This window comes from Diadema setosum, chromosome 10 (genome assembly GCF_964275005.1).
Source record: "Diadema setosum chromosome 10, eeDiaSeto1, whole genome shotgun sequence".
In the NCBI taxonomy this organism is placed as follows: domain Eukaryota; kingdom Metazoa; phylum Echinodermata; class Echinoidea; order Diadematoida; family Diadematidae; genus Diadema; species Diadema setosum.
In genome coordinates this window covers 2223380-2351253 of record NC_092694.1, presented here as the reverse complement: position 1 = coordinate 2351253, position 127874 = coordinate 2223380, and the positions used below count along the sequence as shown (strand labels likewise).

Below are 127874 nucleotides of genomic sequence, written 5' to 3'. Positions count from 1 at the left end.
ATTTAAATTGTTTGCTGTATGGCGTGGTCATTGCGTAATATCAAGAATAGAGATTTTATCAACGATTTGGTGAAAAATTCTCAGATGTGGAGAAATTCAAATGCTATAGTTAAAGAACAATATGATAATGTCAGTAGATATGTCCTCATCAGCGTGTGTACCTCTACCAGTACTCTGCGTCCATTTCAGTCATAATTAATCATATATCCCATGCTAGTATCATGGGCTGCAATCAATGCCCACAATCTTATCTCCATGGTAACCGATTGTGATAATCCCAGAAGAAAAAAACAGGGAACTATTGACAAACTCTACGTCAGGACAAGCGAGGTTTTATCCGTATCCAAAGAACAATACCGCCATAGAAGCAACATAGGTATCATAACCTCAAATCTTCATCCTCTTTATTCAAATGTCAGTTTGAAGGATATAAGTATGCTTTTGGTCCATCGTGTTTAAAGAGATGCGAAGAAACACAACAAAATCGTAATTAAACGTCATTTCAAAGCGAGTGTGTTTGGATATTGCACAAATTCTTGTGAAGAATTAAATGATATTTTAGGATTAGTCTTGTGAAAGGGACTCTGCTGCTCTACAAAGAATGATCATGTTAAAGTGATAGCTATAGATGATTGTCGTGATTGCATTTATCGGAATTGTGAATATGAATGTTATTGGCATCAATTATGTATGCCTATGTTACTGTTATGTCTATCGTTTTGTGATTACCTTCATTGTTTGTTTGTTTGGTTGTCTGTTGGCTTGTTTGCTTGCTGAATATGTCGAGTTTCTATTCTGACAATTTTTTATATATATTTTTGTTGCATTTACTGATTGACACTGCTTGATTTTTGATTCCTCAATCTCTTCCAGGAAAAAGGGGCGTGGATCATTTTTGGCAATTTCCAAGAAACGATGGCGAGAAAGGTGTTTTGTGAGGTAAGTCAGGAAATAATAACTTTTTGCCAGCTTTATTTGCTGGCTTAATTGACATATTTTCTTTTCTGGGACTGACATGGGAATTGAACTCGTAAAGAAGCTTTCTCATCCTATGGGACGTTATAAGAAAGTCGAGTTGCAAACGATTGCATGTTGCGATTGATTTGGGGGGATTTCTAATTGATTGCAACTTTCTTGCAACACCTCCCCCCCCCCCATCCCATCCCCTGTACACGTTGCACTTGTTGTTCCTGCTGAATGTCTATACTCCTTTCATTTTACTGCTTAATCCTTAGCATAGTTGCTACATAATTGTAGCATTGTAGCATTGCTACATAGTAACAAAGTATTCTGTATCGATGTCACTCAGCAGTAAAGGAATAAACAAGGAATATTTATATTAGATACCAGTTATCTCATGAAAGATACATGTTTTTGTAAGTTGATTCATCTTGAAGTGTGCATTACTGCTCCTGTTCGTGTACAATTGATTAAACGTACATTGGGAGTCAAGGCGACTATAAGGTAACACAGCATTACATCAGGTCTCGTGTTGTAGTTCGATGTAACAACCTTTCCTTGGGCATTAGTTTATAAATTATATCATATTACCATTAAACGGCGGAAATGCTCTACTTTGCAAGCTGACACCGTCATATAGGCCTTACCAACTTACCTTCTCACGCAGTCACTCCTTTATCTTGAACATGTGGGATGAAATTTCACTTAACAGTGAAGACATAAAATCATATCTAAAGTAATCGTTCTCACCCTATGTTGGGCAAAAGTAAACAAGAAACATTATTCATTTTTGTACTGTCAATCATAAATTATGTTGTAATTGGAGGAGAGCGAAGCAACAGAAAAACTCAAACCTATGTGGCTCGTGTCCTCTCCAACTGCTCTGACCTAGGCTATCACATGACCATTTAGTGGCCGGAGTGCTTACTTAGCGAGCTAACACCTAACCACTTTCCATTTATTAAATCATAGTGGCGCCGCCATCCATTACGTCTAATGACAAGTACAAACCAGTTAGCAGTAGACCGGGATTGCACGGGACACCGGTGTAATTTGAAGAGGGCTTTTTTTCACGTTGATCCTATACGTCGAGCACAGCTACTTACTTTATTTCATTCACATCCAAATTTGTACTGCTCAGCAAAAGAAAGGAGCTTGTTGCAAATGCGGAAATACACACAAACACGCACACACACACAAACAAACAAAACACACACACACACACACACACACACCATTCCGCTAACAGACCCTCGTGAAAGACCTTCGCACATTGTTATTCATATGCACACACACATATTTCCCCGCTTCGCTCAAAATAAAATAAAAAAATCAAATTTTCATATTTTCAAATTATCAAATTTGTAGACTTCTCTGTCGGCACCCATAAACCCACGAACTCACGAACCCGCGAACCCGCGAACCCGCGAACCCACGAACCCACGAACCCACGAACCCACGAACCCACGAACCCACGAACCCACTAACCCACGAATCCACAAACCTACTAACCCATGAACCCATGAACCCACGAACCCACGAACCCACGAATCCACGAACCCACGGACCCACTAACCCATGAACCCATGAACCCATGAACCCACGAACCAATCGATATTCAGGCACTTCGCATCCTGACTCACTACGCATTCTGCTTCACATCCGTCACAGTACATGAGACAGTGATGAAATCAAAAGTAACAACATCCAGTGATCTTTGTCTTGTTTACGGAACTTTGCATCAACTTGCACGATTCGACCTCATTTGGCCTGAGATTTTTGCCGAAGCTCACAAATAGCCAATCTCCTTCCGCCTTACCCTAACGGATCCATAATAGGTTACGTTCCATAAAGGCATTATGTATAGTTATAAGATTATTGACATCGATTTCTGGAGAGCCTTTCATAGAGTGTTATGTCATATTTTCACTGACGAAGCTGCTTTCAGCCAATCAGATGCAAGGATTTCCGCATCTTAAAACAGTTGTTAGTGGCTGAAAAGTTTCACGAAAAGCTGTCCTGGTGGTCATGTTCGACTGCAACCTTTTTCTTTGAAATCTGTAATTCGCATGTCCACACCTGTAGTTTTTGCGTGGTGCTTTTTCGGTCAGCTTGCCAACAAGATGACACGCACATACCAAAAGCTCGACTACTTTCACTTTAGTTGTTAGGATTCCATTCAATTTTATCTGTACACGAACAAGGCTGGATCCATTCAAACTAATAGTCTGACTGGTGAATTAATCTAATCTAATAAACAGCCCTACCCTTTCCACGCGGAATCCTTTATTGGGTGGATTCGTCAGAAAGACATTAGAGCGAGCGCCATCGGAGTGACCATCGGATAAAATCAATCGCATAGTTCCGTGAAGTGAAGCTGGCGTCCCGGAATGAAGAAGAAGAAGAAAGGCGACGAGAGATTGAAGATCAGAAATAGGAAGACAGGAAGGGAGAGAGATACTCGTATAACTTTGACTTTATAGATTCACATCTCCCTCTATATCTCTCCTTCTCCTTCGTCTCTCTGTCCTTCTCTCTTTCTTTCTTCCTTCTGTTTTTACTCTGTTCTTTACATTCTTTCCTCTTAAATTTGTTCCTCTATTCATCCTTTGTTCAATCTGTACACCGAGAGATTGTGCACCAATTGCCAATTGAGATCTTGTCCTTCTTCAGTATCTTGAATGCGTGTCCACTTTTAATAAGTTTACAGATTGTCAATAGACGTATCTTTATACATAACGTTCTGCCGCTCAATTCTCCTCCCTGTATTCATATGAATAGTTTCTTGTTTTTTACATACCGCTTCAACTTATTCTTGACCTCCGAGTCTTTGCTCTGCGATTACAGAAAAATTTAATTTTGGGTTTGACTTAGTATTATCTTACTTACCCAGCCCGTGCGTCACACATTTTTGTTAAAACACCTTTTCATTATAAACGTATTTCCATCGGTCGACGTAACTATGGTAACGTTGTTAAATTCCTCTTTTCTCCAGCTTCCTTTTTGCCTTTTTAACCCTCTTCTTGTCGCGCTGAGCACGTACTTTTTATATGCTTTGTTTTATCCCTACTTTACTTAAGTATAAAAAAAGACACATCAAACGCCATTGTACTATTGTGATCATATAATATGACCGTCATATTCCTTATTGTTTCATGAACGCGTAATAGACCAATGTAAGGAAAGTGAATCAAAAGAAGCCTCTGGATAAACAAACGTGTATTTGGGAATATAGATTGTTTTCCATCATGATTTTATTATCGTTCAAAGAAAATTTGTCGAGAACTCTTTCAATTTTTGATATGCATAACATCTCTATTTTTAGACCGTTTTGTTCTGTGTGTCTTTGTTATTCATGTTTTCTCCCTCGCACATTTTTTTCTTTCTTTTCACATTTCCTTGTCAGGTTTTGTCGTATACTATAACCACTGCTAACTCGACTTCGACGTTGCTTTTCCCTTCAGCCTTTTCCCGTGACCTCACTTACTCATCTACTCAATTACTTCTGTCGATAAAGAGCGTTTGATAACTTTATGAGTCTCCAGCAAATTAGCAGAACCCCTATTTTCCGTGTCATCTCTGGACAAGCTAAATCTTTCTCCACTCAAAGGGAAAAAAAGACTTCCTATTTCGTGCTTCGGTAATTCCCTGTCTTTCCTGGCACATCCAAACGTAACAATCTCAGGCTCACCTGGTACAAATTTCCTTTTTTGGTGTGTGTGTGTGTGTGTGTATGTGTGTGTGTATGTATGTGTGTGTGTGTGTGTGTGTTTTGTGCGTGTTGATATTTCTTGATCAAACATTGCTAATTGTAAATTGTGTTTATACATTCAAGATACTTATTTGCCAAATGAATGAATGAATGAATGAATGAATGAATGAAAATATAAATGTTTTCGTTTTGTGAAATTATAGAAATCAAATAAAGATTACTGAAAAAAAAAAGTGTGCGTATCCTATCGGTCAACACTCGGTTCTGTCTATTCTTATTTTGCTGCATAGTTTTTTTTTTTTTTGTTTTTTTTTTTTTTTAGGGGGGTTCTGTCGATTGTAGGGTAGAGCATCTCATCAGCTATCACAACAAAAAAAGCCCGCCCCCTTTTTGTTTACATTGTGAAATGGCGCCATGTTACGCTAAAGCATAGCCTTAAACTAAAAAAAAAAAAAAAAAAATCGCTTTCAGTCACTGTAGCAGTAAGACGATGTCTCAAAAGTCTCTCAATGTGTGCCGAGCGATATTTTAACTTTTTTTTCAACAAAATCTTTCCAACTGGCAGCCATATTGTTATGAAACAAATTACCTAAGCATCTCAAGCAGTGTGACACTCAAGCAGTAGATGATTATATGAGTCTTTTGAAAAGTTTTTTTTTATTTTTTTTTACTTGTAAATGGTCTACGCTTTGCCCTGTCACAGTTTTGTCACTTTTAATCTCATCTTGTCTCCTCTTCTCTCTCCCTCTCCCTCTCTCGCTCATGTCTATTTCATTTACTTCTATTTTTCCTTTCTTAAGTGTCATTAAACAGCTGATAGAGACGTTACTTTTTTTAAATACAAGGTATTCATGCGTCATATTAAACATTTCAGTGTATGAATTGTGTCTCAGTGTTTGACATGATGACAATTGATCCGTCACTCCACACAGGCCTATAAGCAGAAGCTCTACGGCAAAAACTACGCCTGGTTTTTGATTGGCACGTACAGCGCTCGTTGGTGGGAGAAACCCGACAACTCGACGTCTTGCACTCCAGCCCAGATATACGCGGCCCTCGATGGCTACATTTCCACGAGCGCTTTGCCGATGAGTCTTTACCCAGGCGATCCGACAGTCTCGGGTTACGTACGTACCTTATGGTCTGGTCAATGTCTAGGTCATATTTAAGCTTAAGTTACCCAAATTCATTTCTTTCAGCTATCTGGATGATTTAAAGCAGACCGGCATTGAATCAGCGAAACGACTGTGTAAATAACGCCCCTTTCCTTCTAAAACTGACAATTTAATAATCCTTTTTTTCGTTGTTATATTATTGCATACTTATAAAGTTCGTCTACATGTATTGTACATTGCAATGTTAAGCGATATTATGTCACTTATTCAATCTAAATCATAGTATCATTTATGATTATGTTTCATTTGGAGATGAAAAATCATAATGAATGAATAAATGAATGAATGAATGAATGAATGAATGAATGAATGAATGAATGAATGGTTATTCATTGTGGTTGACGAAGTCAAACTTCTGAGTTTAAACAGCTTCATTGCTGATGCCTATGTGAAACAGGAACAAAGACAAGTGAATGCTTGTCACTGAATGTGACGGGAAACAGTGGCAAAAAGAAAATATTGTAGATTTTAATTTAAAAACTATAACTTCACAATTTTACCACTCCACGAGAAAAATACTAACTTGTGTGGTGATGACATTGAGTGACTCTTGCCTTTAATACTGGCAGGTGTGTGATTTAGGGCAAGGCGCCATCTGTGCCTCTGAATTTCTTCATCTCTCATGCATATGAGGATCATGAATTTGCTATTGATTAAAGGTGAATGAGGCTATAAAACCTAGCCCACAGAAAATTATGGAATCTCTTAAATGTGTGCATCTTTTCTTGATTGCAGACGGCATCTCAATTAGCTGACGCATTTGCGGTGCGTGCCGAGAGTGCGGGGCTGCAAGGGGACGTGACCACGTCCGCCTCCGACGCCTACGATGCGGCGTGGAGTATCGCACTGACCCTGCACGAGGCTGCGTCGAGAGGTAACCGTGGTTACATTTTGGAGTTACTAGTTTGCCGTTAACTAAACATCATTTACATAATGTTTTTTTTTAATACAGCAACTTTGAGTTTCCTCATGTTCTGTCTGTTTCCTCTCTGAAAAAAAAAATGTTTGTTGAGAAGAAATTCATGGCAAAATATTCAAAATTATCACGAATGCATCTTGCGTAATATTTCAGAGGTAGAAAAAGAAGAAGGAGAAGAAATAGAAGATGAAGGAGGAGAAGGTGATGAAAGAGATGTTTACAAGATCAGAAGCAGAATCAGAATCAACTCATTTGTTGGGCTTGTACAAAGTGCTTTGGGATGCCAGGTACACAAACCTTCGGTTAAAGAGATCGCATTTACACTATATAAACGATTATTCATATAAAATTCATACAAAATGGTGCTTGCCAAAACATCCACCTGATAGCAAGCCTGGAATTTAACAATATTAATAGAAAAAGGGGTTCTAATACATTCAATGCAAAATAATGAAAAGGATGCTTCTCTTATAGTGTAAACTGACAGACACCAAGCGCTCAAGTTCATTTTGTTTGAACAGGATTGATGAAATCCATTAATTGTTTTGAAAACGAGTGGAGTGCCTAACCAACTGACAAAAAAAAATAATAATAATAGTAGTTTGTACCAATGTGCTCATGAACTGACTTTGAACTAGCTTATTCAATTCTTACCGAGGCCAATCACTCGGTTAAAAGAGAAAAAAAAAGAACACCAACAATACACGAATAGGCAGTAACAAGGACATGCTGATATTGTCTCCCTATACCTCGCTCTCTTTCTACACTCGTTTCATATTCCGCCTATTTGCTGCCTATAGCTTCTTCCTCCATTTGCATCACGTTCGTTGTCTTTGTCTGTTCAGGGTGAACGAGGCTAGAAGCGAAAGGATGTTCAATGCTACTCTGATTCGGCTAATACTCCAATCTTCTGACCTGTTTTCGTCGCTTTTATCATATTTTGTATATTGGTAATTTCACCGGACATGCACGGAATGTTAATTGAGAGGAGAAATTTTACAATGGTATTCATATAATTTTGATGGCCAGGCACTGTTGTGTGAGTGGCGTAAAGCATTCAAACAACTAGCTGTCTCTTAATTGCTGAATCGAAGCGACGATCCGTTGTGGGCAATTATCTAGGGGACCTGTGAACAGTCGTTGCTCTTTATTTTTCCCTAGTTATCCCTTGCCACTGCTCTGTCACGTTTGTCATCCATATTTGATGTTTCATCACCGATGTGATAACACTCTGAAAATGCCGCTCTTTGACTTGGTGTGAATAAACTCCTTGGCAATAAAAGGTCCGAAATATCAGATTTGAAAAAAGGGAAACATTGAAAAGAATAATGTAGAGAAATGGACTCTTTTATCAGCAAAACAGTCTTTTAGTTCTTTTCCTTTATTATTTTTTTCCTCTATCCATCAATCTATCTATCTCTATCTCTTTATTTTTTCTCTCTCTATCTCTATCTATCTACCTATTTGAATTTTATTGATTTCCATCTCAACATGTAAAGATTATGAACTTTGTGGGCGGATGGAAAGATCTGAACATACTTTTGACAGCATTGTTTTGTAATCTTTATACAAATCACAATCAGACTTTTGTTATACTGATGCCCTTGTCTCCATGGAGTATAGTCATCTCCAGATTTCGTTCTATCTTACTGATGGTTTGATTCCAGCATTTTATCATGATCATCAACAACAACAACAACAACAACAACAAAATATAAATATGTAGACTTCTTTCTTCTCAGACCAAGAGTTAACTCAAAACAAAGTTGAAAAAAAGAGGTTCATGTGATTAAAAAAAAATAATAATAATAAATTCGGAACCTCGGGTAACCTCGTAGTTCTTTTCTAGTCCATGTTGTGTCCATGTTGAATTTAGTGTATGGAACAATCTGTACTAAATTTTGATATTGTTGTTTTCTAATTGTTAGAAAAATCCTTTTCTGAGATTCCCCTGTCTCTTGAACGTAGAGTGATGTCATCTCCAGATTGATTCCAGCCTTTTTCAACAAAAAGCAAACACACCAAAAAAAAAAGCAAACAAACAAACAAACACAACCTTTTCACAACCTGAAAGCTCATTCAAAACAAAGTTAAAGAAAAGAACCTTTGATATAAAAGATGAAACCTCTGAGCGTGGTGAGTTCTTTCTTCGTCCATCTTGTTTCAGCTGAAATGCTAAATTTAGTAAATGCCATGGAAGAATTAGGTCAAAGCTGAAAAGCAAATTACCATGGAAACGGGCAAAACCAATACTATCTGAACAGGGAACAGAAATAATATCATTTTGACCCAATTCCAAGTCCTTTTTAATGCACATATACGACGAATGAGAGGATAACATGATAAAACTATCGCCATTCATTAAACGTGAGTGAGAACGTGTGACGTGTTCCATTGCTGAAAACGTCCTCTCTGATTCGACGAAATCAAGAAAAAAAGGCATAATTTAAGGCTGTGGTTGGCTCATCAACCTTCTAATATGTTAACACTTATTGATCCAACCTCTTCATAAAAAAGGTCAGGCAAATGACACCGACGGATTGCACGAGTTTTCCTACACCAACTCTGAACTGAAGGACGCGTTTATGAATACTCTCTACAATCTGAGATTCGAGGGTTTTTCCGTAAGTATACTGCTTCTCAATATCTCTCTCTCCCTTTTCTCTCTTTCACTCTGTAAATCATGCAATATATGGTGAAAAGCCATGAATACACACATATTCGGAGAACCATAATAAACATAAATAATTATATACATATATATATATATATATATATATATATATATATATATATATATACATATATATGAAGATTTGAATATAAGAACGACCCAAGTCCAATTTTTGGCCAAATTTAGTTTGACATGGGAAATTGTAGCTTATGCATGGACTCATCTTGTGTATAAATGATAAATCCTAATTACCCCCGGAAGTGCCTGAAATGAATGAGTTAAATCTTATATGAATGTAAGAATGAAGGAATGGGGTCATTCTTACATTCATATTATAGCGCCCCCTCTCGTCCTTCTCTCATCTCTATATCAGAATATCATGTATATGATTCAAACAACCTGTCATCTGTCCCTGTCATGAGGTCACCTCAACAGCACGGTCATGTGCTACATTTTGTTTTCTTTCAAACTCTGTCTGTGCTTTGTTCAGCAATATTTATCTACATTGTATATCATGCATAAGCTTTCTATCAGTCTAATACCTTGCTATGATAACACTGGTGGTCTAACTGTAGAGTGATGTCCATTCATGAATAATGCAACGACGATAATAAAGCCAGTGTCTTTTCTCTTACAAAGATGTGTTACGCAAGATTTGAATGTGTTATTATTTTTTTCGTTATTATTATGTCTATCATTACTATAATCATTACCATGTTTACTACAATTAATTGTTCTTATCCATTATGATGTAGCCATTAATTTTGTAGCTATTGTCCTTTTTATCATTCATATCATCCTCATTATTGTAAAAATCAAGTATGTAGCTTCATTATTGTTCCAATCATAGTGGTATAATATGACCATTACTGCTTCTCCTTTTCTATCGATGCTGCTCAGGGCTCAGTAAGTTTTACGGACACTGGAGATAGAGAGGGACTCATCGAAATTCGTCAAGTTCGAGGTAAACGCACTTTATGGATTCTATCGATTTCCCTATGATTGAATATCATTATGGTAATTCCAATACTCCTTCTTATGCTGCTTTTTCTCTTTTCCATCATTTATTCTCTTTTTAGATCGAAATTAGTAGTCATGAGTTTTTTGTTTTTACAGAGGAGAGCGAAAGAGTGGTCGGTCTCTACGCTTTTCAACAGGACGACTTAGCGGGCTCCGAGCTAAATATCACCGGCTTACAGTGGGCTGGTAAGTGTCGTCTGCAGGAAAATCACGTGACGACAAGAGGACGAGTTCTGTCTTTGTCGAGAGTATCTCAATAACTATAAAATATGCATAACATGCTATAGAGCTGCATGATACTTGGGACATCATTCATGATTGTTGAGATAAAGCTGCAGAAATGTTCGTCCTTTCCCAACTTGAATAACTGACCTGGTCTATAACATATTTCAGTAACTATATCTTTAAAAAAAAAAAAACCAAAACAAACAAAAACAAACAAACGAAAAAAAGCTATGAATGATGTTATTGACAAAAACTGATTTTTATAACTCAACCTTTCCACATTCCACGCCCTTTCGCTTTCTTGGACCCGGAAAGTCAAGAAGATGATACATCATAATTCGGGTCTTCGTAACTACTCGGACGCGAGACGAAAAGGTCGAGGAGGCAGAAAATATTTCGTCTTTTCGGTGGCATGTATAGGAAATAGGCAAGGCTCGAACCTCGGACCTGTTCATTGAGAAAATAAAGTGCCGAATGCCTGACGTAAAATGGAGACGCTAATACTCTGTGGAAGTAACGAACGCTTGGCATAGATCTGTGTTGTTTGTTTGTCTGAGTATGAATATTCATCTTAATTTTCCGATATCTGAACAAAAATTGCAGGTGATGGTCCGCCCAAAGACCAGACCACGGAAGAAATAGTGTTTGCCACCATCCCTCGGCTGTATCTGTACGTGTTTGGAGCTCTGTGTGTGGCGGGAATTCTCTTCGTCGTCTGCTGTTTCACAGTGACTGTCCTCTACTGGGATCGATCGTAAGCGTTGCCATAGTGACGCTAGAAACTGCAGTCGATCAGAATACTTAAGAATATTACTAGAACTCGCTTTGTCTACTACGGCATCCTCTTGAATGAATGAATGAATGAATGAATGAATGAATGAATGAATGAATGAATGAATGAATGAATGAATGAATGAATGAAAGAATAATAGAACTTTATCTTCCATAATACTTATTCCGTGAATGTTTTGATAAGCTACTTTGTGTGCTGATTGTAGATAATGATATTATATCACTGGATATGATTGATATGGGAATGACTAGAAGACACGCTGAAAGAAAGTCATGGCAACGATGATGATGATGATAATGGTGATGATGATGATGAAGACGACGATGATGATGGTGAATATGAAGATGATGATGATGACGATGATGATGCTGATGGTGTTGATAATAATGATTATATCGGTCGAGACTGGATGAAGGTAATGGGGAAAATGTAAACTAAAAGTCCTTTTACACTTTTACACTATATAGGGCATTTTCCCGCGCGTCGGCTCCGTTTCTCGTCATCGGCCAAATTGGCTGTGTCGGTATGTACGTATCCATCTTCCTAATGGGCGTCGGCAGTGACGTCATCGGGGCTGACAACCAGGTCATACTCTGCACGGTGAGACAAATATCACCATCCCTGTTGTACACCGAAAATTATGACATTCATATGGCAGTTCAGAAATTGCGAGTGCTTTATCTATTTTTTTTTGCAAGAATTACCTCTTTGTTACGAATCAAATATCAACTGTTATGATATAAATGAACTATATTCGATAATCAGCTGCAGTTCCGCTTTGAATAAGTCACTACTGAACTAGAATGGCTACATTATTCACTTTAAATTCAGAAAACAAAACTGTCGTGCAAGACACCACGGTTGTTTGTAACGTCGTTTAAGATAATGCAAGCTTCATATTGTCTTTTTCGTAGGGACGAGTATTAGCGGTCTTACAAAGATAGTATTCCATCTACATATGTACGATTAATTGCCATAAAATTGCCTAGTCTCAGCTGCTTTATTACAGTTCGAGATTCCAAAGTTATCAGTGGTCATGTCACGGATATATTTTTGATAAGTTGCTGAACTCAAATGTATTAATGCTTGGTTTATAAAGTGGCAATTTGAAGTGAAGCAAGAATAGGATGTTTCGTGTCGAATTTCGTGGCTTTCGATAGGGAACAATTTTGTTTCTTCACTTTCACCTCGTCTCTACTCATATCATTCCCAGCTGAGAGCATGGACAATGACGCTGAGTTTCTGCTTAGCATATGGCGCCCTCTTCGCCAAGATTTACAGAGCCCACAAACTGCTGGTCATGAAAGCCAACGTGTGGAAACCGGTAAGAAGGGGGCAGGAACTTCGTACATCTGTGTCATATTTTACAACTCTTCTTTCATGTAAATGCTTTTTGACCAACGTCTTTGGGTTGATGCCACTCTCAGAAAATTACCAAGTAAATGATTTTGTAAATGATAACGTGTAATACACCATTTGTTGGAAAACTTCTATTGGTCATCACTTTACGACAGACGCTAAACTCCTATACGATAGTATGACCGTGACGTGGAAGTAATATTCTTTACAGAAATTGTGATAGTGTAAGTTATGATACTATCACTGCCATAGAGCGTAAAAAGAAGATGGGTGAAACTGGCTTCAAAATCAGCTGGTGGTCAAAGCAACTGCAACTGGTGACAAAAATGGTATCATGAGAAAGTCGCATCATCTAATGACGTTTAAACAGAGCTTGGACAACATACTAAAGCTTTTCATTTTATTTCATTTTATTTTTTGTGGGAACCATTATGAATGAGCTTCGCTTTTTAGTTCCATCCCCCTCCTATCTACATCTTCCCCAAACCATTTGACACTCCAAATTTTCAGTACTTTACTTCTCATTAAAAGTATAATGTATCCAGCTTTTTTTATTTAGGCCTACTTACGTCGACATCCCCTTGCTTTATTCACATTGCGCGCACGTGGTATTGATTTTGTTGGAGATGGAGAAAAATAAACTTACAATTGAATTTGAACCTGAGCTTTTGGCTTACCGGTGGGTAAACATGTTTATCGGGGGAATTCATGAACTTTTCCTGTCACACGAACAAGGAATATATGTGGCACCTTGATTGTTCATGAGACGGTCGAGATGTTTGTCAGTTGATTCGATTGTTGTCTGTTCATCCTAGTTCTTTAACAAAGTCAATCTCACTTTACGAAATTGAGTAGTTAAAGCAGACATTTCCACAAGCACAACCAGTCGAAATAGTTGAGAATGGAGCTACTTGAAAAGAGGTATACCCTTAAATAAGAACCAGAAATCAACATCTTGTTTTGTGTTTGTTGACGTTACAATGCAGGGTACTCACCTACCGTTGATGATTCGGTCGTTGTTGTCGCTGGTGATCGTCTGTCTCGTCGTCCTTATCGTCTGGACCGTAGGGTTTCCGATCCAGCGAGAAGTCCTCACAGCTTGGAATGAAGTAATACATTGATATCATAACTACTGTCAGGGGTTGGCAATCCAAATCTTGCAGAGAATGTCTAGTCCTGAGTTTATACATCTATTTCAATGTGCATGTATTCAATATCATAATGAGGCCATGCAAATGGAAAATGAAAGCAGTCAATATTTTTCGTGTCTCGATTTACAAGACCCTGCATTAGGAACTATTTACAAACCTTTATTAACTTATCACTTATCACCGATATACAGACATTTCAGTATAACAGACATTATCATTGGCATGGAAATAAAGGGGAGCCATCGATCTTACAAGCAATAATGAAAAATCTCATGCATTTCTCTGTCTTCTCTCAGTGTCTGAAAACGATTGGACGATAAGATTTTATGCTACTTGCTAAAACCAACCTTTCGGAAAATAGAATTACCTTTCTTATGATAATACGTGCACACACTTTCTCCATCTCATTGTGGGATATCATACATGTCGTTTTAATTTGCTTGTATTCTTTGCAGTACAACGAGGATGAAAATACGCGCTATTTCTACAAAGTGGAGTACTGTCTGCGAGGCATGGGATTCTATTTCGCTGGTGCCCTCATGGGTTTTCTTGGCCTGGCTTTGCTTCTTGGTGAGAGAACAAGCGAACTTGAAATCATTGACACATTTGCAACTGGCAATATATTACCAATAACATGCCAACATACTATCTTGATATGTTATCAATAACACATCAAGAATTCAGGTAGCTCAGTAACGAAGAACGGCATCACGGTGGTAGGATTTTTTTGAGACTTTGACACAATAATTACGGCTCTAATGGCTCCGTCAATGCCGTGTAGCACATTGCTAGATGGCAGTATTCGAATTATAGACTAAATTATGCTTTAAGGAATGCTAAGAGTGGGCACATAATGTTCCCCGATTGCTTTTCTGCTTCAGGTGCCTTTCTGTCCTACGAGACGAGGTCGATGACCATCATCACCCTCAACGATACGTTCGTCACCGGCATTGCCTCCTACTGCTCAGTCACCTTCAGCGTGGTCAGCGCCCCGCTCGCTTTCATCATGAGCAACAATCCCCCGGTCTGCTTCCCAACCGTGGCCGCCCTGGCCTGGCTCGGCGTCAGCCTCGTGCTCATCATTGTCTACACCCCAAAGGTTGGTTGAAAGTAGTTTTCCTTTTTTTCTTCTTCTTCTTCTTCTTCTTCTTCTTCTTCTTCTTCTTCTTCTTCTTCATCATCATCATCATCATCATTGCTGTCATCTTTTCTTGTGGTCTTTCTTAGTTAATATTTTTCTTCTTCATTCTGTCTTTTTTTTTGTCTCTTTCTCCGTGAATTCTCCGTCTCCTACTTAAATGTTACTACGATTAACATTGAAATTCAATTTAATGTGGTCTTTCTTAGTTAATATTTTTCTTCTTCATTCTGTCTTTTTTTTTGTCTCTTTCTCCGTGAATTCTCCGTCTCCTACTTAAATGTTACTACGATTAACATTGAAATTCAAATCAAAATTTATTTCTGATATCCCATATTTCCCGATACAAAGTTTTATAATATCAACAATCAAAGTATTGAAAAAAAATAATATGAAAATACATATATGTTTCTATTTGTTCAAAATTATTGTATTATCAAAAAGGTCAGGCCCACGTAAAAGACAAGCTTGTAAATAAGTGGGCCACTCAATAAACTGAACTTACAAAACAAAGGTAAAGTATCGGAAGCACACACACAAGCACACAGTATGTTTTGTGATGAGATTGTAAAGCGCATAGGGAGCATTCATTTGTTATATGCGCTATAAAAAATTCATTATTATTATTATTACACAGAACCAACAAACATGGTGCAGGATTTGCCTTCCACTCTATCAGTCTCTTCTTTTATTCATCCATATCTGTCCATCTCTATCTGTCTATTTCGTATCATTAAAATTTCCTGTATCTTATATTTTGATTTTGTTAACGCCATCAGTTTAATCTCAACAGCAAAAACATACGATTCCAGGATATTAATTCAATTTCCATATTCCACAAGTTCCATGCACTCCGTGATACCTGGGGACAGAAGCGAAACTCTCAGATGAGGTCGATTCAGGAGATCTATGACGAGGAGGTCGATGAGGAGACCAAACTCAGACACAAGATCGACGAGGTTGGCTCCAACTCCTTTCTTTTTGTTCCTTCCTCTCTAAGACTCTCATGAAGACACATGCCTTAAAGCGTTACAGTAAACCCATCATTTCAATTCTGTTCAATTTGGATATCACGTAAATTGTTTCAACTACGATAAAACACCTAATTTCAGGTTGCCAGTGCTACACACTGTGCTGAGGAGAACGCACCTTAAAATCACAAATACATGTTATGCATGTGTACTGATATTGAGGTCAGAGAATAATCAGTTACGTTTCTTCGACTTCAACACATTTGATCACAGCAAATTTAATTCAATATCAAAGAGTTACCTTGTTTACCTTCTTTTACGGTGCTTAAGGATTACAGTGTTCGAACGTATTAGATTTCATTTCAGATTTTCAAACTTTACCGAGACTTGCACTCTGACTTACAGGTGGATCGAGATATCGAGGAGTTCAAGGCCGAGATTCAGCGGCGTAAAGCATTCGGCGGTCAGTCCCTCTCCCGCGGCGTCGGTCTCTGGTGTTTCGGCAGCTACCTCCAGCTCAATTTTGGTCACCGGAAGATTAAGGTACCTTCTGTGCACACCCAGATGAGGAAACCCACGGCTGGAGAAGGAACAGGTGGATTTGGGGAGTACGACAATCAGGCTATGGATGCCTCCGACTGGGACCTCACGGCCAGGCAGAGGGGCAGGGTGGATTCTACATCACCAAGGCGTAGGCCTCGAAGGGAAGGCGGGGCGGAGGATGAGCAGGAGGACGAGAAAGATGAGGATGCGAATGGTACCGCTGCTGATGGGCGTGGTCCTATTGCAATCAATTTCACCTCCAACTTAACCAAACTTTAGAATAAATTGTGTGTGATGTATGCAGATAAACGTTGAGATATATGCATTGTATGCGGCACATTAAGTAAAGTCATAATTCCGCACGTGTCAACTTATCATACTTGGTGTGATTACGTGAAGTTAGTGTTTATATCAAATCTACAGGGTGTAGCAGACGTTTGATCACAATCGAGTTGTGTTTGGTGGTAGTAATGGTGATGATGAGATGTGCAATTGCAACGCACAGTGATATGAGCACTTCGACGAATAGCGCCATGAGTATCTCTTTTCATAAAAGTCTAAAATGGTTATCATTTATTATCATTATTATCATTATAAGTATTATCATTATCATCATAATTATCATGATAATTATTATCATAAAGTTAGCAATATATATATATATATTTCCTTAGTACTTTTTCCTTTCTCTATTCATGAATTCTAGGGTAAAAGCCTAAATCGTGCTGGTATGGTACGAATTGTTTGAGCGATAGAATTGTCAAGCATTATGGATGTGTTTATGTCACGTGTTACAAAATGTCTTTGCGTCATTTCTCACTCCAAAGTAACGTAAATTATGCCTCAAAATCTCCTTTTTGTAAGTAACATGCATCCTGTGAATAAGCCCTGCCTATGCCATAAAGAATGTACTAAGACATATTTGTATATTATACATGCATTAACACAAGAGAACGAAGAATATCATCTCTCTTCAGCACATTCTCTAATAGAAAAGCAGTACTATTGATGTATCATAATACTCATATATACTTTTATTTTAACTCATAACAACACCTCCCCCAGACTTATAGATGTCTTAATGATCTTTGTGTCCCTTAAACTGACGATAAATTGCCCGTAATATTACAGGGTCTATTGTGATGCCTTTAATTGATGCAATTCTGTTGAAAATGATAGGCTTTTAAAGGAAGATTACTTTGAATGTCATTTCTATTCTGCGAGGGTGCATGATCCGCAATCTTTATAGATACTGTACTGTCAGAGTGTCAGTCTTTTTATCACATCTTCTTGATAAGGTATGTAGCTGTGATGCACAAATCTTGATGGTATGTCAATAAACGTGATATAGTGACTTCATAAAGCACAGCGCTTTGTTTGATTATGTTCTTATGTTGTTTGTACGTTGCTATTCTATTATGAAAGGGATGATTGACAATGATTAGTAAGTATATTTCATGCACTTATACATCCACAAACATAATATGTTATACACACACACACACGCACACAAACACAGGCACAAATATGTATACATGCATGCATATAGATAGATCAATAGATAGATATACATGTATAGATATAGATAGATAGATAGATAGATAGATAGATAGATAATATTTTGTATTTTATGCATGTTCTTGTCATACGAAAGAAGAAAATAAAGTTGTTGTGTTGAGGGGGGGGAATGCTTCAAATAATATGAGGACCAATATAATTATCTCAAGATCAAATTTTCATCTTCTTTTCCGTATTTTAAAGCATGTTTCAGGAACATAATTGCGGATCTTTGTGTTCACTGTTATTCATTTTACATGTTCGTTAGCATTTTTCCATGTAATTAAGTTCTATCTTCTAGTCCACTTGATCAAAAATCCTCAATTATGCTGTTTCAGTAATTCAGTTTCAAATTGTAGTAATAATTCTTACATTATCATGTGTGTCAACAAATGTGAAAAAAAAATTATATCTGCAGTAAGGAACATTAAGCATAGATCTATAGACGTTGTGTTGTTGCTTAATAATTTCAAAGCTCCCCTAGATCGCAAAGCCCCTTCGGGTCAGAAAAATAACCCTGTTTCTCATTGTTTCGCAAACAAATTGTACTCCCTCACCCCCTTTTTTGCCTTTACCTAACAACGGAGCAAGAAACCCAGATACCAAACTCTTTTTATTGGTATCGATCTTTTACGTAAAGCAGTTCAAAGTATGCAATCGATAGAGCCCGTTTGTTCTGGTTTTAAACCTATAATTCACTGTCTTTCCGGGCTTGAAACCAGTTCCATCAATTATTCAGTGACTGTTTTGTTGTAGATTTGAATAGGTCGTTAATACAGGTGGGTCCATCTATGTGAGACGAACTTTTACCCCCTCCCCCCTTCCCCGGGACCCCTGGGTCGCTGGTGCAGTCAAGTGGTGAAGTACTGTATTCCTCCAACCAGAATTCTTGCTCTTTAAATAGACGTCTCTAAGGTATAGATTAAGGAGAAGATTTCGACCGATTTAGGAGAAGTTTTCGACCGATTTGTTCTAAATTAAGAATACTAGCACCTCTAGAAATGTGTGTATCATCGAGAAGTTTTATTCCATAGAAAAATCGCCAAGAATTATATATAATATGCATGCACGTTACAATGCAGTTGACATAATATTACATATAAAACGTTTTTGTGAACGTTTGATTTGGTTTCTATGGACTTTGAATCGACAGTTTTCAATTATCTTTAAGTTTGGAATGAAAAGTTAGTGGCAGAATCTGGCTACCTACGCAGAAATGAGAAATAGATACATTTAAGTAATCGAAAGCTCATATTTAGCACTAATATTGGATCTAGAAGAGTTGCCATAATGTGTCTAGTGTCCAGTATCAGTGTAGATCTAGAGATTTGATTCAATCAGTCAACAGAAATCCCTCCTGAGTCATTCCACGAACTGAGATCCAAAGCCGGGTTGGAACAATGGAGTGATGCTTGAAAAATCTATTGAAAATTTCTCTCACTGGCGTAAAAAAAAAAAAAAAAAAATGTATATATATATATATATATATATACTCCTAGATGGGTCATTTGGAAGACATTTTCATTTGTTTTATATGCAAATTATTATATACATGTTCAATGGCAGTTTACGCAATGGAGACACGAAAATTGTCTCCTTAATGACCAGTTGTCTCCCTAATGAAGACACTTCCCCCCAATATGTCTCCCTAAGGTGCCAACTAGGGATATATATATATATATATATATATATATTCACTTGATCGAAAGTAGCGATATGCACCCAAACTATGGGTATTATGCTGCTTAAAGTTAACTTCAGTAAAAATGGAATAAAGATATGCGACAAGATTATAGAGCTTGTTTTAAATGTGGAATAATTTCATGCAATTTTGACTTGAATTTTTGCTGAAATAGATATGACATACATGTAATACTGAAGCAGATACAGTGCACTCCCGTTATAACGAACACGGTTATAACGAAATTCCGGTTACAACGAAATAAAACTTAGGGCCGCAACATTATCAACTCTATGTATTTTTATTGTTTATTCATTCCGTTATAACGAAATTTCGTTATAACGAAAGAAAACTGCCGGTCCCGAGGACTTCGTTATAACGGGAGTCCACTGTATCCGATATACTCGTACAATTGATGTAGCGTTCTCTAAAAATGAAACAGTATTGAAGGCTGAGTTACAGTTGTCTGCACAGTTTCACTGCTGTATGCATGCAACGTGAAAAGGTGTTTATTCTTCATATCACATACATTGAAACGTTAATGCATAATAATCACATGGAATCATACCTGTCTCACCCACATACGATCACCACCTCATCAGAAAAATTACTTTCAACACACACACACACACACACACACACATACACACACACATGTGAATGAGGGTAATGTTAGTTATTCCAAAGGTATGTTAATCCCGAAATGAAATAAGATTCGTTATTCCGAAACACACAAATTCCCTGTATCTATGATATTCGTTGATCCGAAAATGAAAATAGGGTTCGTTACGCCGAACTCTCGTGGTGTTATTCCCATGGTTTGTCATTCCGAAATATACGAATTCCCTTTACATGATGTTTGTTAATCCGTAAATGAAATAGGGTTCGCTAATCCGAACACTGTTGTGTTATTCTGAATGTTTGTTATTCAGAAACACACAAATTCCCTGTATCTATGATATTTGTTAATCCGAAAATGAGATGGGGTTCACTAATCAAAACAAAAACAACAAAAAAAAAACTTTTTGAATTCCGAACCTTATTCCATTTTCGGATTAACAAACCTTTGGAATAGCGATCTGTAACCGTGACCGAACTGAGCGCATACACTGTTTCACCTCACTGAAAAAAAAAAAAAAAAAAAAAAAACAGACAGAATTCATAATCTTTGCAGTGTGCTTACAGGCAGAATATCAACAAATTCACATGAGAATGAAATCACGAAATCATACACGATGCGATGCTCTTTACAGGTACAACGAATATTCACATTAGATGTACCTTTTTATCTACCACAATCTGAACAATCTTTCAGCAAATTTCACCACAATGTGGATTTTTCTCTGATGTATCATGTAAAATGCACGTGGCATATTCTAGATTGTCCGAATCACAGCGACACGACCATCTCTATCAATTAAAATACAATACATGACAATGATAAACATAATATTGCACAACTGCAGTTTTCATTGAAAGACACAGCATTTGAGCCACTTGTTGGGAGCTGAAAACTGTAAATCAGTTATAATCATCACAAAGCACAAAGTTTACTCTAACTTTCTAGCAACTGTATGGACTGTAGCTGACCCTTTTTAGTGCGTGTATTATGGTAATAAATGTAAAGCACTTATGCAAATTTTGATGGCTGGTCGCAGAGTTTAACCATGACACATCCTTGTTTATAATACTTCCACTGGTAGGAAATCAAAAGATGAGTTTGTCGAGCGTAACGTATTTTACTGATTAGAGGTGGAGGACACACAATGAACAGTAGGCACATCTATTCAAGGATGTAAAAATACACTGTAAATTCACTTCCTCAACATTTTCGTCGACTACACTATGTAATGGTAAGTTGAGTACAAATTTATCTGTAGCATAATCCCTTTCGAAAGAAAGAGTGATAAAAATCACCCCCTCATTTACACATTCAAAATGCGTGAACGTCAGAAGCATTATACTGTAATGATCAAAACTGCGCTAGATTTAAGATTTTGAGAAAAAATGTGCTTGCTTGCTTGCTTGCTTGCTTGCTAAATAAGTCAACCCAAATACAAAGAAAACTGTAGGAATTACTGCATTCAAAAATGTGTTATTGGTGTGTGATTAATCATCACCAAAAAGACAATATTTGGGCATCTGCTTGGGGGAATCTGATGTTTTGTTACTAAATGGTTTTCGTTTACTGATTTAGGAATTATACCGTCTGATGTTTACTTGTTATTTGTACGCTGTATTACAAAATACTAAATGATTTTGCACCAGTCTTCACCTTCGCATCTCTGAAGATTTCATTGGTCATGCCTTGTTCCGGGAGAAAAAAAAAAATAGAAGAGGTAAATGAGTAAAGCCCATCAAGTGTTCAAACATTTTTCTGGTTTTCATACACGTAGAATTCTGATCTTAAAGGCAAATGCATACATGGTACATTATATTTCGAAGGATGGAAACCTGGGAGCCTGCCATGTGCTATTTGCAATCCTCACAAGATGAGGGCGATTGTACATGTAATTATATTATTGATATTTTGATTTATGATAATAATGATAATTATTATTATTATTATTTTATACTTGTTATTATCATTATTATTATAATTATATTGTGAAAATTAAATCTGACAAAGCGCAGAACATCAAATACCATCTTTCACTATCCAATATAAAGAAAATATGAAGGGAATTCCACAAAAAATCGCTTTTCATGAAAATTACACATTCCATCAACTTGATACTGACATATTGTGTTCACGGTAGCAATAATTATTATTCCCCTACTTTCTGAAAGGAGTTAGTCAAGTGCTCTTTCAATATAAGCTAGAAAAGTTATTTTTTGTGGAATTACAACTGTACATTTATGGAATATCTCTTTTCATTTTTGGAGCGCCATGAGCACTGAACATTGCTGAAAGGTGGACCTGTGCGCTGTACAAGTAGCCACTATTATTAATTCCCTTTAATTTTCTTTATACTGTTGTCCACACATGACATCATAACCATGATAACCTCTAGTATAGTCTCCTCACCCAGCGGTTCCAACACCAAAATTTCATTTATCATAAAATTCAAATATTCATAACTTTTGCATCGATTGTTCGATTTCCTCAAACTTTCACTGATGTGTTCTACTAATGTTGCTGCTTTCACTCAATCCACATTTCTCTTTGGGTTTTGGTTTCCTTGGAAAAAAAAAAAAATCACTGTCTGCCTATTTGATAAAAGCATGTTTGTCTTCTTATCTGGGAATCAGCATGATCAGTTTCAATGTTACTAGCAAAGCACGCTTTTCCGGGACTTTTAAGTACAATATCATATTGCACGCATAAAAATGTAAATAACGCATTAACATATACTGAAACAGTAGGTTCATTCATCACAACGCATGTGATATTGCGTACAAGTGACAGTTGCAGTATTAACTTTAACTTTGATGTAGTCGATGAACAGGTCTCATCTATTAAGTGTTTTTGACGAGACTTGCCAATTTGACTGACCCAAGCTGGATGTGGAGCCACCCGACGTCTGTCCAGGTTTAGGTGTTCTTATGTTACTGGCAGGTCCGGCGAGTAGTTCTGTCGTAGATATACCATCTGAACCTTCCCAAGCTAGCGATCTTGTCATACCTGGTGGGGTGGGTGTCATCCCACGAGAGCTACCGATCCGCTGCCCCGGAGTCCGATTCGAGGTAGATGCCGCCGGGCCACCGCTCTCACTTTCATTAGGTTCAGAGATCACGTAAGTGTCTATCGTTGAGCAGCGGGACGACGAACGTTCCATACGATCTCGATCGCGACCAGAGGAAGCGATCCTGCCGTCGCTTCGACGTCGAGAGTCGAAACGTTGGCTTGCCGGAGCCTTGCTGATGATCAATTGTGACTCACCGAATGTAAAGTGGTCACTTGACACCGCGGGCAGTTTGCGTGACACTCCAGACGTCGAACGCGATGAACCCGCCGATGATACCCGAGTCGACTCCGGAGACGAGTCGCTGGGGGAAGGAGTCAATTTTGGATTCAGACGATGACGATAGGCAAGAGTCGGCTTCGTCTTCGTCGTAGGTGTAAATGACCGCGGAGGAGTCAAGGAAACTGTTGTGCAGGAGACGACATCAGAGTCGGGTGACTCTTTACTGCGTTGTAACCCGGGTCCACCTCTGACGGTAGTCAGTGATGAAGATGTCGAGTCCCACTCCTGATAAACAGACGAGTCAAAGTGTTCTCCCAAAGCTGCCGTGATCTGTTTCAGATTAGCAGCAGCTCGGCTCATCTTGGCCGATGTCATGCTGCTGTTGTTGAATGTATACGCATGATGACGCGCTGTCTTACCGCCGTTCCCCGCCCCATACCCTTGAGACTGCCTCCTCCATGCCGGTTGGCTAGGGCGGCTTTGTTGGCCCTTTGGTGGGGCTGGATAGATGGGGAACCCATTTGGCACGCTGAACAAGTCAATGATCTTCTTGGCGCTTAAATTCGCCGCTCCTATGAGATACCTTTCCCGAGTCCGAATGTCAAGGGGACGAGGGACAAAGGCGTATGATTGTCCCGCTCCTTTTCCCGGAATCAGGTGCCCCGAGTTGTTATACGCCGGTCGTCTCTCATAGATCGGGATCCGCTGGGGTATCGTACGCACCTGCAGATCTAAGTCAAACGTCACTTTCTTCCTCGTTCGTGACGTTCCCGACCCCGATTTCGAATTGCCCTGGCCGTCATCGCCAACCGGCGTGTTCCCGGTCGGTTCCCGAGGGACAACGAGCATGTCTGATGACTCTTCCGTTGTCATGCCGCCATGGAAATGACTGAATGCAGTAGCATCGTGGGAGCACACCTAACGCAACAAAATCTACAAAGACAGTCTACAGGATTAAACAAATAATATCATGTCTGTTTCATGTTTTCTGATACCCAAACACCGTGCCGTTTCCGTGGACGTTACATGATTTCGCACAACTTAATCCTCCTGGTATTATCGAAATGTGAAGCTATACAAATGCAGATTCACGCAACTTACAATGGACGTCAGCACGTAGCTTGCATTTCTTTTATTGACTCGCTCATCTCAATAGCACTCCGTGGGATATTTACTGCACAAATAACACTTTATGATTGTTCCACACGAGCGACTTTCTGAATAGAATACATAAAGCAGGTCCTTTTCTCATAGGCAACGCGATGACGCGAATTCACAGGGTTCTTATTTGCGCTCCATTCGCTGGAAACATGCTGCTTACAATAGGTATATAGCCATTGTTTAGGTTTCTTTCACCACACACGTGCATCGCAGGTGATCTTGACTTATGAATCATGTTATGATGCGAAGATGCAATAGTTACCAGAATGAAAAAAAAAAAAAAAAGATGAGAAAAGTTTTGTCAGTCCACCATGACAGACCGACAGTCAGGTAGGTGTCAATGCCCGGACATCATTTCAACTGTCTGACTGTTGAGAAGCAACATGATGTACATTCCGATGTGATATTAAAACAAGACGGGCTGTTTTATAGCATATGAATATTATGGCAGGTTGGCGTCCCTTAGTAATGATCTTCACTTTGGAAAAACTGGACGGAGATTTGACAATGTCCAGTAATTGTTAATCCGATTCCGTTATCACTAGAACATGATGATTGCCGTGAACAAGGTTGGAGTTGTGATCAGAGTCCACTTCTATTTGTGTTCTCGCCTTGGTCCCGCACTTAGTCTTTACTGTGTATAGTAAATCATTAATTATATTTGAAGTCCGCATTTCATGCAAGGGCAGCGTTGTAAAGATGCGATGTCATGTCCGTTGATAAAGACTCCACAGCCATGTGAGTTTGCTTGTCAACAAACGAGGTAGTTAGATCTACATCCTGCGAGGATAACATGGTATGTCAAAACTCCGCTAAAGATGATGACTGTCACTGTCATATACACGCAGAGGAGCCGTGAGGTTTCACGTAACAAGAAAGTCAAGGGACTTAGCTGGTTTGTGCTTAAAATCCAATAAGAGAGACACTGTCACGGCTGTGTAGAGTTTACCGAGTCGACCCACTATTATGTTGAACTGTTGATTAGGAAACTGTTTCACCGAGTCCTTGAAAGTGAATGGGAAATTGTTTTCAGATGACGATGACAATTGTTCAAGCGGGCCATGTGTTAGACCACAAGTCGATATCCACTTGATCACCGGCACGAACGAACAGAAGTGAACGCTTGCTAGCAACCGAATGCGAAAATGCTGGTCATTTTCCCATCCAGGGAAGCCTTTGTAAGTTTTTATATAAGTTTTCCCTAAATAACTCAGCAACATGAGTAAGTCCTCGCATTATCGGGAGGTAAAGCCGTCCTCCTAGCGACGATCTTCCGCGGCAGTCTGTCGTGAAATAGAAGTCTTACAACCTCGTCTCTGTTGAGGCTCATCTCTGCTGGACAAACGAGCGAACAAGACTGGGGGAGAGAAGGTCGCAGATAGAGAGAGCGCCCCAAGAGATCAGTATTTACATACAACTAATATACCCCCAACCACACCACCAGTCCTCTTTGCCCCCCTCTCATTCAGTTCTATGTCAGTAGCTGCGTAAAGTCTTTACTACCAGCGTGCAACCGATCCAATATCGGCAAAACTAAAAAAGTATCTTGTTTGACGATAAAAAAAAAAGTTTTTTTTTTCAGTATAAGCTATTGGCAATTTACTGTTATAAACAACACGAGATGCAAAACATGTGCCATATGTGCCATAACATGCGTTTGGAACGATTTGTATTTGCTAATGAGCTCTTATCTTAGACATGGCTTTCAGGGCTAAGTACAACAGTAAACTCTGATTGGCCGATAAACATTAACGTCATGGAGTGTTTAAATCTAATTCCAGCGATTATATACTCCTTACGTAAAGGTTTCAGGAACTTCTATTAGTTTAGTTCTGTTTTCCGTTCTACTATTTCATCGATTCGTGTAATTTTGAAATTGAAGAGAAGAGTTTTACCGCGTCTCGACAAGAACCATAAGTTTTCGAGCTCGCTTAGGAGTCGACGATAGAACGCCTGATGATGTGGTCTTGTATCTGAGAAGTCAACAATAGGCTGTATCATTGGAGCCGCTCATTCGTTGAGCCCCATTGTTAATCGATCGATTGATGTGGACAAAACACACACACAGTGAGTAACGATCAGATCCCTCCTAACTCTGTCTCCATGAGATCTAAGGATGAGTTAATGGTATGCATGACACTACGTACCACGTGATCGAGTGTTTTAAGCGTGTCCGATACGCGCTGATAAACAATCGGAAGGTTTAACAACAATTAGTTACTTTGATCAATTACATCGAATTAACATCAAATCAATGTAACTTGGTAGTAGATCCATTTAGACAGTTTTGTTTGAAGCAGTATCTTCAGACCAGCAGAGCAAACAAGTAAAAACACAAGCTTTGGAAAATCTATATGTCTTACCTTGGAGTGGTGATGCCATCTATTATCAGCCTCACCCATATCCAGATAGTGATATCTCAAATCATTTCTCGCTTAGAAAGAGGAAATCCTCCACCAGTGGGTGTTGCAGAAAAAGAAACTTCAATGATGAATACACGAAGTACAAATTCAAACATATATTTATATATATTTCATAATTTCCTATGGCCAGTAAGGCAATGTCTCAATAAATTTTGTGTTGCGCATAACTGTTCAAATTAATGCGTAGACTATCTCTTCTCATTAAGCCTCTTCGGGTTTTTACTCCAAAAGTTGCAGATAAAGAATCTTACCCGTAAGAGTGGAATTCTTAAACAATGTATGCAGAATAGATGTTGAAGAAACCCTGTTTTCAACAAGACAAATTTGCAAAGTATTATTCAAAAAAGGAGAAAAATAAAAAAAATAAAAGTATTCCACAATGAGACAGTGGTTCGTTATTGTTGCACAAGCATGGCAAGAGTGAGTAATAACGTTATAAAAGAAAAAACAAGCAAACCTAATGATGTCCCAGAGACATTATGAAATATATTGAATAGCTGGTTTATTGCATGTTGCTTAAATGCATTGGTAATGGGTTGACTGATAAAGTAATTGATTTCACCATTAATTGAAAACTTGATATCCCACATTGACGCAGTGTGCTTATGACATAATTAATAAGCATACAACATTCAACAATACAAAGGAATAGGTTAAAAGATTGATCAGTACGTGCCAACTGATACCAAGCTAGATACTTTGTGCACATTCGTCATGATCAGATATTTTGACATTCTCCTGAACAGTGAAATTGGTTTGAAAAATCCAACATCAAAACCAGGCCCTTATCCTCTCAGAGCGGACTAAAACCCAATGTCAATTAAGTGAATGCACCAATATCATTACAACACATCAGTGAAAGTTTGAGGAAAATTGGACAATCCTTTCAAAAGCTATTTTATATGAATCTTTAAAGTTTTGGTGCAGCCATCACTGGATGAAAGACTACTACAGTTTGTGAAGAAAATGCAAAGAAAAATTAACATTTTTTGATGAAATGTACACATTATCTCTCGACTTGCTACTGACATAAATGTTATGGGTAATATTATTCCCCCTGCTTTGTAAAAGAGGTGTGTAAAGTGCTCTTTCATTATGCTAGAAAAGTGGAAATATATTGAATTATTTTCTTGGTATTTTCTTTATATCGTTCTTCATATGTGATGTCACAAACTATAGCAGTCTTTTCAACTCATAATAATAATGATAACAATGATAATCATAATAATCGTTATTGATTGTTATGTAGGAGAAGAAAGGGGGAGTGTCATTATTTCAGTAAAGACAAAATTTCACATTGATCTGAAACGGGTAGTGCGACATTTTGAAACATGTTGCTCTCCGCGAAAATCGGAGATCAGCCATCAGAGAGAAATATTGTTATTCAACATGTAAGAAGAAGTTTGCGAGGAACGAGTTGTACAATGTATTGTAATAGGACATTGTAATGTTCTATTACCAATGCTATTCACAAAACTGTGAGGGCGCTGTTTTGATTTCAGAGCTTGCTCAGAATGTTAGCTGGATTGGATGGAATAGAGCAAATTATAGGCAAAGAAATGGACGAATATCAACTTCAACTGAATGCTGCTCAAGCTACAAACAATGATCAACATAATGATTATACAATAGCAGCAAAATAACCATTCTACGCGACCTCAAAACGTTGATTGCAATGTGATAATATTTGTATCCAATTTGGTACCAGACAGAGAGGTGAGACGACCCCTCCATGGAGCAAGTAAAGCTGGCGGAAGTTCACATGCGCTGCACGCATTACCGTAAAGAATAATGTGACCGGTATACAGAGCTTCAAAACATGTCTATCATGCATCAGGTAGTATCCATTACCATCATTGGCACCATCGTAATGGTGTCATATAGTTGCATTATAGATTTTATTATTGTCATTGTAGTTGTTTCATGCTGTTTGAATGATAGCGTTATCACCGTCCAGATTATCATCGCTCTACTTATGCTATAATCATTCTTGTATTACCCGGTCTTATCATTATGTCGGTTAATATTATCATGATCACATATGATATTGTCATGACGACCATCATTATCACACTGACACTCATGTTAAAATAACATTATGACCGTCACCGTTATCCCTATGTAGCAATGCAGAGAAAATCATTTATGACAGGGTCACTGCGTCAGGAGCGAGTCAATCTTGACATTGTGCAAGATGTTTTACGCCCTCTGCGATAGCACCTCGCCAGTTTTCAAACAATGTTAGGCAACATTATCTAATATATGTCCAAAATCGCTTGAGGAGTTTTCTTTTCTTTTCGTTTTTTTTTTCTTTGTGTAATCATGCTAACATAGACAGTCATCACTACAGATAAAAGTATGACGAGACCTATTAGCAAATGCTGCAGATGAAAAAAAAAAAAACGTTTATTGCGTACACTTTAAATGATTGTTTTCGCTTTGCTTGTATTAATAACTTAATTACTTCACCTCTGTGATTTACTCTTGTTTTATCTATAAATTGCATGACGTTAGCTGTCCCATGGAAATACGATCAAATAGATACGTTCCACTTCAGTGTTTAGCTTTACAAGGATAGTTCAAGAATTGGATAATTATCAATCTTGTAAATCCGATGACATAAGGTGTGCATAGATCTGCATGTAGGTCTAATGATGATGATGATGATGATGATGATGATGATGATGATGATGATGATGATGATGATGATGATGATAAGGACGAGGATGTTGATGGAACAGCATCTATATAGCGTCATTTATCCTTAAAAACATTCAAAGGCGCCCAGCCCCCACGTTACAGTGTGTCAAATATTATCTACAAAGTTGCTGGAAAAGGATCTTGTTACGTAGTGGTTGTTAACAGTTGTAAGTAAACCTTGTAATAGACATGATGTTTTTGTTTCTTTCTAAACATGATACCGCTGCAATATTTTTATACAAAATGATGTTGTAGCGAAACATACGTGATCTTGAAAAGGTAACGGCATACTATTAGAGGGAGGGAAAGTGCAGTGACACTCAAGGTTTAAGTTGATTGTAATGAATAGAGAAAAACAAACATAAACAGCAGGAGGTAAAGGGTATCGAAATGTGACAAAAATGTATTAATATGGAATTCTGAGTTTCACAAAGCTCTTATGAAATCTTCCCCCAACACACATACGCCTTCTCCTGACTCTTAAAAAAAACCGGGAAAATCGCGTGAAACGCTTAAACACATGAACTTTGATAGTATTACCAATTTGAGATTAATCCCATCAAAGGGGGGGGGGGGGGAGGGGAGCATTGTTCATTCACCCAAGCACTAACAACCCCCCCCCCCCCCCCTCGTCCAGAGGTCCCACCTACCATACTCCTCCCGCCCACACACACTCAAAAACGTTCAGTGGCCCCCATAAAGCGTTACAATATAAGAAAAAACTTCTCATGTTATGTATTGATTAAAACTCCTACTATCCCATTTGGCGGATTTTTCTGTCAACCACCTTCAAATGAATATAGCTGATGGGCAATTTATTTTCAAATTATCTTTACTCCGCGAAAATTAACGTCTGCCAGGTCTCTCAAGGTCCTGCGAATATTCAAACAAAAGGAAATGAGTAACGGAACACACATGTTGTCCGATTCGTGCAAGTTTTCAATCAATTTTGATTAGAATCGCCAGGTAACCATTAATTTTAATCCGTGATCATTCTAATCATCAAACCGGTCTGATGCTGAAAATGATGTAAGATAAAAAGCTTAATGGCACTAAGCGTTATTAATTTTGTATAAGTCTGTCCACTTCAGTAAAAGGAAAAACACTCGGTCAACTGGATATAGGACATAAAATGGAGGTCCCGTGTATGAGAGAGTCACAACTCATGCTCGCAAAAGATCCCGCTTCGTTCATTCATCGCAAAGAGCAGGGTGTTTAATAACCCGATGAAGAGGTCCCACCTCACATTCACCTGGACCGGGTGGAAGACCAGTTGTACAAATGAATATGGACTACCAGCCATCTTGTCAGATGGAAAAATGAAACAAACAAACAAAGCCATCCATTCTGCCGGAGAAGCGCATGCTTTAAAACCCATTGAGCACGAGTCCCGAGTATACTTGGGCAGGTGTCTATGGGAAATGCCTGTTGTAGCGAAATCAGCCCGTCCTCAACGGGTAAGCATGTTAAGAAATGAATAAAGCAACAAACTGGTCAGTTAATAGTATTTTTCATCAGCGTCCAGAATGTGATGTTGATATTTAGACTGTAAAATCCGTTTATGAAGCAGACATACAATGATACACACAACATTACTTTTGGTTCCCCGGCAGGATGGATAGTTTAACGCCATTTTTGTCTTTGTTTTTTTTTTTAATCAAATATACAGGGTTCGACATTAGCGGTGTCTTGTTTGCCAAGGGCCACTGATGACTAAATTTTCAGAAAGCCTTTCTATTTTGGTGGTCCGATCGAGCACTTAGGATTCAAAACGAGCAATTAAGTTTCCGTTTATTTTGCCCCACTACATTTTTTTTTCGGCCCACCGAACTTCAGATTAAAAGATTTCAGTGATCCAAACAGACCACCAGAGACAAAAGTAAGAGTGTCGAGAACGGGTGCATATATACATTGTATATATATATATATATATATATATATATATATATATATATATATATATATATATATATATATATATATATATATAGATATATAGATATATATATAGATATATATATATATATATATATATAGATATATAGATATATATATAGATATAGATATATATATGTATATATATATGTCATGAATAATTATTCATGTCATCCCTGAAGAAGACGTGTGTATATACGTCGAAAATTTGATTAGAATAAATAGCACTGTTGGACTAACATGCATTACTACCCTATACTTCGTCATCTGTACTGATAACAACTTACACGCGGAATTCAAACATCATTATTGTATAATTTATATTGTGATATTATACACATAAGATACAATATGGATACACTTCAGACACACACATGCATACATTATGTGTATACAGTTGGCGCGCAGATGCAACATACTCGACGCCCAAGATGTCGCAGTAATCAATTCTTACTTTTCTCTATAAGTCTCGAATAAAAACTGTTTTATTTTGTTTGTTTGTTGTTACTGTTGTTTTTTTTATTTTGAAGGTCAACCACATTCGTAACTGAAGAGTGAAGAAAAAAATATAAACAATATAGGACCAGCATTGTTTGCTACATTGCATAATTAATGTACACCATACACTACACACACACACAGGCAAACATTGCATGCGTTTGTATTAACCAAGTAGTTGCACTATGCATATCGAAGACTTTGAATATAATCATGACGCAATAAAATGGGAAGAAAAGAGAGAATGAAAGAGAGGGGGAGGGAGAGAGAGAGAGAGAAGAAGAAGAAAATGGGAGAGTCGGCGCTGAATTGGAGATCGATATTTACGTCAGTCGGCCACAAACTAAATATGCAATAACGGATTTTCATTTCATTTGAAATTTTCTTTCATATTGCATAAACCAAACTAGTGAGAGTCTAGTTTGAGTGTTATCTTTCCCATGTGTATCAATATTGAACTACAGGCCAACTTGTGACCAGCGTTGCACTTTTGTATTATTCATATTCTCTAATTAATTTCATTTCGATCAATAAGCGTGCTTTATAACATCTCGATTTCACGAGGAACCGTATCGACGGCTAGCTTGACCCTATAGCAGCTACAGCATACGATGAGGAAGTATTGTGCGTATAAGGTATTACATGCAAACTGATCCGATAGCCGGAGGGAATAAACGATTATACACTGACCATTCATAATATACACAATACTTGTTTCAACGTCAAATACGGGCCTGTCTATATAGATGATACACGAATTCCAAAGAGTCACCCAGAAGCCGAATGGATTACTGTATGATATCATGATGTAAACATAACTTTTTTCTTTGAATCACATTCTGTTCATTCACACCCTTGAATCACGTTTTATTCATTCACACAAAGTCATGATTACGCTGTGACATGGTATTATCACTCTCACAGAAAAGATGCTGTTTTTGCAAGAGCATTCGAACTAAAAGAAGATATTGTAATACAAACTGTGATGTGCTTAGCAACCATATTTCATTATCATATTTCATTGTTGTTGTTTTGAGCTCAGTTTGTTCTCGTATTCCATATTGATAGAGCATATATCTTCAAACAATTCGTTTTCATGAACAAACAAGCAGACAATCAAATTATGAAATATAATCATTTTTAGAGAAATCATGTTTGATTTGCAACGCAGTAATTATTTTGCAATGTCAATAAACAGAGAAGAGATATAATGTGAAAATACAAAGACATCTACAAAGATGCAGAGCTTGTAATTCAGCAGATTTAAATAATAACAATTATGATAATCATTATTGTTATTGTTGATATTATCAGTAGTATGATAATTAAGTAGTATAGTAGTAGTGGTAGTAGTAGTAGTAGTAGTAGTAGTAGTAGTAGTAGTAGTAGTAGTAGTAGTAGTAGTAGTAGTATCTTCATCATTATAACAACAAAATTAGGAGTAAAAGGGAAAGCGATGAATGAGAGTAAAAAAATTTTTGAAATGAAAACATTCAAACACGTGAGAGAGATTTTATGTGAAATTTCCCTTTTTGCACAAAGCATACTCTGAACTATGTAACCATGGTAACCAAGAAAGGAAAGTTAGGATAAAGGAAAAGAGATAGTAAGAGAGTAAATTTAATGAAGGAGGGATGGAGGAACGGAGTAAGGTGGAGGTAGGGGGACCCAGGAAGGGGGGTACCACAAGGAAGGGGGGGGGGGGTTCAATAGAAGGCAGAGGAGGAGGAAGAGGGTAGTGTGGAGAGGGAACCTCTTCACGCAAAACATGGAAACTAATGTGTATCATGGCCACATGTACGATAACGTCTAACTCAGGAGATGACATGATAGTAAAATTCAATTGATGTAGAAATGCGGAAGTCAGTCAAGACAGGAATGCACACGACCTTCGTTTTGGGTGAGGCGAGTTTCTATCAATGCAGATCATGCGTTTCCACCAAGAGGCCTATTGGTAAGACTGATTCGACTTGAAAAATATGAAATACAAAATATTAACGTCTGTGTCTCTGCCAGAATACTCGCAGAAAATAGCTAAGCATAATTAGGCCATTAGGACCTCAAGATGTCTATACCACATTTTGTATAATTTTGAGATCTTTCATATTCAGATATAAAGTCTCAATATATACTATACGATAATGACTTGAGTGGTTTAAATATAAATTATCGAGGTTATCGATTTAAGTTTTTGGTGATAATAATGTAGGTTAACAAGTCTTCGCTTCGGAATTTATATAACGGCATTCAGAAAACAGCTCAAAAAATGTGTTTCAATATTAATATAGACCTAATATGTATGTGTGTGTTACATAACAGTGACAGTAAAGATATGATGTGATATATTTTATTATGTGATGTGGTAGTTGAATGTATAATACCTTGACAACTAAAACCTACAATGTTTGTGATTTCGCAAACTAACGAGCGAGGAAAGGCAAAGGGAGGGGACGGAGATGTACATTAAGTGCAAGTAACTTAAAGGTATTAGCCCACTTTTGTAAACCTGCAGCAATTGGTCTCATAGTTAGCATGGAGTTTGGGTATGATTGCAGTAACACCTGTGCAATATTTCGTTCCAATTAGTCCATTACTTTCATAAAAATAAATGAAAATGCACCGTAATCCGTATGCATGCGTATAACGCTCGCTAGCTCCGGTCCACGTACGTGTTACATGTACAATGTACGTAGCTATAGCCCGCGCTCGTTATTCGATTTTGGGTCGGGTTGACCCGGTTTGAAAATTGATTTTAAAACGATGATTTTCTCTCTTTTATCGAATGGTATAGACAAAGAGCGACAGGTGAGGTATGTTACTGTTATAACTTGTACTTGAAGTCATATTGGACCTGTTTTATGCAGTTTTGATTTTCGTGGGTTTGCAAATGTGGGCTAGTACCTTTAAGGCGTCATACTACTAAAATGGCGATAAGGTACAGACCGTTAAGTAGTATCATTAACAATCATGATAGCAAAGAGAATGACAAGGACACCGATAATGACATACAATATAGGTAATTCTATGATAGAAAAATCAAAACAAAAACAAAAGCCACTCTTGTCCCGTTTTCAAGCAGACTAGATTTGAATTCAGGCAACTCGGAACAGGGAGCCTCATTTTTTTCCCCCTTTTACTTTGATGGATGTTCCTCTCCAAATTCGAGCGTCAATTAAGCACCGGAGCATCATGCATAAATCAGGATGTATTCTGTGATCAATAGAATGGCGGGAAAATGTGAGGGGGGGGGGGGGGGTGATGGTCCTAAATTTTACCGTAATTACAGACTGCCTCTCCACAAATTTGGGGAAACTCAAAATAGTTGATTTCGTTGGCATATCGCAAAAAGCCATCTGCCTAGATACTTTTCGCATCTCAGCCATGACAACTCATTCTGCCCATCAATATTCCTCTGAGCTGCAATAGTCCTTTCTGTACATAATTATCCCAAAACATCCACACAGCTACTATACCTCTTCTGTCTTTTGTAGTATAGTGCGCTCTACTTACATATCCTCTCCCTGTGTCTTTTTGTATAATTGATTGATTGATTGATTGATTGATTGATTGATTGATTGATTTATTGATTGATTGATTGATTGATTAATTGATTGATTTTATTGTTCCACATCTCAAACACAAGTAACATGATACAATCGATTGAACAAAAGACCAAAAAAAAAAAGGGACACAGCTTCGTAATATACAAAGAATACAAGAGAAGACAATTTTACAAACATGAAATGTGGTGGACCTACTAAAAAGCAGATCTTGTAATGTATAGGTCCCTATAGATGAAAATGTTGGTCTGATTTAACAAACAACCTAGTAACGAAAACTATGAAGGGAAGGAAAAGGACGTGAAGGAATAAAAAGCCAAAAGAGCAAGAGAAACAAATAAAATATATCAGAACATAACGAAATAGCCACCTGTAATGCACTTGCAAGATTCCTCGTCACCCGAGCAATATAGTTACGTAACCGTAGGAATGCACAAAAATGCACATGATACATAATGATTCGTGAATTCAGGAATCATTTCACGCTGTCTTGAAGTCATACAAAACTTAATTTCCATATTGTGGAAACTGGATTCTGCTGTCAATATCTTGAAACACAACAGAAGGCATCGCAGCAGATGAGAAGACTGATGTTTAGTGTTTGCAAACGATTACTGTGTTGGGTTTATGTGTTTTGCTCTATGTTTCTCTTGTATCTTTGTTCTTTTACGTCATCACTTATTCTGCAACCATTTCACCATATGCATCAAAACAAGAATGGATTATCCCCTAAACAATTCATTAAATCAAATGATTAAGGACAAAATACAGTAAAACAAAAATGCATTATCCCCCAAATAATTCCCTTAATCAAATGATTATGGACAGAGTATACTAATCATTTATCAATTAATAGCATATGGTGAGTTTACAGGACACAGCGGTATTTATGCTTATTTCTCAGAGGAAAGACAAAATGTAAAGTTCCTTTCTTTCTTTTGATACGGAAGCATGCATCTGGTTTTTTGTTTTTGTTTTTGTTTTTGCCTACGATTCCCATCCGCCAACACTTCCATTGCTATCCCCCTCCGCTTTTTAGCCTTTTTCGTCCCCCCACCCCACCTTCTTCATCATACGCCCTCTCTGTCGAACAACAGACAGTTTCACCTGTCCCTCCCCGAAGCTTTCAATCACGCTCGTCGATATCTCGTTACGGCAGAACCCGAGCGAGACTCCTCGTTTCCCACGATCTGCGTACCTCCGCCCCTGACGTCCCGCTGGCATCGATATGCGTTGCGGAGGTAACATCATGCCGCACGCACAGGGAAAATTGTAAAAATGAAAATAGTTATGATCATCGTGTGGGAGGAGACGGAGGCACATACCGTCTCATTCACACCTTAGTGAACTTGAATTTTACACTTCAGACTCTGCCTAGTTTGGCTCGACTGCATAGTTTCACAGAGTTTAACAGTGATCGTCACAAAAAAAAGAGATTATGATTTTTTTATCTTCTTTTTGACGAATAGACGTTGAATCTTCTGCCGGCAGCGATGTCGTCCGCACCACCTGCTGACGGGGTGGCTGCGAAGAACGAAACGGTGCTTGATATAGGAGACGAGGTTGGAGTGGATGGATCGAAAGAGAAGAACAACAATAAGAGTAATACTGAACGGATTGACGACTTTCACAATGGAACGGACCATGCGACTGATAGCAACAGTGGTCATCACTTGGTAGACGTTGGAGTTCGGACAGGTCCACGCCCGGCTGAGAGTGAGATATCTGGCGCCCAGAATCGCAAAATAGTTCCCGACGTCGCGAAAAAGAAGGCGACCGAAAAACGCCACGTTATCGGCCCAAAAGTCGACAAACAACGGAGCGCGCATCTAAATGTGCTGTCGAGAAGAGAAGCAAACGTGAACACTCACAACAGATCAAAGTCGGGCAAACGTGACATCGAGTCAACGAACAAGACGATGAGGCCAAAGAATGAGTCAAAAACCGAACGGAACGCTGAGACCACGAATGAAGCCGAGACGGCCACCACTGTTGCTGGGTTGTCGAGTGGGAGTTTCCCTCTTCAGGTGGATGGCACAACTCCTCAGGGGTGTGTCGAACCAGACAACGAGCCCGCCAGGTTGTCCGGTACGGAGCATCCACCTGATCCGACACCTACCCCTGAATTGGAAGAATCTTGCTCGAAAGGGGACGACCATGCATCGACAGCAGTGTCCGACACGATCACTGACTCCGAGTCGCAGTCAGGACCGGCTACGACATCGCCAAAGACTGCAACGTCGCCATCGCCAGCTGGACGAGCTATAGAGTCCAGGCTGTCAATGACGGCAAGGAATACCGAATCAAGAATGTCCCTTACCGACCGAATACAAGATCGAGAGAAGGCAAGAATGATATCAAGTCGCCAGATCGCTGCATCGCAGAGACTCAGCAGCAGACACTTGGTAAGGAAAGGAGTTCTACATTAAGGTTTAAATGGGGTGAAATAGTTTTGATACTTCTGTAGAAAGTTACTGCCCGAGTGGCAAGTTATTGTTTTTAAAAAATGAATAAAAAACGTCTTTTTGTGTAAAGCTCCAAGCTATTGATGAAATGTTTTTTCATTGAATGACATAGCACTGATGTGACCATCTTTTCTTCAAAGTTACTAACGAAATTCAATCTTGTTTTTTACGTCAAGCTAGTCACACAATCGATTCAGATTGTGCTGAACTGATGACAGCATTTGTTGTTGTGACAAACTAGCAGGTCGAAATTTATCATTGTCTATTTGTTTAGTAATTTATTTTATGTCTACTTTTCTATACTGAAAATGACTGTTCATGCAATACAAAGTAACACACATAGAAATTGATTTTATATGGAAAAGAGTTTTGCTGCTGTTTGCATCGAGTGTAAAATGTTACTTATGAGAAAGTGATTATGGCAAATCTTACCAATGAATGATTAAAATCAGCGAAAAAGGGCAAATGCGGTTTTCAACTTATGCATCTGATACAATGCTTTTCTAACATGATGTATTACAGTCTCTGCACCTGTGAATGATTATCTTATATAGTGACATTGAAAGTGATTCAAATAGATAATATCATTATGTTATATCTATAACATTCTATTACATGTACTTGAAAGTTTATATATTTATATAATGATACTTGTAGTCCGCGTGTTGGTACCAGTACAGAAAAGATGACGAAGTAGGGTGGTAATACATTTCAGTCCAACAGTGGTATTTATTCTGAATAAATACCACTGTTGGACTGAAATGCATTACCACCCTACTTCGTCATCTTATATATATATATATATATATATATATATATATATATATATATATATATATATATATATATAAGATAATAATTATATAATATATAATATATATGAAATTTTCTGACAAACCTTTTCCCAACTACATCGAACTTCAGAGAGAAACTTTAGCAGCGGCTTCCGACGACATATTGGCGGACGACCATGTTTGCATTCATTATAATAGATATATCTGACCTACCCAATCATGTCATTACGTTGTAATAATCGTTCGTCAAAGAGGTCAGTTTACATCATTATTTTTTGTATTTGCACCTATTTGCACCATGGTGAGTGCTTTTTCCCAACATTCAACAATATTAAACTGCCTTTGTTTCTTAGCTTTCTGCAAATAGATCCTTAAATCTCCAATCGAGCAAATTTTTAACGGGGCAGATGGATAACAACATGCCGATATCTATCGCGTTAACGATAAGCCATTGCATGGAATCACTTTCATCAGTTGTTTTAATATCTGTCCGTGTGTGTTTGTAGTCGACAGTGATCCCACTCGCCTCACTGCGTCAACACAAATCCGGAGTAGAATCGGCCGATCGATGACCGATTTGAGAGGCTGAGGCAGCCGTAATCAGATTAGCGCCATCATCGGGCGCTTATTGCCATGACAGCGGCCTGATTTTTTTTCCCCCTGGTGTGTGAGTGTTTTATATGTGTGTGCGTGTGTGTGAGTATGTGTGAGACAGATAGAGAAGGAGGGGGAGAGAGAGAGAGAGGGGGGGGGGGTGATTATTGTGTGTTTATGTGTGTGGTCAGTATAAATGCAAAGTTAATGAGGCCAAGGTGTGGTAATGAAACGAAACAAAGCAAAAACAAGTACATCGCAGAAAATATCTTAAAATTGATATTTTATCTCACTTTCTCTCTCTCTCTCAAAACAATTTAGCATGTGATCGTCTGGTTGCATTTAAGATACAAAAACTTGAAAAAAAAAACACCAATGAAATACAGGCACACTCACCTGTGAACCAGGATCTCGCCTTTTTATCTGAACCAATTCAGTTTTTGAATACTTTCAATCGACATGTATGTCACAAACGCTTGACTCGCAATGGCAGTTATCCTTACAATATATTAAAGAATTATGTATTAGCTTTACCTAGCTGATGATATCTGTCAGAGTCTACGAAAATATGTAGCCAACTTTTGCATTCCACTGCAGTTCAAAATCATAAATCATATAATTGCGCTGAGTACGAAGTCTGCTGCGTTCATATTTTGCATCTTCGATATACTGCTAGTGATCTTTGTCCCATAAACAAGTTTACCCATTTAAGCTCTTCAGCAAAATATTAAACTGTATTGTTGTTTTTTTCCGTCTCATGAACACCATCCCCCTCCCCCCCCCCCCCCCCATGACGTTTGTAAGTTCAGGCGACTAATTTTGACGCAGCTTGTCTAACAAAAGTATCGAGACCTCGGCCGCCGCAATTACCATTCGTGCAGAACAATAATTCGACTTTGATTAAAACGAGCTGGGATATATTTACCTCGTTTGAATCCTGATTAAGGCTCAGTTACACGGGGAATCAGGAATGAACAACCGAAATGAGACCAAGAGATTGAGGGAATGTTTAACTCCATAAAAAGAACTAATTTTTCTAAATCTTGCCGATGAAATCCAATTAAGTGTTTTTCTCCGTCTACCACGTGGCACCAAACATCGCATTAATTGTCTAAAACTACTGTCCTCTTTTTTTATATCCAGTAAGGATCTTTCCCTATATCTACATTTCTATCAGTCCTCCTTCTTTTCCCTCTATCTTTCTTTTCCTTTGACTCTCCCCCTCTCTAAACATACATTCCATCTATCTATCTATCTATCTATCCATCTATCTATCTATCTATCCATCTATCTATCTATCTATCTATCCATCTATCTATCTATCTATCTATCCATCTATCTATCTATCTATCCATCTATCCATCTATCTATCTATCTATCTATCTATCTATCCATCTATCCAACTATCTATCTATCTATCTATCTATCCATCTATCCATCCATCTATCTATCCATCTATCTATCTATCTATCTATCTATCCATCTATCCATCTATCTATCTATCTATCTATCCATCTATCCATCTATCTATCTATCTATCTATCTATCTGTATGTATTATAGTTATGTATATACTTGTATGTCGATGAATGGATACATAGATGTATAGGTAAAATAAAATAATGAAATGAAATGGAAAGTGTATATAAAATTGAGCAGAAAACGCAAATTTTGATAAAATTGGAGAACCCTCCTTTAAGATAAGATTTCATGTAATCATAATTGACTTCCTCTCGTTTTCATTACATGCCAAGATTTTTTTTTAGTCACCAAAAGATAAGTTGGGCCTAGTTCACATTAATAATGTTACTTATTTATGAGCAATATAACTGTCCACTTGTACAACATTAACATCTCATAACTGTCTTCTGATGTGCTCGATTATGATGAATTTTCTTCTGTTGTCTCTACACTGACACTAATTACTCAAGTTAATTGATTACATACATTTAGTGGCGCTGCTCCTTGTTTGAGTCTGACTCATCCCGTCAAGTATGTCTTATTACCTGTATTGTTGGGGGTTTTTTGTGACCATGCATGCATGCAAGGCCCTAGTTACATTACTGAACTACTAGCGCTAAAATCTTATGAACGCACTCATAATCGGCGCCATTCTAAAGACGATTCCCTTAAACAAATCCCAACATGCAAAACGAAAATAGCATTGGGAGATCGAGCATTCGCCAGTGCAGCTCCAAAACTGGGGAATGACCCACCATGAGAAGTCAGGAAATCCCCAACTGTGGCAATCGTTAAATCAAGACTCAAAACTTTTTTTTCTTCATTTAACTGTGAATTATTTTTCAACATATACTAGGAAGCTTAGGCAGCGCAGAAGAGTATGTTTGAAATAATGATTATGTACACATGTTTACGCTTTATAAATTTATACCGTTCTTCTTCTTCTTCTTCTTCTCCTTATTATTATTGTATTTATTATTATTATTATCAATATTATTATTATTTTTATTATTATTATTATTATTATTATCATCATCATCATCATTGTCATCATTATTATCATTATTACTATTATCATCATCATCATCATCATCATCATCATCATCATCAGTAGTAGTACAAATTGTAGTAGTAGAGTAGAAGTAGTAGTAGTAGTGGTAGTAGTTGTTCATTCTCTGCTATCCTACCACCAATGTTGTCCAGGAAATCTGAACCTTGAAGCTGCGTTCGGTTCCTCTCGACAAATCCACACTGAACGTATAACTGGTGTAGGGTAAAAGACGATAGAAGCACAAATTAATCTTGTTCTCTTTTGGAATTTAGTGAAATGCCTTCGCAGGGCACAAAATACCAAAGTTTTGAATCCATCTCTTCCATTCCGGTTCTTCCTTTCTATCTCATGCTCTCCCTTTCATTAGCCCCCAACGACGTCATTTATTGTACGTTTTTCTTGATATCTGCTTATAACATCTAAACCTGCACAAGGGCTCTATGTCTCGGTGATACTTGCTATGTAAATTTAACTAGCGACTGGTCTCTAGTGGAGACCACCAAACTATTCAATGGTCGATAGTCTTTGATTTGAGGCGCTACATAGTAAGCTCATCTCGTCGTGTTTCAGGAAAATCATAAATCGGAAACAAAAATGAAACATATTTTTATTTCGATCTAATTCAGTTTAATTTCTAAAGTAATAGTAAGTAGTCACTGACGAACAGTTAACGGCATACACGTTCTTTTCTGTCTCGCAATAGAGAAAAATTAGATTATTAACCCATTAACATGATGGATGTCGCTCGACATGTTTAAATATCAGCGAGTTTTACCAAACTTTTCATCCATAATTATGATGTAGGCCTAAAGTTGACTTGTAAATGCCATAGATTAGATTACTACATTATGACATTACTACACATTTCACTTCATTGAAACCTCGTGTACTGTCGTCATATGTTCTGTATATTACAGTGCATTTCTAATTAAATCTTAAAAGTCCTGTTTATCTTTGGGAGCAATGATTTAAAAAAAAAGTATTCAAGATGTCACATTTGATGCATATGTGTAGGTCTGTTGTATCACAAAACACCCTACCAGATAGAATTTTTATATCAGTATTTCCCATTCACCATAACTGCAGACTGTTTAGTCTGGAAACATTTTATTTTTAATAACTATTGTTCGCATTTTGTGTATTTCAAAATACTTAACATCGATTACAGGGATTAAAATTTTTACAGTGGTTGTTTCTATCCCTAACTCACAATTTAGAACTATTTTGAAGTACTAATGCATGGTTTTTGTTTCATCTGCAAATGGTAAATTATGCCTTTTATTCAATGTACCGTGAATTCACATGCTTGTGAAGTGAAGCGAAGCGGAGCTGGAATGTTGATCGACTTGAATCAATCCAACGACTGACATGAACAAGGAAATTATCCAGAAAACATTAACAACAAAAAGACGTAATTATGGTACATTACTGTGTACAATTTGTGTTTTTCTGGTACGAATAACATGCTAGACGTCCGTGCCTTTGATTCGAATAGACCTTATTATCATTTACAGTAAAATCTGGGACATAGACAGGGTCGTATATCCTTGGCAACCCGAAGGTTACCGGACACTTAACATGACATTATTGGACATAATCAGCATACATTCGAATGGATGAATAATGATGAGGATGATAATGATGACGATGATGATGATGACGATGATAATGATATAATCATTATAATAGTGGTAATAATAATAATAATAATAATAATAATAATAATAACAACATTAAAAATGATAATAATAATAAAAACTGACACGTGACCTGAGAGAAAACGGTTGTTGACTAGGTGGTCAGGAAAGAAAGTGCACACGAGGTCGCTGAATTTTGCATTCATTGATTGTGAAACTCGTGTATTTGCTAGCAAACTGACTGTACTGGAAAAGGATAATCGGGTCTGAATCTAGAGACTAAATCAGCACGTGCCGAAGTTTGTGTATTCTTGACTAAGCGGCTTCTGCGGGGGCGCTCATTAAACCTTAATTATCTCGAGCGCCCCCAGTATCATCACTTCGTATTTACTCATCAATTATCTCTCTTGTGGCTCTCGACTCGGTGCTCATCGAGGCAGGAGAGAACGTCAAGAATCAGACCAGAGGGACAGCTCACAAATCAGCGCCTACGTTACATCGAGAAGCTATAATATTGAGGCATGACTCCTGATGTAGCAATGGACCTCTCACGCACTCGTTTAATGTTACTTATGATAGAGGGATTTATTTTGTTTTACATACACTTTGTAAAGTGTAGCCCTGAGAAGAAAAGTCGAAGAAATTCTAGTCACACTTGTAGTAAAACAAAATTCAAAATGGAGATATATGTTATTTTTCTTCCTATTTTTTTTTTTTTTTTAATACAGGGCGCCTGAAATACCGATTTATACATTTTTGTTCACTTAAGACTTATTTACGGCGAAAGGGAATTCACTCATTTGTGAAATCAAAATAAAAAATGAATAGAAGGATAATTACCTATAGATTTTTAAGGCAAATATACTCCAGTCAAAATTATATTTTGATTGATAAGATTGCAGTAGATAAATCGACCAAAAATATCGCAAAAAGATTTTAAAGTCATTGTTTTTACCTGTTTTCACTTATGACAGATATCTGTCAGTCACATATGCTGATTGACTGAGATGGTGGTCTATTCACCTCTCTGACTTCTCCGTTGTTCATGAAATTGTCATAGTTTTTTGCTTTTGTGTTTTTTTCTAAAGCTTAATGGGCATTTCTCATCTTTTATCTATTCAACTTCAAATTTTAAATTCAATGTAAACAATATTATTCTCTGAATCTATAAAATTCGTTAAAAATTGTCAAATTCTGTGAGACAACATGATACTCATTTCTGTATACATAACGCAAGTTTCGATGACGTTTTTGGAACAAATTTAACTAGAACCATTTAAAATGTACCATCCTTAGTCTTGACAGGACGCTACCTTCATTTTGAAGGCCTTCTTACATTATCTACTTTTCTAAATGATTTTGTAATATATGAAGATAGAAAAGAAAAAGAGAGACAGAGCACAGAAAGTGTACATTCATTATTACCAGTGAATAATTAGGAATTTTACCAGTCAAGTTGGCTTATTCTAGAATAGGAAAATGCTTGAACAATTTTATTATTCCCTTATGAGAAGAGCGGGAGAGATAGAATTAAGGGAGAGAAAATTTATTATACTTCTGCTCACCATTTAAAAATCTGATAAACTGCAACAATTCTGAGTTCATAGTCATTGATGTTTATATCTTCATTAAGGGAAGATTTATGCTTTTACATTGAAATTTTAATAGCCAAGTTAATCTCAAGGTTATAGAGAATAGGAATGCATATAACAAGTAGACAAGATAAAACGAAAAAAGACATGATAAACGGAGGCCCAAGATATCGATGGTACGACGAGCCATGATGAACTAAAGGTCGAACAAATATATATTATATATTTTTTTTTTTATAAAAAGGGGGCTCACTTTCCATTTTATTCTCTTCGAATATAACAGACGCTGAGAAGAGAAGCACCCATTATCTGCCACTCCTTGTCATTTCTTTGAAACTGAGACTGGCTTTCCGTTTCCATGGAAACGAAAGTTACCTGATTCCCGATTTAGTGCTGGTCTTGGAAACGATCATAAAAAAAGTGCGCAAGATCGATCATCGCCCCGCGATTACAATCTAAGGCCACAGAATACTTGAAAGCCCAAAGTTTACCCCACGCGGCTCCCTAGATAAACTCCCGCGGCACGAGTGTGTGTGTGTGTGTGTGTGTGTAATGTGTGTCTTTGCAGACGTGCATGGACAGAGTGGAACTCCTTGGTTTTGTATTATGCATGTGTGTATGCGTGTGTGTATGTGTGTGTATGTGGCTTTGGTGCAAGGTGACACCGTGTGCGGGTGGAAGGTAGAGGAACTCCGTTCATTTGGTCCACTCATCCGAAACTTCATCCACAGACGTCGCCCACTTGGTTTCCACCGCTGCGCACGGTGTCGCTTCACCACCACCAGCCCCAAAACTTCCACAAACCACCACTGATAAAACTTTAGAAACTGGTAGCGCGCGGGCGACGAAGTCAGGAATAATTATGTTTACGGCTCTTACCGATGGATATTGTGTTTGTGGAACCATAGCTTGGATTTGTTAGCAGTACTTGACCATCTGAGAGAAAGGGATATATTATCTGTTCTTGTTTTAATGGTATTTAGCGACGATGAGTGTTCTAGTTAGCCGCTGACTGTGAGAGGAATTTGCGAGAGGTTCGTGGGTTCCTCCAAGAGACGATCAGAGGAGTGGACGTGCTTGTTATCATGCTGATGTTCGGTATTCTACCAGCTGCCTGTGATGACCGGAATTTCTTGGCATGCAGATATTATTAATAGCAGCAAACAGTACAACTTTCCTTTTCTTTGCATCCATCTTGCCCATGTCGTAGGATTCCCGTAAGAACTGGACGCCGCGTAGCTCGGCCAACATGTCTGACACGGTGTCCATGAATTCGAGCATCACGAGCGGTAGCCAAGGCCAAGCACCGGTCCACAGCCGGCTGCTCAGCCTCAGCCTCCGGGGAGAATGGGCAAGCATCGAGACCATGCTTCGCTCTATGGAGAAGGGCGATCCAGAAATAAACGCCGCTGATGAGGTAAGATAACCGGGCTCAAATGGGAGAGAGTTGTGTCTCGTGAATAATATTTTTCACCCCCTGGAAAATGCTATGATGTGGACACATTTCGATTGCTGATATTTAATCAATGTAGAATACTTTAGGAAAAGTACCATAGATTGGACATAGTGGTCATGTTTTGAGGATTTCCACTTACCTGATGAAAAAAAAACAACACACAAACTTGGATTTGGTCATCCCTTTGTTAATAGGATTGTTGATAGTAGGGCCTAACCTAAGTGATAATGATGGGGATGATGATGATGATTATGATGATGATTTTGATGATTACTGAACAGCAATATAATGAGATAATCTGTGTTACTATTATTATTTTTATTATTATTATTATTATTATCATTATTATTATAATTATTGCTATTATTATTATTATTGTTATTATTATTATTATTGTTAGCACTCCTGATATTGAATGATTATTTTCATTATCATTAAATATATTATATCATGGATACATCTGCATCATCATCATTATGGTTCTAAATTGTTTTCAATATAATGCTCTGAAATACTTTCATAGCTATTAAATCCCATGACACATTTTTTTAATGCAGCTCTTTTGTAGCCATTGACCACTGATTTCTGTGAGTCCTTTCTTATATTAACATTTCTCATACATTGTAGACAAGCAGGCTAGATACTGCATTATGAAGCTACTGTAATTGATATGGGCCGTGACGCGAGAAAAGGGCCCTAAGCTCCGCTACGCGCAAACGCCAGAAAACGGCGCGGAAGTTTAACTAAGCAATACGCGCAAAAAAAATCAACTAGCTAACTACGCGCACAGTCATGTGCATAGACGCATCAAAAAGTGACGTGATATGGACAAAACATGCTGTTTTGATGTCGTAATTGGGGTATTTAGGAGTGGAATTTCGGAAAAAGGTTTGCATATCCAAATACGTCAGAGTTCCTTCTACAATATGGAGGTGAAAACTAATTTTCGGTATTTAATGCCCTAAGGGCCCTTTTCTCGCGTCACGGCCCATATGTTTGTCAATATGCTTGTATACATGTGTGTGTATAAATACAATATATCTGGATATATAATGTATATACAAGAAGAGAGAAGGAAAGAGAGAGAGAGAGAGAATACATGTGTGTGTGTGCATTGTTTGCATATTCATATCAAATTCAAGATTAATATTATCTTCTCTTTCACTTTCAAAAATTTACCATGTAGAGTAGGCCTATGACTTTCTTAGAATTGTATGACATTGTATTTAGCGTAATATCATATTTCATTGCCAGGGAACTTATGAAAGTTTGTCAAAAGTAGATATGCAACATAAAGATGAATTAAGATGAACAAAAGATGAATTGCATGATATGGGATGGTTGATATTACTTTCACTTGGACACACAAAATAGATATCTGTAAATTGTGGCAAAATTTGTTGAATTTTGTATGAATGCATACTTTGTCTCATCTGACAATCAAGCCAGACTATAAGATTCCTCCATAATATCTGAGCTGATTGATGGTGCTCATCCACAAATTTGACACCACTTTACTGAGCGCTACATTGTACATGTTGAGATAAAAGATCCAAATTTAAATCTTACTTTTAACAATAATGAAACTATTCCTTTATCTTTTTTTTAGAGTGATTTATGACATTCAATCTGTTACTGAGACAATCTTAAGCTACAATGTATAGGCCTACTGTAAAAATGGCAGAGTTAAAGGTAGGGGATACCTTTTACAGACCTCCCAAAATGCAGCAAAACATTAAATTTGAACCTCAGGGGACTTGTTTAGGCCACTGCTGAGAAATTTGGAAGTCAACAGTTTTAATCTACAATTTGAATAATGCACAAAACTCAGCTACTCAGTAGTTCTGTGTGTCAGCCACACTTAAGCCTTTTTGTTGCAGTCTTCTGTATTTTTTGTCTATAAACACAAATCTAAAAGTATAAGAGCAGATGTAATAACATATAGAGTGTGTGGCAAGAATTTATATAGAAATGTTTGTAAGTTTTGATGAACTTTCTTCACAAAATATACATGATGGACACACATGCAGTGCATGGGTCTGCAAAGGTAGCCTAGTGATGTACTGGAATTTACGGTGAGCCCCGAAAAAATTCAATTCAAAATCTAATGGTCAATGAAAATGTACTAAATGTTACCTTCCACTTTCAATTACTCTATGGGAGTTTCTAAAATGATACTCTCTTCAACATACCACTGTATTTATACAACTCTTCATTTAAGGCATGCAAATGGGATTCCCTACCTTTAAGGTGCCAGGAATCTTCCAAAGTCGTATGTACAATTAGGAGTGTGAGGCTGGCTCATGAACTTAGATCTTTCTAAGATTAAATTTATGAAGATAAATATGGCTGTACTGCAGACCAACAAAACAAATTCCCTGACTTCAAGCATTCTTTCTGCATTCATTTATTCCCCACACATGATTCCCCACACATGTGCACACACATAAATTTAATATCATATTCAATGATTATATTTGAATTGATTATTGATTTAAGATTCCTCATTCAAATGGAAGCCAAGGCCATTTCAGATATCAATATCACTTTTTAATAATTCCCATGTTGCCTCAATGAAGGCTAATCTGATAGGTCTTTAATAATGCATCCCTATCTAGATGCCTTCTTATGGTGCTGATAGATTGCAATGGAATAAAAACTGTGATTTATTTACCCCCCACCTAGAGTAATGTTACCCACAGTTCTCACCTTTGCCCAAGGAAGTCAACTTGAATTGACAAGGTTAGAAAAATCCATAAAGATTTAGACCAAAAAAAAAAAAAAAAATGAAAAACGCAATATGTGCTGCAGTTTGTGTGAATATTACATGGGTGTTATCTGACAGTTGTATGTTTAATCTGGGTTTTGATATTATGTATTTTACCTTGCATCTTGTATTCTTAGCTATTGTTTTCATAAATGTTTGTGACATTGATGTTAAAAAAAAACTTACATAATGCATTCATCAGGTTATTGATTAAAATTTATAAACTCAAGGAATTGTTTGCTTATTACAAGCTGTAGCCGTCCTCACCCCTCACCCCCCCCCCCCCACATTCCTGCTCTCATATAAACTGTATGTATAATAGTATTTTGCAGTGAGGATTGTAATAGTTACATTGTGTGCATCATTTCCATAGACCTGAATTTTTGAAGGTTAACTTGATTACAGGGTAATTGCCCTAGACCCATGTAAAGCATGTGAAGATATTGAAAAGATATTTAGGAAAAGTATTTAATCAAGTCAGGATCTTCCCTTTTTGATGCTATTGAAGCCACTTACTGGATTTCATTCATGCTCTTATTACAACAGGTTGACTGAATGTGATAACAGTAGGATCAATGATAGTCATTAGTATGTATTTGACTTTTTACTTTGCCCACTTGCTCAGCTGTAACTTGCCATGCTTTTCATCTGGTATTAACTTTAAATTCCTCCAAACTTGACCTAATTGTAAGTTGACCAGTCCACTCAGGCATGGATGGCTCAGTCCAGTCATGTGTATGAAGCCCACTGGTCAAACAGGTGGACAATGCTGGCACAATAGAGATTAAGGGATTAGGTGATCTCTATTCATTGGCAGTAGGTTTCCAGACTTTTGTGTTCATTGGGCAAGGAAAGTGCACAGTAAGGGAGGGGTAAAATTGCATCTGAATACAACAAGATCAATAAAAAGAGAACTCCTAACAACTGCAAGCTGAAGGATACAAAATAGCGCTCAGAAGATAGGCCTACATCAGTGGTAGTGTGGTTTGCATGTAGCATGGGGAAAAATGTGCATTCTGCATAAATGTATTCTTGAAATCATGATTTATAAAAGGCACATGAGTGACACGCTAAAAGGCATAGTACATTGGAGATGCTTTCTGCCGCTTTCTTGGCCTTTAAGGAGAGTCAACCGTGAAGTTTGTGTAAATAGAAGCAGAAAAATTAGAGGAAAAGGAAAATGAAGTTTTGATAAAATTCTAATGGAAACTGAGAAAGTTATTTCTTTTTTGAATTTGTGATTAAACAAACAAAAAATGTTCATTCTGTGATGTCCCTTCTAAACTCATCTCCTATCTATTTTGGTCTGTACTATTAAATAGGCCTTTTTGACTTTTCTATGAAGTTATTTCTAGTCAAACATGTACTCTTGATACAATCATTGTAAACACTTTTCTATACAACCCCTGAATGCTGTAATACAAGGCTGGACACTAACTTTTTCTGTTAGTGGCCTGATGATGATATTCATTGGCCTGAGTGGGCCGTGAAAATATAGCTTTTCTCAAAGGTCCTATTTACCTTTGGGAACAATGATTAAATTTTTTTTCAGGATGTGACATTTAATGCATAATCTTTGTGTGTCTGTTGTACCACAAAACATCCTATCATGTAAAATTTTCGTGATAAAGCGTAAAATATAAGGAGATACATTGTGTATGTATTTTTCTCAATAAACCGTAACTGTAGGTTTAGTGTGGAAACATTTTAATTATAACTATTTGTTCACGTTTTGTGCATTTAACAATACTTAACATTTATTTTACGGATTCAAATTTGTACACTGGTTGTTTTTATTCCCAACTCACATTTTATAACTATTTTAAAGCACTAATGCTGGGTTTTTGTTTATCTGCAAATAGTAAATTATGCTCTTAAGAAGTAGTGTCCTGATGCTCACTTTGGGTGGCTGTGGGACACTGGGCCACCACTAACAATGTTGAGCTTCAATATTTGTATACATTTTTGTCATCAATAATGAGAGAGATTTTATGGAATTATTTATTTCATGCACAGGGTAAATGGAAGGTGAGCTTGCATGCTTCATCATGGAGTTGCCAATTTGCGTGTGATAGATCATAACCTTAAAAAAAATCAAAACTTTTGTAGTTTTGATCAGAATAGAGGAAACATTCCATTGGCTTTCAAGAATATTTCTCTTCATGGAAAAAAAAAAAGCACACTGTGATTTGATTTTGATCCCCAGTGGATTATTATCCTGAAATCCTGATCATAACAATGCCAAAATTACTGTTATGTGTAATATTTGAGCAAAGATTCCTGTAGGCCAAAGGTTCTTCGTTGAATACCCAATGGGTCAAGGTTGGTAATTTCCCGCAGGAGCATTTTTAGACAGGAGCATTTTTGGACTGACACAGGAGCAGTATAACGAGGTTTGTGATGCAAAATAATATTATGGAAAAAGGCAATGTGGAAGGCCTACTCTTTGGATACCTCATTACACTCACACTTTGTATACATACTGTACATTCTACTCAGTTTACAAATATGTAACTGTAATACAGTAATTCTCTTTTTTTTTCTGTCACAAAGTATTGTAACTGAACCTGTAGTAAATGCTAATCAACCCTTTGAAGACTATCATGCTCATACACGTAGGTCTCAATGGAAAATATATGAAATAGCAAAATTAGCTATGATCAGCGGGTTTAATGATATTGCACGAGAAGTTACACCTTCAGATTCAAAGGAAACACCATGGTTAAATCAGATTTCAAAAAGAAGAGTAAAACCAAACAGACAGAATGGTACACCTTTTATTTAATGTTTACTTTTAAAAAAAGAAGAAAGTTACAGAATTTTTGAACTTCATACAGTATGTGTTTTTTTGTGTGTGTGTGATATTGGTTATGAATCAGATGAGTAATGATATCATTCGTCGAATCTCTTTTGACCCCCACACAAATTTGAAGTGGGTTCTTTTTTATTTTCAGATAAAATAAAAAAGACACATCCCTTTACATAGAATCTTTAACCATTCTGCATTTTTTATTTCATTTAGCAATTACAATTAAAATGATTTAAATAGTGGGGCATTTCACTGTAGTGAGCCTTTGGACCACTTGTCATAATGTCTCCCATGGACATGATTGCCTGACAAAGTTTTTGTCATGCTTGCATTATTTCTTGTTGCAGGTAAAAATGTGAGCAAAACAGGGGGGCATTTCATCATGAAGTGATTTGGTCGGATATTTTTCTGACAAACTGTTACAAGCTACTGAAATCCTTGCATCTGATTGGCTGAGAGCAAATTTGTCTGACAATTTTGTCTGACAAAATGCTTCATGAAATGCCCCCATAGCTCAAACAAGTTTCTGTGGTGGTAATACACTTTTCATCTTGAAAAGTATTTTTTTTTGATAGGCATGCTTCTAAATTGGCCTGTTTTCCTATCTCTCCCAAGATTATTTTGTTGAAAGGTTAGGAAATTTTTAGCTGGATATTGTTGTACAAAATATTAAAGTAAAGAAGGTACATTATTTACACAACTCTATGATTTTGTCTGCAGACTTTAATACTGAGATCTTAAAGTTAGAATTCTTTTTAAGTTCTATTTTTTAACATGATGTTTGTTTTATTTGTTTTTCTGACTTTTCTGTTATCTTTAGAATAGTTGCACAGTGAAGAAGAAGTGTAGTAATGATAAGATATTTCTCTACAAAACTTGTAAAATTTGTTGTAATTCTATCGCTCAAACAGTGCATTGGCACGCTCTGCAGTGGTCTCAAATGGGAAATTTGTTTGTGATGCGGATTTGAGCCAAACAAATTGATTTGTTTAGCGCTGTTCCAGACGCCGGGTGTCGGTACAGTGATGGAAAATGTTATCAGTCTGGACATGAAGTGTGAATACAGCAGCTGCGGAGCCCGTCACTGGCTTTCACTGAATAATTCAGTCTGACAAATACACATCAGAACTCTAGCGCAGAGTGGAGCGCAGGTGCTACTGAAAAAAATGCAGGAAACTTTTCACCCTTCACTAGGGGAACTATGTGCACTGTCAACAGTATGTCACATCCCACCCAGGATTTATTAATGGTGGTATCATTAACATCAGAACATATTAGTAATGGGTACACTACTACATAACATACACATGAAAACTAATATGATAATGTTGATAATATCAATAGTGATAACTATAACAGTAACATTTTTGTCAGTGTCAAAAAATAAGGCTGGGTGTAAATATTGATAATGTTGCACAGATTTTGTGTTATTATGAGATTGGATTTTAATTTTTGTTCAATATATTATGTAGGTCATTTTGCATAGCTGCCTCATATTCTTTACGTTCTCTCAGGGGCAAAAGGTCATAGCACCTACATGTAATGATTTACAGTAGACATAAATGAATGACTTTGTTATACAATCAAAATTTTACGTGAGGAATTTGATATTCGTTGAGGCTGCTGAGATGTACGGACTATTAATGTACATAGCTGTGAGTAAAAATGAACAGTCAATCTTGCTGCCTTTTGTACAGTATTGCTCTGCTACAGGAAATAAGGCAGTTTTATAAATTATTTTACAAATTGATGGGAGGGTTGTAAATAAAAGGGGCTGCCTTTGAAATGGTTAATGAACTTTGCTCTCCTATATGGAGTTGAAATAAGAGTGTTATGTAGACAGGGATGAGGTTATAAATTCACACTCTGAGGTTTGTTTGCAGTTGCCAGGGACATGAACATTGTTGCCTCCACGTGGTTGCTAAACTGAGGGTTTTTATCTCTTTTTGTTTAATATACACCAGACTGTCAATGCAGTGTGTAGTGAGGATAGTAGTCGTGTTCAGGCTGTGTGATGGTGTGTAGCCAAGCACTTCTCAGCTTTCAGAGAATCCAGTGCAGCGTGAGAGCTACCAATATCAACTCTAAGTCCTTGTTTATAAACAAAGAAGTAAGGCAGAAAATAAAGGGAAAATATTTGAGATCTATATTCATTACCTCTTTCCCTGCCTTTCTCTCTCTTTCTTTTTTTTTCTCTCTTTTTGTATCTCGTTCTCTCAATCCCTTACATGAAGGAGACTGGAGTAAAATAAAAAATACACGCTAATGAGACCAATGATAATGTATACTGTACTGTGTATTTCACGCTCGAAAGTCCATTCTCACAATCAGAATCAGGACAGTGTAATCATTATCTCTATCAGTATGAACTGTGAAAAACTCCTATAAGAACCTAGTTTTTTGTTTGTTTGTTGTTGTTGTTTTTTTTTGGGGGGGGGATTTTCTCGTCATGTTTTGGTTTTTGTCAGGAAGGTGAGACAAAAAAAAATAACATCTCTGGATTTTCTCAAGTAAACTGGGAAAAAATAACTTTTGCTGAACCTTGAAATCCTGATGAACAAAAAAATAACAATTCGATGATCATTATGTAGCTTTTTTTTTTCCCCCTAGAAGTAAGTGTCTACCTTTGGATGGAAAAAAAGTTTGTACAGTGTTTCAGAATGTGTTACATTGGTATGTTTCATTAGTTATGTTCATGGTGACTCTTTTATATACATTTATGATTTCAACAAAAATCTTGTCATAGAATGGTTTCGTTGTATCTCTTTATGAATACATGTAGTTTTAGTGGTAAGAGGAGAATGTTATTTCTCCATTTGGTCCTGTTGATTTCAGTGATGTAGCAAGCTGCGTGGTGTCCCATCCGTCTCAGCTATCATCATTGTTATGCAAAGTTGGGCTTTGTGCTTGAAGTCATCGTACTTACCTCCTCTTTGTCCAAATTTATTGATTCTTGGAAGATTTGCAGCCACCTTAACTCCGTCCATTCATTGTTTGTCTCCCAGTGACGTTATTGTTGTTAGCAGGTTGTAGTAATACGTCAGTTCACTCCATATTGTAGCTTGATTGATACAGGTATATACACTGTATTCTGATTTTTTTACCTAGGGGAAAAAAAAAACCCCAAAACAACAACCCAAAACTTATCAAAAAACAATGATGAAATAAAGTAGTCCAGCTGCAAAGTGAATCTATTGGAATGTAGAGTGTATGAAGATGATATTGATAGAAGGATTGGTATAATTTTTTGATCAAATATGTCTATCATGATCTAACCAGTGTATTACCTTATAGCTTGCTTACTGTTTATTCATGCCTGTAGAGTATGAGTTGCTTTTTGCAGTGTACAACAGTGTAGGCCTGGTTGCACAGTAGCTGCTACATGTACTCTATTCTTCAAGATCAATAAAAGCAGGCAGAATAGAGTTAATGAAGGCCGGGGAGGTGACATGGATAGTGACGCTATCTAGATTCAAAGAAGAAGGCCTCCAGAAAGAAATGAAACAGAAATTCTTGTTATTGATTAGTGAGGCATTTGAAAAAGCTTTGTGAAAAAGAACAGATGATTTTAAGTATCAATTTGACAGCCAGAATACACATTGTAATGTAAGCTAATTGAAACTCTTTGTGGTGAATTGTAAATTTTGCTAATATGTTTCCAAGCGTTAAAGAAACTATTAAAATGATCATGATATGTGGTGTTCATGGATTATGAGTCCTGTGTTTTTATCAATGTTAGAAAGTTGTTTCTGGTGAGAACTATGAACTCTCTTACAATGGAAAGCCCTTCTACGGTGTAAGTTGGCAAAGAGGTCATTTGTAAATGTGTTTAGAAACACTTTTTGTGCTAATTCAGTAGTTTGGGGAAAGTCTTTAAAGCAAACTTGATCCATGTTTCTCTCAATGGCCCGAATTCACGAAGGTGGTACAAAAGAAACCATGGTTTAAACCATGGACAAAAAGCATGGAGCGCAAAGTGTCGCAAGGAATATTTCGTTACGAAATCAGTAATTTCGTCGATGAAATGATTATTTTGTAACGAAATGACAACATTTTGTAACTAAATGAACATTTCGTCCACGAAATGATAATTTCGTTATCGAAACGGTCATTTTGTCGACGAAATGACCAATTTCGTAACGAAATATTCCATGCGACACTTGGCGCTCCATGGTTTTTGTCCATGGTTTAAACCATGGTTTCATTTGTACCACCTTCGTGAATTCGGGCCAATAAGTGTAAATAAGTTCTTTCATGAGTAAATATGAAACCCCACCAAAGTTTCTGGGCTTTTTGAATATTATTAATGTACATCCATTTGTTAAATTTCAGGAGACCGGTGTGTCGCCACTGATGCTGTCTGTGAGGGATAATAAGCTGGTTGTAGCGGACAGACTCCTGGAGCTTGGTGCTAACATCAACGAGAGAGCCAAGGTAAGCTTAAACCTTTGGTGCTTTGAGTGCTAATTGGCATAGAAAACCACACAACATGAAATGTGTGGAAAAATAAAACATAAAAACTTGTCAAAATCAAAGTTTTCACCAATAACAGCTGTGGAACAAAATATTTCAATGAGAGAGAGGTTTCACTATATGTTATTTTGTGAGTCGATAAGTGGCTGATTTGCAGAATTAATCTTGATGAAGAGAAGAGATAAATCTCCATGACAACAAGTGGCTACCATGGGAGGGCATCAGCTGTGTTTGTAGTAAACAAAAATGATGTGACATGAATCTCATTATAAAGTCTTCGTACGTCAGGATGAGGACTTTACCTACAGAAGACTGGCCTTCTTACCAAGGAGAATCAGAGCTCGGTTGCATCTGCGCCTGGTTGAAAATTTAATGAAGATCCCGAGATCAATAAATCAGCAAATCTCGCCAATGAGTTGACTCCTGCCAGCAGGGTGTCGTCGTGGTAACCTAATTATCACCACCAGAGGGCTTTGTTGCGTAAACACAGTAATTGCTTGAATTTAGTGGAAGGCATACCTCGGGTAAGGGAAGATTAATTATTAGTTTTCTTTGACCTATACTCGATAGAAGTGACCTGAGAAATAGATCTTGCATGGAAAATTGTTGGCCCTATAAATGATTATGTTATCTATTTTCAATTTCCACTTAGAGGGGAAAAGTATCTCAATAAAAACAATAACAAAAGAGCAAATTTAGGCAATAGAAAAGTAGACCAGTCCTGATCATGCTTCAAACAAGTTACTGAATACAGATACCTAGTTTGATGAATTGATATCATAAAAGTGATATTGTTTAAAGAAGACAATGCCTGACTTGTGATGATGAATAGTACTTGAGTGAATTACAAAGAGAATGACTTTATTTCCATGATACAGTCTGACCTTGATTATCCAGCCATTATTTTTCTAGATCTCTCTATTATCCACACATGGATTGGCACATGATTGTCTTTGTGTTATCAGTATGAAATACTACACTGTGTATGACAATAAGAAACAAAGACCAAGAGGAACGTGTAAACTACCGTATACGCCGAATATTTTGCAAAGGTTTTATTTTCGAGAATTTTGCGAGTTGGGTGCACCTATTAGCGAAATTAAAGACAGGCTAAAAATAATGACTCAGATCCGGATATGAATGTGACGCACACGTATACATTTCTCCATTCAGTACAGTACTCCATGACCGCGAATTTAATCACTTGCGAAAATTAAGACTCGCTAGATATATGGCGTATACAGTACTTATATTCCATTGCAATTGCACGTTATTTGAAGTGTATAACATGCAAGTATCATGTAAATCATCATTTATAATGAATAATTAATTAACAATGCTGTGTGTGTATATCCCCAATGCAACTCACTTACTGTAAAATGAGGAATGTTCACGTGCATTCTAATTTCGAGAATTTCGTGAGAGCCAATATTTGTGAAATTGAAATGCACATAAAAGTTCTTGTTTACACTATATGCATTGAATGTTAGAGGCAATTGCGAAAATTTCATGCCGCGGAAAAGGTCGGCTCCAATTCGCGTAAATATTGTGTTACTTGGTACTTGGTAGTGATCCTCCAAAAGACCCCAAGCTTGTAACTGGAGGAGTTTTAACTGGAGGTGGCGGCAAAGAGTGGACTCAGTTTGGGAGAATATAGTTTGAAACCATGGTTTCACAGGATGTTTTACAGGATGAGCACGAATCTCACATTATATCCAGCCATATTGCTTATCTGGATGGTTGCCAGTTTTGACATAGCCAGGTACTGTAGCTGAGGATGGACTAATGATGGTATAAATGATCCATTGCCGTAATGTACATTGTATTGTTCAAGTGTTCTTTTCATTGTATGTACACTAATCATGTCTTGGTAATGGTTGTCCATTGAGATAACTCCCCCCTCCCCCTAAAAAAGCAGTAGGCCTAAATGTGAGGACCATTATTCACAACATGATGTACGTAGAACAAGAAAGGAAACCAAACGGGGCATAAATGACAATATCATGCACACTATCGTGTGGTATTTTCGCAAATTTTTATGATATCTTTTCTATAAATATCTTTTCAATGCAATGATAAATCATGTTTCCTCACACAAGCTATTTTCAGTGCGTGTTTCACTCTGGTAAGTTCAGGGTCATAGATGATTCTCACTCTCCCTCTCCCTCTCTGTCAGTCTCTGATTTTCTGTCTTTTCTCCTGTTTCTAGTAAATACGTTCACATGACATTCCTAAACTTGGAGATTAGCCCCAAGTTTCAATCTTTGATGATTAGCTGGTAGTTTAGCCCAATGTAGGTAGCTGCACTCTAAAGTTAGCGTTCATAGAGATTAGTTGATGATTAGAACCACAAGACATCTTCTAAAATGGTTTACACTCTATCCATGAGCCTTAGGGGGTCCCCACTCGTAGTTTAGCATCATGTGGACATGATAATCAACAGTCGAAAGTTAGCATATCCTATTTGTGAAGTGAACTGTATTCCCCCAGCTACCGGCTCAGTCTCCAGTATGTGTCATAAACTCCTATAATGTTGCACAATTTTGGGTTTATCGCAAATGCTGCATATAATGTATTTCTTCCAGTTCCCACTCAGATATTCAATCTTTAAGATAATGTGTCGTGAGGATGTACTTTGCAGCTTAAACTACAAAGTAATTGTTGAAATCTACAACTTTGAAAATTACAAACTAGTTGTGTGAACGTAGCTTTTCTCTCTCGTTGCTTGGCCCATTCTCTGCAAGGAGGCGATTAGCTCATAACACAAATATGAAAACTCCTCTCTTGAGATTTGTGGTGAGTTTTGATAAGAACCTTGTGGGGTCCTTCCCTGATGGGGTGGCGACTCACCCCCATGAAGACCACCTGGGCCTTTTGTCAGTCTCCCTCTGCTCCTGTGACCATGGCAACCTGCTAGACAGAAGATGGATATCCAAGAAGATGAACCAAGATGCAGCTGAGAGAGAAGAGGAGAAGAGAGTGGAGGGAGAGAGAATAAAAGACAGTTTTTAAGGGTTTTTGAGCTTCACCACTATTTTCTTTAAATAGAAATATTCTACCAAAAACATGATATTGGAACTTTCAGGAATGCAACCCCAGAGAGAGTGAAGAAAGATGAGAAGAAAATGAAAGAAGTGGAAGGAAAAGATATAAAACCCCCAAAGCTCTACAGAACTGACTAGTTTGAGCTATGTGACAGTGATTTTAATGAAAGTGTATACCAAGGACACCTAAGCATTGATGTTTTGTCTTTGTTAAGAGTTAATGGGATTTTAGAATTCTTATAATGAAATTGTTAATTGCCTAATAAATTAAAATGTTCATACAAAACAAGGAAGAGGAGAAGATACTCAAGTATGTATCAAGAGAGAATAAAGAAAGATAGAGTTCCAGTGATTGAAGAACAGATTAAAAAAAAAATGTTTGCTGTGTATATGTGCTTTCATATCTTATAAAGATTTGAGTTTCTTTAATGAAAGAAAACTAAATTGCTGGATGATAGAAAATAGGGTGAAGAATCTATTCCAAGAGAAAATCTTGAAATGTGATAATGGAGAAGAACAGAAATTATGAATATTAAAAAAATAAAAATTGACAAGAATGTTCCAGCTTTCTTTTGAAGGATGAATCCTTTAGAGTATTACAGTAGAAGTAAATACATGTATGAAAACTGGCTGTAAAACAAATTTAGACAGATGAAAAAAGAAAGATTGTTAAGGGGATAAATTGAGAAGGAAATAATTATCACTAACAGAGATTATTTTTTCTTTTTTGTATGGCAAAAATGACAAAGTAAAAACTGTCAGTATTTAGTCTCAGGCATTTCAGATGCTGTATGACATTCAAACTGTCTTGGGTTTCTATTTTTGTATCATCTGATGATCAGATTTCCTTTAAAGATATGTAGATGACTTTTAAGACAATGCAACCTCAACTTTTACAGGAATTTTTCTTCTTTCAAAGTTCAGGCATTCTTTGGGCCTTTTCCTCTCGAAAGAACCTTCTAGTCATATTTCGGCAGTCCCCTGTGTTTATACTATGAACTAAAAAACAAAGGGCCTTGTTTTCCCTGCTGTACGAAAATACTGTGAGTGCTATATTTAGCCTCTCGCCAGACAGGGCGAGCGTAGATTGAGTTACAGCTTGATGGAGTCTTACAGGCCCACACAGCGGGTCCTAGGAATGGACACTACACATCCACTTTATCAAAGTTTTACACCATCAATCTATACCATCCATGCATGAACTAGAAACTGAGTACTCAGCCCACTGATGAATCAAACCTAATGCTTGGCTTTGTCAAAAGAACTGTCTTCTGCATGGACAATGTATGATGGGTACTACTGTCTTTGTAGTTAGATTAATTTAACTACAAAATTAAAATTATTTTGAGCAGTGCAGTCTGAACTATTAGTACGACAAACATTTCTCTACAGCAATCATTCTATATGTGTGTACACCATAAATTAGTAAACTGTGCAAAAAGAATGCTTATGTTTCTCCAATGACAAAAGTAATGTTGTACAAATTGTACAGTGTAGTTTGTGAAATGAAATAACAAATCATAGGGAGGGCTTTTTAAGAGAAAGTTATGCCATTTGGTGTATGGCAAAGGTACCAATACTATTTATACAGGAAAGCACCCTTTCATATCATTTCCTGGACAATTGACACATTGGAGACTAGTCCTGAGTATATTCTGGCAGGTGTCCTGTATGGAAAACATCTGTTACAGTAAATTTAGCTTGTCCTGAATCATGGGTTGATGTTTATTTGCCCTGGGCTGGAGAGGTAGTGGGTAGGTATCATTTTGCACTGTATCAATCATGCCTCAAGCAGAGATATGCACTATATTTTCATATTACTAAACATCTCTTTGCAGTATGTTCTTTAGATTTGTGGTTGATGATGTAATACGAGAACTTCATGTGTTATTTTTCACACAACATCATTTTTAGGCATGATTTCACCATTGAGAATACAGCAGGGTAAAGAGGGTTTGTCAACAAAACAAGTCATCAAGCATTCTGAAGTAGATGTCAGACTACATATTACCACTCTGTAAAAAATTCTGGCAAGTCGTTTGGAAATATCTGAGATGTATTTGAATTGAATGATTGCAATATTACAAAGTGGTAAATGTATTAGTGTACCATTATTTCCTATTAATAGTTCAAGTATAAGGCAAGTAGGGAAGAGAAAAGAAAAAAAAACCTCGTTCTTTTCACTCAAGAAATTATGTAGCAGGGTACTGTAAAACACGATATATTCTTGGCATGAAAATCTCACGAATTGGAGCCAACGGCCTTTCTCACAGCATGAAATTTTCGCGAATTGCCACTGCCATCCAATGCATATTGTGTAGGCAAGAACTTTTGCCTACATTTTGATTTCGCGAATGTTGGCGCTCGCGAAATTTGCAGAATTAAAATACAAGCAAACATTCCTTGTTTTACAGTACAGTTGAACCTATATTATCCGGCCTCCCTTTATCCGGATCTCTCTATTATCCGGACGCAATCTCGCCGTGATTTTTTTTTTTAATTACTGGAAGAAAGGAGGATTCCCAACTCCTTGAGAACTCCTACCCAAACACACATGAATTACATATTACTTCCAATTATGATTAACATAAATTGCATCAAATTTCCTTACAAATTGCTTACCTTCAGACATTTCAACATCCCGAAACATCCCCAAATGTAACAATGAAAAGGTTGCAGTATACACATTACTACATGTGGTACTACAATGGGCTACATCAGTACATGTGTATGTATATGTACATGTATAAAGCATTGAGTCTCCCGTATCCGGCCAAATCCCTTATCCGGATGAGCCCCGGTCCCGACTTGTCCGGATATGAGAGGCTCAACTGTATATAGAACCAGTGTTCTGTACTTTGATCGAAGAGGTATCAGCAGAGTGTAAAGACCCAAGACAGAGGTCAAAGGTCAAACAGTGAGGGCGGTATGTTTTAATTTACATTTGTTCAGTGAGTACAGGGAAGAGGAATTTTGACAAAGATTCGATCACCTGAGAGCGAAGCTGCATTCCCATGTGATTGTTTTTCTCACAGAGCTCGCCACTTTCTTACACCCAAAGTTGTGCAAGCAAGAGTTCTTTGTAGCTTGAAAAGAAGGAGAGAAAAAAAAAGAGTTTAGAATATCAGCTTTCACAGTGAAAATGAAGAGAGTGAAATTCCATCATGTTTGACTGGATTAGTAATGTAATATTCCCTGCACTGCCATTGGAGTGTTTCATCTCACAGAGCAATGCCAAGGCTGAATCACACTTACAGGAGTGGGGCTTCTTTCCTCTCACTAGGGTTTATATGAGTGTGAATGCATTCCTGAAGAAAACAGATTCAAATTTTAGTTGTGAAAGCGACATAGTCATGCATATTTTTGAATGACTGTTTTACTTCTACAGTACTAATGAAACAGATTATCAGGTACTGAAAGTAGGGGCTACTGAGTTGGTACATATCTGGAGAAACCTCCTGAATGGTGGAACATGTCTCTAAAAATTAAAGGGTGGTGTAACTTCAGAAAGGTAGATAAAAATATAAGGATGTAAAGGATTGAAATTCAATATGTCCATTACAATGCTATATTTCATCTGCACAACATACAATATATGCCTGTATACCACCATGTACATCTTTTCATGATGTTTTATATTGTCCAGGAAAATGTCAGTCGGAGGGTTTGTTTGTCAACAGCTGTTTCTCTGTGAATGGAATGGCATACGGAAAGTAAAAGTTCTTTAAAGTGAGGGAAAATGATAGTGCTCAGCAGCTTTAAATCCAGCTTTGATAACTTTCTGCTTCAAAGCAATAGTTTTAATTTGATTTCAAATGGTCATCTTTTAATGACTATGGGGAAAGGAAAAAAATGTACATAATTTTCCAATTGTGTGTTTCTATTTTACCATAGGCACATGATTTGTTAATTATATTTGTGATTCTGTAGATCTATTGTAGAAATGAGTTTTGTATCATTTCAATTGTTAAAAAATTGATCCGACACATATTTAAGAAAATAATGATGTCTGCTGTACTTTTAGTGTGGATTAGTACACGTTTGTTTGTTTTTTTTACTCACTAGAATGCACATTGTAAGAATGTATTATGGTGAATAACTTTTCATATAAATTGTGTCATTGTGGGGGTTCTTCAAACAAGTTGTGAGTATTGATAAACTTGTACAGATGTCTGGAGAGTTTACTCTACATGTAGTTTAACAACATGGGTGATGTAAATGTTAGGAACATTGTGACATGCATAGAAGAATACCTTTAAATGTATCTTGTAACATGACCATGTACTGGCAATCTGGCCTAGCTCTCTCTGGAACTTTTCCTCGATTCTAGCCTACAAGCATCTCAAATATGAGCCAACCTTGCTGGTAGATAGCCCCCTTGCATGGAGTTTATCTCCCCCACGTGGCTGCAGTGATTAAAGCCAGATACCCCCCTGTCTAGGGACGGCTGCATCGATGGGAACGGAGCTAGGGATGGAGGGATTGACAAAACAAAAGATGGGAGGAGGAGAGGTAGAGGGATTGCATGGGGGTGGAGGAGGGTGTCCACAAAGTTATAGACTGAGATTCTTAAAAGGAATATAAAATGTAGTTTGAAAACTATACTTAGATTGTTTTGTAGAGAGCAAGAAAGATGATGCCAGGGAAATAAAGTTAAAGTGAGATATTTCGTGATATAAACAATAGGCAAGAGAAGAAGCATAAAGAGAATGGAAGGATGACCATTGATCAAGCATAGTGTGAATCAATACAAAACATATCTTATTCTTAGCTGTAGAAGGAAGATAAGAGTATACATGTAAACACAAGTTCAGGAAGAGTTGTATTGCAGATACAGACACATAGAAGAAAGTGAAAAAGTTCAAGCTGGAAAATAAAAGACAAATATTTGAAGAGATAAAAAGAGAAGGGAAGAGAAGGAATCATATTGATTTATGGTCCATAGAAAAATCCCTATCAAAATCATTTAGGATAACAGCTTGGTATAAGCAGGATGGTTGGTATTTCTATGAGAAGGAGAAAACATATGAGAGGAAAATAGAGAAAGAAAGGGATGGACAGATGGACAGACAAACAAGTGGCTAACCCCTTGTTCAGACGCAAGCCAGTTTATACCAAAATTTGATAAAGAAACAACGTATAAAGAATCATCGTATAGCCGACAGACTGTTTAGATGCTAATCTTGACCATTCTGGAAAAAGTCATATAGATGTGCAGTTTCCCACTGCGCATGCTGTTATGGTCATGAGTGACAGGTATGGGGACACCTTTCGTGCATGCTCCCATTAAGCCCCGCCCAGTTATACTGTTCTGTGGTCGCTATATATTCAGACGCACAATGGACACGATGAAATGGTGATTCGTTATAGAGTTCTAGTTCGAAACGATGCTCTGACCATTGTTTCGTTATACGTTGTTTCGTTATATGTGGTTTCGTTAGTCAGCGTTCAGACATAAATTCATTGTATAGCTATACTGATTTGTTTATACAGCTATACCGTTCTAGTACAATTTTTTTTTTTTTTTTACATCTGAACACCCTGTAAGTTGTTCAGTATAGAATGATAGAAGAGAGATGTTTCGTACACTGATAAGCTCTCTCATGTTTCATACAAATTAGATAATTTCAGCGCTGCATGTTATATAAATTGCCCTTTGCACCACAGAAACAGTCATGGTAGAAAATGCAATTTAATCCATGCATGATGAATTTATGTTCTCTCTGTAGGATATGGTGTCAAAAGCAGTTTGGAGGCTATCAAGTTGTAACTGGAGAAGTTCTCAATAGGAATAATCAGCAAAGTACAGTGTACTTACATGTAGCAATGAGGTCAGGTGAAGAGGGAAATATGTTACAAGAATTGTACTGAGAGATATTGAATGTTAGAAAACAGGATTGTGTTTTCCTGTGTTTGGAAGAATAATCAGGACACAGCTTAGATTCACAGACTCTGGTATCAGTGATTAGAAATAGGCCTAAATACAAGCAATCTGCTGGTGAGGAAAATTCATTTTTTAAATCTATGCATGTCATTCCCAATATTGTCATAACATTCAGATCTTATTTACGTGACCTTAGAAAAACATGCAACAAGGAACATGAATGTTCATTGTGTTCATACACACTGAACACTGAGTGGCTTTATTTTGAATCAATGTTGCATTTGAAGGTATAGTAATGTCTGGAATGATTTTTATATATTGTGCCTTGACTTGGCTAAAACGTTCACAGCATACAATTATTTTCACAAATAATTGCAAGCCCATTGCATTATGCTGCAAGTCCACAATGTAATGAAAGAAGCTTCATTTTAGTCATTTTTGTCTGGTATTGTTAATTGTGTATAGATTTTGTAAGATCATGCATCATTCTGACATCATTCTGAAATTTCTTTGTTTTATGACTGACTAAGATTCTATACAGTGAACGTGGTGTGTTCAGAAACATGTTTACAAAGAGTTTGCAGAAACATACGACTGTATAAATTTGCATATAAGTTTTCAAACGAGCTTACAAACAAGATTTTGGAAAGTGTGAAAACTTTTGAAATCGTACTGCGTGGAGCAAGCATAACTGACATAGTTTCATGTTGTGAGCCAATTATCCATACTGTCGGAAGGGAAGGAATGCTGTTTTTTGTAAAGAGAGGAAAGTAATGCATTTCCATGGTTACCAGCATTGGTACTGTGTCAGTTTGTGCTCATTACTCTAGGTGTGAAACTTTGATCTTTGAGCGTTTGCCTGGCTACGTGTTGCCTAGATTCAATTACTGTAGATATGAATTGAAGCTCAGTCCTATGCTCCTTCAAGGCAAGCTCAAAGTTGCATTTTAAGTATGTGAGAAACATTCATTCGTAGTGATTTATGGCACGAAAATAACAGGTTGATGCCGGTTGCCATCCTTTTGTTCTTGTATCCCTATGAAAGACTTTGGACGCAAGCTGCAACTCACTCGTAGAGAAAGCAACACAATTAATCTAGGCTACTGGATAATATAGATTTAGTGATTATTCAGATGTTTTAGCTCAATCAACAATTAAAAATCCTCTCTCTGAATCTGCAGTAGACAAAATACTTAATTTAGATTCTGCAGACCAGGGATATTTTGAGGAAGAAGAGGTTAATTAGGGAGTTAAAAACATCCATTGTTCCAGGATCATATTTCTCTTCTTTGGCCTTAGACTCGATGCCTTTGAATACACATGTATCTACCACTGTACCAATTGGTTAATCCTTTATATGTGATAATGTGCAGTCAGGTGGGGGAAAAAAAAGAAATGTCCATTTTAATACATGGAAAGATAGACATAATCAGTTAACTAGACATGATTATAGACTGTATAGAGCTCATATTAATTCATTTACATTCATATATGTACAAGCATATTAAAGTGGTTAATATTTATGGTTCACATATACGTAAGTATCATTATTATGAAGACTTTGTGCGTATGTTTATGTTATGCCTAGAAGAAGAACCATGAAATGTTTTGCCACATAGGTCTAGTAGGAACACGGAACCATTAAAAGGAAAGTGAGATGATAGAAGAACTAAAGGTAAAGGGATCCAGTGATAAAGATGTGGATGGAAAAATACTGGTAGACACACACACACAAAAATCATTCCATGTACTTTCACCCTTCCTCCGACTGACGCCCATTTCTGCTGGTGGAGGAGGAGGAGAAAGAAACAGGTTTCAAGTGTATGGTCACACGAGGGAGTCCTTCCCCAAGTCCAAAGGTTTCAGAGAAAGTGCTAGCAGCCAAGGTGGGAGACCCCCTGGTGACTGTCTCCTGATTGGCAGGTCAAAGGTCAACTTCCAGAATTGCTTAAAGCTGCACTTCCCCTTTGCAGTTTGCCGCAGCTTTTCTGGATTTGAGTTCAGCAGCTTTCACTTGATGTATCTGTTCATATTTCTTCATACCTTTTTACTGCATGATGTGTTAGCAATATTTTTGTTTTTTAGTAGTGGAAAATATATTCTGAAAGGGATTATCTCCATTTTTGATGGACAGTCCTATGATAGTATCACAAGAGTTTATTTGATTAAGTTGAAGCCATTTCAAGAAAGATCAGAGATTTCAGTATAAATCTTTTGCACTTCAAAAATGTTACACCAGAACCAGCTTAGCACAACTTTGTGTAAATAAAGATACTGTATAAGTGGATATTTTCATGCGACTCATTTTGCTCGGCCAGTAAGAAGAGTTTCGTGTGTTTTTATTTCCGTGGAATTAAGACATCAACTACTGGAACATAAGGCAAGCAAAAATATTTGTGTGCTTTTATTTTCGCGCTAATTTCTGGTTGCGCGAAATACACGAAAATTTCAACATCATGAAAATTTCCACTTTTACAGTATTTACCCTGAGTATTTTGATACTATTACTCAGTAATCCATTACTTTTGATTTTTTTTCTTCAAATGCAGGATGGGCGAGCAGCGATCCACTACGCAGCAGCCTCAGCCAAGGATGACATCATGAAACTGATGGTTCTCAAAAAAGCTGATGCCACCTTACCAGGAGGGGTGAGCCAAACCTAATTTTCTTGTTCTTTATTTGTCTCATTATTTGTTTTTATTTCAAGATTGCCAGACCCCACAGCATAGTGTCCCTGGTACCTCTGCTTTTCAAGTATACGTGTAGAATAAGTCAGAAGAACAGAATGGTAAACTCTCATCAAATTTTGCCCTAAAATAAGTTAGGAAATTCTTATTATTTCATTTAATTGCTGCAGAAATGGTGGTGTTGGGAGCAGTCATATGTACAAATTAGAAAAGATAGTTTCATGAAAATTATCCAGTTTCTATGATTTCCGTATTCATGGTCAAATTTTGATGAAATCTTGATCACTCTGCCTATATCAACTCTTTTACCCTATTTATAAAAGTTAACTTGACTGTGGAGAGGAATTGTACTTTAAAGGGGAAGGCTAGTAACTGATCAGTGGGAATCAGTGGAAATGCTGGGAGATGATTGTTCCAATCCTTATGGGATTCATTCAAGAGTTCATTGTATATCTATTGTTGTGTGAAAATGATTTGCTTCAGAATGGTCTCATATTCAAGTAATGTGCCGTTTAATGCTTCCAGGTTAGCGTCCCTGGTCAGGGACGGAGCATTAATCTGCACATTACTTGAATATGAGACTGTTCTGAAGCAAATCATTTTCACACAACAATAGATATACAATGAACTCTTGAATGAATCCCATAAGGATTGGAACAATCATCTCCCAGCATTTCCACTGATTCCCACTGATCAGTTACTAGCCTTCCCCTTTAAGCTTAAATCACCTGCCCATCTGTGCATATTTGTGCCATTGATATCACAATAAAACTTATCCCTGGAACATGGCTTTGGTTTAGGTATGTGTGTCCTAGCAGCTGTCAGCTGACCAGACTCTGGGTCATGTGATCAAAGGTCACTGGGCCATGAGATAAAAGGTCACTGGGTCAAATGCCTAAGGCTGTAACTGCATATTTGATATATAAGTACTGAGCGCTAATTCAAGAACCTTTTTTTTTTTTCTTCTGTCTTCAACTGAACTTGATACAGACAGACATGATTGGACAATTTACTTTTGTGGTAGGTAGGAATCAGAGCTGAAGGACAAACATAAAGATATAATGCCTACTCTCTAACTTTAACTTTTTGTGTACTGTGCAAGAATCAAAGAAACATTTGATGAAATCAGGGGGTACAGCAAAAGGTCTGCTTTTATAAATTGAAAAAAAATCAAGACAGAACAGTTCACCATCTAATCTTTGGGATAGTCTTAATAGTTAGGCCCGGAAGTTAGGGATGAAATGTCGGGATGAAATTCTTAGGCAGTGGGTTATAAACAGATTCTTTTAAAAAGTAGGCCCTACTAGATATTTGCTTTTGAGCAAAATTTTTTTCCAAAATTTAACTTGAAAATATTAGGCCTTTTTGGGGAACAAAGATGGTGATATCAAGAAGACAATATGTGACCCTGCACCTCAAAACAAACAAAAAGTCGCCAGACATGAATTTTTGGTTAAGACCATATTCTGAAAGAGCAGACTTTACGCTTTAAAATGATGTATAACTGAAATCAAATGGACTCTCCTAACCTATCTAAATATTGGAAAGAAAGCACAAACTCAGGAAAAGTGTGAACTGAGAAAAGAGGCTCTGAAGTACAGTGTCTATTCAAGCGCTTCATCTTTACCAAACCGTGCTGGCTGTGCGATGAATGGGACAGAAAAACAGGAAGTAAACCACCAGAGTAACAACAATGAAGGAATTATCAGATTAAACTGAAATTAACCATGCCTCATTAAAACATTCTTTCCATAATTAATGCCAACTTTCAAAGCAGTAGCCCTATCTTTTCAAAAGTTATTAGAGTTGAAAGTGAAGAGTGTGGACAAGGTTTTTCAGAAATGAAAAAGAGATTCTAAAGACACACCTAATCACACTATTCTACCAAAAATGTTCGAGATAAACTGCTAAAAAAACACACTTTCCTGCCCGTTTTATGATACCAAATTTTAGCAAAATGTAAAAGAAGACCCGCTCTTTCAGAAAATATGAAAAAGTCAAGTTCGGCTAGGTTGACCCATTTCACTTATTTTCAGTCCTCACGCAAAATCAGAGTGTGCGACTTTATGTTCGTTTTGAGGTGCACGGTCACATATGTTCATGTAACATGTGGAAGATTATATTTAAAACCAAGTACCCACTTATTCTCTGCAATAGAGCCTCTATAGAGCCAAACATACAATGTACCTAAAGGTGATCAGAATGAGGACTGGTGTGTTTGCTAACAAACAAGGTCTGCTATTGTTGTACAGACCATGATAATATCTCATGGCCCTTGACATGTCCAGCCTTCTAAAAAAATGTCTCCCTCGAAGACATGATTCTTTTTTAGTCCTCCCACAATGGCAACGAGTATGAACATGATTACAGTAACCATAGCAGAGAGGTAGACCGTGTAATTTGTGTGCATTGCCATCGAAAATCAATGGCAGATCAAATATGTGCTCAGACCCGAGCCCTATTGTGTAGACGTGTGGACTAGCTACTGAGTTGGTAAACTTTTGAAATTGGTGTGTCTTCTATGCAGTAAGCTGATTAAATAGAATAGATGCTAGAGGCTGAAGTTAAATTTGTTCGTACTCATTCATCATGACAATGCAGTTAGAGGCACAACATTTATTTGCATGTTTTGTTACATGTATTTCATTTTTATAGCATTCTTTTAGCAGGAAAAGTATTATCTCACCAGCTCTAAAGATGTTGGTAGGAGCAAGTCAATTTCTGATTGAGATATATCGAGAGATATGGTTATTCAGTAACTTTTTCCCCAAAAGCCACTTTGAGAGCAGCTATGCATCCATGAACCCCATTGCTATCTGTGGTTGCTATGCGGGAACTTCTGATGCGAGTCTTTGACGTTGAGATGCAAACACTAATATTTGTCATTCATTCTTGTACCAAGAAATGACAGCTTCAAGTATCAGTAGCCATTCGCAGTAGATGATATGATGTTGTCCATTTCAAGTACTTTTACCAGAGTAAATAATTAGTGTGCAAGTCAAACAGTCCAGGACTGATAAAATGGTGACAAGGTTGCCTGACAATACATAATTGAGTCTTTTGAATAATGTGGTAGGCAGATGGGTTACTTGTACTCCATGCTTTTATCTTTACCCCACTGGAGACAAGTCCCAAGTATACTTCAGGGGTGGATCCAGGAATTCCGTGAAGGGGAGGCGCCTTTGCGAAATTAAAGGGGGCTCGCACATGCACCCCCTCCCAATTTTTTCTTTTTATTTCTTTTGTTTTGACCTAAAGTAAAAGGGGGGGGGGCGTGCGCCCAGTGCGTCCCCCTCTGGATCCGTCACTGTACTTGGGCAGGTGCAGTTGACTCTTCAGAGTTGACTGTAACTGTGTTGCCTGCATGAAATTCCCTTTTGGAATGTGAACTACACACTGTATCTGCATATATTCGTGCAAAAACTTTGAACTTAAATACTGAAATTGTGTATTCTTTAGGCAAATTTTAGAACAGAGAAAAAGGACAAATATGCCTCATTATCCACAGATAAAACATATGATGATTTCATTAGATTAAATACAATTCCATCTGATTTCAAGTTTTAAGCTCAATATAACAGTGGAAAAGAAAGCCATTTTTTTCACTCTGTAAATATTTTTACTACATTTACATTGTGTCACAGATGGAGTGGTATATGCTCTGTTGCAAAATTGATGGTTGGTAATCTTATTGGGATATAGCACAGAAATGTTCCCAGTATTGTTTCACAGTACATAATTATGCTAATATTTATGGCAGAGAGGTGCTCGTATTTTGTGACACCCTTTTGAAACTCTTGTCTGTATTCAGGCAAATTTTGTTTGCGTTTTTGATATTTGGAACTGATTGACACTGCCAAGAGCAATTTTCCTTCCTCTGTTCTGAAGAATGCCAGTATTGTATTCATGCCATCAGTCTAATGTTGACAAAAGTTGTGTATGCCATGAAACCCGAAAGGGTATTCTCAGCTCCTCTGTAACTTTCATGGAATGGAATCACCGTGGGGTGAGATTGCTTGTGGCTGTGACATGTTAACGTGGATTGATGTTCCTCCTCTCCTCCTCATCATCCTAGATCCAGAACCAGCTCCCGTTACACATGGCCTCAGCCAGGAGTAGCGGGGGTCTCTCCCTGGTCCAGCATCTTCTCAGGATCTCGGGACGAGAGGCACGACTTGCAAAAGATGCGGTAAGGAGGAAAATGAGATAGAACCCTCTCTGACCCAGAGTTTCATTTGACGAGTTTGATTACATAAAGACTTAACTCCATACTTGTTGATTTGAGATATTTGCAATCAAAGCTGCTAAAAACAAAGAAAATTATAGGAAAATATGGGACTTTTTTTTTATACCATAACTTCAAGAATATTCCTTGTTTTTATTTGTAACAAGTGAGGTGTTGCCAGAAAGGTATTATTTTGCACTATCTGATGATGGACTTACACTATGTCTAGAAATGGCATTTATCTCATTTTATGATCAAACAATTGTTTTTTCCCCCACCATGCCACCAGAGACCACCAGGGATATTTTCGGCTCTGTGAAACATCATTTGGTGGATATTTTCTACCAATGATGTCAGAGTTATAACCCAAAAATGAAAATTCATATTCTGTCTTCACCTCTACGTATGACAGGTAAATAAAGGATAACATGATGATGGCAAGCTGTGAGGATCTTTGAGCTCATAAATTAGGCATGATCAATTTGGGGGGGGGGGGGACAAAAAACAAATGAATGTGGATTCCTGTGAGCATGATATCACCATGCTACATGTGGTCTATGAATACTGAAATATCTGTGTGTTTCAGCAAATGTTCCACTTTTATATTTGTTTAAAATCTTGCCACGTTAATGGGACAAAGTTTATCTTTTAACCTTCATTAGAATATTTGTCTTCACTGCCTTAATGCTTCATTTCTATTTATTTATTTATTTTTTTTTTTTTTGGGGGGGGGGGAAGAGGTTGTGGCTTATGCAAACTTACTTTTTTAATTGTAGCATTTGTGGTATGCTCTTTTATCTGTAGTTCAGCTTAAAGGGGACGGCTAGTAACTGATCAGTGGGAATCAGTGGGAATGCTGGGGATGATTGTTCCAATCCTTGTGGGATTCATTTAAGAGTACATTATATATCTATTGTTGTGTGAAAATTATTTGCTTCAGAATAGTCTCATATTCAAGTTATGTGCAGTTTAATGTTTCCAGGTTAGCATGCCTGTACAGTGACGGGGCGATTAAACTTCACATTACTTGAATATGAGCCCATTCTGAAGCAAATAATTTTCACACAACAATAGATATATAATGTACTCTTAAATGAATCCCACAAGGATTGGAACAATCATCCCCAGCATTCCCACTGATTCCCACTGATCAGTTACTAGCCATCCCCTTTAAAACTCGTATTTGTACATCACTATAGTTCATTTGCATGTTTGTGTTTGAGACATGAGCCAAATTTGCAGACATGGATAAGTGAACAGCTAACATCCTGGTGTAGAATATTATCTGTACAAGATGAATCATTCATTTTCTCTGAAATAAGATTAAAGGCCTAAGTGAATAGATGAAGAGTTTGTTTGCAAAAACCAATAAGTCCATTTTTGAAGATTTTGAGTTGCGGTCTCTGTCATAAAGTACAAAAAAAAAAATACCTTTTAAATGATATGTTGGTCACTGCATATAACGGTACATTTTTTAAGTTATGGTCAAAAGAAGCAAAATTTTTCTTATTATTCTCTTTATTTTTCTTGACCTTTAATCACAAATATCTCCATTTCGCAAATATGGACTTATCGGTTTTTGCAAACAAACCCTTCAATTGTATATGTTTTGTAATGATCTGGGAACTGAAGCATGACCAGCATTTACATGATTCTATCCAACATTGCTGATGACAAAGTTTGAAGTCTGTGAGTATTTCATTTGGAATGTTGTGCAATCCAAAGTCCACCCCCTCACAATTTGTTCCTATTTTCATACGACCCATCCATGCACACAACAGTAGAAGACTGGATGTATTCATTCATTCATGAGAAGCTACCACCTTTGAGTTGAGTGAAGCAAGGGGGGGGGGGTGGCAAATAGAGAGGGGATGAGGTTGGGGTATCCATCTTCACACCATTGAATAGATGACTGACTGACTGACTGACTGACTGACTGAATGAATGAATGAATGAGTGAATGAATGAATGAATGAATGAATGAGTGAATGAATGAATGAATGAATGAATGAATGAAAAGTTACCACCTCTGAGTAGAGTAGAGGGAGGGGAGGGGGCAGGTAGAGAGGAGTCATTTGTCTTTGTGTGTAAACCTATGGCAGAATGGATCGGTTACAGTAAGCTCGATTATAATGAGATTCCAGTTATAATGAGGACATTTTCAGTGCATCATGATAAAGGAAGACATATTAACGTGTTTAGGACAAGTCCCGAATATACTCGGACAAGTGTCTATAGGAAATGTGTGTTGTAGCAAAATCAGCCGGTCCTCATCAGGTTAAAGCAATTTGATCAGATACAATCATGAGGTTCCATTTTTTTTTTTTGACCTGCTGCTTTCAATTTTAAACGTGTGACATCATAATGACACACTGAAAATGGAATTCATGCTATCCTTGTGTGTGTACATGTACTGTATTCTCTTTCCCGTTCTGCAGAGTCTGTGCTGAACACTAGTGCGCGTTACTGTAAAAGTTGATATTTTCGAGCGACTAATTTTTCGCGCTTGGCCAGACGAAAAGAGTTTCGCGTGTTTTTAATTCCGCGGAATCAAGACATCAACTACTGGAACATACAGCATGCAAAAATATTCATGTGCTTTTATTTTCGCGCTTGTTTCTGGTTGCGCGAAATGCGCAAAAATTTCCACTTTTACAGTACTGTATGTTCATAAACACATGTAATAATTATGTGCATTGTAGTGATCCCCATGCTGCTCTCTACATGAACTATATCTGGAGCGGGAAGAAGAAACAAATGTGCTAGGCTCATTTGTCTCACTGTTATCCCTCTTTATCCTCCATTATCAGTGAAGAATAATTGAGTAGCATTCTTTCCATGTTTTCTTTGATATAAACCACGCAATAAGACACACAAATACCATCCAATGTTCTTCTGTCTTTGAACATAATCATTTCATTTTTATTTTGAGTGAGAGATACACTACTTGATAATTAGCTCAAACCAGTTGTAACGAGGAAAAAAACAAATGTGACCCGCTACAACAAAAGGATCCGAAAGTCGGGGGAGGACAATTTTCTGAAAATGGCATCATATTATTCCTTTATTCTTCCACTTTAATTTCATATATGACTCGACAAACAAAAGTACTCGGTTGCGGAGATACCGATGATGTTACTACCGCATGTCTAGTGGTTTAGGAAATCAGCGTTTTGAGAAAACCGCCTTCAAAGTTTTCCTCCCGACGCTATCATGATCAAGGGGAGACCAAATAGTTTTCACCACTGGACAATAGAAGGTACGCTCCTAGCAACTTCCGCTGTGCTCATTCAAGCTTAGCGCCAACGGTCTACGCACAACCATTCAGTAACCAGAATGCAACGCACTGACCAATAAGATCACTCCCTCGTTGCTAAGGGTGGGGTCTACCTGCTGCGCTAAATCCAAACCTTCGGACACGTTTTCGTTCCGTTGAAAGTCGGAAAATTATGGCCCAGAAAAACACAAATTTCTTGCCTTTCCTTTGATCATTTAGCTTCAAAATTTTGGCAAATGATAGACGATACATAAGACTACAAAATTATGCAAAAAACAGAAATCCGATCGTTTTGACCGAATTTGATGATCTGACTTCAAACCCGATTTTCTCAGCTCAGCCATCAGCGACTTTAGGATCCTTTTGTTGTAGCGGGTTACAAATACTCATTCAAAAACTTTCTAATGAAACAAACTAGTGGCAGAACATGGAAGAATATGATTTTAGTATGCATGAACAGCTCATCACATCCTTTCCATTTTAGTTCTGACTTCCAATTGTCTTGCTGGTTTGTTAACATTGGCATATAAAGTCTACATGCACTATGTAAAAGATTGCAGCCGAAATAATTCATGAAATTATTGCGATCCCGCTGGATGGGCGCCAACAGTGTAAAATAAGATGAATAATACATGATACTATACTTGTGCTGATGTTCAGAAAAAGTAACAACAGAAGCGTTTGATATGGTCTGATCTTGTTTGTTATCATTTTACACTGTAGTTCACAAATGAATATTTTATTTCTTCAGAATAGTCAATTACTATGAGGAAGAGGTACTGTAGGTGTAGAAAGGATCAGGAATTCAACCCTGTCGTGTACCTTTCAAGAACGTATGTACAAAATGCAAAGAGATTTTCTGGAGAAAATTAAGAATGCATTTTCAACCTCTCCTGGTGCCAACATCATGAGAGTTTACAGCTGAAATAATTCATGAAATCATAGCAGTCCCTCTGGGTACCAACAGTGTAAATATGTTGAATTATGCATGTTACTATACATTCGCCCATGTTCAGATGAAAGAAACGCATTTAATACAGTCTGATTTTGTTCATTAACATTTTATATTGTATTTCACAAATGGACATGTTCATTCATTCAGAATGATTCAATACATGTGGAAGAGATATATGTATATGCTGTGCATTTTCAAGAATGCATGTACAACACATGGGAAGAGATTTTCAGAAGAAAAATGTGTTTTCAACCCCTTCTTTGTGTTTTCTGTTCTTTTTTGTATCAACTCACAAGTGATTCCTTTTAGTTTTTGCAATGATAATGATCCATGTAATAATGAAATGTAATAGCAATGCAAAGACTGCTCATAATTATTTGTTTTTTTATCGATTGGTACATGTGACTCCATGCTTATGTTTCTTTGTTTTTAGTGTGTGTGTACAGTTATATTGAGGAACTAGCTACAACAGGATATCGACGGTCCCACGGACTTCGTTATAACAGGGTTTCACTGCGTGAATGGATGAATGGATGGATGAATGAATAAATGAATGAATGAATGAAAAGCTACCATCTCTGAATAGAGTAAAATGGGGAAGGGGGGGGCAGTAGGGAGAGAGGGGTTTGGGGTATTGAAAGCCTCTTTCACAGAATTGAAATCAACCCCTGATCTATGCCACAATCTTTAATGTGAAGAAAGATCCCATTCCCTTGTGTAACGTTAAAGCAGAAATACCTTTCATGTATAACAATTCTAGCATATAATTCTCTTCATCTCATATTTATTGTTATTATTTTATGTTCTTAATTTCCCAGATGCATCTGTACAGTTCTCTCTGTACCATTAGGCCCGAATTCATGAAGGTGGTACAAATGAAACCATGGTTTAAACCATTGAGCGCCAAGTGTTGCACGAATAGGAATATTTCGTTACGAAATTGGTCATTTCGTCGACAAAATGACTATTTTGTTAACGAAATTTATCATTTCGTGGACGAAATGTTTATTTAGTTACAAAATGTTGTCATTTTGTTACAAAATAATCATTTCATCGATGAAATGACTGGTTTTTGTCCATGGTTTGTCCATGGTTTAAACCATGGTTTAATTTGTACCACCTTCGTGAATTCGGGCCTTAGTGTCTTTTAGATCTAAATGGATCTGACAACAATGCATTGGGTTTAACACGACCTCAGATCAGGCCTGGAAAGTGGACTATTATATGTCGACATTTCACTATCCTTACAGATCAGTGCATAGGGGTTTCAAAGGAACAGAGAAGGGGGGGGGGGGTAGAGAGGTGAAGGAGGGGGAAAGGGGGGAGGAGGTCAAAGTAATGAGGGGTGAATGTGGCTACTCCAATTTGGGCAATCCATTTGTATGACTGGAGCCAATGCAAAGTGGCAGCTGTGATGTTTGAGTCGATGTTCGGAGGGGATATGTCGAAAGATGGTGATGTTGATCTGCGTGATAAAGGTGAGAAGTGGTGCGTGTCTGGCGCCCTCAAGCAGTGTCACATTCCAGCCAGGGTTCATTCATTCACTTGCGACCTTTGACCCCATTGTTATTACCTCTCAGTTCCTTGACTTTGAGTCTTGTTGGAGGGAGTAAAAAGGACTAGTCTTTGTGAACTAGACCCTGTGTAGCCTCTTCGTAATTGCAGACCTGACATAGCCAAAATGGATCAGCCTTACTGTAGCTATATGTAGACATAATATAGAAACATCCTTCATTGTCACATTTTTCATTGTATTAGAAACCTAGTGAGTCTGTGAATGGTGTGAAGCCAAACCCATATTCTTTTGATAAAAGTTGATAATAACAGTGAACAAAGACAGCAAGTATGGTGCTATAGGACCATTAGGCCTACATGTTGACAGTTTGATAAGTTAAAATATTATTTTGTGTTTATAAAGAAAATACTAGTAATGGTATCTCTCCCTCAGGCTCATAAGTGTGCTGGTTCACAGCAAAGTGAAGAGGATCACATGATCAATTCTTTGGCCTGCATATAATCAGGAATATTTATGCTAAATTCATACCAAGAACAATTAATGTTTAATCAATAAAACTATTGTACTAGTGGTCAGCAAACTGTGTCTGTAACGCAGCATAACTACTGGAACTATGTGCCGACTTATTGTCAAGTATAAAAAGGGGATCAGATATCTCCCTCCCATCGTGGAAATGAAAGAAGAAAGAGAAAGTGTTCAATAGCTATTTTAGTCTGGCAGTCAAGACTAACAACCAGAGGACAGCAGAGCCCTGTGACAGTGGGCATGACGTGTGCAGTTCGTCCCCGATAACGACATTCAGAGTCATGGAAAATCAGTGCCCAAATGTATCAGTCTCCTAAGCTCTGTGACTTCTGATAATCCTGATATAATATGGTCATTATGGACATCGTTTCTCCCCTGCAAAGGCAGGATAATGGGCAATATTATATTCAAATTTTGTCCTGTGTACACTAGCCTGATTAATTCTGTTCATCTCGAGGAACATTTGATAATATTCTGGTGTATTCCGGCATCGATCATCATGTTTTCCTTTTTAGGATCTGCTTGTGATTGGCTCAGAGTAGGCAGGCACAAATAATGCCCCAGTTTCTCATTAGTGTGAAATCTGTTTTGTTTGGTATTTATAAGACATTGGCATGGTAGTGGTTTTACAGAGCATTATATCTTAATGAATTATGCATCTGTCTAGCTGCAACCCATCATTCTACCTGTCATGTGCATTGTGTACTTTACCATGATGTGTCCCCACTAATGGCTCTAGGCATCATTAATGCAAACATGATCACACTGCTGCTCAGTTAAAGTATAGTAACCCTGGAGTATATTAAAAAGAATTTAAAAAATCTGGAGATATCACTTTGCTAATGTTCTAGGGCTGTTTCAGAGTTGCTTTCAATGTGAGACCCCCGCTTCATAATGTTTTTAGTGTTTGAACATAATAGATAGGGAATGGCACTTTGTGGAGAAAACAAAAATGCAACATTTGAAGTTTCCGTGATGAGGTCATCTTTTATCAAATAGGCCTAAACCTTTCAGGGTCTGCGTTACTTGCTCCTGCCTCTTACAAATAACATAAAATAATCACACATTCAGCTGCCTGTACACGTGAGTTTCTGTACAGTGTGCTCACGTGGGCTACCAGTAGCCTTCATGAAAATACATGTATTCTTTGTCTGGCTAATGTCATATTGGTATCACTTTTTTAAAGTTTACTTCCATTAAAGTACACAATCAATATGACAAAAGACGTGGTAAGAAGATTGATATTGCAGTTGATAGTGTCCTTTATTGATGTAAATATATATTATTCAGTGTTAAAAGGATGGTACAGTATTGGTGGAGATGAGAATTGGGCTTTTAACTTTTTGCGAGATACCAAGAAAACACTTATGATATAGTACAGAGCATACAATTTTAAGAGTAATTCAAAGTTAGTTTGATGAACATCGGGTTTGGAATGACTGAAACATCCAAAAACAAAGTAAAACAAAGCGATGGTAATAAAGTGTGGGTCCCACACTTTATTACAATCGCCTTTTTTTATATCTCAGCCATTTCAAAACCAATTTTCATCAAATAAACGTTGAATTCCTCATAGAATTACATGCTCTTTCATATTTCATAAGAAGTTTCTCATTATCTCACAAAAAAAATGTCAGAAACCTAAAATTAGGTCTCCGCCAAAACTATACAATCCCTTTAAAGTAAAAGCTGTGGTGAAAATCATTGGTACACACACTCGGGTTGGACTTGAACCAATGACCCACTGATTGCTTGGCAGGTGTCATGTCCAATGAGTAAACACACAGTACATGCTTTTATAAGAGATTAGAACCATCACTGGCTATCAGGTAGAAGATCTGTAGTCCAGTGGATATGACTCCTGTCTAGCAATCAGGATGTCATTGGTTCGAGTCCAACCTGAGCAGGGGCGGATCCAGGAATTCTGTGAAAGGGGGGGGGGCGCATCTAATATTTCTGGTGCCACTTCTGGGTTTCATTTCATTTTTTTCTTTTGTTTTTAACGAAAAATAAAGGGGGGGGGGCGTGCACCAGCTGTGCCCCCCCTCTGGATCCACCACTGCTGAGTGTGTATGGCCATGACTTTTATCATGGTTACTACCCGTAAAACACTGAATAATCTATGTAATTTTATGTCAATGAAGGACAATTTGTCCATCAATTGCAATGAAAACAACTTGATGCAAGAGTCAATTATTTGAAGATATTAGGTGTGATATTTAGTGCTCCCTTCAGTAAATAGAGATTTACATCACAAGAAACCTCTCAAGTTCGTAAGAGTTAACTTGGGGATGATGTCAGAACCACTGTAAGAATTCAAGTCTGTTTGTTTCCTGCAGGATGGAGCGATACCCCTGTTCCTGGCAGTCCAAGCATCCAACATTGCAGTGTGTAAAGAACTCCTCTCAAACTTCAAGGAGGATCAGCTGAAACACTCGAAGGACGGAAATGGAGACACGGCCCTCCACATCGCCTGCCGCAAGAAAGATCTGGATTGCATCAAACTCTTTGTTGACAGCGGGAGTCCCGTGGACATCAAGAATGTAGGTTTTTATACTCACACAAACAGAGAATATAACTCTATATTTCCCTCTCCTATATGATTTATGTTCCCAAATCTTGCTTTAGGATTGAAGTTTCAGGGTACAGGGGGTAAGTTAGGGGAGAGGTTATCTTTGGATAGAAGGTTGTTACAAAATCAACCTTCTTCTGTGGAAAACGTCTTGTTGTTAACCTGTTTCATGTCTGGAATTACAGTTTGATGAATTTTGCTAAAACTGTTTAGCTGCAAAAACTTACATTTCATCACTTTCACCACCCAATTACAGCTACTATTTTGGTTGTACATTTTGAAAGTTCAAAGAAATAATTCTATGCCTTATTCTTGGAAATTCAGGACTGTCCTTCTGAATTAAAACCCCAAATACAAAGGGGATTTTGATAAAACAGCCTATCAGTTCATGAGATATGAGTTTGATCAAGGAGGTGTATGATAAATGTGCTTCGTTGTGTTACATATTGCCATGGTGAGGAGTCCAGGCATTGGGTTGTAGTCATATTAGAAAATTAATGATTTTGCTGCATGGTGAGTTCTCACTACAAATTATTTTCAAAGCTTCTCATAAAATTAGAAGAATCATGTTCCTCTGAGATGTGATTTGTCTGCTAATAATTCCAGGTAGCTCTTGGCATAGTTTCTTGTAACTCCAAAATAACAGAATACCAGAATTCGACAATATCATAATTGTATTATCGTTGTGATGTTTACTGTCAGTGTGAAAGATCCTGTCTGCTCAGGCACAATCTAAAATACAGGACTATTCACACAGGACAAGAATTCCGCATTTCTTTTGTATGTTCATTTTATGAACCTAATCGATATGAAATCCCCCCCCCCCAAAAAAAAAAAAAAAAAAAAATGCCATCTGTAATTCCAATAAATTTTATGTATGAAACTCTTTTTAGGACAGTATCCCCAAAAGAAATATCCATACTTGAATTATTTGATTTATTACTAAAAAGCATATACTTAGTGTTCTAGATAACGAAAGACACGTTATTTGCTATTATCCACTTACATACATTTGAAACTTGAGAATAACTGTGTGCACAAGAGTATTTGGGTCTTCATGAGAGTAAAGTACATAAGAGTCATAGTGGGGACAATCTATAATGCAGGACTGTTCACACAGGGCAAGAATTTCAGCTTTTTTTACCTGGTGTTTTGTATGAGTTTTCAACATGCCTGATTGCCCACAGGGTGATGGCCACACACCGCTCCATATATCAGCCATGACGGGAGATGAGACGGCACTCAAGTTCCTCTACCAGATGAAAGCTAACCCCAACATTTATGACAAGGTGAGTCCAAGGATTCTGAGCACTTAATGTCATTTTAGCCCAAGCTGGTCGTCTTCTCTTGAAAATGTTTACCCTCACTCGGCTCTGCCGGCTCTGCCAGCCACGAGTATTGATTTTCAACTGGGTTGACATTGAAACAGGTTTTTCTTGTCAAAAAAAAAAAGGGAGAAAAAGATTGGGAACGTTGACAATCTTCAAGCTCTCTTGCTCCGATAATGCGAGTTCCATCTGAAAATGGCATCTGCTCGTAGATTATCATATCCCCATGTTGTCTCAATTAACCAATGAGTTCAGCTTATCGAGAAATGTTGTTTCTTTCTTTGTACTACATTCAAATTCTTTTAATGTTTCAGTGTCTTCTCGTCATCTGAAGCTAAAATTGCTACCTTTTACAGGGCTATGACAAAAAACAAAACTCACCAATCTCTGTTACTTTCTGTGTTGAGTGACATTTGGCATGTTACATTTCATTCTGCCAGCTCTACTCCTGTTCAGTGCTATGATCAATAACAGTAATTTATTGGGTAAAATCGTCATTCTGAATTATGAAATTAATGGAATGCTGTTAACTTGTGCACTAATTTGGGGGTACCTCACAGGAAATCTAAAAGACTTATCATCAGAATGTATGACATTCAAGGACTTCAATATCGCTCACACTCAAGCTTTGTAAGAGGTTATGGTCTGTGTCATGTTCCATGCAATTTAAATGGGCATACTGTAAAAGTGGATATATTGCGTTACTTATTTTCCGTGCTTGGTGTGGTAAGAAGAGTTTCACATATTTTTGATTTCACAGGATCAAGACATCAGCTACTGGAACAAATGGCAAGCAAAAATATTCACATGCATTTATTTTTGTGCTAGTTTCTTGTGGCGTAAAATGCACGAAAATGTCCACTTTTACAGTAATGTCTTTCTTTTTTTTTTTTGAGGGGGGCACTCTTACATGTTTGCACAGTTCATCTGTGTGCTATTATGGTGACATTGTTGTGTTGTTATTGTCCATCCTAGCTGGACCGGTCACCTCTTCATATAGCAGCAGAGAATGGACACACCGGAGTGGTTGAGCTCTTGGTGGACAAGTTTAAAGCCAATGTCTCAGCCAGGACTAAGGATGGCAGCACACTGATGCACATTGCCTCACAGTGTGGTCACCCAGAGACGGCCTTAGCATTCCTCAAGAAGGGAGTCCCTCTTCATATGCCTAACAAGGTAAGAAGAAAAATTCATAAGCACTTTATACCGTATGTCCCCCCAAAAATCACAATTGCATTTTTGCATGGCTAACTTCCGAAATGATTCTACTGTCTAAATGCTATTTCAGGGTGTAAAAATATAATATCTGACCTATATTTTGCAGAAAACCCTATTCAATTTTGTGAAGTGGTCACAGAGAAATGTGAATCGCTGTGAAGCATGTCGTCGCTGGGGTGACAAGACCTTGTATCTCAAATTTTAGTGAAAATGACTTTTTTGCACTAGTGGTCAAATAATCGGTTAAGTGATGTCCTGTCCAAATCCCAGCTGTCTTACCCCAAAAATGAAGCCACCACGGCATGTCAAAGGAACGGCTATCCCATTCAGTATAGTGCTTTGGCGGCCATGTTTTTTGGCTCTCCTGAACATTTGACATTTTTGAGATACGAGGTCTTGTCGCCCCATCGACAATGTCGTGGATGTGATTCTTCCAAGTTAAGCACTTGGATGCTCTTGGAACTGCATATTAGTGTGTGAACACAATGGACAGAACTTGGAGGGAAGGGATTCCTGACATGCTCTACAAAAATCCTTATTTCTCTTTGACCACTGAAGCAAGTCGGATTGGTTTTTCTGCAAGACGTGGGTAATAAGGTACAGTTGCATACCCTGAAATTGTATTTGGATTGATTCACTATTTTTAAAGTTATCATTGCAAAGGGTCCCATTGTAATTTTGTGTGTGTGTGTGTGTGTGTGTGAGGGGGAGGGGGGACATACTGAACAGTACACTGCCTCAACTAATTGACAAATTGCCCTTCATCAACATACACTAAACACACCCCAACTCTTCAATGCTTTTGAGTGATATCCATGATAAAATTCATACATAGTCAGGTTGTGAGATTTGAAACCATGATCTCCTAATTGCTAGACAGGCATTATATCCACTAGACTATCAAGCTTCTGCCCGATAGCCAGGGATAGTGTTGATCCCTCACAACAGGTACTGCATATTCATTCAAGTTAACGATTTTTGCTTCGAGTCGTGTTACCCTGTTGCTTTCGAATGAGATATGATGATTTCCTTTCGACCAACTGAATTCACAGTAATCTTTGTTCCAGACCAATGGATCATATGGTATACACTTACTATTCAATCTGAGAAAAAGCATTTATTTGTCAGTGACATTATGTCTATCGGTAATCTGATATTTCATATCCTTCTCAATAAAGGATGTGTGTGGGTCTATGTTTTACTCTCTTCGGAAATTGTGCATTTAGAATCTTTCCTTGTCACCTATAGCCCTTTAAACTAGATTAAGTCACAGTCATCAAGGCAGAAAATACTGAGTGAAATGTTGTTTGGGAAGAGAAATTGATATTTCTTCAAAATTTAAGGGTTTTATGACTTAACTTTATACTGTCCAAATTTAAAAGTCAAAATATTTTTTTTTAATAAACTCTTTAGTGTTTTGGCTGTCAGTTTCTTAACAATTTAGAATGAACTGCAGCCAAACTTTGACACCTGTTCTCTCAAATACTTTCAAACTCATCAAAAAGTCTGCCTACTTTCAAATAAACCACAAAAGGTGTTTTACAAAGAAAAAAAGGGATCTAAATTTGACTTGCAGTTTATCCAGTTACTTCATTATGATAAACACAAATGTGACTAAATAGGAGTGCAGTTGGTTCATATACCAGGCTATGTGATAATTTCGCTTTTCATGTATAAGTTCTTACTGTGTCAACATTAGGTGCAGTAAATATTACACTACTGCAAAAGTGGACATTTTTGCACAAGTATTTTTTTTTTAACTCGATCAGGTAAGAATCAAATAAATAAAATAATATGACTTATAACAAGCAAAAAAATATATAGTGTGCTTGTATCTTCCTGTTAGTTTCATGGGGCACAGAATGTGCAAAAATTTCCAAAATGCAAAAATATCCACTTTTATGGTATTAGAAGATCTATGAGGCAGTAATACTGCATAGGACGCTATGACCCAGGCAAAGAAATTCACATCATACACATAGACACATGTGTGCAAATACATGCACTACGTGCAAATACACAGGCCTATGATTGTAGAAATTATCACCCGAATGCACACAAATACATTGTATACTAGTTGCTGTGAGCAGTCCAAGCAACAAAGGGTTAAAGGTCATAAATACCTACTTGCCACATTTCCTTTGTAGCATGAAATTAACAATAATCAGATTAGTCTCATCTTCATTTAATTATACACTTTCTCAGGAGTTTAAACATTAATATTGTATTTAAATAGTAATGACTATCATCCTTTTCACTTCTTATTTTGTAATGTAATGTTTAGAAAAAACATAGACTCCTGCATTTGGGTGACTTTAATCTCTACTCTAAACTGACCTACAAAGCTATGACTCCTTCCACCTTTTCTGTAAAATTACTTGTCAAACAAAAATTATTGATGACAGAAAGTTTGAATATACTTGCCAGTTTCACAATAAAAAAAAAAGCTCTGAAATTCATTTGTGAATATAAATCATTTTCATGGTAATATGGAGATGTATGGGAATGCAGGCAGTCATTGCTAGATGATTAAGATGCTTTTATCATGGAGATGTGATCAAGCAAGCCATGAAGAAGATACGAACAAATTCATTTTGTTTCAAGGACAGCCTCGAAGAATCATTTATACGATGGGCATGTGAATGATAATTTAAATCAAGCGATGACATTTCAAATCAGCAGGTTTGTGATAGATTTGATAAGTATTCATATGATGGTTGACAGTGATCACCATTTTATGGTTATTGCAGCCTGTTATTACTGCCTGTGGGGCCAAAAAATGGTTGAACTACATCTATATGACAAGGACACTAGATACACAAGGGGTGAATTCTGTGCCCACCTACAGGATTGTGAGTGAAAATAATGGCATTTCTCCTCAACAATATTTCATGATGTGTCAAATTTCTTATTGATAGCATTGAAGAGACTCTGCTGAAAGTGGGTTGACAGGAGGGGGGTCAACAGAAAAGTGCGTTCCTACTTAAAGTTTGTACTTTCAAGGTTGATTCATTATCTTGCCATTTGCATATCATTTTACTGCAATTTTGGGTGAAACCACTTTTATCACGGGATGGGGAGTATTCATAAAGAGGGAGGAAAAATAATGGAATTATCCATGAAATGTGTACAATTTTAGAAAGTGATGGAGGAAGGTAGAGACAGACAAACAAAATGAAGGGATTATTGAATTACAGATATCACAAATACATGCTTGTAAATATATAATGACAGAAGGCAAATGCCAGTTGAATGTGAAGGTTGCAGTTTAAATTTGAGTATTGGGTGTCAAAGAACAAGAGACAATAAACAGAAGAATCAGCTTAAAGTTGGCAACTTCTGACTGAACAGGCAGAGGAGACTGATCATGTGATTTTGTGAAAGAAAAACAAACTTATCAAAATCATATAATGCAAGTTTAAACAGTGGATGTGCAGGTTTGCATTGCAGTAAAGTTTAATTAGGGATGTGTTTTAACATATCCCACTAATTCTCCATCTGTGTCTATCAAACTTTTATACTACAGTCTATGTTAGAATGTGTGAGAATGACCGAAATATTCGTTAATTCTTTTCTTTTGCATTGAATAAATTTAGCCTATTCTTTCATCTCGCCAACATGTTTCTATTTACACTTTTATCCACATTGTATGCAATCCTTCTGTGTGCACAAAAATTTTCCTAGAACTTGGGATGATGTGGAGGAAAAAAAAAGGTGAAAAAAAAAACAGAGAGAAAAGGTGCAGAAGAATGGAGAGATTGTAGAGATGTGTACTCACACATTGTAAATCAGCTCTCCCCCCTCTGGGACTGGTGAACGTGCAGATGAAGGCATTCCCCAGGACCCAAAGAGCGAGGGCAGCGTGACCCCCTTCACCGCGAGAGACTAATAGCACATGTCTGCGTGTGTGTGTGTGTGTGTGTGTCAGTCCCAAGAATTCAGGCCTGGTATTCCCTAGAATTAGTCAGGTTTGACATGCCAGTGGCTGTGTAAAACAATATCATTTAGAAAGTGTGTATAAAACATTTTATGTATAATAAGCAAAGACAGATATTTGTAGATAAATTGGAAGAAAGAAAGAGGGATATGGTGAGAGATAAAGAGATAGATACATTGTAGATAGATAGATAGATAGATAGATAGATAGATAGATAGATAGATAGATAGATAGAGAAGAAAAGAGAGAAGGAGATAGATGGATAGATAGAGAAGAAAAGAGAGAGAAGGAGATAGATAGATAGATGGATAGATAGATAGATAGATAGATAGAGAAGAAAAGAGAGAGAAGGAGATAGTTAGATGGATAGATAGAGAAGAAAAGAGAGAGAAGGAGATAGATAGATAGATAGATGGATAGATAGATAGATAGATAGATAGATAAATAGAAAGAAAAAGAGAGAAAAAGAGAAAGATAAATAGAAAGAGAGAGAGGGAGAAAGATTGAGAGGGAGAAAGATTTGGGACAGTTTTAAGAGTTGACAGAAAAGATAGGAAGTTAGTCATTGGTGTGGATATAAAGAATTGGCCACTATGTATCACATTTCCAAAAAAATCTATTTCATTACAAGGTTCTTTTGAGGAATTACTGTATATTTTGAATGATTATTGCAATGGACTGTAGTAATATTCATGATCTCTTTCACACAGAATTAATCTCATAAAAACACTGGAAAGACTTTAGGTTCTTCTCTGTGAAAGTTCATCTCTTCGTCATAATCTGTCCAATAATATGAAAGAGGTGGTAATTTGCTGGTGTGCTGATCATTACCACAGCTCATCTTGATAGATGTATCTCACAGACCCTGTTTACTATACTTTGATCTCAAATCTCAGGTTTCATTGTAGACACACACACATATTGATGAGTGAATGTAACTCAGGTTTTGAGGAAAGGGACAGAAATGTGTAGACTAACGTTAATGTTGCAGCATGAAAGATGTTATTAGGGAGGAATGCCGAAGGAGGGCCGGGTCTAAGGGTGCAAACAAAGAGGTACAATGGTAGAGTACCTTTCTCAGACATGACAGGTCCTGGGTTCAAGTCTCAGGGGAATCAGTTAATTCCTAGGATGATTGGTGGGAGTGTGTGTGGTTTGTGTGTGTCCTTTCCCCTTGTGATTCTTAGGGTGTGTTTATGTTGAACTTTTTGGGCCATTATCAGACTTTTGAAATGGGTTTAGTTCAAAACATGGTTGCCTCTCCAACTCATTTTTGTATTTTTGTTTATCACAGCATTTCATAATGCAAATTCAAAGTGCACAAAAGGGTGCATTTATGGTTGCCAATTATCTCTAAAGAGATGTAACAGGAAAGCACAAGTGCGAATCATGTTTATGATTGGTTATTCTTTAAACATGTTTCACTAGGTTAGCATAAGTTCAAAATCATGTATAAAGACATTTATTCTGATGTCACCTCAATGCCTTTCCAGATCATGTGAAGTAGACTTGTATACTGAACGCTCGCTGGAATAGGAGTTTACAATTTTTCAACAATAAGCAGTGCACCTGTTTTGTTTTAATTCGAGATACAATATTCTCATCAAAAGAGATAAAAACATTGTAGGGAAATGTTCTTCAGTTGCTAATAATTGTAAAATGATGATATGGCAATTATTGTCGTAAAAGCCTGATGGAATTGAAAAAAAAAAGGAAATCAATTTTGAGTTTTGTATTGCGATATTTTGCAGCCTTTGCAGCGTTCCAATGGTTTCTTAGAAAACAACAACACACAATTGAATTTAAAAGCCTATGACAGAAATAGTAAGAAAGTAGGCAGTTAGTAGCATTCTCCATAAAACTCTTAATTATTTTAATAGGTCCAATCATTTTTTGACTTGATAATTTAGTGGAAAGTTAGTGAAGATATAAACTCTTTATTTTTGCTTCATATATTTGTTATAATATCTTCAGCTGCATGATCCCATTATGCAGGTTTTTTTCTCCCTACAGTAATGTTTGCATCATTGGGTATTACAGTAATTGGTTGCATATTATCAGCCAATATTGTAAATTTTTTATGATGCTGTCATTGCCAGTTTTCCAGGAATTGTTGCACTGTTTCAATTCATAGATACAATGAGAAGTGAATTGCATTCATGATTTTTTTTTTTCTATCCTGTGCTAGTTTGTAGTAGCAATATATATATATATATATATATATATTCATATTCATAAAGCTTGGTTTGGATCCAGTTTGATGTTTGAATGGATAATATACATTTCATGCTGCATTAGATTGTACTTGTATCCACACGGCAGTAATTGTGTATGATCAGATCAGAATTTCAAATGCAATCACTTTAGTGCTGCATGAAAGATGTGGTTATGCTCCTCAGCGTTATTCTCAATGAAATGTCATTTACATATCTGTACTGAAGTTCTATACCCCATAGCACTTGTAATTTACAACTATTGCAGCACACAATGACTGCGCTCACCATAACAGGAGCTTGGTAACCAACCAATCAGTTTTAAGCATCTCTCATTGAGATGTTCACAGTAGTTATTGATGTTTGCAATAATCTGCACAAAATGGGATAAGCCACATTTTACAGCTACATAAGCCTTAAGCTACATTTTTTGTTTTAATATTTTGAAGTAATGCCATCATCAGATAGAACAAAATGAGACCTTTCCACTTGTACCTCCCTTGTTGCATAACATGGAATTTTTGTAAAGTTATGATTGAAAATATCTCATATTTACTTATTAATGTCCTTGTTTTTAACAGGTTTAATGCAAATTTCTCAACTTGTCAAAAATGGACTGAACTTGTTTTGCTATCAAACTTTTCATATCTCTTTATGAGAAATGGACATGCAGTCAAAGGGTGGTAGCAGTCTTTCACGAGGCTTTCCATGTACTGTTTGCCCTAATCTTTCATTTCATGTAAATTTGACATTTCTCACATCAGTGGGGGTGGATTCAAATTTAGGATGAATTGTCTGGAGTTTAACAATAATTTTGTTAATATTCTTTTGACAACTTCCGAGACCCCATAGTGTCCTTCTCTTACTCCCTTTCAGTACATGAATCGGATGCTCTGGATAAATATTACATCATGGCATTTCATTTGATTAATTTTCTGTAAAAGCCACAATGGACCATTTTTTTTTTATCAAGGACAGGCCATGTTGTGTTTTGAATTCGGGATGCTGACATGAATTGCTGAGACTCCTAATTTGATGAGATCGCAGTGGAATGTAATCATGAAGTGAAGACATGAGTATTAATTTCTTACCATCTCCTCTTTGATAATAAAGTAGAAATCATTGCCTGTTGTCTTCACTTAATCATCATTACCAGGGGCGGATCCAAGAATTCCATAAAGGGGAGGCACTTTTACAAAATTAAAGGGGGCACCAATGTCCCCCCCCCCATTTTTTTTCTTTTTGTATCTTTGGTAAAAAAAATAATAATAATAAAGAGGGGGCGCACACTCTGTGCACCCCCCCCCCCCCGATCTGCAACTACTTACTAGTGAAGTAGTTATACAATGATACAATACTTTCTTGAACAGAATAAAATTTGCTTTTCATTTCAAAGAGTGAATATTTAGTGAATATTTATGAGGGATGACACCATTCCTCATCTTATTAGCATACTTGCAATGGTCAGGTGCATTAGTGTTGATGGCCAGTTGTAAAATTGATGATATTACCCTGATTGTTCCCGAGACATTTGACGTACTCTCAATGCAGGGTGTATCACTATTCATGACTGGTACCAGAAGATAGCAGTGATGCAGTTGCAAGGAGATGAAGTTTGCATCTCTGACATTAGTGACACCAATCAATGTTTCTCACTGTGAAAGTGACAAAGAAAAATTAATTCTAATGAGGTACATGGGTCTAGGAAAATTACTCCCTGCACAATGGGGATGGGGGTTGAGGGGTGGGGGTGATTGCCCTGATACAAAGTACAGTTGAACCTCTCTTATCCGGCCTCCCTTTATCCGGATCTCTCTATTATACGGACGCAATCTCGCCGTGATTTTTTTTTTTTTTTTATATTATTAATTACGGGAGGAAAGGGGGATTCCCAACTCCTTGAGAACTCCTACACAAACACACATGAATTACATATTACTTCCAACATGATTAAAATACATTACATCAAATTTCCTTCCAAATTGCTTACCTTCAGACATTTTAACATCCCCAAACATCCCCAAATCATCGCAAGAACATGGACAGATTATGCGCTCGAGTCCTCTCAGTCGCATTACCACATATAGGTCCATACACAGCCATCGATGTGACTAGATAGACATGCATTGTTTCGAGTCATTGGCTGAGCAACGAATGATATTGAACACTCAAAATTTTGAAGCGTAGTTTCGTCAACTCGTACTGTTTATTTTCAAGATCTACTTGATACATTTCTTAATAATTATTTAGGTAAATCATCCCAAGAATTTATAAAAGAAAATGATTTCATTCTTGCAAACACGAACCTCTATTTTGGGGTCTGTTACTGAGTGTAACAATGAAAAGGTTGCAGTATACACATTACTACATGTGGTACTACAATGCCGTGTGGGCTACATCAGTATATGTGTATTATGTACATGTATAAAGCATTGAGTCTCCCGTATCCGGCCAAATCCATTCTCCGGATAAGCCCCGGTCCCGACTTGTCTGGATACGAGAGGTTCAACTGTACATTATGATCTGAAGATATCAGAGGATCCACTGTCAGAAAGGATGGATGTCATGAATTATGTTAGGACACTATTAGGTTCGTGAAGTAAGTGTGTGTGATTTGCAAGTACCCCACTAATAGCACAAAGTCCCCTCAGAGATACCTCTTTTTCCCTCACCAGCCCCACCCCCCTGAAAAAAAAAAAATAGGTATAATGGGTCCATATTCATTTCAGAGGCGAGGCATAGCAGTAACTGAACACCTTGAAATGCAAAGACTCTGCCTGGCAGATATCTGTTATTTATTTATTTATTTATTTATTAAGTCTTCTTTAAAAGCAGGGTAGTCCCATTCAGTGTCACAAAGGCCTGCTTTACAAGGGATCCCTGCATTGATATACATTACATTACATGTGCACACATTAAAAAAACAAGAACAAAACGAACATAGATAGGATACAGCTAAAGAACAATCGGTTCGTGAGAACATAAAACACATAAGAAAGAACATAAAACGAGCAGAGAAAATAGATATCTGAATAAATTCATAGCTAGTGCAAAGGCTTCGCTGTTTAAAGATAATAAAAAGTTTTGGTACCTCAAAAGTTTCCCTGAATTTCCTTGTCTTGGTTTGTGTTTCACGTTAAAGTATGTTGTCTGTGAGAATTACTCGCCCCAAAGTGCTCTCATGTCTTAGTAATCATGCAATAATGGTTTCGTACCAGAGCCGTCGCCGTACAGCGTCGATAAATATTGTACGAAACCACTGACTGCGACCCGCAGCGTGCAGCCCATTGTACGCATAGCTAACTGCGACCAGCAGCCCCATACGCATAGCGTAATGGGGCTTTGGGAGAGCTACATACACCATGGACCGATGCATACACTGACTACTACGGCCAGCGCATGCCCACACAAACATCTTATCCGTTGATATGGGATTTTAAATTTGTGCGCATGTGATGTGTTCGCATGCACTGGCTGTAGTATTCAGTGTACATGGTGTATGTAGCTCTCCCAAGGTCCTCTCGGCCGAGTCACATTCAGTCATCAATTCGAACAGAAAGGGACTATGGGCAGAACCAAACGTTGCCCGAAGCCTGTTTTCAATACTTCACCTTAATTGGTAAGTCTTCAAATTGAACAATTTTGGGGATTTTAAGTTAACATTTATCCCGCGATACTAATTCTGTCATGATCCTGAATGCTACACTGCGAAGCCCGATTACGCTATGCGTATGGGACTGCTGGCCGCTATGCGTATAGGGCTGCTGGTCGCAGTTAATTGCATGATTACTAAGACATGAGAGCACTTTGGGGCGAGTAAGTATCACAGTGTTAGTTATATGAAAGGTACTTTAACCTGAAACACAAACTAAGACAAGGAAATTTTGGAGGTACCAAAACTTTTTATTATCTTTAACCCGCTGAGGACAAATTGATGTTGCTACAACACGCATTTCCTGTAGACGCTTGCCCGAGTTTACTCAGGACTTGTCTGGGTTAACGAGGTTTGTTTAATGGGAAATAAAACAAGAACTTGATCCATTGCCAAGATGATGATACGAAATTGCAATTTTATCTTCCTATGGGTTAAATTACGTTTTTTCAACCATGTTTTACTGTTTTGCTAATCTACCAAAAAGAGTAGTACTTCATTACTTACTGATGTATACATGGCAAGAAATGCTGCTGGTAATCGGTGAGGAAAAGAGAAATTGAAGTTTGGAGCCCAAAGTGCATTGACCTTGGTATCAAGTGGTTGATTTATGGCCTGTATGAAACATTTGGCTGGCTGTGATGGAAAACTTCACTTTGTCATTTGTTTGTGTGTTGATATGGCCTTGTCTAAACTCACTGTTACTGTAGTTAAAGGGGAACTATTCTTGCTGGGATATACCAGTCTAAAATAAAAGGGAAGCATGACATCAGAAAACTCAGAGTAAAAGTCAAGAGAGAGTAAAGACAAAAATCAAGACATAAACTTGGAAAGATTCATTTTTCCGAACCCATGCTCGAGTGAACACTGATCGGCTTATGTCGATGGATTTTATCAATGCTGAATTTCAGCATCTGTTTGGAAGAGATTTTAGGCCAGCATCTTTTCCGGTGCCCTTCACGGAGGCAGCTGATGTTCCAGTGTGGTACACATTAAACCCCTCCTCCACCAGTCTCCTCCTTCATGGTTGATTACTCAAACAAATGGAGATGGAGACAGGAGACACTGCTTTCATTTCCCCTCTGTGACCCTCCACATGTGCCACACGTGAACACCATGTTTCAATTTTTTGGAGGTCACGGGGGTCACCTCCTAGATAAAATGTTGCCAATCAGTTTTGGGTTGATATGGGTTGGAGGTGGACATTTGGAGCACTGCTGACAACTCATTATACACCACCAGACATGGGAGGAGAGACAAGTGCATCAATAGAATGTTCTGCTTGCAATTTTGAGTCACCTACATATTTTGGTAGGTCATAGAGCTGGCCCTTTCTCTGCACATTGTCGGGCTCTTCATGTTTCTAGACTTTATTTTAAGTGATAAAAGATTATGATATGGTAGAATTGAGTTTTGAAGACTTCTGAATCCCCAATAGACTCGTTGGACACCAAAGTTTTCAGTGTTTACAACATCGAAAGACAGACTGTAATTCTTGCTCGGTAATATCTGCAGCTGTTCTCACAAAAGTTGGTGGAGTGTTGTAGTGACAGTAACACCCACCCATAATAGTGAGGATAAGGCAGTGCATTCTGGGATATGTGTTTACAGTTTGATTGTGCTGTCACTTCTTTACAATAGGGCGCTTTAGATTTTGACGCGCGGACGTTTGAGACGAGTGTAATGGACGTTCTCCTCTCCCTTGCGTCGTGTAGAAAAGTAGCTTTAGATTACGCTGGGACGCAACATATAAAAAATAAAATCGTGCCCCCATATGATCAGTGCATGAAGTAGTTCTCTACGTTGCAAACTGTGCGGACGTAAAAATAGCCCAGTACGTGTAGTGAAAAACTCGGGCGACGCAAGCTAACAATAGATTGACTTGACGGACACTTCTGCGCATGCTCAGAACATTTTTTTTTTCCCTCTGAACGTCCGCGCGTCAAAATCTAAAGCTCCCTATTTCTTTGGACACACTCTAAGAGAACATGGGCACCTTAATATACGATTGTCATGACAATTTTTGAAGTGAATGCAGCAATACTGGTAGAACACATCAGTGAAAGTTTGAGGAAAATCAGACAAGTGATTTTTATACAAGTTAAGAATTTTTAAAGTTTCTGTGCAGTCACTGCTGGATAGAATACTCCTACAGTTATGTTAAGGGTAAAATTATTCCCACTGTCTTCTGAAAGAGGCAAGTCAAGTGCTTTTTCATTACGCAAGGGAAGTTAAAATATGTTGAATTTTCTCATAATTTTTTTTTCATATAGATAGACAAATGACATGTATTCCTTCTAGATAGATAGTTGGATGGATTGGATGTACAGATATATATGTAGAGGGAGAGAGAAAGAGAGAGAAATGAAGATGGCATATGTGAGAATGAATGAGACAAAGCAAGAAAGGACTAATATGGCATTGCATCCACAGCACTTGTATTCATGCATCAGGAAGTAAGATGTCAGCTCAACACAGAGAATTCACAAATGATCAGCTATTTTGTAACATTCAAGAACTAATTATCACCTGTGGAAAAATGATATATATTCATATGATATTATTTGTATGTATTTGACCTCAGGCTGGAGCAGTCTGTCTGCATGCAGCTGCCAAGCGAGGGCACACTGCAGTCGTGAGGGCGCTGCTTCAGAAAGGTGCTTCAGTGGATGCAAGAACAAAGGTGGGTAAAATCAGATACTGTAAAAGTGGAAATTTTCGCAGTGTTGAAAATTTTTGCGCAACCAGAATCTAGCGTGAAAATAAAAGCACACAAATATTTTTGCTTGCCATGTGTGCCAGTAGTTTACGTGTTGATTACTCAGAATTAAAAACACACAAAACTCTTCTTACCCTGCCGAGCGCAAAAAATAAGTCGCACGAAAATATCCACTTTTACAGTGCAGTGTATCTCAGTACATTTCTCATATCGCAGTATTGTATAGAATCATATTGTAGTCTGCACCAAAAGAATGTTCACCATGGAGGACCCTATTTTTATAAAGGGTTGCTATGACATGACAAAAACTCTTTTGCTGCAATGGCAATTGTCATGGTAGTGACGAGAATCCTGCTTTCTGATCGGCTGTTGCTATTGGAAACTGCCATTTGGAAAGAGTTGCCATTCTAGCAAGAATTGCCATCCTAGTATCTTTCATGAAATGGGGCCCAGAACATTCAGTCGTGACAGAAAATAGAAGTGACAATATTTTATCAAGCTGATTTGCTGTATGTACACTCCATTACATACTCTTTGGAGGCATTACTGAATTCTAATCATGTTGTGTTGTGAAGATTTAAATGTTATCGATCATTTAAAGTGTACATGGCAAGAATATAAAAATGTTTGCACTTGGTTCTCTGTTACTGCCGTATGCTTGAATGGATGTCTCCTCTTCTTACCTGTCGTAAAAAGGTGACACGAGGGTGTTAATATCATATTTTCACAAATAACACTGAAGTAATACAGCTTTAGCCTTCTGGAACCTTCAGTGACACCCCCCCCCCCCCCCCCCTTTCCCAGACTGGTTCCAGACTGACCCTTTTTAAGTCTCATGTCTCCCCTTTCACAATATTTCTGCTGGATACCAAGCCTGGGGTAAAGTCCACTTCAGTTGACCCTATTTTGACCCTGTTTTGTAAGATGAAATTAGTTCCTGAAAACCTACTTACATTCCTGCTTGGCATAGAATTAATCTACAGAGCCTTCCACTAATGCAAATATTTTGGTAGCTATGATACAATTTATGGTTTGACTTTTCCCCGTCCACTGTGAGAGAAAAAAAGTGAGTGTTGTGCACTCATTGATTCATGGATACAATTTTTTATATGAGTGTAAGATCCAAACCTGACTCCAAAATCATTTAATGATAACAGTTACATTTATAGTTTCTAACTTGACATAAATCAGTCAACAAAGTGCCGTCAATATAAAGTGAAGAGATACCAATTAACCTTTAAGATGTGATGGTGAACATGACGTGCTTTGAATGAGATCATTTTCTTGCTATGGAAACAACCAGTTTTAGTCTTCTGTAGGACATGATGGAAGGCATCATTCCAACTTGAAAAAAATTATCAATTTTGTATCACCTGCCTGATTCTAATAAAATATATCCCTGTATTCTCAATGAAATAATATGCTTAGAGAAGGAATGATTTGGTCATAGTAAAATATCAGGAAAGATTATCTGTAATGAGACATAGGCCCACTTGCCTGAAAATTGCAGTAGTATGACAGGAGCTAGATCACAAACATCCAATGGGTCAATCATTCTTATTTACTCTGCTTGTTTTCATGTATTATATTGAAATACTTTTCTGTGTAGGGTTTTTTTCTCACTTGAAATCATGAGTGATCAGTTGAGATCAAACTTGCCTGGTAAGCGCCGGCAATTAAAAAAAAAAAAAGTTGGAAATGTAAAGAGCCCCCTTTAAAACAGGTAAAACCACATCAATATAGTCAGTTGATAGCATTCAAAAAATCTCCTAGACCTAAAAGTTTGTAATCTGGTAATATTACTTTCATTTATAATATTTCTAACTCTGTCATTTTTTTTTGTGTGTGTGCCTTGTTAGGATATTAAAAATTCTGCTTCCAAAACAAAAGACAAGCTCTGCATCACAAAGGATAAACTCTGCTTTCTAAATGTAAATAATGTGGAATGGCATATTTCTGAATGGGAAAAATAGGTGAACCGGAAGTTCAGCATTTCATAGTAAACAAGCAACTGGGGTATTTATTGGTCCCATGTTGACACCCGTACGTGCAAAGTGGGAGAGAGCGGCTATTGGTAACCTAGCAACCAAAGACTCTGACAGCTTCTGATGGTAAACACTCATCCAATTAACACCTCAGCTCACGTCTGAAGACACACACTCACTGAGGAAACACTGATAAATGAAGGCAATTTATTCTAAGCTCCCAGAGATGTTTATGTAATCATTTTGTAGTATTTTATGATGATTTATGCAAGCAAATATGCCTCAGATAATAGAGACGGAGCATTCCTTCAAGAAACATATCTCTCAATTTATTACAAGAGGCAGTACCCAGTAATCAAAGTTCAATATGTCACAATACTAACAATTATTTATGTTATAATCTCTTAATTCATCATGCCATTGTAAGGATTGAATGTGTATTCCTGTCAAAAGCCCTAACTGCTATAAAAAAAAGAGGGCAAACAAATATGTTATTCATCGCTGTAAAATACCAGGTGTTACAGTTCTTCGCATTGACTGATTAATTAATTAGTTTTCCTGGGAAGCAATGCAATGTTCAATAAAAGAAAATTCATTTGAATTCTTAGTAAAGGAAAAAATATATCTTAGATGATATAGAAATATGACTAGTTTCTCTTTGTCAGTAGAATATTATTAAGAAATGCACCAATGCTGTGAAAAAGGTAATGTTGACATTTTATTCTTCAGACCTGCTTCAATATTTAGGAATATTGATGATTAATTTGTACAGAGCGTATGCAGTGTTATTTTGTGCATAATCACACAAAATGTATCCTGATTAAACAAAACTAAACTAGCATAAGGAATCAATGCTAAGAGAGCGAAACAGAAACCTAGTGTTCTTTTGTCACAATTCATCAGAGACTTAGCTGGTACAGAGAAAGTATGACATGGGTTATGAATATCATTAATGTATTTCTTTACTTTTTGTGTGATATACTTATGTTTGTATTTATGCAGTCATTTATTTGTTTCATTTATTTATTAATGTAATTTATTTATTCATAGATTCATTTAGAGATTTATCTATTTATCTATCTATTTATCTATCTATCTATCTATTTGTTTGTTTATTTATCTATAATTTAGTCATTTATTTGTTCATTCGTTACCCAGGGTAGTCTCTTAAATATTTATACTCTGTTATTCTTGGAGGCCTTGCAACGTAATAAGAAAGTGACAGTTAATTCAAAATACACAAAGTAACATATCAAGGACATGAGTGAGTTCAATACTTATTCTTGCTGTATTTCATCCCAATCTTGTAATGTCAAACAGGATAACTACACAGCCCTTCACATAGCAGTACAGCACTGCAAGCCGCTGGTGGTACAGACTCTACTGGGACATGGGGCACAGGTGCAGCTCAAGGGAGGGAAGGTGAGAAATAAGAATTAAAGACTTGATTAAAGGCTATACTGTTGAAATAATTTTACAATGTACAATAATACAAATACATGTACAATGTGTGTACAGTAAACTTTTTCTACTAAATGTCATCTATTTGTGTATATCTGTGTATTGTGATAAGTTTATATTTATATACTATTATGCAGAGTTGGCGTAGATGGTTTTATTGACAAAAGCAAACCAACCTGATCTCCTTACGATTAATTTATTCCAGAATTGTTCAGAGTTAAGACTGTGCAGACCAATTCCATTTAGAAAAAGAAATGGACACTAAAAGCAGTATGCATTAACCTCATACATTATGAAATCAATAGATACCCAATTTTCATTTCATTGGTCATTTTACATACACTTCATTGCAACTTTTATTCTATGCATTGTAGAATATGATATGTAGTATTTTTTTTAACAACAATGTAAACCTTCTGGACAAAAAATAGTGAAATGAATGAATGATTAAATTAATAAATAAACAGAGTGGATGGGTGAGTGAATGACTGACTGACTGAATGAATGAATGTGAATAAATGAATGAATGAATGAATGAATGAATGAATGAATGAATATCAAAAAGGATTAGCCTTGTCTTCACTATTACTTTTCTGTTATATTGACATTGTCTCATGATATATTTTTCATCGTTTCTTACAAACCAAGGCTGAGGAGACCCCACTCCATATAGCAGCTAGGATCAAGGAAGGAGAGAAGGTGGCTGAGATGCTCCTGAAGAGTGGGGCAGATGTGAACGCTACTATGACGGTGAGTGACAAAAGGTCATATCTCTGCCTTGGTGTCATATGATAGATTAGATATGAGAAAAATTCTGTATACTTTATTTTCACTCCACATCTATCAAGAGATGAATTGAACTAATATGTTGAAAAAAAAAAATTGAAAAAAGACTCATTGTTACTACTTCAGTTTTAGGTTTTTTTTTTTTTTTTTTTCCAGTGTAGCACCACTTTCCATCCCAGTCCCCCCTCTCTTTCTCTGTCTCTGCCTTTTCAGAATTAAGTAAGCAGAAGGAAATACTTCTTGTAGTACATTTAATCATACTTGAATTATACTTACTAATTTTCATTTGTAATATGTCATATATGTTTTATTCATTTCCCTTCCCTTGAGAAAAATATCTTAAATATATCATGTTAGTATGTCACAGTAATTTCAAGGTAGAAATATGTGTTCATCTGCGAAGTCTTTGCAGATTGCTGTAAAAGTGGATATTTTCGCACGACTAATTTTTCGCACTCTGCGGGGTAAGAAGAGTTTCACATGTTTTTTAATTCCGTGGAGTCAAGACATAAACTACTGGAACATATGAAAAGCAAAAATATTTGCTTGCTTTTATTTTCAAGCTAGTTTCGGGTTGTGCAAAATGTGGGAAAATTTCAACACTGTGAAAATTTCCACTTTTACAGTACACTATGTCTTCTGCAAGGTGGTAAATTTGTATATTCATACATGGAACCCCCACGGTTCCAGTTAGGTGTAGGCAGTGGCTTAACTCACTAAGTAAATAATGACATCTCTAGTTTGATTATGTACATGTTTGACCTTTATTGTGCTTTGTTCACTGACTTGCATGCATGGTGGGATTCTTTCTTTGTTGATTGGCACAGCTGTCTAGAAAACTAATTGTCAATGAAAAGAGGATAGCTTTTCACTGTAAATCCTTTTGTGTCCCCATGGCCTCCCTTGGACTGAGACACATTGCTATACCTAAGTTGGCTCCGTAATTCTACAACTGGGTTAAGTTTGGATCGATTACTGAATGCTGACAAAAAAGTTTGCAGTGATAGATCTAGGCAGAAGTGCACCAGGCACACACCCCCTTTAATTTTTGTTAAAACAAAAGAAATAAAAAAAAAAATGGTGTGCATGATGTGTTTTTGTAAAAGCTTCCCCCTTTTATGGAATTCCAGGATCTGCTCCTGGCTTGGCAAGGTTGAGCTTAGTGTATGGGCACATGAAGGGTTGTACACTATAGGTCCCTATTAGATGCCTTACAAACAAAGGTTGCTATTGGATAACCTCTATGGAGGAATGATTTATTTCTGTCTTGCTGCTAATAGAATGGAGAGACAGCCATGCACATAGCATCCAGACATGGTCACATCAAAATGATGGAGGCTCTTCTGGAGGATGGAGCTGATGCAGTCTGTCTCTCAAAGGTGAGATAAACTCTTTAACTCCATTTTAACCCGTTGAAGACAAGTCCCAAGAATATTCAGGCAGGTGTCTATGAGAAATGCATGTTATAGCAAAATTAGTCTGTTCTTAACGGGTTAACAGGGGCTTGTTACTGCGACAATGTCCGGGTAGCGTCCAAGAAACTTTTTTCCCCTGCCTGTTAAAACGGTCCTTGCAAAATGCTGCTCGGACATTGCCTCGGTAATGTCTGTTAAAATGGGGCTTCTGTTTCCCAGCCATAATGGATGGATTGGGGTAGATTCATTTCAAATCAGCATGAAATATGTTAATCTTGGCTTTAATTTAATAGTCCTGTACAGGGTGTTTTCTTTCTTGCATTTCATAAAGGAATGTGATGCTTGCAGTTCTAAATGATCTGACAAAGAGCAATATTTTTATGTGCAGATTTTTGTTTTCGTCTAGATAGCACGAATCCCTCCAGCCACCTTTTTATGATATGACATGTACTCTATGTGCTCTACAAAATCCCCTGAAAGTGTGGTATATGTTAGAGACCTCTATACTGTGGCCCCCTTAGGTGTTGCTTAAGAATAATATTTCAACTATAATGGACACTTGTTCTGGGTTGAGCTTTATCTGTTGGCAGAACAAGTTTATCCAGTCTGAGAGTTTGTTAATCTCAAATAACAGCCTTCTTTTGAGGCACTCCCTAATTGTTTACCAGTATTGAAAGAAAATCAGAGACAAATGTACTTTTTTTTGCACCGGCCTATTTCATAGATATGCTCAGACCTTCTTATACTTGTATATCCATGAGAAACATATATGTGTCAGTTATTACAATTGTGTAAAAAAAATCAAACTGGCCACCATCGTGTCACTAAACCCTTTTTGAAACATTCTCGTTAGGTGACAACGGGTGTGCTTTTGCCTTAAGTGTTTTCAAGTGCATCTACAGCATTTAAAATCCATGGGTCAATACTGTATTGGAGATGATGACAATGATGATATAGAGAGAATAGATTAATATTTGAACATGATGTGTCTTTCTACCTCAGTCTGGAGAGAATCCAATCCACATCGCCGTCAGACACGCCCACTACGCCATCGTCAAACTTCTCATTGACTTCCTCCACAATGACATGTCTCGTCTTGACGCCATCATGGCAGTCAATGAACAGAGTATGGTAAGACATCCTTGCTATAATCCTTTGACTTAACATATCCAGCACATCCAAGGAGTGTGTATATGTGGGGTTAGGGGTGGTCATTTATTGTATTGTATTTCTCAGGATGAGATGAAATGACAATTTTGCTGATATGAGAAGAGTGTGGTAAGAGATCTGCTCTGCAATCCTTTCTACTATTAAAAATGAATCCATCTCATCCAAAGGGTGTGGGGGAGGGGGTCATTCCTTGTGATCTATTTCTAGGGGTTAACCATCACAAGAAAGATTGCCGATCTCATGGTGACCATTTACTGATGTATGTGATCATTTTGATTGGGTAGGCCCTAGGCTTCAAGAGCCCCCAAAATTTATGCATAAGATATCATACATTGTATGAACTTGTGAGTACTGATTGATAAATAGACAAAATGATAGACAGACAGACATTATCATACCAGCAGCTGACCACTCAGTGGTCATTGGAAAGTTTGCCTACATAAGATATAATGTATGTAATGTTCAATGTAGCTATAAAGCATAGAGCTCCTTGATCAAAGACTAGTGTATAGGATCATGTATCATGGATTGTTGATAAGCCTGCTCAATATACTGCACCAGGCTGACGAGAAGATATTTTAAAATTGATAGGGCCCTCATTTTCACTTGCCATCTGAATAAAGATAAATGAAAAAATAATAACAACAATAGCAGTGGTGACAGCAGGAAGAGAAGACATAGAGAAGAAGATGTTCTGTTTCATTTTACATAATATGTGTGTACTATTAAAGGTCTAGTATGTAATTCAAGCAACACTTGTGCATTATTGCCAATTTGCAGGAGGGTGAGACACCCCTTCACTATGCAGCAGAGATCACTAAGGATATGATCCACTACCCAGGGGAGGATGAGGAGATAATGGCTCTCCTCCTACAGTATGATGCAGACATCAACATCATCACCAAACTGGTAGGTGGTACTCCAGGACTGATGCATCTCACAGCTATCAAGTCACCTTGATGTTGTAGGAGGCTTCCTGAAAACTTACATCATCATAAACACCATCATCATCACCATCATCACCATTATCATCATCATTATCATCATCTCCATCACCATTATCTTCACCTTCATCATCACCATCCAGTTTTTAGCTGGATTTGTGTGGCTAGATTTACCTCACTTTCACAGCAATCTCTCTCACACCGTCTCGCCATCTGCCCAATTTGGGACATCCTCCTTCCTCAAGCAAATCTTCCCTTTGCTCTTTCTCCACCTGTCTCTTACACATCTTCTTTGGTCATCCTTGCTTGTTCATTCATATCCTGATGAGAGGATAATGAGTCTTCCCTATTTGTTTTGATTTGAATAGAGGGTACAAGGAAATAAGTGTTGCTTGATAATGTTCATGTAACTTGCAAGTATTTCCCTGATGATTGCTCTTCAAAATCTCCATTATGTGTGAATGTTGGCTGCTCTGACATCATATTCATGTCAAACCTTGTACAGTTTTGCATGTCCAGATCATAGATTAGAATTAAAAATTGTCCTTGCATTGATTCCAAAGCTACTGGACATTGTTCCAGTTTTTCTGACTCCTATGCCTGGAAAATACATCATAGGTTATGTTTCCCATCATTTAAGCTACTCACATTTGCTTTGTTTGCAATGATATGATACAACTTCCTCAATGTTATATTAGAAATGCAGTTGTAATAAACCACACATCACCCTATCAGTAGAGTGATAATGCATTTGGGTTAACCTTTCTCATTTTTTTTTTTTTTTTGTTCATGTTGCAGACACACGAGACACCGCTGCATTACTGTGCTAGGGCTGGCAATGCGGACATCTTGATGAAGATGGTACAGCACCTTGGACCAAACATGACTCAACTAGCTGTCAATAAACAGAGCAAGGTACATCAACCCCTTTCACATTTTTTTTTTGTTTGTAGAAATGCTGGAAATACATGTAAAAATCATATGAAGAGTTTTATTGGAAAATGAGCTATGCACCATTTTAAATATTTCAAAGTAAGTCCATTATCAGATAGAGTAGAATTAAACCTTTCCAGTAATACCTCACTTTAGACAAAACAAGGAATACTCTAGACTTACGATTAAAAATATCCTGTATTTTCGTATTATTTTCTTTAGTTTTTAGCAGCTTTAATCACAAATATGGAGTTAGATTGTTTTGCAATAAAACTCTTCATATTCTATTCACATGTGCTTGTGAGTACCTTAAAGGGTGCATATTTGTACTGCAGCTCACTTGACTGAGTAAATGTTAGTGAGAATAACTGTAAGCATTGCCTGAGTATTGCAAGTTGGGAACTTTCTGCGCTAGTGTCGTAGAAAATCATACAATTTCATTGCAAGACTTCAAAATCACCTTTAATAAGAGAAAGTCAAGATTTAGACCAAACTTATAAGATTTTCTTTCAGTAGGTCTATGAAATTTTCTTGTAATTTAGAGAGAAGGGACAAGGTGTGTCCATCTACTCTGTGATATTACAACAGGTATCTGTATACTCTTCAATTCTTCAATATCAAAGCTTACACTGCCAATAAATTTGATACAAATAACCTGTATACTTTAACCTGTTGAAGACGAGTCCTGAGTATACTCGGGTAGAAGTCTATGGAAGATGCATGTTATAGCAGAATCAGTCCGTCCTCAATGGTTTAAACTAAAATGAAGCAGAAACATATGGGCTGCAAGAAAAGTCTTTGGTATGTTTACAGTCCAGCTTGTAACTTTCTACTGAGAATTTTTTTTTGTGTATAATCTTTCTTTTTCAACAATATTTCAACTTGTTTGAGAGCAGAATTTGATAGGATGGTTTTTGTACATTTCAAAGTGTGTAATTTTTGTTCTCTTTGAAATCCCTCCGGTATAGAATGGCTGGTCACCCCTATTAGTGGCAAGTGAAGAAGGCCATGAGGAAATAATGAGGATTCTACTGCAGCAGAATGCAAGAGTTGATGTCTTTGATGAGGTGAGTAAGATGTAACAGTTTAACAATTTCTGTGTTTTCTAGCAAGATTTTACAATTACAATGTATATCTTATATTTCGCTTATCTATATCAAGTAGAACTATGTACATTTGGCTTGATGTCATGTGCTGCTACAAACTCACTTGTTTGGTTTTTTTTCTGATGATGTCCCTATTGAAGTTTTTTTAATGCATAAAAGGAGAGTAAAATTCAATCATTTAACAATGTGTCCATTAAAAGGAATAAAAGAGACATGGAAAACATACCAGTATATCATAATATAAGCAGAACGGACGATGCAGTCTTCTATCATTATGATACCCTGTACGCCATATGTTTTGTGGTGTTGTTATTTTCAGTGACTTTGCAAGTCCACTGATTATTCCTGAAATTAACAGAAGAAATGCATTGTGTATCATCTTCAAGCCAAAAAGGGCTAACTTTTCTCTTGAACAGCAATGCAATTTACTTCTCATATTGTTGCTGTGTTCTCAATGGCATCTTCAACCATGACTTGTGAAATTGTCATAAGCATCCCCACTTGTGAAATATTATGTCTGCAAAAAGTTTCATATTATATGTTTAACACCTGATCAATGTTTGACTACCACACAGCATGGAAAGGCAGCCCTCCACCTAGCAGCTGAGAATGGTCATCTGGCTGTGGCCGACGTCCTGCTATGGCACAAGGCCTTTGTGAATGCCAAGTCAAAGATTGGTGTGACGCCGCTCCACCTGGCTGCCCAGAATGGACACAACGAGCTGGTCAACCTGTTGATCCACAACCATGGGGCGGCCATTGATGCCCTGTCATTGGTCAGTCCTTCTAAAGACTGACTGAGTCAGTGATTTCTATGATAACCATTCTGGAGTTTGATCCACATTACAGTGTAACATCAAACTGGCAATTTCATGAACTGAGGACTACAGCAGAGCCTCAAATTGACAATTTGATGTATATTGAAAACTAAGGTGTATAAGTAATGCATATCATCAATGACTCTCTGCATCACTCCAAAAAAACTTGAAAAAAAAATGGTTAGATTGCATTCATTAGATATATATTGTTTTTTAAATTTTATTAAGTTTAGGAAATTGTGAAAGGATCATTAAAAATTTGATGATGTGAACTTTTTTGTGTGTTCCTCCTGATTAAAGCTCAGGAATGAGGGTTACAACATGTTATACTATCATCTCCTTTCACATCTTTCATACATTTATGCTGCTGAAAATTTACATGCATTGATGCTAATTTATGGTAAAGTTGTTTGTGAACATTTTGTGTCCTTTAGGAATTATTTTTGGTTCCATTTTATTGAAATCACATTCTATCTCACTATAATTTGTAAGAGTCTCTTTGGCAGTAAATGTGTGATAGTGCTTTGAATAAGAGACTAGATTCTTTCAATGTCTACAGAAAGATAGAAAAACTGAGTTCATTTCACAATCTTATGTTTATTTGTTTCTTAGTGAAGAACCTATACTAGAAATGTACATACAAGCCAATGAAGCAACACTGTACATCATTTCTCACCATAAGAGCATTCATTGATATCAAGTTTGCTGAATTGTGAGATTTTTCACATCATGGCATTTTGTTTTATCCCCTTTAGTCCAAGAAAACAGCACTTCATCTTGCAGCCCAGAATGGTCAACTCCAAGTGTGTGAAACGTTGCTGAAACTCAAGTCAGATTCAAATGCTACAGACATTGTGAGTATCCTCAATTTGCCAATTCTTCCGGTGCCTCTTTGCTCCTTTCTTCTTCTTCTTTTATCCCCAACTTTAAAGGGAAAAAAAAGAGAGGAGAAAAAAAAAGAGCTACTATGGTGGTTGATTATTGTGAGGAAAGGGAGGTCTATGAAGCTAGAGACTTGTATAGCACATTTGAAGGACTATTTTTTTTTTACTAAAATGTGATTTGTTTTCCTCACATAAACTTGAAACACCATCTCATCAGACTCTTGACCATTATTCCTGTAAATTCAAAACAAAACATTAAAAGAAAGACAATTGGGAGCTACCTTCAGCCTCAAGAAACTTGGCAGTGTTGGTTTGTGGTCTGTGACCTTTTTCCCACTGTTTGCACTGTAGAAAATGTGTATATTATCATATATGATTGTGGTGATTGTTAGATCTGCCTGATTTTATAACTGACTACAGTCCAATTAGTGTAAGTTTTGTCCGTATCTAACTACAATCCTAATTCTGCATGAATTCCAGCTATTGTTGTTCATATGATATCCCCAAACTGATTCCTGTTATGTATATTTCTTAGTTTGGTGTTCAAATTGATTAGTCATATGCCAGCCATGCAAAATGATTTCATCTTAAATGAGGGAGATGGAATATGATTTTAGAAATAGATTCATTTGTCATTCCATCAAACTAAAAATAGTTTCATCTGAATCATCTTTCTTGTGTTGATGCTGATAGCTGTTTACAAATGAGATTAGATGAAAATCCACCACAAAGTATCCACAAAGTATGCCAGTAAAGAACTTGCACCTCAAACATTCAGGATTCAGCACAACAGACACATTTACAATCCTTAAAGACAACTGTAAGGCACAATAATGTATTCCCAGTTTGAAACAATTAAACAGCATTCAATTGAGTATGGAGGAAAAAAAAAAGAATCAGAAATAAAGTGAAAATGAAGTTTTATAAAAGCAATAAAGTTTCTCTCCTGAAACCTTGTATTTTCTTCTTCCAATCCAGGCTACATATTGTGTGCCTTAAATTTGTCACCCTAGACAAACAGGCAACTCCAGACTAGGTTCTAGGGCTTTTGTCATTTCCAGCCATTTTGATTGCCAAAAATGATGATAATAATGACAAAATATTCATGTGACATATTGACTTTAAAGGGATGATAAAGTTTTGGTTGAGATGGGGCTTCAGGTTTCTAACTTTTTTTTGTGAGATATAATGAGAAACCTCTTATGAAATATGAAAGAGCATACAATTCTAAGAGGAAGTCAAAGTTTATTTGATGAAAATTTGTTTTGAAATGGCTGAGATATCCAAAAATAAGGAGGTCCTAATAGAAGATGGGACCCACCTTTAATTAGGGCCACTTTGTTTTACTTTGTTTTTGGATATCTCAGCCATTTAAAAAACGATTTTCATCAAATAAACTTTGAATTTCTGGTAGAATTGTATGCTTTTTCATATTCCATATGTGGTTTCTAATTATCTTGAAAAAGCTAAATCTGATTCCTCCATCTCAACCAAAACGATACCATCCCTTTATAAAGGGCAGAGAAAAAGAGACTGCAAAAATCCAGATTTTCTTACAACTTTTCCTTCCAAGATATATGTGATAAGAGTTTGGTGACACAACCTGACCTGATGTGTACATGTTGACTTTTCTCTGTACACTTTGTTCACTAACAGATTGTTCTCCTCTTCCAATACGATAAAACTAACACCTTAAATGTATGATTTCTGTTCATAACTTGACAGATCAAAATTGACGATGTAGTAAGTTTGATATTGATGTCTGTTTGTAAGACTGTATGCATGACATCTTGTTTATTGTTAATTATGATCACCCATCATCTAATTTTTCATTTTCTAAGTTCTCTTATATTTTGGTTTCGTTTGGTTTTTCATGAAAGGCATGTTGTATGGCTCCAGTTTTAGTTGAATTAATATGGCAACGTCATGTCTACCCATTTGAAAGATGTAGATGAAGGTTTAACTGATGATTAGCAGAACAGACATGAATTACTCATAATTACCACTCCCAAAATGCTGAAAGATTCAAAATATCAGTGATCAAAAGTTATGTATGTGTGCACTGAGTTCCACACATTGACTTTTGATGTAAAGTTCAGTCAACAACGTTTTCTGTCTTCCCAATATGTAACTTTTGATTATTTTTGTTTTTGTTTACAATATCATTGATTACTTTTTACTTTCATTGCATGACTTGTATTTTATTTATTTATGTCATTCTGGGAAAAGAATATCGTTCTAATTCCAATGTCCGAGTATCGTAAAATTCTTAAATTTTGTACACAATTACTTTGGGTAAAGTAGGGAATGTTTATGCAAAAGTTTGCTGGACTTCTTTACAGTGAGACTCCTCTGCTCAAGTATTTTATGTTGCAAAATTGAACATGATTCAGTAGCAACTATGCTCAGGAGATTGTAATAGATTATCACTTTTCATTTATGCCCTTTTTTGTTCAATCTTGAGTTTGTTACAACCATTCTTTTGTATAGTTATGACTGTATCAGTGTTGTATATTTCAGTTTCATGTCATGTTATATGGGTCAGTACAATGTGTGTATCTGTGGGTTGAGTGGTGAATTTTAGATGTATTTCTACCTCCTGTGTTGTCATGAAATGACACTAAATGTAAAGTATGTTTGCTCTGTATGTCACACATTTGATGAAATTCCATACCACCGACATCAAAACTTATTAGTTTCAATTTTCAGTTTCAGTTTCGTTTACTTTTTTTTCATATTTCTCAAATATAAACAATACATTGTGGTAACTTGAGTAGACCAGGGAGGTCCCATCTCCCTGAGTAGACCTTCTTATGAGTTTATTTGCATTCTTCATTCAAATATTTTCCAGACTTTCTGTACAACATAGTTTGTAGATTTCAGACTTGTCAGAAATTGTTTGAAAGTTTGATCATACCTTTTTCTCATCATTATTTCACTCATTTTGCTGATGGTATATCAGAAATGTGTTGTTATATAAAACATCTTATTTCTGTAGATACAATCAGATTTTAGGGTCATAAAGTCACATAAGGTTAGAATCCATCTCTGTGAATCATTATTACCCAATGTCTTTATGTTTACTCACAAACATTTTCCTCTTAATTGTCTAGTCCAAAGCGCTATTTTGATTTAGATTTTATTTTAATTTGAATTGGATTATGCACCTTAAAATTTTGGGCATTGAGGGTGCTTTTGGCACCATTGTGTATTACCATAAAGTGGACATGTGTAATAATGAACACCATATGATTGGGTAATCTGTGCCTGAAATGTGGAGAAGTTAAAAGTAACTGGTAAAGTCATCCTAAAAATTATTTTTTCTCATCTTTTGCATTTATTGCAGTTTTCCAGTTCATGAATAAACAATGTAATCAAAGTGACATGGCTTAATTTTTGCTTCATCAAGAATCTATTTTACTACTGAAAAGCTCAAATGAAATATAGTCCTATTGGTATAGATACATAGTAGCATATTCACACATTACATCTATTGATGTATTGGTGTGGAATTACTTTCAGTACTTAGGTTATATCCCAGCAGTAATGTGAAATATAGTATGTCCCCCAAAAAAATTACAATCGGATTTTTGCATTGATAACTCCCAATATGATTAAACTGTCTGAATGCTACTTCAGGGTCATAAAATACAACATCTTAGCTCTATTTTGCAGAAAACCCTATTCAGTTTGGTTAAGCAGTCACAGAGAAATGTGGATTGTTGTAAAGCATGTCATGAGTCTGATTCGTCCAAGTTTAGCACTCGGATGCTCTTGGAACTGCATTCCTGACATGCTTTACAAAACTCCTCATTTCTCTTTGACCACTGAAGCAAATCAGATGTGGTTTTCTGTAAGATGTGGGCAGTGAGTTATAGTTTCATAACCTGAAATTGTATTTGGATTGATTCACTATTTTATTAAAGTTGTCATTGCGGAAGGTCCAGTTGTAATTTCTTTTGGGACGTATGGTATGTGTCTATTCTAAACATTATTCCCTTTTCTCTCCCAGCATGGACAAACACCCCTTCACCTTGCTGCTGAGAATGATCATGCAGACATCGTCAAACTTTTTCTCAAGCACAAATCAGAGTTGGTTTCCATGGCGAATGCGGTAAGAACACTATCTTTTAGGCAGAATATGTCATTAATGATGCATTTCCCAATTCGATTAGTGGGTGTGTACCACCATTGCTATTTATTTGTCAGAATTTACAAACAAATCATAGACATATTTACATATATCCATATATATTTGCAAACAATAATTTGCATGTATTAGAATATTTACAATCAAGAATTTTGATGTATATTTTGATGTTTTCTTCTACTTGTTTGTGAAAGATGAAGCATACAATTTCTTAGTATTGTCAACTGTGATTTTCCATATTTTTTTTTTTTCTATTTGGAGATGAAAGTGACATCAGAGTTGAATTCAGGTATTCAAATTTCATGTAAGTGTGTTGGGAAAATCTGCATGGAATGGGTGTTGAGCAAATATTAGAAAGGGGGATAGTATATGTGACCCGCTACAACAAAAATGTCCTAAAGTCGCGCACAGTCGAAGCCGTGAAAATCGAGTATGAAGTCAGAGCATTAAAATTTGTCAAAACTTACGATTTTCTGATTTTGATATATTATTGGAGTCTAACATGTCTTCTATCATCTGTCAAAATTTTGAAGCAAAATGATAAAAGGAAAGAAAAAAAAATAGCATTTTTTTGAGCCATGTTTTTGGCGTTTCAACGAAGCAGAAACTGGGTCGAAAATTTGGATTGAGTGCCACAGATAGGTTTCGCCCCTAACAACGACCAAAGTGATCTCATTGGTCAGTTTGCTGCTTGCTGCTAACCAAAGTGTGAAGCTCGCACACTGCCCAGTCGACTGGTGCGTGCGGGCGGGGTGTGCTATGATCAGCCGCTTCTCACATCCTGGTCACTGATTGGTTGGTGAGGAGACCGCCGACGCTGATGTGCTTGAATGAACTCTTCGGGGGTTGCTAGGGCTTACCTTCTATTGTCCAGAGGTGAAAACTGACTTGCGTGTCCCTTGATCGCGATTGCGTCGAAAGGAAGACTTTTAGGGCGCTTTTCTCGAAACAGTGATTTTCCAGACGTCTCGACATGCTCTCTTTTAAACGTCGATATCTCCGCAGCCGATTATTTTGATAAGATGTGTTATATATCAATTTAAAGCAGAAAGATTAGGGGATTATATCATACAATTTTCAAATAATCGACCTCGCCCGATTTTAGGATCATTTTGTTGTAGCGGGTCACATATAGAGCAGTGCCAATGTGCTTCATTGATTATTTGCACTCCTAGTTGATTTATATTTGAAGAGTTTGTTTGCAAAAACCGATAAGTCCATATTTGTCAAATGGAGATATTTGCGATTAAAGGTCAAGAAAAATAAAGGGAATAATAAGAAAATTTGTGCTTCTTCTGACCATAACTTCAAAAATATACCTTTATATGTAGTGACCAATGTATCATTTAAAAGGTATTATTTTGTACTTTATGACAGAGACCGTACTTCAAAATCTTCAAAAATGGACTTATCGGTTTTTGCAAACAAACACTTCATTTTTTATATCACAATCATTATGATTATCGCTATGGACATAAAGAGCACATGTATTTTACAGAAACTAGATTGATGTATTTTCAGGACAAATATATAGACGAAGTTCACATTATATTAGTGTTACAATGGTATTTTGTTGACATCATTTACAGGAGGGTAATACGTGTGCCCATATAGCAGCCTCCAAGGGAAGTGTAGCTGTGGTCAAGGAGCTGTTGAGATTCAACCGAAGTGGGGTGTGCACTGCCAAGAACAAGGTACCTTATTTGCTTTCTGGTTGAGTGAGGCAAGCAAGGTTCACCAGGTTCAACTTCATGTACATTTAATCCCAGCAAACCATGTTCACAAGTGCAAATAACATTGAGATAATGTTGAAGATGTCAGGGGTACATCTCTTAAAGATATTACAATATTTTACTCATTTGACAAGATGTGGCATATACTTGTATACTGACAAAAAGAAATTAATATGGGTCTAGAATTCTCAGCTGCTTGTATTTAAAAATGTCCTTTATTCTTATGACAATTTATAATACTCTGTCACACCTTTCAAGATGCACAGATGTATTCCAGGCAATAATAAGTTTGTATGCTCTGTCAAATTCACAGTTTCATTGTTTCATCGAGAGGTAAGAGAGCTTTACATGAAATATATGAAAATGACAAGACACTATGAGAGACTCTGAAAATGAAAATACTGTATATTTGTGTAGTTTTTAAACCAGTCAAATTGGAATTCTACTAAATTGACTTGACAGCTAAAATGCTTATTTTTGTTTTTATTATGTATTCACATGTCACTATTTGCATTTTTGTCATCTTTACAATTCAAGTTTTGAAGGTCAATAGTGGTAAATATCATATTATGTATTGGACATATTAATGACAGACCAGCTGTATAATAATGTTCACCATGTGTGTCAATGTGTCAAGTCCTTTGAACCTTGACCCTTAACCCCACAATTCCCCTGGTCCATTCTGACAGACAAACGGTTCCAGCGCTCTCCACCTGGCAGCCGCAGGAGGTCACAAAGAGGTGGTGAGAGTTCTCCTTGACCAAGGGGCTTCCCCTACTGAGGAAAATGCTGTGAGTTGCTTTAGTCCCATTACTTTGCTCACAGAAAATATAAAAATCATATTTTCAGTTAAATGATTTTGCAACTGCGACACATCCTGTTTGATAATTGCCATAACTTAGTTGTTTTATAAGTCTACAGTATTATGCTGTATAAGGGATATGCGTTATTTTTGTTTAATTTCACAAAAGGAAACCTAGTACATGTTTTGTGTGTAGATCAGAGAGATGCTTTGGTATCATCATCTTATCTGATTTGCATAATTATGTGGTTGTGACTGATATCCCTGTTTTATGATAACATGTACAACTTTTAACTTATAAAGCTTCCCTAGAGCCTCTGCAACTGCCTTCAGAAAAAAATTGCATTTTTCTCTGATATCTATACATAGACCGTAGGGTATATCTATGCCTTTGTAATTGATCTTCGTGATACAGTCATACACAAGTACATATTCCTTGAGTTGTTGTTGTACGTTTTGATAATGTAATGCCAAAGAATGTCAGTTTTGGATGCAGCTAACTAGCAGAAAGGAAAAGCAAAAAAACAAAAACAAAACAAAAAAGACAAAAAAAAAAAGTTGTTGCTGCTGGCTATAAACTACTGATAGTAGTCAAGTAGTAGTCTCTTTCAAGACTGCAAGTCAATGTAAGGGTAAACTATTGACCAACAATCTTGACAGTATGTTAACATTTTCAAAAAATACAATTTATTATGCTTCTTTTTGTTGGAAGTCGCAAATAAACTACGTTAAACACACCTATAGCCAATATCAGCTTCTGTTTACCTTGTACTTAATGACAATTCCACTGCTCTCGATTAACATCACCTTAACTATCTTTTCACTTCATTGTGTGTAAGAATTCTGTATTGAAATCACTTTTTAGATCAAACTTAAGCATATTGAAGCTAGAAAATGCAGACAGTATTTTGGGGGAGTTATTTGTTATTTGCTATTTTCTTTTGTGATGACTAGGATGGTATGACAGCAATCCACCTTGCAGCCCAGAATGGTACTGTGGGAGTCTTAGAGGCCTTAAAGGGTAAAGTCTCCTGGAAGGCTCCCAGTGTGAAGACCGGTATGACAGCCCTCCATGTAGCAGCCCACCACGGTCAGATTGACTTCGTACGTGAGATGCTGCTGAAGGTTCCTGCTACCATCCGCAGCGAGCCCGCCTCGGAGCACCTCAGTATCAAGGAGATCTTTGCGCAGGATGTGAGTGCTCCTCTGTGGACAAACATTTGTGATGACTTCAGATGTGATCAAAACATCCTGTACTTCCAATGAGTTTTGTGAATGAGGGTGTTGTTAATATGAAGTGGTTTGTTATGTTATTACATACTATAGAAAATCAAATAACGCCTGTTTCTACAGCACCCCTTATTGTTCGTACTTGTGAGTATTGAATATCTAATTCAAATGTGTTTCAGTAAGACATATAACATACCCTATTTTGGCTCTGTGCAGTAATAACATGCCTCGTGTAATTCTTTGTATATCACTCAAAGGCTTACAAATAGAATTAAAGGAGACCTCCGGATGATTTTCAGATTTTTACATTTGAACAACTATAAATTAGTTATACTGAGGACAGAGTTTCAAAATTCGTGATAATTGGGATGAAGAATAAGAATATTTTCAAAATTTAGAACAAATTGCAATGAACAAGGATGATGACATGGCAGAGTCACCATAAGAATGCATGAGTTGGGGCTCAAGGAAGCAGAACAAAAGAAGAAGGCATGCATAGATTATACACAGGTGAACTCGCAAGCAAGCGGTATTGTAATGGAATTGCACTGCTACATTTCTGAAATATGTGAACCTCCTATGTCATCATCCTTGTTCAGTGTAATTTGTTTAAGGTTTTTCAAAGTATTGTTTCTCTGCTCAAGAATCACAATAAATTTCACAAATCTATACATGGAGTTGTTGATTTATGTACTACATGATGTGAAATTATGAAAATCGTATGGAATATCCCTTTAAGTTTTACCAAGTACTTTAAACTAAACTCATTCAAGACCCAGTTTGTTGAGTCATTTAATCAGAAAGCAGACTATTGATGTTATCGTTTGAAAGCCCGTAGAACTGAGAAGTTTTTACACTTGAGTTATGTGTCTAATTTCCCTGTCCATTTGACTGATATATGCCAGTAAAAATCATGACACTACATGCATACTCTGTGTACAACGTTTTTGTGGTTCACTGTTCATACATTTATACAGGTTCATGCATACAATACGTAGGGCCTACAACTGCACATGAATGATATTTCATGAGAGAGTATATGTTTCATCTCAGTTGATATCATTATTAGTTTATCATGTTTCATTGTTGTTGTTTTCCAGCATGGCCTGACCCCACTCCACCTCGCGGCCCATTCAGGTCACGAAGGATTGGTTCGTTTGCTTCTCAACTCTACTGGTGTTCAGCCTGATGTGCCAACAGTTGTGCAGGTAGGGAAGTCTAGGGTAAGAATGATGGGTCAGTTGTCACAGACCTTTTCACGCATCAGCTAGCTGCCTCTGCCAGGGAGCTGCTCTATGATAATTTGAGAATAAATACATCAGTGAAGGTGACAATTTATATGAAGAGTGAAGATTGGGGGTGCTCTCTGGACACCAAGATGAACAGAGTGAGATGATCTTACACATGGAGCTTGGTATCCAGAAAGCTCAGTGACCTCTGTTTCTGTTCCATTTGCTACATTGACCAGTGTCTTTGATGTGTTCAGTGAAAATGTCAACAAACTCACGTCTTAATGACAAGGAAAGTATCATCTGCAAAGGAATTTAGTACAGTGTCTTATGTTGTAAATGCAGCTTGGTATGGAACAAGTTTTTTTTTTTTTCCTTTCTACTGTAATAGACTCTATTCATCCTCATTAGAAAGAGGTGAAGTCAACAATGCCTTTATAAATATATCCTCTTTTGGGACTGCTTTGAAAGAGAAGAACTCGGTGAGGTGTAGATTTCATGGGTTATCCTTCTTGAGACTCTTCTCTTTCCCATCTTCTGACTAGTGCATAGAAAATAATAGCAGTGTTAATTATGCACGCCATGACAATGGTTGATACTACCACTGAAGATTGTTATCATTATTGTAACACACCTCCACTGTATATGGGACACATATGAAAACATCTCATCACCCTCATGTTTTGAATACATGTGGAACACAGCTGGGAACATGGTTTACCCCATTTTGTTGATGTAAAACATGACACAAGAAATATATGTTTTCTAAATATTGGCTGAGAAGACTACCACTGTCACATGGGCTAAGATTTGTCTTGTCTGTCAGTTTTCTTCCTGTCTTTCAAATACTTCTTATCACTAAACAAGAACACTAATGGAAATAAAACCATAATAACCTTCCTATGTATCTTTCATCCTGTGTGAATACATGTGACTTGTGCTCCTAATGCGACATTGTGTGTATATTCCACTACTGACTGAAATATTCACGATACTTAGTCAGATCATATTAGGCATAATTAGTGGACTAAACCATGTGATGTATTGGTGTACCTTCTTTATGGAGTTAAAGGGACTGTACAGTACTGGTTGAGGTGGGGATTCATGTTTTGAACATTCCTAAGTGAGATAATGAAAACCCTCTTATGAAATATGAAAGAGCATGTAATTTTAAGAAGGATTCAACGTTTATTTGATGAAAATTGGTTTTCAAATGGCTGAGATATCAAACAAAGTGCTAATAATAAAAGGCGAAATGCCACAACTTTATTAGGATCTCTTTGTTTCACCTTGTTTTTGGATATCTCAGCCATTTCAAAACCGATTTTCATCCAATAAACTTTTGATACCCCTTAGAACTGCATGCTCTTTGACATCTCATAGAGTGGTTTCTGAATATCTCTCAAAACGTTAAAGCTAAATCCTCACCTCGACCAGAACTGTACATACCCTTTAATAGGGAGGCCATATAATTTGGGGGCAATACATCATTGATGCAAATGACACAGTAGGGGACATCCATAAAACTTTATGACAGAAGCATTGTCAAGTGTTTGTCATGTTGATTTAAAAGATAATAATCCACCTGTGCTGTATTGACTTGCAGGGTACCATACCAATCCACTTAGCAGCACAGAATGGACACACAGCTGTTGTTGGCCTGCTGCTGAGCAAGTCAACCACCCAACTCCATGTCAAAGACAAGCGAGGCAGGACCGGTCTGCACCAGGCTGCGGCCAACGGTCATTATGACATGGTGGCCCTCCTCCTAGGTCAAGGGTCAGACATCAATGTCAATGACAAGGTGAGGCAGTTTTTGTCCATGATTGAAATCATGTTTCACTTTATTTACATTATTTATGCTTTAAAAAATGAGCAAAGAATAAGTGATGTATTTTCACAGGTGTAAACTATCTTCTATTAAAGTACATTCAGAAAATAGAAATATACTAAAGAATTACTACATTGTATACTGTTGAGCAAATCGAATGGTGCAATTTAAGCATATTCATTCACTACAAAGACAATGAAATGCTTCAAATACAAAATACATTTGGTTTCGAATACCATGTGTGTCAATCACTTATTCATAATGCACTGTATCTTTCCTTTTGTTGCAAAAGGACTCAAGTGACAAGCACCTCTTTCTTATGAGCAAAATGTCATGTAGTTTCACACTGACTTAGTGCAGTGATATGACATGTCAAGCAGAACTCTATTAGCTGAGTGTTTGTGCTTAAAACTAAAGATCCAAGTAAAACATTCTGAGTCCAATTTGAAGAACATTGGTAACTCAAGAGTTGGATAATTTGTGACTTGCTCCATTTGTTTGCAGAAGTGAGACAGATATACACACGTATGCATGCAGTATGCCTAGATGATAAAACTACAGGCCGTCATATGAAATCCCATTAGAGTTGTAGATGTGTCTAAAGCATTTAAACCTCATTTTGTCTCTCTAGAATGGCTGGACAGCTTTACACTTTGCTGCCAAGGCAGGCTACCTGGATGTGGTCACCCTCCTGGTGGAGAGCGGGGCGTCGCCCAAGTTTGAGACTAAGGACAGCAAGGTGCCCATCTGTTTTGCAGCGAGCTCTAACCACCAGGCTGTCCTCAGCTTTCTCATGAAGAAAGATCACAGCACACAGCGTCTCATGGAGGACAGGAAGGTGAGGACACCAAACCAAGGTTTACCTTGATTGTGACTCCTTTGAACAGCCTCAAGGAACAGAGGAGGAAATGTGTACCTTTATTTTCATCCACATTTGGTGGCATTTATTGATGGTAATTCTATTGGCACGTTGAGGATGAGTCCCGAGTATACTTGGGCAGGTGTCTATGGGAAATGCGTGTTGTAGCAAAATCAAACCATCCTCATCAGATTAAAGTATTGATTTTACTGTGTACTATAAAATGAAGGAAAGGATTGTGAAAAATCATCGATTCTTATTCTAAGGATTGGTATTAATTGTTAATGCTTGTTAGCAAGTTATATGTGCACTCAGGAACTTCTCAATTTCTAATTTGAGAAAAAACAGTAATCAGTTACATGGTGTTGTATATGAATCTCTTACAGGTTTAAGACCAAATTACAGTGCTAGCCTATAATTGTATACTTTGTACAGATCTTTTCATAATTCAGGATTATTGGTCATTATTTATGATGCCTAACTTCCAATCCTCTAATTTCCACAGTTTGTCTTTGATCTGATGGTATGTGGTCGATACAACAATAATGCCTCCATCAGAGAGTTTGTCCTGCGCTCACCAGCACCCATCGACACCGCCGTGAAGCTGGCCAAGAACTTCCGCTACCAGTCTGGTAAGGAGAAGGAGCGAGCCCGTGACCTGCTGGATGTCAGTATGTTCTGCCAGACGATGGCCGTGGATCTCATCTCCATCACCTCCAGCACCACCAGTCCTGGATCACTCCTGAGATCCGTTGACGAGAGGAACGTTCCTTTCCTCGATGTACTCATGGAATGTGAACAGAAAGATGTTGTGGCTCACCCGTCGGTTCAGAAATACCTTTCAGACGTCTGGGTGGGTAACCTGAACTGGGCAAGCTGGAGGATTGTCCTTCTCTTCTTTGTTCTTGTCATCTTTCCTCCGATATGGATTTTCTTCTCGTTACCACTGAAGCACCGCTTCAACAAGCTTCCCATCATCAAGTTCATGACGTACCTTGTGTCTCACATATATCTTATCATTCTGCTCATTCTCACAACTGTTGTCACACCATTCATCGAGGACTTTATATCCAACCCCACCATGGTGCCCAGGTGGTATGAATGGCTCCTGCTGATGTGGTTATCAGGACTCCTAGTCACGGAGATAACCAATCCAGGAGATCGGCAAGGACTTGGCTGGATACGTGTTGTCATCCTGGCAGTGTCCTCCGTAGCGTGTGTCCTGCACATCGTGGCCATTCCCTTCAATGATGAAACCAAACGTCTTCTGGTCTACATCAGGAACCAGTTCTTTGCCTGGTGTGTCCTCTTCTGTTTCGCTCATCTCCTGGAGTTCCTCTCCTTCCATCACCTGTTTGGACCCTGGGCCATCATCATCCGAGACCTGATGAAGGACCTGGTCCGGTTCATGGTCATCCTTCTCATCTTCCTTGTGGGCTTCATGCTGCACCTCGCTGCAGTCTACCAACCAGTCTACGTCAAGTCCACCAACTCCACAGTGGATGGCACCATCCAGACACCAGCAGACACCTTCTCCATCCTCTTCTTCTCCCTCTTTGGTCTGGTAGAGCCGGAGACACTCCCTGCTACCACCCGTCATCCCCAATTCACAATGTACCTCATCAAACTGGTCTTTGGTACCTACCTGGTCGTCACACTCATTGTCCTCATCAACCTCCTCATCGCTATGATGTCCGATACCTACCAGAGGATCCAAGCTCAATCTGACAAGGAATGGAAGTATGGCCGGGCTCAGCTGATTCGGAAAATGAACAAGACTTCAGCGACGCCTTCCCCTCTCAATATATTCACCAAGCTCTACTGGTATCTCAAAATGGCATTCAAGCATAAAGGTAAGTTTGATTCATTTTATTTTACTCTTTTATTCATGCATGGTGCATGCTTCAGTCCTGTTACTGTACTTCCTCAGGCCCCTGTGGATGAAAAGTGAATATCATTTTGTTTCTCAGTCACCTGTTAAGAAGACTCTTCCATTCATGACTGAAATATTACTGCTTGCCAATTCACTGATTACGAATTCACCCAGTTATGTCAGTACACTGTAAATTTTCAATATTGATAACAAAATATACTTTCTAATGCATTGTAGAGATTTGAGCAACAATGGAGTAGTGAAGGTAAGTAGAATTTTTTAATACCAGTCAAGTAAATCTTTCTATTTTATGGAATTGGATGAAATTACTTTTGCTTTAATTTCATATTTTTCTCTCTTTCTCATTTTTCTATGCAGGCAAGATCTGTAGTGCCCAGGCCAGAGAGCTGATCAATGAACAGGAGGAACTAGATGCATTATCAGACTCTAGATCAGTAGACATGTTTGGACACTCCTCAAATTGGCTACGGAATGTTGTCAGACGAAATACACAGGTTGCCCCTGAAGGTAAAAACAACAAGGATTTTATTTACTTGATATTATGAAAATGGCTGGTCAATAGCTAATCAAAGTTTTGACCAAAAACAAGCAATTTTTCTATTCTTTTTTTTTAATTTGAATTGTTTAATTGTTTTATCCTAATTTTGGTTAATGAATGATGTGTGATGTGAAATAGTCCTACCAGAAAGGGTTTTCATCTGACATAACCAAAGACAATTCAAATTTTTTTCTTTATAACCTGAAATGAGGAATTGAAATATAATTTCATAATCACGACTGGGTGACCATAATGCCACACACACACACACACCAAAAAAAAAGAAAGTTTGGGATATTGGGGACAAAATGATGGAAGCAGATATTAATATGGTGTGGGACTTCTGTGGTTTATTTCTTTCCTTTAAAATTGGTGCAAAAAATGGAGCTAACCTGAAAAACGAGTCCCATGTATACTCGGGTAAGCGTCTATGGGAAATGCATGTTGTAGCAAAATCAAACCATCCTCAACGGCTTAAAAAGTATAGAGCATATTTTACCTTGTTTTTACCTAGCTTCAATGGCAACTCTGATATTAACTAAGCCGTTCAACAAACATCACATCTATTCATTTTGTTTAATATTTATTTGTCTCGTTATATGTGGTCTAGCCGGCTACTTGCAGCGGCCGAATCAACAGGGGACTGGACCAATCCGGATTGAGGGTGTGGTCGACTGGGACACCGTGGTGCACCGCTACCTGACCATCAAAGGTCAAGAGGAGGACATTGACCTGGGTATGACCTTTGACAAGGACGGGGCTGGACCCTCGGCCGTGTCGGGGGATGACCCGTCCAATCACCAGCTGGTAGTGGCTAAAGCCAATGGTACCAAAAATAACCACATCGTCTGAGGCATTCCACAGTCCAGCTTCTACATGGGATAAAGGCTTGAGCAGGCTCTTCTGAAATACATGTAGAGATGAACTGCATCATAGAGTACCAGAGTGTGATGTCATAGACATTCATCGCCATGGAAACTGGTTCTCAACAGCTCCACCTGGCCCTAGTGTTAAGGCATGTACCTGGTTCCAACCCAAGCTATAACAAAAGACTGTGACATCATCACAATGTAGGCATTCCCTATTTCACTGAGAATATCCTGTGGGATAGTTTAATAAAAACTGTGTCCCCTCAAACATTGTTCTATGGCAGTTTTCACAGGAGTCATCAATGGGTTAAGAATGACTTTTCTTCAATCTGAGATGAAAGATAAGCAGACAATCAACACAGAAAGGAATGACATAACACAGCTGCATATCAGAACACCAGCTGATTGTCAGGCAAGGTCTGTTAACTTCCCAGCAATGATTTCACTCGCTCAGGCATGTGAAGTCCACTTGGATGTAGATCTGTTTAATTGGGTGAGAGAAGAGAGGTTATTTTGGATGGGTTGTTTGTAAAGCTCACTTTTATGTTCAATATGTAGAGTACTGATTTAAAATGCAATATACTCCAAAATAACACAATGTTACACATGGAAATACTCAAATGAAGTTATCTGTGCCTTCCTTTACTACCAGAAGTCAAGGATTTCAAAGGAAAGAGAAAAACCCATGATTTAAATTGTGGATAAAAGAAGCTGAATTTGTGCATAGCAAAACATTAAATTGGCTTGAAGTGTATCAGCCGGCTAAGTAGTGTATCAGTCGACCGAATTACACAAAAATGTTCACGTTTTTATTTTCATGCTGGTTTCTAGTCGAAATGCACGAAAATTTATACACTGCGAAAATTTAAACTTTCACAGTATTGTCCCAAGATCTTCAGGTCATAGCATGGAATTGAGATCCTGAGGGGCAATAATATCAACTATGCCCCAAATGAAAGCAGTCTATATCTGTTTTATAAATGGTACAGTTGTATATCTGTTTCATAAATGGTTAGGGCCTATGGATGAAATAAAGTTTACTTGGTCAATCGTGATCGTGCTACTATAGCCAGTTCACACATCAGGCGCTGCCTGGAATAGAAGTTTGAAAATGTTGCAATGGCGTCATACGAGGGTCACCTCTTGTGCTATGGAAGAAGGTACATGTGCACACCACAGGAGGGCAGTTTAGTGCTATGGGGTGATTTAGCACTATTAAACCGTTTTGATACAATGAATTTGCAGGCAATTGCTGAATTTATGCCTTTGATTTCAACCAATCACAATCAAGGATTCCTCAAATGAGTTTTTCTAAAAAGTGTTTGTAGGACCACATTGTATTTAAGAGAATATTCTTTCATACAATGTGCATGTTATTATGCACTAGCATCATGTGGTGTCTCATATGTCACTCAAGCCATTCGTTTACAACTTCACATAAACATTTTGTGGATTGAGTATTGGTTGGTGAACATGACGTATGTTGTCAAATTTTGGTACAAATATAATGGCAATAGAATTTAGAACAGTATCTTACAACTTATGATTATATTTTTTAGCAAATGAATGGTGTGATATATTTTCATAAATGACTTTAAATGTCTGAAGATTGAAGTCATATACAGATACTGTGACAGGAAGGCAAGTAGGGTCTTTACCAAAATGTCTTAAATCTATGCATCTTTTCATATCTGTAAATACAACCTAAGAATTATTATGAAGGGGAAAGGCCTCTATAGTGTACATAATAAGAATGTAAAGCATGCCATTCAAGTGTATGATATACGAGTTTAAGGAGATTACAGTAAAATGCAATATTCATATTTTGCAGTGGCAAAAGCCATTATGTACATTCATGATAATATACATTATGCATATTTACAGAACTGCATGTCTGAATAGTTACAATTGTATAACGTATAAAATTTGTAGTTAAATGTTAAAAAAGAACAATTAGTTTCTACTCTTCTTTAAACCCTTTTTCATGCATGCAACCTGCCAAACTGCAAAACTTTTACACCGACATTCAGTAATCCCCCCAAAACTTGACCTATTTGTAGATTAGCAAGCCTAATCAGGTATAGCTATATGTTGTCAGTCCAACAGGGTTCAGGCCATGGGGACACATAGGGCTTAGGGGGAGTAGGTAATCTCTATTCATCGACAATCAGTTTCAGACATCCCTGCCAGTCGGTGAAGAAAACTTTCCAGTGTGCTTGCCAGTGGCGAACATATCACACAGCAAGGGTTTGTGATATCTTCTGTAGTCTTTTGCAATCACTTGGCATATCACACAACAGTGAGTTGTAAATTACACTGTAGCGTGATGTTCTTCAAGCATCATCTGAGAGCAACAATTTTCAGGAAAAATTCTAAATTTAGAGAAGGAGTTACCTTAGGTAAAGAAAATATTACTTGAAAAGCATGGATGAATATTGGGAATCATTTACAGAATCCCTGTTACGATGGGTACAAATATTGTTAACTCGTGAATGAAATTCAGAAATCAAACTCTACAGTTCTGAATTATTCAGCTCACTACAAGTAAGTGTTATTTTAGATTCGAGTGCAAAGATCAAAGTAAACAGTGGTGACAATCTCTTAGAATTTGTACCATATCTATTAGATTCACATAGTTTTTGAATAAAAGTGTCCTAGATACAGTTGTCTCGAATGATTTGCATACAAGTAAAAAAAAAAACACAAACATATTATGTTAAGATGGGCAGTAACTTTGTGGTTGTATACAGTGTATTTTGAGTTGTATAAACACAATTTAAAAATCTATATATTTTCTATATTTTTGTTAATGCTGCCTAGATATTGATGACGGTTGAGTTATCACCTTGCAAGATTTGATCTATTTTCTACAAGGGAGCTACATGTATAGGGGATTAGGGGAATGCTATTTGAAGGATACAGTATGTTCCATGTTGTTTGCAGTTTTCGCTCAAATATCCAGTCCAATAGATACTCTGTAGTGTTAATAAAATACTGTAAAACCAGCAATATTCGCATCTTCAAACTTTTGCAAAGTAGAGCTGATTGCATCGTTGGCAGCATAAATCTTTCACAAAGTGCCACAGTCATTCAATGCATTGCGTAAAAAAAAAAAGTTGAGTGTGCAGTTTACTTTCTCAAATTTTGGCTCCTTGCAAGAGTTTCATGCACGCGAAAAATTCTGGTTTTACAGGACTGTATGGTACCAGGTAGTTCTTGATAGTTTGTCATTCCCAGTATTAATTCAACTATTTTCAGACCTTGAACAGAAATTCTGTGATATTTGGGTTTTGTTCTGTTAATTTATGTGTCAGGGTAAGTATTACATGCATTCTTTTGTAGTCTCCATTTCAGATATTTTTCCACTGTAAAACATTCCCATGACAAGCTTAGTGCTCCTCCACCATTTCCTGAAGGCTTGTCGGACGTAGCCTCCGTCACTGTAAAGCCTGAAGCGTTTTGATTTACAGACATGTAAATGTTTGTGGAGTTACATCCAAGTTGCTTCTGCTCTTACAAATAGTGGAGGAATATTCTATGTTGTCATGTCAATGTGGTTTAATGTATTATCACAACCTATGGATCTTTACTGGTGATGTCAATTGTGCAGCAACTCAAAACCACCAAATGATACTGTAAAGATTATGAAACGCCTGTTCCATTACAAAACTGACCATATCACTAACAGTGTAATGCTTTCAGGCGCAATATAGCTGCTTTGCCTATTTTATGTGCCTATGTCTGCACCTGCCTGACAAACATTGAGATGTTAAGTACATGTATGCATATATTATAATGTGTTCGTGTAAAGGTTCTTAATTACACATGATCAAAGTTTGTCTACAATGTTCATTTTGGGAGATACATTTACACTTGTACAACTGTACTGTATATGTCTCCATTGCTAATAATGTAGGTAATTATCATAAAAGATTTTTTAGACTTTCTCCCTGTATTGCGTTACACTGCCCTGTCTGTAAAGATGGCAAGTTTCATCCAGTATTTTGAAAGCAGTGTATGGGGTCAAGGGGGTCAAAGAGTCAAATGTCAGTGTGGCTGTTAATATACAACACAGGTTGCCAGTTTAACCACCATGCTGATGTATACCCACATGTGTGCTGTATTATACCTCAGCCTCAAAAGGTGCTGGGATATTACGTTATGTCATGGAATGCAAAATATTCTGCTGTAAAATGTGCATTTCTCTTGCCTTCAACAGGTTTTATTTTGAGAGGGAATTTCCTTTGTATGTAACTGTCACCTTAATATGTCATATATTCTCAGTCGTGTTTCTGAGAGCAGCATTTTAAATTCGTATTCATGT

General features: G+C 37.3%; 2 protein-coding genes across 2 annotated transcripts in view; both read left to right on the top strand.

The window, feature by feature from the left end:
• LOC140234396 (gamma-aminobutyric acid type B receptor subunit 1-like) overlaps positions 1 to 16919 on the top strand; it is a 29985-nt gene extending 13066 nt beyond the window's left edge. The window contains exons 5-18 of the mRNA XM_072314447.1: positions 874 to 939; positions 5605 to 5799; positions 6583 to 6721; positions 9284 to 9390; positions 10341 to 10404; positions 10557 to 10646; positions 11289 to 11439; positions 11946 to 12078; positions 12692 to 12802; positions 13824 to 13946; positions 14444 to 14558; positions 14870 to 15087; positions 15969 to 16085; positions 16503 to 16919. Of these exons, the coding sequence (XP_072170548.1) occupies positions 874 to 939; positions 5605 to 5799; positions 6583 to 6721; positions 9284 to 9390; positions 10341 to 10404; positions 10557 to 10646; positions 11289 to 11439; positions 11946 to 12078; positions 12692 to 12802; positions 13824 to 13946; positions 14444 to 14558; positions 14870 to 15087; positions 15969 to 16085; positions 16503 to 16919 (2046 nt within the window). The remainder of the gene's footprint in view (positions 1 to 873; positions 940 to 5604; positions 5800 to 6582; positions 6722 to 9283; positions 9391 to 10340; positions 10405 to 10556; positions 10647 to 11288; positions 11440 to 11945; positions 12079 to 12691; positions 12803 to 13823; positions 13947 to 14443; positions 14559 to 14869; positions 15088 to 15968; positions 16086 to 16502) is intronic.
• A 29561-nt stretch (positions 16920 to 46480) lies between these two features.
• Positions 46481 to 123751, top strand: LOC140233703 (uncharacterized). The gene is made up of 27 exons (XM_072313804.1): positions 46481 to 47073; positions 57021 to 57122; positions 68639 to 68737; positions 72852 to 72965; positions 81614 to 81817; positions 83034 to 83135; positions 84150 to 84350; positions 96779 to 96877; positions 100219 to 100320; positions 101008 to 101109; positions 102426 to 102524; positions 103563 to 103691; positions 104511 to 104639; positions 105473 to 105589; positions 106576 to 106674; positions 107289 to 107489; positions 108287 to 108385; positions 112428 to 112529; positions 114155 to 114259; positions 114988 to 115089; positions 116055 to 116294; positions 117431 to 117538; positions 119166 to 119363; positions 120022 to 120228; positions 120755 to 122102; positions 122501 to 122650; positions 123292 to 123751. Exons 1-27 carry the CDS (start codon positions 46906 to 46908, stop codon positions 123531 to 123533), a joined length of 4968 nt encoding a protein of 1655 aa, XP_072169905.1. The 5' UTR covers positions 46481 to 46905; the 3' UTR covers positions 123534 to 123751.
• The last annotated feature ends 4123 nt before the right edge of the window (positions 123752 to 127874 follow it).

What these genes read in the sequence shown, in the direction of transcription:
- LOC140233703 (XM_072313804.1), top strand. Translation starts at nt 46,906, where the DNA reads ATGTCTGACACGGTGTCCATGAATTCGAGCATCACGAGCGGTAGCCAA. An exon ending in ATTCAAATGCTACAGACATT is followed by an intron (nt 108,386 to 112,427) that starts GTGAGTATCCTC and finishes TTTCTCTCCCAG; the next exon opens with CATGGACAAACACCCCTTCA. An exon ending in TGGTTTCCATGGCGAATGCG is followed by an intron (nt 112,530 to 114,154) that starts GTAAGAACACTA and finishes CATCATTTACAG; the next exon opens with GAGGGTAATACGTGTGCCCA.